The sequence below is a fragment of the Camarhynchus parvulus genome, chromosome 1, assembly GCF_901933205.1.
Source record: "Camarhynchus parvulus chromosome 1, STF_HiC, whole genome shotgun sequence".
Lineage (NCBI taxonomy): Eukaryota > Metazoa > Chordata > Aves > Passeriformes > Thraupidae > Camarhynchus > Camarhynchus parvulus.
Window position 1 is genome coordinate 36184037 of NC_044571.1, and position 144179 is coordinate 36328215.

Here is a 144179-nt window from a genome sequence, read left to right on the forward strand (position 1 = left end):
ACACGGAGGCTGCTTTTTACGACCATGTGCGTTCAGTCTGAGTCACCTGTGTTTGCTTTTAAAAATATTGAGTCAGTGCTATGCCCTGTCTTGTAGTGACTCTGTACAGCTGCACATAGACTAAGCCATCTTATTACTAAAATGTAGTTTGACGAGTGCTATGAACAGAGCATTAAATGGGGAAATGGCAGTACTTAAACGAAAGAAACTACATTTCCTCTCCTTATGCTTTAGTGACCAAATTAAGCAGTCTGTAAAGGGTATTCCTATATATGTACCCTCCTAATGAATTGTCCAAGTTGATTTTTTAGGTAAAATTAGCATTTTAGTAGCAAAAATGTCAAAATAATAGGAAACTATATTGCACAGGGGTCATAAAAAGGTTTCAGTCTTCCGAAACTCCTACAAAATTTTGGACTATCACAGTTTCAGAAAGACCAGAAAAACGTTTCTGAAAAATGTTTTCTGACAAGGAGAAATAGACCTGTCTGTGCCAATGTCCAAGATCAGATCTAGAAGTAATGGGTCTATTTAAAATTGAATGTGGAAAGCACAAGTACAGTAGGACAGGGAAGGCATACAAGGAGAAGTATCACTCTAAATTTGATTAAATGCATACCTATTACATCATGCCTCCCCTACTAGCTGTCATTGGAGACACTACTCAGGGCAGAAAGCTTGTTCTGCCAGTGTTATATCTATATGGATAAATGCATCTGTCCCAGAGAATGATTGTTCACCTCTGAGCAGGTGCTGCAGCTCCTTTCACATACATTACCTGGCTGTTCCCATCTAGAGGAAAATGGCCTCACTCACACTGCATAGCATTTCCTGTGTGTCTCCCTTCTGCCCCATGCTGGTGGCCCTAGAACACAATATTTTTTGGTGTGCTGGGTTTTAGTCCAGTTCAAGGAGTTCAAACAATTGTGAGATCAACACTTCTGTATGCAGCACAGTAGTTACATGTCACTTACTAAGGAAGTTGTTGCAGGTCCTGGGGCATGACGTGGGTGCTTCAGAGTGAAAATCTTGCCAGCAATATAAAATAAGCAAATTTATTGAAATCTTTCCTAATAATATTTTTCCAGTTATGAGGGACCTACAAAGTGAGCTATTCCCCAACCTATAGCAAGTTTTTGTCTGATGGAGAGCTATTAGCATACTTCAAAAGAAAGCCAGGGAATCAATAAATACTTCCAACCTGCAAGACCTCAGCCCATTTCCATGTGTTCAGTTCCTTACATGAATGGACAAATCAATTATATTGAAGCCTTGGAAAGTAACAAAAGTATTTGGGACAGTGTCCCAATCACACATGCAATCAGGACAATACCTCTGTTCCTTTACCTCTATCCACATGGCCTTTGTTTGGTTTAATGAATGAAAAATAGAGCAGCATCTAGATTAAAATGACTACTGAAGGATACAAATGGCTGCCCTGTTCAAACATTTAAAACTTAGGATATCAGATAGTGACAAGGAGAGAAATAACCTCATACCATTCCTTCAGAAGCTTGTCAGAGCAAGTCATAGGGAAGGCATGGATACCAATAAGCACAATACCACTGAGCAGATTAGATATCACTATGTAGTGCGAATGGGTTGAACATGAACAACAGTATTCCATGTGAGATTGTACAAAGAAACCACAAAAGTAAATATTAAACTTTGCCCAGACAAGCACATCACTGGTACAGGCAAGTTATTACTGCCCCAAATACTATTTACCAATGTCTAACTACAGTAACCAAATGTTTGGTTTGAACATGTATTTTAAAGGTTGCCTTAGCTCAGCTATTCCAGTAGACCTATCCTGAACAAAACAGCAGCCTAAACAAAACCTGTAGCTGGGAATTTTTAGGGAGGGATTTCATGTATCTGAACAAAGCATTGAGACTGAAGACCTGACTAGTTTTGCTGGTGTGTGACTGCAATTTAAGTGATTCATATAGTTCTGTTAAATTGCACTATTCAGGTAAGGTTTAATTCTTTACTGGAAACGTGTGTTTACACCAATTTTTTAAGCATAAAACAATAACAGTTATTTTTCAGAAATATTTTTCCAAGGTGTGGACTGACTAAATTAGTGGAAAAGGATTGGAATTAAAAAAAAAACCAAAAAACCACAACCCACAACAAAATGGAGGTGGGGGGAGGGAGACTGTGCGTGACTGAAGTTTAGAAGTACATAAATCACTTAAGAAATATAATTTGCAAATTCATTGTGTAAAGTAATTAATCAAAGCATGGCTGAGTTACAGTACTTGAGGGACTTTGATCTGACAACTGGAAGAAATATAAAGAAACTACTGCGTATCAAGCTACAGTGTTAGGATGTAAAATGTTTCTCCATGCTAGTCACAAGTTTAATTACTTCTTTTTTTCTGCTGACAGATCTAAATTAAAATAAATGGGCCACATCGAGACAAATTTCAGATGCATGGAGTGCTTAAGAATATATTGTTCCTATAATACAGAAATACCATGGAATTTATTAATAAGGCTGTTCTTTTTTTTTTTTATTTCACTGGGAATTGTATTGGGAAAATAAAATGGAATATAACAAGTGCTTAACATTTTTCATTTAACATGCTTAATTTAGAGGTTTTAATGGGTTATTTTTATTCTTACAAGAGCATATGTGTCAACCCAGATTTACAGCTGCATATAACAAGAAAAATAGTTACGGTAAAAAAACACAGACAGTAGTCACATATTAACTGAGCAGCCTTAATACTGTCATTCCTTACTCTCAATATAAAGAATTTCAGTTCAAGTAATACACAGTGATTACTCTGCTAATCTGAATTGCTGAAAGAGGTATGAGATGCTTCTAAAGTAACTAAATGCTCTTTTAGAGTGACTAATTGCAAGAATAAAGATGAAAATACAAAATATTTATCGGAAAAGTATATGCAAATCTGTGCATCAAATTTAAAGGGTTTAGAAAGTGAATGGCACCCTTGCTAAAGCAAAATTTAAATCAGTATGTTCTGCTGCCACAAAAACTGTGAAACACAGATGGGGCTGGTCCATCCTAGTGGAACTCATATCATTAAACATGCAGTGAGAAACCAGAGTCAGGATCAACACACCCAAAGTCAAGTTTTTTAGTATCTGCCTCAAATGAAAAAACCACAAAATTGAAAAGAACTGTCATTGTTACATCACCTGTGTTCTGGCTTTTGAAACCATACAAGTTTATTTTCTAGTCTGTATACAATATTTCAGATGATTATGAAGTTATACAAAAGAAGCAGACAACATGTAGGAGCATTCCCTTTCCTATCCTAGTCCTGGCAGATAGGAAGAGGACTTGAACAGCTCTTTGATCTCAATGGCGATGATCTCACTCTTTCCCTTTTCTCTTTCTCTTCCTCCCAAAGCTACCTTCCAGCATTTCTCCCCCACCTTCAGAGTCTCGTACTTCTCACAGTTTTCTGCCCCAAGTTATCTGTAGCCTGTATATAGCAACCAGTAGATAAAATGCATAATTGCTTACATTAATGAAGCAGTAAAAAAGCAGGAAAAAATTGTCCCTTTTTTCTATTTAAGTGGCCATCCAAACGTAGATGTTTCATTGGCTGCTGCTGCTGCTATTACATAGCCATAATTCCTCTGCATATGCTACACACAATGCAGTGTAGAAGGCTCATTCTCCTGTCCCTGCTGACTAAATTGCATGAGTGATTATGTAATCTTGCAGCAGAGGCTTCCAGAAACACTCCTTTCTGTGTATGAGCCAGCAGTGCCTGTGGGTAGGCTGGAGTTGTAGGGAAAAGGTGAACTGTGTAAGAGAAGCAGAGTAGCATTTAATGTACGAGCACTTCCTCTGGGAAACATAACTAAAAGCCAGGCAATTCAGAAGATGTGAACACCTTTTTTCTGTGTGATTCACTAGTAAAATTATCCTTAAATAAGGTGGTTTTAAAGCAAACCCTTCACTCTTAAGAGTCTGAGACTTCAAGGTCCTTGTGCCTGGGATCCACTGACATCTTCAGATTTTATTTATTCCACAGCACTGAAGGAGCCAGAAATTCGCATGGACTGGCAGGCCTGAAGTATCAGTCCTAAAGCAAAAACACAATGAATAATCTTTTATTCTGCAGCAAAATCAAAACACAACCTTAAATGAATGAAACATCTTAATTGCAGCTGTGGACACAATGTGCTTTGCAAGCCCCAGCCTCACTGTATCCTTCCTGAGGCCCTGCTTCCTTCCAGACATCAGTGCTGGTTTGCAAGCACCCAGTCCCAGCTCTCAGACTAAGATCTGCTGAGTTCTCATGCCACTAAACCTTTCTCTTGCAATCCACCTATTCCCTCAGCTTTGCAAAGGATGACTCCATCCCTTGCCAGGCTATGGAAGATGGTACAGCAGAGATGAACAGGAAAAGCAGTGTTGGTTTGGAAATTGGAAAATAAAAAAACAAAACCCAAACAAAAAACCAAAACAAAACAAAAAGAGACCCCACAAAAACAAAAAAATGAAACCCCTTTTCACTATTTCTTTGCTGTGCATCAATCCATACAAGCAAGAAAGGCTAAGGAAGGCCAGAAAGGGGATATACTCTTGCTCACACAAGTTTTTTTAAATGTGTATGTATGCCTAAAATCCTAAGACATAAGTAATAATTATCTTTTTTCAAGATTTCATTGTATTCCACAGAAGTTCACTGAGAAAAAAAAAAATCACGCTAAAAAAGGTTGTCTTCTCACTTAGAATCAGGAACTAATTCAGATGTTTTCTGGAAGAACTTCATTAGGGTTGCAAGGATGCTTGAAACACAACAGGCAATCCATAACACATCACTAACCCTAGTTATATATCTTCAAAATTCATTCTTATGCACTTTCTCCATATCTTACACAGCAAGGAAGATTTTGTGATTGTAGCCTCCTTCCTCCTGCCTCAATTGCATTTTCTTTCAATAAATGTGTTTACTGTGAGATTTGATTAGGAAAACAAACCTGGAGGGAGGATGTTGAGGAGTGAAAAACAGGCAGAATGGGGATCTCTGTGGACAAGAGTAAAAGGTAAAGGGACAAAAGAAAGTAAAATATAAAAGGGAAGGAAGCAGAAATAATGAAATGTCATATCAAATGGCAGAAATTTTTTTTATAACAATCCAACTTTTAGCTATAAAGGACAATGTCTAAATGTTGTATTAACCATTCAGAGCTTTATCCTATCTGTATAAATAATGCTGTTATAAGCACTCTGTACTTATGCACCCTAGAAGCTCTGTAGCCCTTTTTTTTTTATTGCTGATGTTTTTTTCTGTCACTAAGAGATGCAATATTCTACTCCATTGGACTAAGCACTGTGAATTTTTGTAAATTCTTATGTTCTCTTACCACAATTAACATGAGTGTTACATATGTCTGCAGATATTTAATCTTGGTTTTTCTTTTATTGGCATTCAAACAGTGTAATCCTCACTTCTTACACAAAAGTGAACAACTTTCAACAAAATGAGCATCTGTTTCTTTCATCCCTTCACTTTATCAGCAGGTTATTTGTGGAATCTTCTGTTCACTCAGGTATTTTGTTTGAAGGAAATGAAAAAATTACTGATATGATTGCTACAAATTCTTCTCCTTTAGCAACCTTTGAAGTTGATTTTCTGTGAAGTATCCAGTGAAATCAAGTCATTAAAGAAGGTGCACACCAAGATTCATTTTTCTCCATTAATTAGGAGCCTATATGGTATCAGTATAAAGGCTAATGAAAAATATTATTGTTTATTCTTTAAATAAAGTCAGCAAATACCATCTTAGGCAGCTGTAGATGCAATTAATTTGTTTCTTTTGTTTTCAGAATTGGACAGTTTTCTACAAAATATGTGTCATTCTATATCATTACATTCATCTCAGAAGACATAATTCAGTTTCTATATTGTGGATATGGTAACACCTGGAAATTTCTGACAGCATGGATTCTATCCCTTTTGGTGTCCTCTCTCTCATAATCACAACTTTCTCCTCCTCAATACTCTCTGATTACTTTTTCATGGGATTCCATGGCTCTCTTGGAATATTACTTGGGGAAGTTTCCTAAATCTGATTGTCTAAGAAATACAGATTCTGGGGTTTCATGTGTATTTGTTTGGTTTTTTTTGTTTTTCTGTGGGGGTTTTGGTTTGGTCTTGTTTGGAGGTTTTCTTGCATCTGAAAATTAATGAGAAATTTTAACAATAAAATTGACTCCTTTATTTTAGTCAAATTCCCTACTGGAGGAAGATGTGTGATTCCCATCTTAGTTAGAAAACAGAAAAAGGAAAGTTAATGCCATAAACCCAAAATCAAATATGGGAAAACTGTGTTTGTATGTGGAATAAATAGTAGCTGAAACTTTTGGGCAGCACCTTCTCTTCCCCATCCGCTTAGATGAGGTTACAACTAAAGCGTGTGGAAACTGAACTGGCACTGAAAAGTGTCCTCGCTCTGCCATGTTACACGGCAGAAAAGAAAAAAAATGGAAGAAGGCAGAAATGTGCGGGTTAGAGGGGCGAGATCTGCCAGCCTTCGATGCGGAAGGAAACAGGAGGGGGAGCTCTCAGTACATCGGCCAGCGCCGGAGGGACGCTCCAGCACAGCCGGGCAAGGAGGATTCGCTTTCCCACCGCTTCCAGCGGGGAAAGGGTACAATTTTCTCACCTGCAGAGTGTGGCCTTCGCATTTACTGGCCAAATAATTTTCTTTAAATTGCATCTTCCCCTTTCTTGATCATTGATATCTTGTTTGTTGGATTACATAGAAGAAAAAAAATAATTTTTCTCACCTTTGCCTTTTCATAAAACACATCTAACTTGGTTCAGCAAGCAACTAAAGCAAACAGCTAGAGTAAGAGCTTTGACAGCACCAGTAACAAGTCAGACATCCAAGAAATGGATGAGAAGCCCACACAACTGCCTTTTGCCTCATTTTCTGTCATCATTAGGTCTTTACTTCATATGTTTGCAGATCAGCACCACAATCTTCTGTCTTGCAGCCCTATATGCCAAATGCAAACCATGCCTGGGTCTGCTATCTACTAAAAACAAACTCACCACGAGAAATCACATTTCCTCTTTGCAGCTCTCCTCATTTATTACAAGGTGCTGCACTCACTCAACTTTAAATCAAGTAGAGACACTTGGGATGCCTGAAAATGAAACAGCTAATTACAGAGCAGCTACACAGGCAAGTAACAGGGCAAAGAAGTTAATTTTATAAACAAAACCAAAATACTATTGTAATCAGTCAGGAATAATTCATCTAGTCATTGCTGCCTAGCAATTTTATAGCAGGTAACATAAATATGCAGAAGGATTGAAACAAAGGTTTAAAACACATAGGACAGGCTAGACACAGAAGGTAGACTGTATATATTTTGAATCATCACCCATCATAAATTCATAATAAACCAGGATGATTCCAAGTGTAAAAACCCTAGGCAAGACAGGTATGACTCAGAAAAAAATATCTGTAAATGGTTCTAAAATTATCTAATTTTACTCATCTGGTATTTCAGTAAGTAGTATTCTCTTCAAAAGAGAAAACAATTGGGCATTTTCTATCCTTTCATTATGAGTTGGATTCAGACCACTGAATACTGTAAAATCAGTAGATTTTAGGTAAGCTACAATAAAAAGAAAGAATTACAGAAAGATTATGATTTAAAAAGTACTTGATACAAATCAACAGTGACTGTTGATTATTAAGCACTTATGAACTGTTCATGATTGGCTTCCAAAGTTAGAAAAAAATTAAAAACCAGCTGAATTAGGCTGAGCAATAATAAAGGTAAGAAATCTGAATAAATGAGAATAAAAGAGTTCCTAGGATGGTCCAGGGAATAGAAAGAAGATTTAGATAAGTCTTGGTTCATCTAACAAAATAGATGCTGAGAAACAAGAATACACTTGAAAAGTCAAAGAGCTAGTAAAGCTGAGAAACCAACATTCATCCAAGGATGATCAAAAAAAAGTATTCTTGGTTAAGATTAGACTGGAAAATTAGAAGGAGGTTTCTAATTGCTAGAGAAGTAAAATAGCAGCTTTGCTACTTCTAAGATCAAACTGGAAAAGAAATTATGGCTGCCAGCAACAGCAGAGAGCTGTTACCCAGGAGGCTGTAGCTGCTCCCCTTTACCCAGGACGTCCTTTCACATCTCATGTCCTTACCAGACAGAGAGGCCAGTCAGCACTGCTTGGTATTCCACCGACAGAAAAAGAGGCTAAATACGTCAAATGCACTTTAGAAGTAAATTATCTACTGCAAATTATTCACAAGTTTTATTATTCTATAACTCACGCAGTGAATGAAGTTCATCTACTATTAATGAATTCTCTTAGTAGGACTAATACAAAGATTTGTGGTTAAGCACTCAAATGACATGCATCAGACTCTCAAAGAATGCTGGCTACTATTTTGTTCCCTGACATCAAGATTTTGCAGTTTTCTTTTTCCTTTCTTTTTCTGTGACGCATATTTTCCATCAAAAGTTAAAATGTATTTTGAAAGTAAGAACTGCTGGGTCCAAAACCCATGTGTGTAGATACATTCCCAAGTCACTCCACAGAGGGAGCACCCAGCCTCTCTGGTGAAAGTTATCTATATATGATGAAAGATATATATATATACACTCACACATATAGTTATAGGCAAATATCTAAATTGCAATCCCAAAGTTGTAGATAGACAAGCACAATAGTCTTACTTATCAGTGGAGAGAGCATCAGTAATGGAAAACATTAAATGTGTGGCACAAGCAGAGAACACACTAAATCAGCTTGGAAATGAATGCACACAGATAGTAAAAATGAGAAAGAGAAACTCTATATTCTGACTTAAAGGAAGGATCCAGAAGGCTGCTTTGAAAAGTCTTAAGCTTTACTTTGAATGAAATTGATGGAAGAATAGAGAAGGAGGAACTTTGATCAGAGTAAGATGCTGAAGCTTAATGAAGAGTCTGTTTGTCATCACACCTGGGGATTTGTTGGCTTCCTATAAATTTGCTAAGTAAGGGACTGAGCTACAGGTTTGGCACAGGGACACTAAAGTCCAATGTTTCGTTGCATTTAAATTATAGAAAAGCCTTTAAGGGAATGTTTTATTTAATTTACTTGTAATTGTTCCTCATTTTCTCTCTGATTTGGATCTGTGGTTTATAGATAAGAAATTATTGGTTTAGGCATGCTGTTGATGAGAAAACGTGGCTTCTTGTTTCATTTTCTCCTATCACCAGCAGCATGTTTCCTGCCAACAATATTCCCACCTTTTGTTCAAGGATGTTTGGAGATACTTAACAGATATTAACAGCCCTACGAGCAGGAACAGAGACCATGTATCAGGTACATGTCCCAAAGCTTCACTCACTCTGCTCCCTCCTCTTTCTCAGCCAATGGTTGTTTCTATTTCTGCAAAGAAGAGGAAATTTGGAAGACCTCTTAGTGAAACATTTTACAGAACAGCCTTTGAGCAGTAGCTGGAGAGTTCTGAATTCCTGGAAGCTAGATCTCACATTACCTGGGTACCACACACACACTTCATGTGTTACCCAGGCTTTATGTGGTGTTCATGATCCAGAACAGTCCTCAGGCAGGCATGCAGGTGTGAATCATTGAAATGAACCTGGGCATGCTACAGTTTGCCAGATTTTCTCCTTGTTTAAATCTCAATCTGCACTCTCCAAAACCAGAAAAGTGGAGAAAGTGGAAGAGCCTACCCTTAGTCAGAGGTACTTAATTTACAGTTATGTACCTTCAAAATGAATTACCCATTTGCAGATATAGGTCGTTGTGCTCTACTGTTTATAGCTCTAAATTAAAAGGATTTTTTACCCAGCAAGTTTAAGTGATGCTACGGCTTTGAAAACTGGGTGACATGATCAGAAAGACGTAGAAGGAAATAATATCTAAATAGTGAAATAAGTCCCTTCCTTTCTTGTTAGAGAAGAGACAGGGAAGTGAAGGTGTGAGTCATTTCCAGATTTAGTTCTGGAGCTCTCTGGGTGGTACTCAGCTACAGCTAAAATGGCTGCCATTATAAAGTCCTGGATAGATGAGATGCACAGAAGATAAAGTGGTAACCAGAGTCTCCCTTGGAGCACTTTAACAACTCGGTTTGAATTCGTAAGCGGCCTGATTGTACATGTGCAAATACTTCCATATAAAGGTTAGGCACCCATTGTTATTGCAGCGTCTGTTAAAAAAAGATAGCCATATCGGTTGCTAGGAGATGGCAGACTTCTCCTGGAGAAAAATCACTCCTGATAAAAAAAAAAAATTATTTTACATAAAGACCCTCTTAAATATAAATATCTTTGACAGCAGCTATTACTATTCACTGAGTTTCTTCACAAATGAATAAATGGCAGAAAAACATATTATTTGAATACCATTATATTCTAAAGTGTTAAATAGATTCTTCTCCCACTTCTCCCCTCCCTTTTTTTGTTACACAGAAGCGATATTTACTTCCAGCTAAAATTACTGCCTTCCTTTTTCTAAAGACCATTCAGTGAAAGAAACATTTGGAGAACTGAGCTCAAAAATTGAACTCACTTGTCTTTCCTTCCACTGTAAAACCAGCTTTGATTAAAATGAACTGTACTGTAGGATAAACACTTTGTGGGGAAGGAACTTGATGCAAAAGAATGAAAAAAAGCTGCAGCAAGTCTTCATAAATGGATAGCTGGGAGAAAGCAGGTGGGAGGCTGTGCCACATGAAAAAAACTAAACATCCAATTTCATTTCAATAATGTTTGGAATTTTCTTCCTACTGAGGTGGCTGGAAGTACAGCTGCCCTATAGTTGTGTCCATGTGCCCAGCTTTTGGTGGAAATGACCTTAACAAATAAAACATGAAACAAACTATATACTTGCTGTTTTAAACTAGTGTAGTCAATAAATGAAACAATAATCTTTTCTAATTTAGTGTGCTCAGATTGGCTATTGTGGACATGAGAACTCCCCAGCTGCAAAACACAAAGGCACGCTGCCTACACAATATGGGGATTCAGCAGCTGTGCCTTCCATTGACCAGAGCTGGGAGAAATGTAGATCAAATACCGACAATACGAGATCGATGTTGTAAATATTAGCATGAGAAAGAATGCACCAAGCTCTGAATGTGTGCTCTTTTTCTTGTGCCTGTAATAAAGTTTCTCTAGAATTTTGCATGCAGTGGGGTGTGTGCGCGCGTGCATGTGTGTGAAGTGCTTCCAAATCAGGGAGCAGCATGTTTCCTTATACAAATATTGACAGGAATCCTTCAGTTTATTTGGAATTTTCCTGAGAAAGCTGCAACAATATGGTAATACCTCTTCACTACTTTTCACACAGTTGTTTCAACTGTTGGCACCAGGAAATCCTTATTGTTTTAATCAATACCACTTGGAGTGATGACATGTTTCTTTTTTACTTTAAGTGACTGACACAGTGCATTTCCTTGCACAAAGTTCTCATGAGACACTTTTGTGCTGTGCTCAATATATCCAACAGAAAATATGTATTTGCCAGAAGGCTGAAAGAATGGGCTGCTATTTTTTCCTCCTACATTTTTCATCCTGATACTTTATGCTTCATTGCTGTACTTTCAAACTCATAAATGACCCCAAGAAAAGCAATGAGACTTCTGTCAATGGTTATAATGAAACATCTGAGTAATATCTGGAAGATCAGGATTTGTTCATTTAATGAAACTTTGACTTTAACCTTGATGGTGCCTTCTACCTCCATCTCCTTTCTACTGCTTACACTTGAACAAAAAAATCTATATAATAGTGTTTTAAATGCATTCTTTAATGCTTTACATTAATTTCACAATTGATTCAAGTTAGCAAGACACTTTGAATATAATATGCATATACCCAACTAATAGACTATGATGCACGAAAGCAGCTCAGTAGTCTGTCCCTGTGCTAGTAACTGCAAGAAACACTCCATTTTGAGTATTCAGAGAACAGGCAGGACCCTCACTCCCTGCTCCCACAGACCCTGAGCAGTGAAGGAATTCAACACCTGCAGCATTCATGTCAGTGTGTGGGATAAACAGAGAAAATGCACTTGTTCGCACAGTGCTATATATATGTTCATCACCCAGCACAATGAATGAGTGTGCAAAATAAACATTTCTGACTTCAAACTTTTACAACTTAACACATGCCCCTTAAAGAGCTTAATTGCTGCAGCTGCACATCCACTGATCTGCTGAAGCTTATGTGCTATGACATCCTCTCCGTTCTTTTTTTCCTGACTTGATCAAGCAAATTTGTAGCTTCCAAGCTTCATTTGTTAAGTATTGCAAAGCAAACAGCATTTTGTGCTTTCTGAGTTTGTTTGTTTGGGTTCTTTTTTCCCATTTCTCCTCTCTTTCCATGATTGGGACTTCCTGTTTACCTCTCAAGGACCTTCAAATCATCCTTCAGTTGCAAACTTCTTCTTTCTGAGCCATCCTGTACCACTCCAGACAGCAAAACAATTAGACATCTGCTTTAATGAAGGTGGGATTAAAGCCCAAATTTTATCTGTATCGCAAGGCCCAAACTTCTGGGATGTTGAATTTTCCTCTCATGGATTCTAAGAGTATAAGTGACTGCACGATGGTCCATATTTTTATAGTTAAGGCACAAAAACTGCCAACCATCTCATCCTATTTCTCTGGTGCAAAACCCATGTGGGTAACTAAAGGAAGTGGCAGTAAAGCATATTCTTCTTTCTGAAAAGATGCAGGTATGGGATGGAGAATACAAATGGTTGGATTGCCATTTCTTTAAACTCTGAACTAATTTCTTCATTTCAAACAGAGCCATTCTTACAAGAAGATCTATACCAGCCAAATCAATGAGTTGAAACGTAATTATCAACATTTAGACCTTTCAGTAATACAACACACAAGTATAATTTTTTTCACTCTGCTAAGTTAAAAATCAGTCATTAGGTAAATTCCTGAAAATAGTTATGTTTTAGAACAATCATAATTAGCCATCTTATTTGGGGCAAATGCAGGGACTTATTCCTTAAAACGAAGTTTAAGAGCAAATAGGAATCATAGTTATTTTCCTGGGAATCCTTCCAAAAAAAGAGAACTATATGAGTGTAAAGTTATTATTGCTATGTTGTAAGATTAAACAGGATATTCTGAAAAAAGCTTACACACTGAAAAAAAAAAAGTATGCATAGCAGTTCATATATTTGTAAGACTTAAATTCAACAATAGAAAGTGCAAAATAAAGGGGGAAAATAAATATATCAGGAAACATGTCTATAGCCCTAAAGATTACCTTTATTTTATTTTCCTAATGCACAAAAATTAATTGCTGTTTCATATGCAGCAGCAACTTTGGACAATGGCATTCTAACTGTAAAAGGCTCTTGAAAGAGAACTTGGTGAGACTTGCCCTTGTTAAGCTTGAACAATTTTTTTTTCTGAAACTACTTGAAAAATAAAGGAAAGAAAAAACAACTCTAGACATGCAGGAAAATACCTGGTTTTGTGTTTTAGTCAGTCATGTGAATTAGGAAATATATTTTGAACTGTACTGAACTACAGATCATTTGACTATGCTAGACATTTGGCTCTTATGTCACTGGTGTTTAATGCTGATTCTATGACTAATAAATGCAGAGTTGGGAAGGACACAGCTGGGTGCATGGCTGAGTACAGCACAAAATTTTCAAAGTGTTAGAGCTGGTAAAATTACCTTTGACTTCAGCATAGTAGGGCATACTTCACTTAAAAAACTGACTTGAAGCACTTTTTGACATTTATCCCACCCACCTCTTTAAAAACACATCTAATTAGTTTAACTTGATCCAGACAACTTTTAAAAATTACAATAAAAACAAATAAATCCCCTGATATCCCCATTTTACTAGCAATAAGTAGAGAAAAGTCTGAGTTTAAATGCTAGCTTTGACCCCTGCTCCTCACAGAAAGTTAATGTGCACAAAAAAGAAAAAAAAAAGGGGGAGAGAATTCAGTGTGTCTTTTATCAAAAGTCAATTCAAATCTCAATCTAAAGTTCAAACTTTCTGCAGCATACATTATCATTAAGATGAAATATTTAGTGGCTCTCTATTCCGGTCATCTTTTGACAATAACCTACAATGTCTCAGAGGTGGCAGGTGCTGGAGAATTCAGTGAATTTTTAAAGAATATCTCATTTTTCAGGAAGGATGGTTGAACACCACTAATTTGTATTAGTATGCCATTGATTAAATTGCACTTTCCATTTTAAAAGTCCTGAACAACTCCTATAAGTATTAAAAATTTTAGCTGCTTTCAGTCTTTTACACGCAGTTTATAAAACCTTGAAACATTGCTATTTAATAGCCATCTCCATCCGTTGCCCCAGTGAATGTGTATAACTCTTTGTCCTGTGGAAAATAGGAAGTCACATTTTTGGAGTTCATGCAATGTTCTTTAGAGATAAGCTTTTCACAAATCATAGCTACTAATAACATTTTGGGCTTCCCTGTGTGATAGGTGCAAGGTGAACACAAGGTTGGAGGAAAATTAAAGTAGAACTGCTTTAACAGTTTTTTCAGATTAAAACCTCACTAACATTTAATATTTGAATTAATGCAAGTGGCAAATGTTTAAAAAGTAAAGCCTTTGTGATTATTAAATGAGCACTAACACAATATGAAAAATTGCATTGCTAAACATTCCATTGCATTCATTTAGACACAGAAGATAGTTCACATTTTGGAAAGCATTTTCCAAGGAAAAAAGCTTTTAAGCACTTATTTTTGTGTGGAATTCTGCTCACAGAATTAATTTACACCACACACAGGGCAGAGGGAAAAGTACCTCTCTCGGGGGTTTCAGAACAGCACTCCAAGCTCTCTGAGACTTTCAATATCTTCATCATAGATTGCATTACATTTCCATGAGTCTTTACTAACCAAAGGGAATTAGGCTGATCTGGTACCAAGGGGTAAGACCTCTGGGGGCTGGTACCACACTTCATGTCCACTGTTACCAACCATACTAACAAAGAGTGGCTTCTCCATGAGTAGTCCCTTTCCACCAGCAGGTTCAGCTGTGACAGCCAGATGTAACTGGAGCATGTGACACTGCAGTCATCAATCATATAATCATACAATCATACAATCATCAAGGCTGGAAGATACCTTTAAGACCATCAAGTCCAACCATCAACCCAGCACTACCACTGCAGTCCCTAAACCACTAAACCATCCCCCCCAGCACCAGACCCAGGCATCACTTAAACATCTCCAGGGATGGTGACTCTACCACGTGCCTGGGCAACCTATTCCAATGCCTCACCACCCTAATAGTGAAAAAGATTTTTCCAATATTTAATCTGAATCTCTCCTGTCTCAGTTTAAGGTCATTTCCTGTAGTCCTCTCACTGTAGACATGGTAGAAGAGACCAGCACCCACCTCACAACAACCTCCTTTCAGGGAGCTGCAGAGTTGTGCCGCTGCAGGACAAAGCAAAGGGGAAGCCTCTGCCTCTGAGACATGCAGCCCAGATCTCCCTGGCAGTGAAGGAGAAGGTAACCTTGAACAGCTTTGCGAGATCTGATGAGCAGTAAGGGCTTGGGATGAGCACAACTCCATTGTCTCTTTCACATCCTTCATCCTTCTTTTCTTTGATGTCACAGAGAACAAAAAAGCAGCTATTTTGCACTGGCCTGAATGAAAAGTTCTGGATAATACTTACACATGCCACACTTGAGAGGATACCCGTACATTTTAAGAAAAGATCATTTCTATAAATATTTCCGCCTCAATATATGCAAAGCAAAACATTTACTGAAAAGGGTGGGAATGAAGCTGAAGTAAGCTTACAAAACCAGCTATATTAACAATGGAAAGCTTCTTTTTTTTTCTTTTAATTTCCTCTCCTCTGGCAATAGGATTCCAGAGAAACCAGCTTTAGAGAAAATGAGCAAGCAAACAAGTGCCTAGTAACTAGACCTACACTGGAAATAAGGACTTTCCAGATGTAATTTAATGCCATTTTGAGACTGACTTCACAGAGGAAATGAACCCTTCAAATAATATTTGACTGATTTTGTTTCCTTGTCTTCAGTGATATTTTTTTTTAGTCTGAGGGAGTAAAATCCAGATTGTTGTGACAATTGTGAGAACAAGTTAGTCAGCATTTACAAATCACTTGGAAGAAAAATTGGTACTGCTGATAATTATGAAATTGGATTAAATCAGCAAAACATGTTGCATTGAAAACCAGTTGTTTTCTGCTTTTTTTCATCTCAAAGTTAGAAATGCATAACTGCAGTAATCTATTAATGATCATGTGGTGGTGGAGGCTTCAGTACTCCACTTAAGGCTGTTGGAACTCATACTCCTATCTCAGTATTGACATAATTTTGCCTTTCCTGTTTTGTAGGAATGTAAAGACAACTGACTCATTTGCACAAAACATCAAAACAAAAGTCTGAAAACTTTGATAAGTTTTCCTTTTGCTTACAACTACCTAAACTGTGCAAAAAATAACTGTGTGCTTTGATCAGTTTTACAAATACAGCAGACGACTCCTGGATTCTCAAAAGTATAATTCACACCTCAGTTAACCCATATCTCCTAGGAAACACTGGCACTTGACTGTGTGTGGAATTGAAGGTAGAAAATTACTGGGGAAGGTAAACCTCAGGGATCTGCTTCCCCTGCAGCCAGGCAGCCACATCTGCACACATGCATGTACACATACAACCCGTGCCTCTCACAGCATAGTTGTGGTTTTGCCTGCATTTTGTTTACATTTTATTTTATTATCTTACTTTACTTTACTTTTACAGTTAACCTGAGGCTTGTATGAACAAAATGACAATAGTTCTTCCTTAGCTGCATGATGAATAAAGGCCACTGTTTGCTCTTGAATTACAAAACATTGGTACTGAAATATGTAAGAATAAACACTGGAAAGAAGGGATAAGTTTTTGGTTTTAAACATCTGTTTTAAAGTGATATGAGGGAGTGAAATTAAATTTAATAATCTCTCTTCCTTCCTCTGCTTTTGAAATCATAAGACAATGTGGTAGGACATGTGTTTCACATCTAGTGTGGTATTTTCAGATGTAGACAATTCATTAGCCGTGGTTCTCCTTTTCTGCATAAACCATGATTTTTCTAAGTACAAAATTGTCTGCTAAATTGTCCCCAGGTTACACAACATAAAACAGCATTTATGTATAATAAGGCATTACCTCCACCTGCTATAGACAGTGTTTATTCTGCACATTTTGTTTTCTCTGTTGGATTGCAGCCAGTGAACTCAATAGTTTGTTGGAAAGCAACGGATCTTACATGTCAAATTGTCTGATTTATTTTACATGAGTTTAATCATCTGTCAGCCTTTTTCAAAGGAATAGAAGGGAAGTTCTTGCATGCTTTTTGAGAGATATTTCTCCAGTGAGGTTTTTCCATGCTTTTAAATGGATATTTCTCCAGTGAAAAAGTAATTTTTAATATCTTTGTCATATTCTAACTCACACATGTGTGTGTTTAAATCCAGCCACAGGGTGTGAGCTGATTTAGGCATTGAGCTACAGGACTTCTACACTCACATTAATCACACACTTGAAAATACTCATCAGTTGTGCCAAACACCTGCTCATTCAGATTTATACAGTGTCTTCTAGACAACTTGGATTATACCTATGCCCATCTTTATGCCTACAGCTGTATGCCTCAGGGCATCACACCTCCTTGGACCAGTGGATCAGCCTAATCAAGAGAACTTTATCACACAGAAGCTAAATCTTTTGACTGACTGTCCATTTGGATCAGTCAGTCGAGAACAAAGCAGTAAGTGACATAACATTTTTTTCTCTTCTGTGCAGGACAGAACTGTGCTTAATTAGGCATTTAAGAGTGACTTCACTTCTATAGTTCTTATCACACGTTATTTTCGAGCAGCTCAATGATCTGAAACACCAATTAGTTTCAATTCACACCTATTATCCTCTTTTAGTGCACTGTTAATTCGAAGTCCAAATTCCCATCCTTGTCAAAAAGCGGTAATTTTCTCTTTTTGTAAGTGTTTCCTCTGAAGTTCTGAAACATATAGTGCCAAATGCCATTACTTAAAACTTCACACGGAGGCCTTATACCACTTGCCAAGTTTCCAGTTTTCATGTTTTTTGGGCCCAGCATATTCTCTTGCTCTCTCTCCATTGATGAACATATTGTTTCAACTCCCTAGAAACATTCTCTCTTCAAATTTTTTCCCTCTAAACCAGTTATAGATTTTTACAGAACAGTGGTATCGCCAAAAACTACTAAGATGACTGCAGTCTCATAAAGTACTGCAAACAAACATGTAATATATGATAGAAAGGTTGAAACATAAGGGCTTCGCCCTTTTCACATATCACACCCCATTCTGCAGTAACATCAGAAAAACATTCAATGCTTAATATGAAAAAAGAAGCAGACACTTTCAGGTAAGAATGCCTAAAAAAGAAAAATTTTCATTATTTACCAGTCAATTTTCAGACGACTCATTTTCATCAGGCCATAGTCCAAAGAGAGGAAAATTCTTAGCCATGTTTTTACCGTATATGATTACAAGCCTGTACAATCAGTGATATGGGCATAGCTGATGTAGTCCCTTATTTGTTCCAAATATTTCTACTTACATAGCAGATGAAAGAAATGGGGGGAATAACTTATTGCATAAATTACTAAGTATCAAAATAAGCATTTAAAAATGCATATGTTACTTTACCTTTTCCTTTAGAAAACTAATGCTCAGAAATGCTGATGACTGATTCTATTAATTTCCCTTATTAATTTTTTAATAACAATAATAATTTTTTAAGCTGACCCTTAGTTTTTGAGTGCTTATTTTGAATTTTGGGAGAAAAATAAGAGGTGGAATAACATTTCCAATCTCCTGCTTATGTGTTGACAGTACAGGATTACCTACCACTATGCAATAACTTTCCTTCCATATAGAAAGTTACTTACCTGTGCACCTGCTCATTTTCTTTCATGCGTGCTGTCTTAACAAATTAGCATGTTTCACAAACTGCTTCCAGCTACTACAACCCAAAATATCAGTTACACATTAATATTTTCAGTTAAGCTGCCAATGTTGCTCAAAATCTGTTGGAGTGCTTTGTCAGTCCAGCCTACCATCAAATATCTGTACATTTCACATCTATCTGACTAGTTTTAAATGTGATCCTTTTAATTATGGTGGCAGATTGCATAAAAATTTATTGTGTTTGTAGGTAAGAAAACAAAGCCAAAACCCTTTTTTCCCCAAAAGCTGGAGAGACAGATCTAGACGTCTTGATTGCATTTTCAGAAAAAATATGATGTAAATCCATATTTACAATGATGTAAATCCATTGGTTTGGATGGAAATCTGGAATTACCTCTGATATGAACTGTGGGCATGTTTTATTTCAACACAACTGTAAATCTCAGTTTATATATATGCATGGTATATGCTACTGCCAGAAAAATCTCCAAGCTCAATTTTGTATGTCTCCTGCACACTTCAAGTCAAATGTACATATGAAAACCACTCAAAGAGAAAAAAAAAGTTTCCCTCATATCAGCAGCTAAGAGATCTAGCATATGTACAAGGGTAAAAATTTGCAGCTAGCTGCATTAGAGACACAAGTAACCACAATGCCAGACAAAATGTAAAAGCCAGACTAGAATGCATCCATAAGAGACTATTCACTCGAGACCATTTTTATTTAGATTCATAGAACCACCTTCTCATGCTCAAAATGAAAAGGCTAGACAGCACAGAGCACCAGAAAAGCATTCAACTCCCCCCAAAAATGTTAAACAAGTCTTTCTCTGCATGTAAATCTGTACAGACCCTCCATAGAGTGTGAAGACATCATAGCAAAGCAAGGACAAATCTCATCCACAAATGTAATTAAAAATCTTCATATTTGTCTAAAGATGGTGAACAAGGATTAACCAAAAAAAAAAAAAAGCAAAGCACAACTATGTGTCATAATTATTTCTCCAAACCAACAAGGAATATAACTGCACTTTCTTTGCCAAGGGTTAATTCTGGATAGCTCAATAGCACATTTTCTAGAGATTTTTGTTCCAGATTGCAGTTAAATCTGGCCAGGGATTCAGACTCTCAAAATTGAGGATGTTCAACCTCTAAACAGTCACAAATGCTCCGCTTTTCATCTACAGTTCCTATCAAATATAGAAACATCTTTTAAATGTTTCGTTTTTACACAGATTTCAGTACTCTTCAAACTTATTTTAAACCATTCCATTGCTATCCTTCCTGCCTGTTAAACACATCAAGTGCTTCAGTGCCAGCTGGTGTCAGAAAAGAAAGTCTAAAAACAAAAACCATACTGCTGGCTGTCTTCTACCCTTGCTGGCACCCACTGCTTGAAGAGAGATTATAATACTACTTGTAGCTCTTCCAGCTTTCCACAGACACCAGAATTTTATATGGGAGAGGCAATTAACAATACTGCTGTCCTGCAAGGGGCATTTTCTGAGTTCCTCTCCTTAGTTCCTTTATGACCTTCTATTTTGACCCCCTTTTGTTTGCAAAACAGCTTTCTAAAGAAAAAAAAAATCACACACACACAACTAGAGAGAGAAATGCAAGGTAACTCTCATTTTTTTTTTAATTTTATTCTGGTGTGACCAGTGAAGAGGGAAAAAAAAGCCTTTGTATTGTGTGTATTCAAAACTTTCAGGAGGTTTATGCATTCAATCCATCATGTCGCCACCTTCCCTTTCAGCTCTCTCACACTGTTCCCTCACAAAAAAGAGGCTCCAACCACCTTATTTTTCTCTGTGCTCACCATAAGCTTTGGAGGAGATGCCAAACTACACCACCACATCAGATGAGACAGAGCCATACAGCTCCATGTGTTCAAGAGTACAATAACATTGAAAAAAAACAAGGGAGATTGTATAAATCTTTTCAGACTAACATGCTGGAGTTATGCCCTACTTTGGAATTCAGTTAAAAAGATAACTAGGAGATGTCTCAATTCCTCCATACATTGATCCTGGGTTTTTTTGCAAAACCATAATGTTTTACAGTCAGTAAAACAATTTTCCTACAAGCAGAAAGGTTTTGTACACACAAACATTTTGAAAACACACAGATTGGCAGTTCTTTTGGCTTTAATAGGCTCCATGATGTGAAGCACCTTTAAGTGAAGATTATACATTTTCAAATAAACTCCTACAGGACCAAATTGTTATGCAGCAATTGTAGGAAGCTTTAATAAAGCAATTGCTTAAAATTTTCAGTTATTATTTTAATGAGACAATTTATTATTTAAAACCATATAAAAATTAGATGGCAAGTGTGTACCAGCTCTTTCCCCATTAGAAATTTTAAAAAAATACCTGCAATGCTAGTCTGATTAGAAGAACAAAGTCTAATTCAGTCAATGTTAATCAAGTTTGTGGAAAAATATCAACATATTAGAAATTACAGTATGTGAGTCTCCTAATTTTACCTCCAAGTAGCAAAACTGAAAGATCTGCATCTAATGTAGTCATTTTTTTAATGTAAGTAATGTGCACTTTTCTTCCAATAAAATGTTGTCTATCTTGATTAAAATATTTTTATCCCTATTGCTTCTACTTGTCATAGACTCATGGAATCATTAAGGTTGGAAAAGATCTCCCAGATAATCTGGTCCAACCTTTGACTGAACACCCCCATGACAATGGAAACAGCACAAACTGCCATGTCCTGCTGTTTCTTGTGAAACAATACCTAACCTTTTTTACCAAATGCACTGAAAATAAGTGTATAAATAAACTGGTAAAAGTAGCTGCAACTGCATAGAAACATCACTTCATATAACTTTGGTTTTCATGACTACTACTTTTATGAGACACAAAAGCCTTTTTTACCTATAAATAGGTGGTTTAAATGAAAAATTCAACCCAAAGCATTATTAAAAGTTCAAATCCAATGTCTTTGGTTATTATTCATTGCTGGAAGAAAAAGAAACAATGGTAAAATCTTCCATTGGCTATGCCCATTTTGGCAGACAGATTATGAACCAAATTAATAACTCCTTTGTAAGAATAACTTTTGAACTTGAAAAATAATAGAGATTTTGGCACTGTTCTAGATGTTCTGATAGAATTGCATTTGCTTCCAATCTCCAAATATCTAGATAAAACAGAATAAACTTTATGGCTCAGTTCCACCTAAAGACAGCTAATTTAAAATAAACTATTCAAATCAGAACAGAAAGTATAATTGTCTTATGGACATACTTCAGCCAGACTAACTTACCTTTCAGAGAGAAACCTGTTCCAGTATTTCTATAGTACAATTTACTGTCCTTTGTAGACAAAACTAAGAGTGAGGACCATAGGAGGATGCAGGCACCTAAGGTAAAATATGAGCCAATGAAAAGGCCTGTGTACAAAAATGCCAATTTCATATTGGAGGTGCTTACCAACTGTGGCAGCGGTCACAAGGGTTTTCAGGTGATGTGAGAGATGAGAACGTTGACTCCATGATCAGAAGGCTCGATTTATTATTTTATTATATATACATATATATATTACATTATAACTATACTACAAAGAAAAAGAAGGAAAGGTTTCCAGAAGCTAGCTATGCTAAGAATAGAAGGAAAGAATGATAACAAAGGCAGCTCTCTCGGACTCTGTCCGAGATAGCTCAGCCCTTGATTGGCCATCTATACTATAAACATCCAAAATGGCCCAATTCAGACAGACCTGTTGTATTCCACAGCAGCAGATAACCATTGTTTACATCTTGTTGCTGAAACTTCTCAGCTTCAGCAGGAAAAATCCTAGAAAGGATTTTTCATACAAGAAATGTCTGCGACAACAAACAGCCCAGCAACAGGCAATAGAGAATAAAGGTTTTTAAATATATCACTGTACTCCCTGTTTTCCAGTTCACAGCTCTGTAAAACCCCTGGAAAGCCATGCCTTCTTCTCTCAATGGCTATGTTTAAACTACCAAATTGAGGATTCCCAAGCACCAAAGCCCACTTACTTTCAAAGTGATCTTTCATGTAGATGACAGTTCTCCCTCTTCCATCCTTTTCCTTTTTCTCATTGCTAGTGATGGAAACCCTACTGCATAACCACAGTTATTGTCCTAAGGAACTTGAATCTCCCTGCATGTTGTATAGGAATATGAGGTGTCCAATTCTGGCACCTGAAATGGGAAGAGTTTCAGTGCCTAAGTCTCAGTAGTGGACCTATATCTGCAAGTGGTTATATTATATATATAGTTATATAATAGTTGCAGCCAACTCCACAATCCTATTGCATCTAAAAGAAACACTATAAATGTGCCACACTCTATAAAAATAATCAGCCTGAATGCCAATCTCAATCTGGTCTTGTAAACAAAGATTAGAGTGCCTACTTCTGAGCCAGTTAAAATAAAGCAGAGGGGCACTCTACAGTTACAGAATAAGATAACACCAGTCCTGTAAATACAATTCAGGAGTTTAAACTCAAACTGGTTAAGTTAAAACTAAAACTAAACTTAAATCTGATTTAGTTTCCAAAAATCATTATTAGTAAGTGTAGAAATTTTAAAATAAATATATTAAATTAACAGATTAAGAATGCTCAAGAACATCTCAATTGAAGTGACACTGTCAAACTTTTGTGTGGTGTCAAAGTACAAAGCTAAGATATTCCAAATCAGGAGTGATATACTGATTCCCGCTCCCTCCTCCCTCTTCTCATGTAACCCTTTCCACACTTAAAAAATGAAAACACGTCTTATTGCAATAGTTGCTGATGGTTACTTACATTTGCTGTTTCTAAAAATATCCAACTTTGACAAAATAACTTGGACACAATGTCAGATGCTGATGTATTTTGAACTAATCTTAAGGAAAACAAAGATATTTCATCCCAAAATATTTAAGCAATTTACAAACATGATTCCTAGGTGATTAATTATGGCCTTGATATTACTTGCTATACCAATAAAAACAGTAACTCAAGACTTCAAACCTTTTTGAAACTGGTCCAAAGACACTTATGAAACTTTTGAAAGAGATGTCCAAACCCAAAAGCATTAATCTTCGAAAGTATTATGTAGATTTAATATAAAACCTATACATGTACTCATATTCAGGTTGATGCTTAGCAAAATCATTTTATAACAGTAAATACTTGCAATAGTTCCAAATTGACTATTTCTTACAGTCTTCGCTTAGAAATCATATTATTCTGGGATTTGCTATTGCTGTTTTGTGAGGACGGAGAAACTTTCTCTCTTCTATACTGTTTATTATTTTTTCACTGGTTTTAAATGTTAAGATTCCTCTTTTGCAAAGGATTTTAGGTAAAGTTCTAGAAAATTATATTTAATTTTATTATTAATGCTTAAGTTCCAGCTTTTCAGAGACTGTTCATGTATAGACTATATGTAAAAATAACATAACCCAGACAGATTTAAAAACAAAACAAAGTCACTCAATTTCTGTGAACCAGACTAATGACATAGGTCTGTGATGTTTTTGTCCCTGTTTCTAGGCACTCTGTGGTGCCAAAAAGAATACAGTTCATGCCAATCTTCATCTGACCATGGGAAAGAAACAGCCAAAGATATATAGCCAGAACTGTTTACGAGATAAACAAAAAGTTTACTGCTTCCCACATACTAGGGAAACAGTTGGATTACACATCAGCATCTGGTTGCTCCAGACAATACTACCAGGAAGTTAATGAAATTGGAACAAGGAAATTACTATGACTAGGCACTCCATAAAAAAGTGTAATTTATCATCAGTAAAAAAACAATGGGAGCTTTGCTGATAAATTAACAAAAGAAAATAAAAAGGCAGTATTGCTGTAAAACAATAAATCAATTTTTTTTTCTAGATATGTTAGCTCTGTTCCAAAATCTGATGTCACCTAATATTAGAAAAATGGTAACATCATTCTGATGAGAACTGGCGAAGTTTTTGAGTTACAAGTAAGATGTTTATCTGAAGTTTCAAGATATTAATGACATGGTATTCAAATGAAAACTCTCTTTGTTCTGTTCTAAAGGGGTTTGATTCCAGCAAGACGAGGAAACCAGAATACATTCAGCATTTAGGAAAGCTTCCTCATCTCACTATAGGTAAAAAAAGTTTTTCAATTAAAAGACTCATTTCCCAGGAATTAAACTTGAGCTGGCAGTTTGGTCGCCTGACAGGAAAAATATTCTGAAACTCTGGCATTTCATTGCCTGAAACATCTCTACTTTAGTTTTTCAACCTTTACTCAATCCACATTGGCTGTGGAGTACTACAAAATGTCCTGTATGAAAGTTCCTAAGAAATAGTTTCCTTCAGAGCCAGAAAATTTCTCTGTTGGGAATGTTCTTTTCATTCTCTTTGGCTGTTTCCACAGCCAAATAAGATCTCAGTTGTGGCACTACAATGGAGAAGATTATTTCCACTTCAGGCTCTTAAGAGTGTCTTCAGATGACTGTGGGCAGAGCACACCTAGGTCAGTACACTCTGAGGGACAGCACTTATCCACTAGCCCCAGCCCAGCAAGATTTTCTCAGGCTGGTCCATTCCCTCTCCTGCATCTGCGTGCCAGCAACCTGGCATACCCATGGCCTACACAAAATCCCCTGTCTGACTTACATCAGCAACTGGCAGCACTTCTCAACAAAAGGAGGAAACTTCAGCCCTGCTCTGGGTTTCTTACTCATAAGGCATATTTGTCCACACGCCAACACAGGAGCAGGCAACAAGTCACCCTAGAGGCTCAGTCTTCTCCCACTAGCAAATTCATTATTTCTAAAGACAGCTCAAAGAGGATGGTGTGCCTTCTCTACTGATTTCTCATTCATGGACCTAAGAACACAAGTGCCCCATATCAGGTCAAAACCCTCCTTTGGATCAATATGAGCAGATAACCACAGCAGGCAGAAACACAGCTCTTTAGTCTGGAGGGAATAAAAGATAGCACCACAAGTATGCATGCTAGGGGCAGAAAATTGAGTGAATGGTGGAGAATCACAGGTCTCTAGGAGTTTCTATTACAAGACAAGTATAAAACGAAACTTTACCCCCTTCAACTTAATAATAGTAATTTAAAATCCTACTGTCTTTGTTTGGTTGGGTTTTTTTTTTGAGCAAATACATTGCTCCCCCTATTCTTGTAACTGCTGAGGAACAGGCATTCACTTCCAGCCCCCAAACTACATCTTCATGTAGTCATCTTGAAAACCTATAGCAGTAGACAGGATGGTCTCTTCCTCTAAGCAACCTTTACTCTAAAATAATGCCCACCTAGAGTCAGGCCTGTGTTCTTTTGCACTACACCAGTTAGGAAAGTCTGGCAATGTTACAAAATGCCTCTTTTTAAAAGACCCTCCAAAGATATTCTGTAAATTAAAGGGTTGTAGCACCTACAGTCCTTGGTTCCAAGCAGTACAGAACTGCACTAAAGACTCAACACATGTCCCTTGGGGCTGCCTTCAAATCAAGATGAATGAGGCCTCTTTTCCTGATTATCCAACTGCCCAAAGTTAGTGATTTCACTCTACAAGGGAAATTCCAGTGGGAAAATAGCACTCTCAAAGTCTTGCGGTTGGCCTCTGCTTACATCCAGCATGTGTTCACCAAAGTTGAGCCCAGGGACTCTTGGGAGAAGGTGGGCTGGGGGGAAGTTTGCTTCAGAGAGATAGCATAGTTTGTCAGAGCTCTTTTCTCAGACAGTTGTCAGTATGGAAAGTAAGCTGTCATCAGATCCTTCTGCAAGCCAATGCATTTTACTAATCTGGCAGAAAAATACAGCAGAAGAAAACCTGACTAGCTTCCTGCCAGACTAGTAAGACGAATTTGTCTTACTGCAAAAGCTGACACAGGAGAAGGGTGGAACCATATGGCTAGAAATTGGAGTAGGGGTACAAATGAATATGGGAAAAAGATTACCCAGTTTTCTTGGCAACAATGTCGGCCACTTACCCACAGTCTGGGTACTCACACAGTTCACAGCACAAGATGGTAAGAGCTTTACAGAATGTGCAGTTGATAAATGGCAAAGGGCAGGAAGATGCAGCAGCATTTCAATGAGACACTAAGGTTCAGGGACTTGGCCCTGGCCCCCCTCAAGTCAGTGGAACAACTACAGTGTTCTCCATCTGGCTAGGCTTACTATCTGTCTGTCCCATCAAAAACCCACTGCAGTGTTTCCAAAACAATAGCCCCTCTGAGGAGTACTCATATATTGGATAAAATACATGCAACTGCAGATAAAGGAGAAAAAAATCATAGTAGGATAGAAGTGCCTCTAGCATTTGAAGCTACAGTGGTCAAGAAATATATTGCCTTGTTATGAAAAATACTGCTTATTGGCAAACTTTTACCAACATTTTGTCACTCCATAAAATTAGTACACTGTGACTGTTCCCACTGAAACGGCAAAAATTTTCCACTGTATAAAAGGCACTGTATAAGTCATTACACGATTTAAGCCACAGATATGAAACTCTACAGCCTGGAAAATACAAACAGTAGCATTGTAACAGCCCAGGAACTGTACTAAAAGTTAAACAATGCCTTTGGACATTAAAGATAAGACATAGAATAGGCTAACAAACTACACAGCTGATGAAAACAGCAATGAATTGAAGACTCGAACAAAAAGCATGAAAAGGAAGAACATCTGCAATTCTTAACAACTGGAGGAAACAAAGGACAAATATTCCTGTTTCTTTAGCTGCAATCTATATCCCCACAACAGTTAAGTCAAAATTGAACGTATCTAGGAGGTAGCACAGCCCAGCAGGAGAAGCGTACAGAAGCCAAGGATAACCAAATGCAGTTTTATAACCCCACAGGCAAAACACTAATTCTATAGCTATGTGAAAGAGAACAGACCTGTTTGAGATTCATAATTTTTCAGAGAAAAATATAAAGTATGCTTATTATTGAGAATGCTTTGTGTAGTTACACACATGCACACACACACTCTAAGCAGGAAGTACCACGCCATTTATTTGACTGACTTCATGCATAAATTATGAGAATTTCTTAACAGCTATATTTTCAACAAATTCCTAATTTCTAGAAACCGTCAAGAAGGTCATCCATACTGTAAACCCTTCAAGGGATGGAAGAATACTGCTAAATAAAGGTGAGCTAGGAAGGAGGCCGGGCATTAGACCTGATTTGTTGCTTAATTGTTATTCCAGTCCCTGGCTCTCTTTAGGGATTCTGCAACTAGTCAGGTCCAGTACCATACTCCAAAATCCATTATTTATGGATTTTGGAGTATGGTACTGGAATTATTGCAATGACCACTTATTGCAGTTTATTGCAATGACCACTCCCAAAAACAAAATAGGGGCAGAAAAGCTGAGAAAAGCAAGTCAGAATTCAAGTAAATTCTTTTTGCCATCAAAACCAAAGAAATATTAATACAGCAAATATTATTTCAAAATGACAATTTTGTACGGTAGCTTTTAGTCAAATTTGAAGATCCTGACTCAAAATAACACGAGAAGGAAAAACTTCTGATTAGAAGACAAATTGATAGTGGGCGATTAGGTACTGAAGTAGGTAGGAAGTTAGTAGGTACTGAAGAGTTTTTAAAGAAAGTGCTGCTGAACGTTGCATGCCACATAAAATCACCTAAAATCCTGATAAAAACCTCAGGACATCGATTGCCCCTATTAATGCAAAAGAAACGGACTAAAATTAAAAGAAACTCCAAGCCTCATAAGTTATGAGAACTTATGAGTAAAGAATTGTTAAGCTTTTTAAAATGTCTCCTTGTGAGACATTTTAAAAGGTCATAGAGAAATGGGCTGTGATCAAATGAATTATTAATAGTGGGCAGAGCCCAAATACTAAAGAGATTGAAACAGATATTAGACAGATGAAAATAAAGCCAGCCTACACTTGTACTGCTAGCTAAGGAAAGCTCCACAATGATATTAAATTAATGTGAAGCTTAGAGAAGGATGTTGCAAGTCCAACATCTCAATCTCGAATATTGCACACTCTAAAGCCCAAGATAAAGGTTGGAAAGTCTAAGACTCCAATCCCCAAGTTAGTTCATTTGGCTAACACAGGATTAATACAGGGCACTGTTTGCTGATCACCATAATGAAATTGCTCCACATGGGATGCTGAGCCGAGGTAATTAATAAACTTAAGAATTTCTGGACCATGAATACTAGTGAGACATTTGACTCATGAGCATTTTTTTTTCTAAAAAGGTTTTAGAGGAATGCAGATTTAGATGCGTCTACATACTGTATAAAAGACCAGTGCACTCAGGTGGATAATTAATCTGTAATTAGATCAATAAGGCTAAACAGACAGATAAAACAGGAATGCTGTTATATGTCCTGTATTACTTAACCAAGCTATTGCATTTTTATCTTTATTAAATTAAAGGATTACTGCTATAGAAGGCATTCCGTTATTGGAACAGGGAAAAAAGATCACTTTCCCTGATAATGATGTGAAAGTCTTTGTTAAGGATTTGTAAAAGGTCTGACTAGGTTTCTGAAGGCTTAAGGAATTGGTCAGGATTGTTGTAGTACAACATGAAGCATGCTAAATCTGAAAAAAAACCAAAAAAGGACAAGCAGCAGCCTAATTTGTCCAGTGCCATTAGAAGGGAATGGAAAAAAAGGAAAAAAAATCAAACCAAAAAACCATTTAGAGATTTGTCATTCACTTTCTATCACTCTATTAATGCTGAACTTTTGATCAATAAAATATTTTGTGATCTGATAAAACAATATTCAGTCTTACAGAAAAATGTGAGCTTTTTTAGGTAGACATATGGATATGTGAGGGTGAAAAAAAATGTTTACATCTATTTACCAAATTTCACTGAGACTTTTGCATATCTGAACATGCATAGACTTACAAGTGTTTCAAATGACACACAAAATATTTTGAGTTACGAAAAGGATGCAAAAAATTGCAGCATCACCAAACCTAGTTCAGATGGAGAAAACTAAAAAAAACATAGTGGGTTTAGATCCATAATATTTTACAGCTTGCTATCCCTCCCACTCTGTGCAAAACAAGCAGAAATTCTTGTGAAACCTCTGATAATATTCTCACATATTTAGCATGTAGACTGAATCTTTTTCCACAATGAGCAACCATTCCATAAACTCTGTAATTAACTGGGAAGCATTTTCCCTCAATGGGAAAAGATAATTAATTGAGAAGAATTTTCCCTCCAAATTTAGGATCTCAGAGGCACAGTAGCTTCCCCATTTACTTGTACAGAATGGAAAAATGACCTGACAACACTTCTCCCCAAGAAAACAAGACTGTAACTAAAATTTGGAAGAACAAAATGTCACACCAATAATTGTTCTTTGTTGTCAGTTGTACTAAAAGATTTTATTTGTAATGTAGCCTACAAGTAAAGTGTGAGAAGTGGTATCTCTGAAAATCAGCATATATTGCAGTGATGAAAACTGCGCCTCCTGGGTGCAGGTAACAGTAACCTACTTTGTACAAAAGGCACAGAAGACTATAAGGAGTCACAAATTATATATTATTACATACCTAAATGTAAATGAATTACATAATTACTTTTACATTTGTAGTAAGATAGATTTCATCTTCAGAACATAATGTGTTTGTTAATGTAACAAACCTCAAAGTCCTCTGCAGTAAATGCTTTTATGTACAGCAAGAAAGAAATATGAGATACTTCAAATGACAGCCTGAATGCTGCTTTAGTACCAGGGATAATTTAGTGGCCTCCCTCTCATTCAGTTGCTGTTTAGATCAGCGGAAGTTGTGAATCCCTTAAATGAGAACTGTGATCAAATGAAGTACAATTCTCTAATAAAAGCTAAGCTGTTGCAAAGCTATATTTTATGCACTAATTCTATCCAGCAGTTAAAACTCAGGTCCCTGAACAATAAAAAGCGTTTTGCTGAGCACAGTCCTTCCAGCTCCTAAGTTGCTCCTTCCCCCACCGTCTTCTATGTAACCAGGCGAATACAAAAGAGACCAATCAAACAAGATTTCTGTTTACCTTTCACTGGGAGATAGAAAGTGGCGAGCCTGCATATCCTCCTTTGTCCACAGAGGACATACACTAGATTTTGTTTGATACACATTTTTAAAGTTCCTTTTAAGTTTTCACTTCTTAGAGAATGGTTGTGTTGCTATAGTTTTTGGCCCCTTGCTAACAGCAGCTTTTTCCCCCTCACCAGAATTTGAAGCTTTTGATCTCTTTTATCTGCTGCTTGCTCATAGCCTAAGAATTGCATCTGTGGCAAAGCTTGTTCTCTTAAGAGTCCATTGACTTATTGCTAGAAAATAAGGAAATAGCTTTCTTTTCACTCAAGTCCCTGTTGAGATAATACATTCTAAGGAACACAGTCTGTGTGGAGTAATCAGAGCTATTGTTCATCAGTGTTTGAAATGCTACTGGGGAGATGTGGGGGGAAGGTGGAAATCCAAGAGGGCTTCTACCTAAGAAAAATAGAGTGATGGCAACCCTAAGACGGCTTTTCATACATACCACACATCAGGCTATTCTACAACTTGGACAATAGCAGATATTGAACATAAACAAACAGAGCAAAAAAGCTAATAAATACACATATTTTATTTCATTTCCATGCCACAGGGAAGGCAAGGCACTCATCTTTCCAATTCAGAACAAAGCAAAGTTCAGAAGACCATCTCGTGGTAAGACTGGACCATGCTTTCAGCCTGATTTTCTAAACACTGGTGACTCTCCATAACATCCTTACCAGGAAAAGAAAAAGCAGTGCTGGCCTCCACTGTACTACTATGCCCAGAATTCACTAGCAGAGCACATTTCACAGCAGCTTGGCCAGAGGGCTAACATTTCCCAGCCCCAGCTGGAAAAGTTCTTCACTTCCATACCACACTGTTGTATGCTGTAAACCAAGCAGCGGGACAGCTGTCACCAGGGAAGCAATGGTAGTGCTCCAAATGGTCAAGACTGAACACCTTCCTACAAAAATCCAGGTGCAAAGATGCTCTAAATGTGACTTACTGGCTCCCAGTCAGGGCCTCATTGCTCAAGATCTGTTATGGTATGAAATGCTTTTGATACTGCCAGCTTATTGCACCATGAGAGTGGAACTATGCTCATGCAGCTCCTTATTCTGCTGCTTTCTCCTTAGGAAAGGGTTTTCCCAGAACAATTTATTTATTTCCACTCAATAAGAGAGAAAAAGCGGGTTGAAACTATATTTATATAGCTTCTCAGCTGTGATGTTCGCTCCTTGCAACTGCAAGTTTTATTTTTAAAAATCTTTGAGTAGAATTATACCCTACAAAAGCAGGCTATCATTATTTTAAGAGTGGGGTTTTTTTAAACTTCCTTTTCACTTGTTTACAGTGCTGTAAAGACTGTACAAACACCTAATGGAAATAAATTTTTATATATCACCACTAAATTCTTAATTTAATCCATTAGCATGTAAAGGAGCCCACACAATCATGTTTTAATTATTGAGTGGAAATTGTGTGTATGTGTTTATATTTAATACTTCCTTTTTTACTTTCTGCAAACAAGTTCATTTTCATTCAGGGGAACAGCAAATTTCAACCTTGGAAGTAGAGAAACCCTCTGCAAAATTCTGAAAATGCAACTTCTACATTCTAGAAAATGAAATATTACAGGATAAAAATCATTAATTTTATTTGTTTCTGAGTTTGGCAAAAAGAGGATATGAAAGCATATGAAGTCATTAACTTCATGTTCTACATACAGTGGCATAAGGGAATAAAGATTTAAAAGTTAGCAGAGCAAGAAAGATAACCACAGCAGTGCTAAACAAACAAACAAACAAAAAAAACCAGCAATCATGCCGTCTTCAGAAAAAAATAAAATTTAGCATAGCATGACCACTACCAAATGAGTTCTTCACACTTTACATAAAAAACTGTCAAAAAGGATAACAAAAGGTGTTTCTGGTCTTCTATTCCTTCCCAATTTATTGTCAAAAGCCATTTTTCTGCCTAAGGAAACTATACCAAGAATAGTCATTTGGCCCAGGGTTTTTGTTTTGTTTTGTTTTGTTTTTTACAGCACATGATGTTATTTGACTTTATTTCACTTCCCAACTCTCTTTACATAGTTCAAGACATCAGGCACTAAGGTTATTGGTGAAAAAAAATTAAGAAAAAAATGGCAAAGATATACAACATTTGAACTCAAATTGCCCTTTCCCCTTGTAAATTCCATAGGACAAAATTTATTAGGTCCTGCATGAAAATTTTCTTACAAAGATTTGCCTCTGGAGATACATAATTTTGAGGAAAATTCCTCAGAGCAGTCCCATATCTACTTGAACTTTCAGGGTTTCTTCAAGTGAAGTCATGTCACACACATTCCCACCCCGGAGGGCTGTTACTCCAGTATCCACCGAAGAAATCAATGACAAATTCAGCGTTGCCTGAAGTTGCATAGATCCGGAACAGGAGCACTAAACATCTCCTCTATCAGCTCCCATCATAACTGAGAGAAAACTGACACAGCCAGGTAGCTTGTGTCACAGCTTTCCACAAGAATGAGGGAATGGGGAAAAGCCATTATGGTAAGGAGATGAGATGAAGCTCTATGCCCCGCAGGTTGTTTCCTACATAGAAGTTAACCTAGACTAGATCTTCAGCTCCAGTGACAACACCAAATGAGAATTTTGCTGCTTTTTCTTTTTTTTTTTTTGTTTTGTTTTGTTTGTAAAGAAATTATTTTCTTAAAATGTGCACTTAAAATAATGTCATAAATTACAAATTAATTCTGTAAAATATAGTTCAGCAACTATGATAAATTCTCAGCAGTAGTACTGAATATCTCCTCACAATACTTTTGAAGTCCAAAAACACCCTCAGTAATTTTTTCAGCCAGGCCTTCATGCTGCATATCAGTTGCTTTAACAGTTTTGAATACTACATTGCAAATGTATTAAATGCACTTATTTATTGCCTAATTCCCTTTAGATTCTGTTATGTATGGACAACATTTTTATACAGCAATTCTGAAAAAAGCTTTAAATAAATTAAATTTGTAACATTACAGCTCTACTAAGCTTTTCAAGATTGCAAAACAAATAGTTTCCAGGCTTAACAGAAGACTTAATCAAGAAAAAAAAATATCCCAAATCAACCATTAAACAAATAAAAATCTAATCATATAAAGTCCATTTCTGTTTCCACAAGAGATCTTTTCTTGCATAGTCAGCCACAAAAAAAAAAAGTCCAGCTGCCTCTGAACTTAATAAGGTCTGCAATGATGTGTTACTACCGGCAATGAGAACACCACCAGTATCAGTAAGAATGATACCAATGAGGAAAGAAATAATCACAGCTACATGATCAATCAAAAAGCTGTTTCTGCCTACCAGTATGGTCAGTCTTCACAATTTCATCTTGGTTCATGGAGTACTTAATATCTTTTTCTTGAAAGTGTAGTCCCAAGGTTTGTGATGATACTGCAGCCATCAAGTTTAATTTTTAAAAGTTTATAACCCATGAAACTTTCAAGAAACATTTAAAAACTAAACTCCATGCAACCAGAGGAAAACAAACAAACAAAAAAAATAACAAAAAAAGAATTAAACAACCTAAACAATTTAAACAAAAAACCAGAGGCAATATTTCTTTTTTTTTTTTTTAATCTTCACTTTTTAAACTTATTCCCAGATTCTGTACTTAAGATCCTGCTCAAGACAGTTGTGTAGACACCAATTGCCCACAATAGCCCTTGCAGGCAAAAGAAAGACAGGCATCTGCCAGGGATAAGGGTTCCCACTTACACTACCACACATTTGCTAAAATGTTGAGCAGGTCTCCTTCACTTCCCATCAGCTATTTAGGGGGACTTGGTTGACTTCTAAAGTTAGATGAGAATTCTTTCACTCCAAGTTCTAAACTAAGCTATGCATTGATTAACTAATATAAAAAAAGAGATCAAAGTTCAGAAATATTTGAATTCTTAGGGACATATTTAGTTCTATTATAATGTAGGATACAAGGATACTCATGTAGGATGTAAGCATTACAATATATCCCAATAAAACAAAACCAATCAATTAATCTTTGACACTAAATCAGGGCTATGAAATCAATATAATTTTCTCTTACTACAAAACAAAAGTGATTTCAGGAAAAATGCTACATCATCTTTTCACCACCAGTGGTCCAAGGGTAGCTACAACAACCAAACCACAGAAACGTTTAATTTCTTGTGCAGTTTATCATATGGCAATAAACATCTCTGATACGTCAGCCTCAGAAACAACAAATTCCCTAAACTGAGATGACTGCCAAGAACCAAGTTCTGTGTAATGAACTTGCCCATTCTCTGATGTATCATATGTTCCTCTTTTTACATCATATCACGAGAAATCAGCATGACTTTAATACAGGCTTTTTAAAAAGTTATATGCTTTATGTTATGATTATTTTTAAAGGAGATCAGTGCATAAAATATTTAATATCTCAGTCACATTGTATTATCCTAACTTTTGTTTTTACAAACGAGGGAGTAATTTCACTGGAATAATTCTTTTCCACTAGGGTTTGCCGGTTCAGAGATAACTACTGTAAGGTTACCCAAGAAGATCTTAAATCCCTGTGGCTTGACACCCCTCACAGAGCTCTATTATTATACATGTTTGTAGTCCAGCAGGGAAGGATGACAGTGAGTCAGCCACAGCCAGTGCCCCAGGGAGATGATCCCTTCTTGATGTCAATCACAGTGAAGATTCTCTCCCTCTTTCACTTGCAGAAAGGCTGTGATGGCCAAGAGAGGGTTCAGGAATGCAGTTAGGAATTCAGGTTAGCACTGAGCCACAAGAGGTTCTGCTCAAATGTGCTCATTTAGGGCTTAAATGCTATTAGAATGATGCTACTGAGACAATGTATTACAAACACAAACATTTCACTTAAAGGAAAATTTTACTAAGCTTTATAGAAGACCAAGGACAAGTAGGACAAGTAGATTCCCCTTCTGCTGTTACACAAAATATATTCTTTGGGTCTGAATTAATGAAAACAGCCTCTGCGTTTCCTAAACCCAAGATAGTTGGCTTAATTTTCTACTATGGTAGCCTAAACTAATTACATACACAAGAACAAAAAGGGTGGTTGGAGGAACATAAGAGGAAACATTGATGCCTTCAGCCATGGAATAACACAGATTTTCGTCTGCAACATCTTCCCTGGAACTGTCAGGATTACTCAGTCTGAGGCCTGATTTTGAATTCTTCATAGTGATGATGACCCTAATAGTAATAATGTGTTTGGAACAGGCAAATGCATCCAAAGTAGTAATGCTGGAGTCATCATTAAACTTACTGTGTGTTCCTGACATTAGACCACAGCAGGATTACCAGGGATTGCTGGTACACTTTGGTTTCTCCAAGAATCTGCTCAGTAGGGGCATTCAAAATGCTGCTCCCATAAGTATTTGTACCTGTAGAGCTTATTAACATCAGCTAAAAAGACAGGCACACAGCAAACCATCTGGCATGCCTTTTTCAGACCCATCCTTTGTTGAAGTTCCCCAATTTCACAAGGATTCAGATGCATTTAAAACACATGTGATATAAAACAGAGTATCAGACTTAATTTGTTCACTGAATTCACTTGCTTTCCAAAGTTTTTGTGAAGTGAGACGTTGTATTTTTATTAAGATCCATTATTATTTTCATTGTCATTGCTGTTACCATTATCACTCATTAGTAAAATGAAGCACAGAAATTGGATGAGCAAAGAAAACACTCTGATCAGGGAAAAAGTGCCAATTTTAAATATGCAGTTGCATCTACAGACTTATCTGACGTTACAAATACACTTTGTTTCTATAAATTGAAAACTAATTTAAACCAGTGATGAAGTTATTTCTTCATCAAGGAAGTTAATACACTTTTCAGAGAATTGTGGATTATATTGTGTGGACAATGAATGGAAAAGTACTGACTGCTGTGAATTGTTAACTTGCTGGTGGTTCTGCTCTAACATTAATGCTCTGCAGGTATTGCTTACGAAGAGGTTTATGGTACAAAGAACATATATTGAAATATATAACATATATTGAAAACTTTGCTTTTAATGAAAAACTCATTTTTAACTAATTCCTGCCCTGTTACAGGAATATAGTAAGGCACCTGAAGCCATAAAAGCATTTATGATCTCCTATAGAACTTAATAATGGACAAATTGATTTGTCTCACAAAAATAATTGGACTGAGAAGTTACATGCCAGGTTTCCACGTTAAAAAAAAAATAGTGATTCCTGCTACTACAAAATATTGAAAATGAAGGTTCATAATGGAAATGCTGACCAACCATTTACTTCACCCATGCTAGCTAGACATATAAATGCTCTCAGACACCCTGTAAAAATCTGAAGCTTTCTTTGATAAACTCTGCTTCCATAAGCAAAAATGCAAAACCACCTTTCCCAGTTTTTCATATCAGTACAGATATTAGCACAGAAATTCCTATCTTGCAAGTTTCCTGACTTCCCAGAATAGTCTGGAAGCAGGAATTACTGTAAGACATTAGTGAAGATGTATTATAAGAAGAGCTACAAGAAACATGAATTATACCTTTTTTTCTTTTTTTTTTTTTTGTTTTGTTTTGTTTTGCTTGTTTGTTCAAGACACCATCCTATGAAGAGGTCACCAAAGCCAAAATGTAATTGCAAAGTTAACATTCTCTTTTCAGGGCAAATTGAAGGAATTTGTTTCAGATTATCTATCCCATAAAAGCTGGGGAAATAGCAATCTAATCAAATCAAGCATGGTTTCTATTACAGTTCAGCAAAAGACACTGTATCTGACACTTCCAGAAATGAATCAGATATCTGGGTACAGTAATTTCTGTTCAGCAGTAGACCAAGGCCAAACATGAAATGAAACTCATCACTAATGTAAAATCCTTTAGCCTGTGCTGCTCTTGAGTCTTTTTCACTAGATCCTTTCAACAGGAAATCAAACAGCTTATTTGTGATTCATGTTTTTGCCTTTTCTGGGAGCAGTTCCCAGTATAATAATCTTTGCCAATGGGACCAAATCACAGACTTCAGGAGCATGTTCCAGATTTAGCCCTGTGATTCAAGCTCCCACCTGCTTTTAAAGGGGAAAACCCTTCTCTGTGGAACTATTAACCTGACATGTTCTCCAGTCTAGACTAATAATTATGTTAAGAATTGAGTGAGTCCATTATCCATGGAATGGGTGGAGGTTTTGATAAACCAGTAATAATAGGCGTCAGACTAGTCACCAAGGATTGTTCTTACTTGCCTTCCTATAAAAGGGAACTTTAGGCTCATTCAAGAATTCTGCTTCCATTGGGACTGACAAACAGTGTGTTTATTTCCATCAAAGGCAAGGGACTGCCCTGTAGTGCCTATAAAATGGGAAATGGAATATTGTTCAACAAAGGTTGACCTGCTCATGTAGATTTTTGTCAACACTGCTTTTGTTCAAAATGGGAAGCTGTGTTCCTCTAATTGTACCATTCCAATTCTTCCCATTGCAATATTCTAATGGAGTAATTAATTTAATATATTCTATGCTTTGGGGAGAAAAAAATGCACAAGCAAGTGTTGAGAATGGGAAAGAAACTGGTGATCCTCAGTACAAAAAAGTAATGTAGAGTTCACAGGGAGACAGTTGTGAAAAACGCAAGTTGCCCAGGCCCCATTTCAGCAGCGGGCCGGGCTGAATTTTCGCCAGGAAAAGCAGGGAAGGAGTTTCGGTCCGGGCAGGAATCGGCCGCTCCCTGCGCACGCCGGACCCGCGGGGTGGGGGCGGCGCCCTCGGGTGCCCTCTACTGGCAGCGGGAGCGCGCACTGTGGGTACCACCGTGCCATCAGTAACGCACGCAGTTTGCCCTCTGTCCGACATCCACGAGCATCAGCGCAAATCCTTTCAAATATCTCAAAGAATTGCAAGGAGATTGAGATGCATTGTTAAAAACAAATAAGGAAACTAAAATGCATCTGTTTTTTTTTCTTACAAGCAACGCTGTTACTGAAAAGGTAAATAAAATATTTCAGGAACTCTCACTTCTACATGCTGTTTTTCATATCACTCTTAAAAATAGGATATTTGAACTGATTGCTTTCATATTAATTCAGGAGTTTGACATTTTTAAATAGCTGCACACAAATGTCTAATGAAAGATAAATGTACGACCTCTTTGAAAAATATTGCAGATATCTAACTTTGCAGAGTTATGTCAGAAGTAAGAACAGTTACTTTCACTTAGAGTATAAATTCCTTTCATAAATGAACACCACACACACACAGACATTTACAAAGGTCCAAGCACAATGATCACTCAACAACTATTAGTCTTCAGCTGTCATGGTAGTTTCAGGTTCGGCTTTCTTTTGATAACAAAAAATATATTTAACATAAAGCTTCAGCCTACTTAAAAAAAAAAATATATATATATACACATGATTAGAAACAGAAATTTGCATGATATGTTTCACTCCTATGCAGCAAGTTCTGAAAGATGACTATGCTTAAAATAGTCAAAAAAACTATTAAAATTAAAAACTATTCAATTTATAAAAAAGCTTGACAGTTCAAAGCAATTTTTTTTTCTTTTCTGTTCTCTAAAGTAACTAACAGGAAATAGCAATCCTAAGAGACTGAACCCTTTTGGGCAACAGAGATGCCAAACATAGATACAAAAAAGAATAAAAACTCTAGGATTCAGTTAAAAAAAGTAAAGTCAGCCCTGAAGCTCTTGTAGATACCCAAATGTGGTAACAAAAGAAATGGACATCACTGAAACAAAGAACGAAAAACCAATCAGGAAAGAAGATCTAACCACAGGGCTTTGTTTTCCTGCAGATGAGAAGCCATGTGCTACAGTCCCTACAGAAGCGCAGTAATTGGTGTGTTGGGAACATCCAACCCATCCATTCTAGAGCCCAGAGGACTCAGTATATATTACACAATCTAACCCTTCCCAGCAGCATTAGCCTGGACTCTTTCTGGAGTACTGCCTCTCAGTCACTTCCAGCATTGCACTGAGGTTTGAGAAAGGGATACTTGCCATAGCACGTTGTTTTTATGTAAGCCCTGGTGATCGAGGAACAAACCTTCCCACAAATCACTGCTCGTAATGATAAGATCACTGAGAATGCAGAACAATTACTTGCAGCGTGACAGAGCTAAAGTAGATGGTGCCATTCAGTGAGGTTACCTCTGAGGAAGGGCAGAGTAAGGGCTGTAGCCACATTGTCAGGCAGGCTGGGAACATGACCAGAGTACTGCACAGCCTCTTTTTGTCAAGCTCATACACCTATCTGTTAACAAATAACAATGGCTGTTACGATTCAGCTTTAACAGGCTTTGCCAGTTTTAACTTAAAATGAAATTGCATTCCTTTTAAACAGAGTCTTGCTGCAATGCAAACAGACGTTTCATTATTAATGTATTTTTCAAGGCTATATGGATCTCTTATTGAAATTGCTAAAGTGATGATTTGAGGATTTTTTTAAATTTTCATTTTCAATAGCATGCTTTGTTCACTTAGTTTCTGGTAGGTAAACTTGACTGCTCAAGAAAAACCATTTTGCTTGCCCTCCCAGTACTAATATTCTACTGCTGATTCTGTCACCTGAAGAAGTGAGCAGAAAGAAAGCGACTGGCCTGTGATTTGCAAAGGCCCTTGCCTGCCATGAGCTGTGCAGCTGCAAGCACTGCTTCTCCTGCAGGCTCTGTTGCTCATTTGTGAAGCAGAGATAATAACTACTCCTTGCTTGCTGCAGAATAGCTATGAGAAGTCAAACACAATAAACCCTCGGGAGCACTGTGGTCATAAGAGTAAAGCAGCAAAGGTGAAAAGTCAGGACATATTTATTCTCCTGGCAGAGGACTGCTCTCAGAACAGTAGGGCAAACAGGCAAACGACCCTGGTATAACAACAGGTAGGGTTGGTTACAAGATGCACTTGGCCTGTTGCTTTTAACTGGTATTGTTTTTGTTGCTAGCATTGTAGAACGCCGTGATCAAATAATTATTGTTTCCTCAGTTGCCAACTATTTTTCTTTTATTAGTAATACCGACCTTTGTTTATTCTTCTTCCTCCCATGGGAAATTTCAACACATCTCCAGAAGGGATGTCGTATGACTCTCAGTTATAATGGGATCCCTCCCTTTCTTCCCAGGCAAGGCTCTCTCTTTATTTTTTTTCCCCCTCTATATTTGTAGAGAGGAACACCAAGTCAAATCTCTAATGTGTTCACATTCATGTGATCTGAACAAGACGAACAGATCAGCAGTTCTCACACGTTTGCCTAGGAGACATACAGCTGAAGAGAATTCATTTCAGACACCATTCCATTTGAACTGTTTAACATTCATTCTGACAACATTAGCAACAGACCATAAAGAAAATTAGTGTACATATATGTATGTAGTATATATATATTTTTGTGGGTTTGTTTTCTTCCCTCAATGCAGTGAGTGTTTTCAGGGATTTTGCATCCTTCATTTCTTGCCTCTTTTGTTCTTAATTTCCTATTTGTTCTCCCACCATGCTCTTTCCTGTCTCACCAATGCATGCATTTTACTATCTGTCCCCAATATTGCTCGCTCACAGCCTATATCTTGGTGTGGTTTTGTCTGCTTTAGCTACCCCTCCACCCCCACCACACACCTGATCATCTTCTACATGGTTGATTTTGCCTTCTTATCATGAACGACTACCCTTTGTCCTAGAAAATCCTTTTCTTTCACTAGGTCATCATGTACTTCCGTCATTCTCATTTGTAGCCCCCAGCTCCACTACTGGCAGCTCCTGCTGATGACAGATGTCTCACAATCAGCTGCAAGCCTGCTCTTGGCTCCAAGCCTGAGGGAAGCTCCAGACTTTTGTTCACATTTTCTCTTTGCAGCAGCACTTTTATACAGATGCAGCAAAGTCACCTTTTCCTGAAGTACAGCTTCTTAGAGAATTCCAGATCTCTCTGCACCACCAAGACTGAATATCTGTAGAAATAACCTGAGAAAAATTGCAGACAATTCTATCCAGCAGGGTGAGTAAGCATGGATGGCATTTTGCCCTGAAAGTCCTGTTTTGAGCAGTCAGAGCATGTTGGTGCATTATTTCATTGCCTAATATACACAGCAGGAGCTCCAGAACTGAGTGTGCAGATGAACCTTCAGCGTACCAACCCTAGGCTGCATACATCCTCCCCCATCATCTAGTGCAATACTTTCATGTCTTCCCATGACTCCTGTACCATTCAACCTCAGTATTATCTTCCTCTACTCATTTCTTCTACTTACCTTTGGCAAGCCATAAAGAATACATAATTATCCAACACGGAGCTAAATGAGGAGAGTCTAGGATGTGCTAAGTCATCAAGCAACTAGCAGGAAAGTCTATACACTCAGATTAACCAGATATTCCAATGCTATACATATTTAGATTGGCCTGGTGCCTATCTATCAGGTGCTGGCAGCCAAGTACCATAGCCTTGTAGCCTGCAAAAAATGTCTTAAGGGGCTACATCTGTACAGATTCAATATATAAAGTAATTGTATCAACTTTTGGCCTTTTTGCCCTGTGCTCCGAAGCAAAGAAACCGACACCAAAGGACTTGCTAACTCAGCTCTACATGATGTTACCACATTGGCAAGTAGCACTTTGCAATAAAAAGTCTGTGAACTAAGACAGTGGCTGCTGAGAACTGGATGCCCATGTGACCTGCTTTTGGCAAGAGCTTTACTTTCCACTAGCTCTAGACTAGTCCTGCAGACTGCAGCCCCACTAGCAGAGAGAGTTCTAGAACACATCATCAGATATCACAGAAACAGTGGCTGAAAGGGACCTTTGGAACTCAGCTTGTCCAATCTGCCCTGTTCAAGCAGGGCAGAGCAAGCATCTAGAGCAGGTTGCCCAGCAACATGCCCAGAATGTCTCCAAGTATGAATACTCTAAAACCTTCTGGGACAACCTGTGCTGAGTGACCCTCACAGTAAAAAAAGAGTTTATGTTCAAACAGAACATACCATGTTTCAGTTTTTATTTTAGATTTAGTTTTATCCAAAAATAACCTAGTTCACCCAGTTTGAGACCACTCCAAATGAAATTAAACTGATGTTTCAGAGATTTGTTTCAACAGCAAAACCAAGATTTTATTCTAGCTGAAGTGTTATTGTATATTTTTTCACTGTTTCATCTATACAACAATATTCTGCCACTCTTATTCACAACCAGCAGTACCTGCCTTTAATAAGTGGTGTCTAACACAGTATTTCTTCAAATGTTTTAACATTGTATGGCCAGCTTTTTCTTCTTCCCTTAGCTACTTCCTCGTCTCTAAAAACAGGACACAAAGCAAAATACAGAGACCTGTCCAAATGCAAATATACCACCACACTACACATTGCAATGGTTTAAACAATAGAAGCATGTGTTTCATCCATTCAAAATTTGGTAATAATGCAGGTAAGAGATAAAGAAGAAAGGTGCTTTCCATTCCACATTTACTTTGTTTCCCACATTACCAAGATTATATCCTGAGACCTCTTAAAGCCACAATTAGCATCTGTGATAGAAATGTGAAAACAACTTTACCAAACTTGTACGTCAACACAAAACACTGTCAATGACCAGAAACCACTTAGACGTTGATGCCAGGTATAGTACATCTAGGAATAGTACTCTGGAATAGTACATCTAGGCAGTAGATACTCCATGCATTTAGAAGCTGGTTTTGCTCTAAAACGGTCATCTTAGACCAAAATGAACCAAACCTGTTGTGAAATCAGTGCCCAGCTGGGCTGACAGCTGATGAAAGAGACTGTGCAGAGACACTACAGAGTGTGTAGCTGTGTGCAGTGTGGCAGCACACTATGTAAGAAGTGGGTTGGATGCTATACATACTGAGGGTGCCCAGTGTTCAGAGCTTTGAAAATTATCCAGACAGCCCTGTTCCAGTACTGTTGAGGTCACGGTTATGGTTACAGCTCTGTGGCAGATCATCAGCAGGGACAAGTCAGCCAGATCCCTCATGGAAATACTATTCAGTTTGACCTGCAGAATTGCTATCATTGCACTTTAAAAATTATCCAGTAATCTGCAAACAACTACTACTGATAGAATTTAGGAATAAAACATAAGGAAGAATAATAGAGGAAAATAAATAACACATGCCACAGTATTTTTGGTCTTCCAAAAAGAGTGAAGAGACACACAAATGAAAACTCCCAGAAGAATAAACTTCAAAATGTCTATCTCCTCCTTAGTGTTTTATTACTCTTCAGATCATTAAGAAAGACACCTACAAGTACAGGGTCTCAGCTTTTGTCATTCTAGTGAGATTTTTCTCAAAAATTTTCAGAAGTAAAATTTCTATTAGAACTGTACAATAAAATTGCATCACGTCCCAAAACTTTATTCCTTCAACATTTAACCTAATAAGTCAGGGAAATTAATTAACAAATCAACTTGCAAAACAAAGCACTACTTTCGTGAATACAGGAGGCAGAAACTGGCATTCAGAAGACTTCCTGCTAGACTGGCTAGCTCATGTCTTATATTTTTTTAACTAAGCATAACTGCTATTTTCTGCCCACTCTAATATGTACAAGTTTTAAAGACCATCAATTTGCATGGTGAGTAGAAGAAAAAAAAAAGGTTTAATCTGACCTTTTTTTGATAAAATTTTAACAGAATAGCCATAAACATTAAATAATGCTTCAGGGTCAATTCCCATTAATTGTGGTAACACTGATTTAATTTTGAAGTGTAGGTAGGATGCTTTTCCCAAACCTGCAACCCTATTTTTATCATAAACAAGTTGCTTCTTGACTTCTTAGAGAAAAAAAAAAGTAATCACTCCCAATCATTTTCATACAAAGAAGTGGCACTACTAGAGATATTAGTATGTTTAAATAAATAAGCAGGAAAAAAACCCAGGAAAAAAAAATCATAGTTGCAGATAAAATATGCAAAACATTCTGGATATAAAATTTCCACAGCCAGTATTTAATCCAAATACTTTTTTCAGAATTAAACCTAATTTAGGAACTCATCAAATACACATGCTAACTCGGAGACACAAAGCCAAGAGGAAGGGCTGTACAAGGAGGCGTGGCTGTCGCCTTGTCAAAGCCGAAGTGTCTGAGTCAGCACCACAAAGGTGGCATCTTCATCTATTCAGGAGCCAAAAACTGGGAGTCCTCTCCTTAGGGCAGTGCCTACGGTAGCCTTTGAAGAACAGAACACGCTCAGTCCTTTTGAAACGCAGCTGCCGTGGGAGGGGAAATGTTATACAACACCCAGGCAGTCACAGCACCTGCCAAGTTTTGTGATCCAGCTCTCAGGGTTAGCCCTCTTTTCTCATGATTATGGAACAAAATTTAAAACTAGTCTGTTGAATAGACTTAAATCCAGAGCAACTTGCTCCCCCACTTCCAGAGTGCCACTGACATTAGGTTACAACATGTTGCCTCCTGCCTCTGAACATTAATTTTCTGTTTTGTGAAATCTGTGAGGACACAGAGGGGAACTTTGCCCCTAGCTCACTTCTCACCTTCCACCAGCCTAGACATTGGCCTGGTGATTAACATACGGTCATGGGAAGGAAGAGACATTGATATGAATGAGGATACACCTGAATCCCATTTTCCTGCTTGTCCAACAAGTCTAACCACTATGTTAACCACTGAATCATCAGCAACCTGGTTTTGAATAACAGTGTTTGTTGCTACTCTGGTTTGTTTTGTTGGTGGTTTTTGGGTTTTTTAAAGGCATTATTGCAGTATTCACATTGGATCAGTCCCTCATGAGGCTTAGATGACACCTCAACTCATTGCTGATTGGCTTAAATCCCTAGTCACACATACCGGAACTATAATTGCTATTAAATCCTTCAGATAAAAAAAGCATGCCTACAGAGTTAAAGTAGCTCTATGATTGTGCAGCTGCTCAGGAAGGTTGGTTGAACTTCTTTTATTGCCAAACTTTGATGGACCAAGTCATAGGTCCATATATAAATAATTATATGTGACCTTAAATGTGTATACTTCACATGGTATCAATGATATTAAAAAAAATACTGACAAAACGGTGCATTACTATGGTTTGTAGATCAGTGTCTCAAGTTGTGATCAGAACTTATGTTCACCGCTTCTAATAGCATTCAAGAGCTTTTGTTTAGGACATAAATAGACCAGGCACTGCAAACAAAGCATGCAAATGAACATTCCTTTCCCTTCTTTCATGTAGACAGAATAAAAGCAGTCCAAATGTTAAAAAAGTGGTTAGTGGGCTTACATAAAGCAAAAAAAAAAAAAATGTCCTCTGACATTGATAATTAATGTAATTTTTAAATTCCCACATTGATCTACATTTGGCAATTTTATTTATTTTCTAAAACTAAATCCACACGGGAAAGAAACCAGATATTGTTTTAAATTAATTTGAATCTCGTATATACACACACTAGTCCTGATTACTCAAGCTGTGCCTTTTTGCATATTCAAATTACAAAACACTTTCAACAGCATTCTGTACAGTATTGCTCATTTCCAAGGACATGATTATCATCTGAACATATGGAAAAGAGGAAAATAGTTATTTTACCTAATAACTATACTTATGTATACAATCTACTCAACTTTCCTTTATAGAGACCATGTGAAAACTCTTTCCATTTATTTAATTTCTCATTTTAAAGCATTTCCTCTACATTCTTTCAGTTAAAGTGATTTTCTCCTTTTTTTGCAGTCCTTTGAAGCACAGTTTTGGTGACTTATTCTCTCAAGTTTTAGAAAGAATATTTCTCTTTCTGCCAACTGTTCCATGCTCCCACCATGCCTTCCTCACAGCTGTTCTGCCAGTCTCCTGGGTGCTTCATCTCCCTACCTCTGCAGCTTAGCAGCTTAGAACTCCACAGAGCTGCTCAAAGAGAAACAAAGCACCTGGCAGAAAATGCATAAGTACAAAAAGCAACTCCAGCATTAGGTATAAAAAAATCCTTATAAAGTGACTAAGTGATACAACTTCGACTCCTGTGCAGCTTCTGTGATCTACGTGACATGAATCCCAGTGCTGACTCACTTAGAATAAAAAATAAAAATTAAAACCCCCCAACCTGTATTCACAGTTTCTGACCTTGTAATAAACTCTGGCTTGAAACAGCTACTTTGAAAGAACCAATACACATTTAAACCACCTTTTCTTCCTTAGCTCTTCTGTGCTACTTCTGCCCTCTTACTATTGTGAGGCAGACTATACCAGATGACAGCAAATTACATACCAAACACCTTATCCTATTATGCTCTTGCTTTCTTCCCCTGCTTGCCCTCCAGAGTTCTTCTATTTTAGACCTATTGCAAAGATCTCACATCCAGCTGTGCCACACTAGCACAACCCAAAATAATCCACCTTTAATCTCCCAAGATCCCTCTTGACCCAGCTAATGACAGAAGTGGTGGTGCAAGCAGGAGCAGGTACAATTTGGAGATTATGAGAACACAGTATCACCATGGAGCTACCCCCAAATGCCTATGGGTTGAGAGATTTCGTGTGATGACAGTAGCCAAGGTAAAGAAGGGTGGGGTGCTTTAATTATGCCACCATTTGGCTGTCAAATAAGGTATTTTCCAACTCCAAGGCAACCGTTTTAAGAAGCAAATTACGCATTTTAATATACTCAGATACATTAAAATGGAAAAAAATGCAAAAATACAACAGTGTATGGAAATTCAGTATGTCTTGTAAACTGGGAATAAAACACATACTTACATGGGATTAAAAACTTCAAAATTCTAATATTATTTAGTAAAAAGAAATTGCATTACTTTAATCAAATATTGAAAATTTTGAATGGAAACTGACAAGGGAAATTACTATCTTCTTTTTTAATTAATTGAAAACAAGAAATTAAACTATGTAATTAAACAAAGTTTTTAAATTAAGTATTTACTAAAAAGTTCCTTTTGGTATTGTAATTCCATATCAATTGTAATTATATCTGGAAAAAATACCTAAATATTAATATTTTACTAATAAGAAATATTTTACTACTATTAGGCTAGGAAAAATAAGGTGATATAATTAAAAAAAAAGCAGCAATCAAACAACTACCAAACTAAAGAAAAAAGAACTCATAGATAGAAATGTTCTTCTAATTTTTCTTCTAGTAGGAATATTAGGAATGTATTTTTAAGAGGACAAGCAGCTTTTTCCAGAAGTACTAGAATTTAGTCCTCATAAATAACAAAGTAAATAGACTAATGACCTTAAGCTATTACAGGTATTAAAACTCTTGTGTTCTTATTAATTTGGAAACTTTTAAAAAATTAGATGGAACAATGCAATAATGGATTGGGGAAAATTATTGCATTTATCTATATAATTCCTTAATTCTACACAATATGTCCTAATTAATTGTTCTCACAAAAATATTGCATATTACATTTTATAGTTCTGATGAGTCAATAGTACTAAATAGGAATAAAATAACAATAAATATAGGTCCAGGTTATAGTGACTTACCAAGGAGAAAACTCGGTTTATGATAAATATTTTTAAAACTCATTTATAGTATAAGTGACTGTAAAATAATTAATTCTGCCCCTTCCTCCCTGCTACATTTCAGGTCAAGTTTAGTACATCCACTATGACATGTAGTATTAAAAAAACTATGATCCATTTTTCATCCGGAACCTATGCACCGTGTAAATTTAAAAGCTCCAGTACACACTTGCAGACAAGTTGCTGCAGGAAAGGTGCCAGCTAGAAACTCACCTACCCGGTCAGGGGCTAAAATGTCTGAATTATCAACTTCCTTAGTTACCTGTTGCATAAGCTTTCCCCAGGCTAGGGACAGACAAGAGTGCTCAGGGCCTGTGGCACTGGAATTCCTGCCGTGCAGGTTTCACCATGTCCATTACTCCGCTGTTACTTGCACAGTGACCCGTCAGAAAGATGCTTCCCTTTGATTTATTTTTGGTACTAGATAGACTGAATTTCAAAATAAGAAAGTCTTCCTTCGAGAAAAAGAAGGCAAGGCAATCAAATGATTAGAAGAAAAGACCTTTTAGTGAGATTGGATTATGTCCAGTGGCTACAGGAATGTTTTGCAAGTTTAGTGAAAGTACTTAGAAAAAATGCAGACCTATTGGAATAAAAAAAGGCATACAAGATGGGAAAGATATCAAGGAGCTAAAAGTAAAGAATGAGGTTAACTATCTATAGATTGCACCAGTTTACTGAAATAAAGAATAACACCAGTTCCAAATTTTGTCATCGCAGAAACGGCTAACAATTACATGGCAGAACTGGGATAAAACCATCCTACACAGATGCCTACAGAACCTCTGAGTTCATACTCTCTGCCTGACCTGGATACCACTGAGTTCATACTCCCCTATGCCTACACACCTGTAGCTAACAATGGACAATAATGTTTACAGGTAAATACATTTAAATGCCATCAAGGCAGCCCTTCCCTGTGCCACACTGAAACCACCAGGACACCGACCCCTGGCACCCCGGGCATCTCATCGGCCAGACCGACACAGCTGGACTGACATCCCCTCAGCTGGGTCGACGCTGGAACCAGGACTGACGACCTCTTTTTCATCTTTCTTTCTTTAATTTATTTTTCCCTCTTTAATTCTTCTCTTCCCTTTCACCCTGCTCCTTTATCCAAAACCCACTGCCGTGTGCTTGTACAGTAGGTCAGGGACTAACATACTAATTTCTTTGCCAAGTATGTAATTCACTGATAAAACTTTCTGGTTGTTTGCGACCCCTCGGACTTTTGTCGTTCCTTTCTACTAATGATCATTTACGAATCTCAGTCGATTCTTTCCCTTTAAGGGTAGGTCTTCACAGGGGTGCAAGAGGATTCAAAAACTCATTTTCAGAATTTAGTGGGGGCTCTAAGTGTTTTTCGCAACTTCCTTCACCTGCAGTGATAATTCTCTTTGTTCCCCGTATCAAAACAAAATAAAAAGAAGATAATCAATGTTTGAGAGAACTTTCAATCAAAGGAAACACAGTAACTCTCTCTGAGGCGACCCCTCGGCCGGCGCGCTCTCCGCTTCGGCCGCAGAGGGGCCCGCTCCGAGCGGCGCTCGCCATTGGCTGCCGAGTATTGCCGAGTGCTCTCGTGCTCCTCCAGCACGGCGCCGGAGGCGGCGGGGAGGGGAGCGAAGGGCTCGAGCACGGCGCGGTGCATTGTGGGGCGGGAGAGGAGAGTCACTGCTGAGCCAGGGCCGCCATCTTGGCTGCGTCCGGACTCGCTCCCGCTCCCGGGGCCTGTTCCTTTTCCTCGCTGCGCAAAGCGGTGGAAAGGGAGAAGACGAAGGGCCCGCCAGGGCGGTGCTGATGCGCGCATAGCCTCCTCGCACCTCTCTCAGGCGCCGCTAGTAAAGGGGGCGGGGGTGGTCGAGCGGTGACCGGCGCGGCCTCTTCTCTCCTCTGCCGGGATGGGTCGGTCCCGCAGCCGGAGCTCGTCCCGCTCCAAGCACACCAAGAGCTCCAAGCACAACAAGAAGAACCGGAGCCGATCGCGGTCCCGATCCCGAGAAAAGGAGCGGGCAAGGAAGCGCTCCAAGTCCCGGGAGAGCAAGCGGAACCGGCGCCGGGAGTCCCGCTCCCGCTCGCGCTCTAATACGGCCCCGTCCTCCCGGCGCGACCGGGACCGGGACCGCGACCGCGCCTCCTCCCCCCCCGACCGTATCGACATCTTCGGGCGCACGGTGAGCAAGCGCAGCAGCCTGGATGAGAAACAGAAGCGGGAGGAGGAGGAGAAAAAAGCAGAGTTCGAGCGGCAGCGGAAAATGTGAGCCTCGGGCCTGCGCTGGGGACGAGGGGGTGGTGAGGGATGGGGGAGGAAGGGAAGCGCTCGGTGCCTCTCTCTCCGCGCCTTGTCTCTGAGCTAGGGCCGCCTGCGGCTGGCTGCAGGCCTTTGGGCCCTGGCTGAGGCCGGACCAATGCCTGTTTTCCCGCCATCCGCCCCTCTCTCCGAGCCCTGCTCCCTCAGGTGCGTTAGGAGCCGCCCACTCGGGTGCGAGCCCCCCGCACGCCTCCTCCCTCGGGCCGGCTCTGCCCGCTTCCCGTCCGCCGGCGCTGGTCTCTCCCTGCTGCACTGCTCCTAAACTTCCCTGTGCGGCGGAGGCCTCGGCGCCCCTGAGGCTTTGTGCTGCACTGCCACACGCCCGCCCCTCCCCTTCGTGGCGTGGAGCTTGTTACGCGTCGAGCGGAGGCATCTGGAGGTGCTCGAGTGAGGGTTTCAAGAAACTCTGCAGCTGCTATATTAGCAGTGTGGGTTTAGTTTCTTGCCAAATGGGACAGTGAAATCCCATTTGGTGACTTGTTTAATTTGAAACGTTGCCCTTTTTTCAGTTTATGATATGTTTATGGGGAGTGTGCTTATTTATTAAGTCTGCAGATATAAATACTATTTTAATAAACGATGGAGATGCATTAATATGTTTAACAGCATATAAAGTTATAAAACAGACTTCTATGCAGCAGAGAGAAGAATGGTTTGTAATCAGGCAATTCTTTTTTTTTTTTTTGAGCTCTGCCTTTGCTCATTGGACCACCTTATCCAGAAAAAGCACTTGTTTGCACATATGAAGCCAAGTGGTGCTGTTGATTCTCAGGTGGAGCTGTACTTAAGCCATATTGTTCTCAGGAAATACTAGTTGGGCTTGGTGAGCCCAAGCTGTCACTTTCATTTTCCTTTGAAGATAATCACCTTTGCTAACTTCAGAGTTTTGACAATCAAAAACTTCCACAGTAACACAAACATGTGAAAACTGACATATTTTGACATACTGATCCTAGTTTTGTGGTTTAGAATTTCATTCAGTACCTAAATTAAGAAAAATATTGTGTGCATATCTACAATAAAGAACTGGAATATGCTTAAAAATTTGAGAATAGAATGAGTAGTTTATTCTAGTACTTAGGAGCTGGTTTAGTTCATGTGTAAGTAAATTTTCTATGTAAGTTAGCTTTGAAATTTTAAAAAGCTCATGAAGTCTCTATAGAAGGAATATGATATTTCAGCAATACTTGCTACAGAATAGTAGAATTTGAGGAAGAACCAGTATTGGAAAAGATTGGGTATGGATGGAATTTTGATACTTCTGCAACACACTTTAAAGTAAAAAAAAAAAAAAAAGGCAATAAAACTTAGAGTAGAAAAGTATGGTATTTTAGTAAGCCATCTGTAAATTGTGTTAGGTATGTTAGTATAGATTCATGTTAGATAAGGAAAGAAGTACTTCCTTTCTGACTGAATCCATTAGTGGACATTTCGTGCATTGGAACTGAGTTTCTTCTTCTCATGTCTTGTTCAAATCTCAATACACAGCCTAACTTCAGCCCTTTCCTATAGTGCTCATTTCCTTGCCTTGCAGGTATAACTTTTTTTCCCCTCAGAAGTTTGGTAAAATGTAAGTTTTTTGCTTTTCTGCAGATTTCATACAATTAGTCTTTAAGAAGAAAATGGATCATACAAAAAATAGTCTTTTACATTAGTGACTTATCTGTTGCTCTGGAATCGTAACTCAGTAGGCCAGGATGATAAAATGATAAAATACTGTAAGTTCATGTGATTAAAAAAAAAAAAGTTGGTATGCTGCAGAATAAATCACTAAGACTTATATCTGTGTTTATAATTTTATTTTCTTAATAAGGTCTAAGCCATTGTAATATCATTGCCTATAAGTCTAAAAATACGTTTGGTTTATTTAATTAAATTTGAATGGAGTTGGTTGGAGTGAGAATAATGGAACGTGTGCAGGCACAGTGCTTAATTTGAGTACATCATCAATTGCTGAGGATATTTGAAAATCTATTTCAGATATTAATGCAGTGGTATTTTTGTAACTATGCAGTCTTTAGTCAATTAGCTAACTTTTTTCCTAGATTTCCTGATGTTAAATGTAAAGCTATGATAGTTTAATAAAACATGAGAATATGAACTTCATGACAATTTATTTCTCTGGAACCCTAGCCTCTTACGTATACTAAGCAGTATTGGTTCAGGATGGTGAGAGTACTCACTGCTGAATAAGAGGGAAGGGAAACCTTTTAAAATCATATTTATTTGAGTGGGGTTGATGCATTTTTCTGGGAGTGGTCTAGGTTTTTTGTTTGCCTTACATTGCTTTGGTTTGTTTTTTTTTCTGAAAAAAAATCACTTCAAGATACTTTGTGTCCATTTTGGAAAAATGAATGCTGGTCTAATGTGCCCCCAGCTAAATTTGCTATCTCTTGAGGATTGTAAGACTAAAATTGGTGTTCTCTGGCTGAATTATTGAGTTGGGGATTCCAAAACTTTCTACCGAAGGAGATCCACTTAGTTCAGTAAGTGTAGTAGGTCCCCGTAGCTCAGTAGTTTTGAAAAGATGACACATGACTAGGGGAAATTGGGAGCCTTTCACCTTTCTATTTCCCATGGATTTCTAGATAAGTAATCCATACTTCACATCTCCTGTTGCATATTTGCAAGTTGTGCCGTGAGTCATCTAAAAGTTGGTAAATTATGTAACTTTTTTTTAAATTAGTTGTTTTTCAAATAAGATAGATAGGAAAAATTTCCAAATGAGATAAGAAAATGCAGTCATTCTGAAAATGACAGGATATTAAGATATTACAACAGTAGTTGTTCTTCTAAATCTTGGATTTGTGTTGCTGGCAGGCTAAAACAGAAGAAAAGTTTCATAAGATTGTTCTGTACTTCATGGAATATTTGAAATGGAAGTTCAATATCAAGTTTAAAACCAAGAGTCTTCTCCCCAAAGCCCATAATAACTCCAGATGAATTGTACTACATGAAATACGGAGTATTCACTGTTGTTGCTTGGATATCTAATTGCTATGTTGCATTTCTGATTACTACCTGGAGTTTTTTCTGTGTGTGGTAATTAACCTGCAAATTTACCTGATTTTTGTATCCTTTTTAATGAAAAATTAAAACAGTGATCAGGCTGAGTGATAATACTGCTGCTCAACTAAAATAAGAACAAGATATTTGAAAATATTTCCAAAATTCAGAACGTGGAAAGATACAGTTTGCAATGATTTAGTTAGTGCTTGGTATTGATATAATTTATTTTTTATCACTATGGTAGAAATAGTGTGCAATAAAAAAAAAGTTAAGATCTGAAGTTATTGAAATTTGTTAAGGTAAATGATTGGATAACTAGTTTACAGGTATAATACTTGGAACTCTAGGAAAAATCACAAATTTGAAATCACAAATTTTATTGCTTCTGTCTTCTGTTTTAAGATACTGGAAATAGTTTGATGCCTCTAAGGTATATTATTGCTATATATGGCTTAAAATTGAGACCATATAAACTCCTGAAGGGTGAATGATGGTCAAAGTTGGGTAGGGTTTGGATTTTTTGGAGGAGGGGGGCATGGTGTTGTAGTTGTTGGTTTTGGTTCGGTTTTTTCTTCCCCCTCCCAGTTGTGATGAAGAAATAGTATGATAAGTTGTCCTCAATTTATCTGTTGTTATATAGAAAGGTACTGAATATGGAATGGTCTGAGTGGATTCCCTGTTATAGGAACACTGCCTGAATATTCACTTTCTTTAAATGTAGGGCAAAGTATTCTTTAAATATATAATCTATGTGTAAAACTTATTTAGTAGCATAGCTAATGCTGCGTGTTGAAGGAGTTTGTTTCAGTGCCAACGTTATTGATTAAAAATGTAATCCTCATGTTTGCATTTTGCAGTCGTCAACAAGAAATTGAAGAGAAACTCATAGAGGAAGAAACTGCTCGAAGGGTGGAAGAACTTGTAGCTAAACGCGTAGAAGAAGAGTTGGAGAAAAGAAAGGATGAGATTGAGCGAGAGGTTCTGCGCAGGGTGGAGGAGGCTAAGCGCATCATGGAAAAACAGTTGCTCGAAGAACTCGAGCGACAGCGACAAGCTGAACTTGCAGCACAAAAAGCCAGAGAGGTAACGCTCGGTCGTTTGGAAAGTAGAGACAGTCCATGGCAAAACTTTCAGTGTCGGTTTGTGCCTCCTGTTCGGTTCACAAAGAGATGGAATACAGCAAATCTAATTCCCTTCTCATATAAACTTGCATTGCTGCGAAACTTAATTTCTAGCCTATTCAGAGGAGCTCACTGATATTTAAACAGTTACTCTCCTAAAACCTGAACAAGGATACTTGTTTCTTAATGGAACTGACCTACATATATTTCAGAATTGTTTGAAACTTTTGCCATGGCTGCAGGATTTATCAGCAGTCCTTTCATTTTGGGGAAGTGTATTAAAAATATGTAATTATGTATCCTTCATTTATTTCATTTTGTTTACCTAGACTGTAAGAGGCTTTTGCCTTCAGCCAGGCAAAAAGCAGGGTCCAGCAGTGAGCTGCAGTACCTGTCTTTAACAAATAGGTTTCTTATTCTTCATTTAAAATGAACATTTTCCTTGAGCATACATTGGACTAATTCTGGGACTTCGAGCATAAGTCCATCCACGTCTTCACGAAGGATCTCTGTCCAAATCATTATATCCATTTTTAATAACTACTAACAACTCCTTTTTTTCTCCCTAGAAGTTATAAAAGAGCAGCTTGCCCTTGTCTGAAGTCAAGCTGAACGTGTGACTTGGGTTTTTGGGGCCTTTTTTTGTTGTTTTGTTTTGTTTTTTAATCAGCAGCTGGAGCAGAAGCTGAAAATGTCTTTCTGTGAGACAGTAATTTGCTACTAAAGGCTTTGATGCCTGCCTGCACCAATCATTCCAGGATCCAGAAATTTCAAGACAAACTTCAAACCATAGAGGAAATTTGTGCTAAATAGTCATAAGTGTTAAATGCTTTTTTCACTCTGTACATCCTACACAGTTTATTTTAAATTAATATTTTGATTGGCTTGCAAGAGACAGTAGCATTGCAGCTTTCCCCTTCATACTAGATGTGACTTGTCAGTCACATAGTATCAAATTAAATGGAAACAAATGGAATGCTGAGTTACGATAAATACTAAAAAGAATGAATTGATTATACTTTTCTTGCAAATTCAGACTTTAATATCAGAGTTTAAGTTGAATTTCCATGTTTGTAGTCAGCAAATTCTTCATATGTAGAGGTTTTCATTTGATCAGACGGATGACTGTTTTTTTTAAAAAGAGTATTTTTGATATTGTTGTCATGTGGAGAAGTCCCACTAGTTCCTTGTAATGCAGAATGAACCTCCATGCCTGGAGTGAAGTGTGCTAGCTAGTAGCTGGTTACTAGTCATAGTAAGAAGTTTTCATATGCTTGCTTTGTTCGTATTAACTTTTTTTTCTTACACAGACACAAACCTCTGGCTAACTTTAAATCTTCCAAAAACAAAAATAATTTGGATATATATTATGTGAACTGAAACACTTCAAAATTTTTCACGCAGTCTTCATATTTGAGTTGCATAACAGAGTTCCATAAAATTCACCAAGAAAACAACAATTACAAGGCTTTATTTCCTGATCTTGCCTTCCCTGGACTCCTGAATTCCAAGTTCATACTGCAGACAGTTTCAGCTGTCTTAAAATTGTCAAAATACTGAATGTTAAGTCCATTCTCCCCATGAAAGAAGCCCATAGCTCCATGAAGTATGGATTACCATTTGTATTTTTCACTAACAGTAAATGTATTTTTCTTATTAACTGTTTGCCTTAGGAATGATTTACATATTTTTGTTCCTTCTTACCATAAACATCTGCATTCCTCAGCTCAGCCTTCCTTGTATGTTGTTTCTTTATAAATGGTTGAGCTGCTGATGCAGGTATTGCCAAGCTAACAGTACAAATCATTTTAAAGAGGAAGCTGGCGCGTATGGCAGCCGAGGAGCACACTCTGCAGGACACTGGACAAGACAGTAAATATTCAACTTTTAATGCTGATTAAAGGAGTATAGGTAAAGAATACGTAGGTATACTTAATTGGTGAGACAAACTATTCACTTTATTTATATTTTCTATATTACTTTTTAATTTGGTAAATACTATCCAGTTTTTGTAGTTGTCCTTGTTGATTTGTGTGATATTAAAATTCTAGTAATAAATTGTCAGGATTCTATGATTAGGGAGGGTTTAGTTGGTTGCTGTTTGGACTGGGCGGGATGATTTAAATTGAGTGCTAGAAACCAGTTGTAGTGGCTGCACAGTTTACCGTTGTGAGGCAAAATAGGTGGCTGTAAAGCTGCCACTTTAGTCAGTTCACAAAAGAATTCTGAGAAAGATTAGTGAACATGCAGAAATGAGTATTTTACTTTACTAACATCTTGCCCTGTCCTCCCCTTTAGGAAGAAGAGCGTGCAAAGCGTGAGGAACTAGAGCGAATACTAGAAGAGAATAATCGAAAAATTGCAGAAGCACAAGCTAAACTGGTATGTGAAGGTGTAGTAACTGTTCTGTAGAGAAATACAGGTGTCTCTGCCAGATTTGCAACACAATTAAAATAAACAAATCAACCTTTTCTAGAGTTTAACTTGCCTATTGCTGGTTCCATCAGTAACATTGTTCTCCTTCCCCTAAGCATGAAAGACCAGATCCTTAGCAGTAACACTAGGCTGGTAAAATATTTCGGATGCAGTTAATTTAGAGGGGAAATCACTGCCTTCAGAATTTAAAAAGTATGTTTTAACTCAGTCTCATGGGGAGGGTTGAAGTAAGTTTGCCAACATGTTCAGCTTTGTGTGACTGATTGTTTTGTTGAGCAGGACAAGTACAAACTAGATTTGATTCTAGTATAATGTTGATGTAGAAGTGCTGAAAGGGACTTTCAGCATAAGCTTAAGATGTGTAAGCTAGGAAAGTCTAACTTACATTGGTCTTCTTAAGCCCTTTTAAATCAGGTGCTTGCCACATGAAAACATTCAATATGATTTAGCTGATTCTAATCAATTGATGATAAGACAAACTAAGCTGCTTCTAAATCCTGATTGAACTCTGTCAGTTTCAATTGCCCAAGTAATTACATCTCTTTCATATAAAAATGAGGCTTCTTAAATATTTTTGCTTGAACTACATCTGCTTTAGATTTCTTTCTGTTTTACCCTTTTCGCAACCTCTAATGGTAGAAACAGGACAAATGGAAAATTTAAAGTATTGACTGATGTAATGAACTAAATAAGCACCTTTAGAAGACCACTGGGAAAGCTGTAAGAACCATAGGTCAATGTAAGGATTGACGAGTTGCAAATCAAGTGAAGATGGTTTTGGATTAGGAGGGGTTTTTAGATGGGTTTTGGAGCAGGGAGAACTCAGCCTGAAGATATGTGACTTCATTATGTTTGTATGTTACTTCAGCTTACATGTGACAAGTGTTGGGACAATTTCACGATGTGTATGATGTCTTCCTTATTTAAAATTTAATGTGTTATTTGCAAAACAATGCTGAAAAACTTGGCATGTAAGCACTCCAGATTTCAATACACTAGCTATAGAAAGTTCTCAATGTTTCTTTTAAACTCAATTCAAATAACTATTTTGTAAACGGTTTCACTGAAACCAACTATGGCACCCAGCTCAGGCAGAACTGCTTACATACTTATGCAGGATTCGACCTGTTTGGAAGTTAATATGGACTTGTAAATTGCTTTTATGACTACAAAATACGCTGGCCTAAATTTTACCATTTTCCTATATAGGCTGAAGAACAATTGAAAATTGTTGAAGAACAAAGAAAGATTCATGAGGAGAGGATGAAACTAGAACAAGAGAGACAGCGTCAGCAAAAGGAAGAGCAAAAAATTATCCTGGGCAAAGGAAAGTCTAGGCCAAAACTGTCCTTCTCCCTAAAAAGCCAGGATTAAATTTCAACTCTGAACTCTTAAAAGAAAAAAAGAAACAAACAAAAAACAACAAAAAAAGGAAAACAAACAAAAACTTTGTATGGTAGCTTCATGTTGAAGTGTTTTTTGGTTTTTTTTTTCTTTCTCTCAAATTTTTTTTTGTCTTTTTTGAAAGTTGGAAAGTTAGCTTGTTCTAATAGGGGCTGTGCTCTGCAATTCTTATTTTTTTTAACTTCCATTAAGTTAAACCCTTATCAGATCATCATTGCCTTTTAGAGGATAATCTGTTTTCATCAATTTTGTTTCTGTATTGGTGGTCTGAAGCAACTCATGTCACTTTATGAACTGTGGATGATCTGATAAGGTTTTACTGACCTACTCATCAGAGTTTGACTCTGATAATTGACAGAACTTTTTACTGGGTATTGCTGACTTTTAATGTTTTTATTTTAAAGTCAGTAAATACATGAGTAAATTGCCATAGTATTACTGGACCTCTGTGGTTTATTGTTAAATCAGTGTCCTATGATACTGTCCCATTGTTGCGCTTGATGTTCCTGATACAGGTAAGGAAATAGTTTGTCATTTCTGCTATGAATACATAGAGAGAGTTCAGTATTGTCTCTGTTAGATTTGTTTTTATTACATTGACAGCATTCAACCAGCGTTCCCCATTGTGTAAATAAACCAATTTGCTGAATAAAGTGAAAGTCTTAAATTCATATGTTTAAGTAAATTTTTTTAGTACACTTCTATAAACAGCTATAAGAGTGACAATTCACATTATTAAATTCAAGACTATAGTAATATTTTTTTAAATTTTGCTTTAAACTACTGTGGCTTCTACTTATAATGCAAAATCACACACAGTAAAAAAATCCCTGCAGTTGTGAATGTTATTGATAGCTGCTGCTGTTTTTATGAATGTTGGTTTTTGTTCTGACAGAGACTTATTTCAGCTGTAGTATCATGTTTAAACGGCTGTTTGGCTTACTGCACCCAGACCGATACTTCCGATATCTAAACTCCTTCAGTTCACCTCATAATATAATATATTGTATAAGTTAAGGTCATTAGCATATAATGAATCTGATGGATCCTAAAGGATTTAAAAATGGAAGTTTCTTCTCCCAAAGGACTGGACTGGCTAGTATATTTGAACTGAAAAACAGAAAGTGGGATTCTGTCTAAATACTTTGTTTTAGCCAGAAAGCAACTGTTATACAGATCTTGAATATTATCCATTTATATATACAGGTTTTATTTTGAAAAATGAAACTACAGATTGAAAACTATATATATAAAGTCCCTGATTTTGTATGTAATTCCTCTACCAAAATCCAGATTACTATAGCTTGTCCAGTTCTAAAACTCTTTTTCCTGTCAGCGTGCAACGTCTGTAGTAACCATAAAATGACAGTAACCATAAAATTACCAGTAGTTGGCCTGAGCATTTGAATGTCACTGGACAAAGTTGGAAATAATTCCTGATATTCCCAAAGGATCTGTGTCTGTAGATTTAGCAAATTAAATATGGGAGCAAGTTGAATGTGCCACTGAAAGCAGTATTCAACAAGCTTTGTCTGAAACCGGGGCTTGGGGACAGACTGATGTGTATCATTTTGTCCAGTATGTCAAGAAAATGTGAAGATGGTAAAATACCTACACTATTACTGTGCTTAAATTTGTCTATATATTGTATGACAGAAGAAGGTTGAAAGTTGCTTAATGCATAAAAACAAAAACTGAAGCCAAATAAATCATGTACATGACCTGTTGGCAGGAGCAGGCTGTATTTAAAGATCAACTGATACCTGTATTTCTAAAGCAGAAAACATCCCCTGTTCCCTTATGAGAAACAAGCTATTAAAAGTCAATACTCAAAACAGACCTATGTAGTTTTGTTTCCTCTTCTAAAAGCAAGAAGCTAAGTAATCATACATACAGCTGTGGTATCAAGCATTTTGTTCTGCATCACCTAATTTGCTGCTAAAGAGCAACATTTGTTCTCTGCATGTAACATTGTGTAGGCTTAGATGTTACCAGGTTATTTTCAGTCCCACCTCTAGGATTATCTTTGGGACAAAATGCCCATCCCTAATGAGATTGCCCTGCCTACCATTCCACATTTCACTACCTGTTTCTCTTTTCCCTGCCCTTAAAAAAAAAAAAAAAGAAAAACCAGTTAGGTCTTTGCTTTGGTTTGGTTTGATTTCTTCTGTTGGGGTAGAAGTTCAGTTGGTGGAATTTGCTGTCTCTTTGCTGTCCTAAGGCATTCTCTGTGTCTTAGATCTTTGTAGACCTGGTGTGGGTGAATGTTATGTTTGCATTGCTGTAGGGTTTTCTTTTTAAAATTATTGTAGGACTTCAGAGATACTATTGATTTCTAGGAAAAATATAGATGCATATAGTTTGGAAAGGGGGCAAGTTGACATTTGATGGTTAGAACTCAGGATATTCTTGTATTCCTGTAGGACTTCACACCCTTCTAACACAAGGTATGCAGGAACATAGACTGACATGTAGTGTTTAAACTGTGAGCTCCCTGCATGTGTCTGCATAGAGAAAATACTGTTGGTGATTGTGTTCAGTATTTAATTTTTATTTTATTACAGTTTGAAGTTTGAACTTCAAATTTTGGTTAGACAAGTTCTGGGTTGTTCTGGGACTTTGTGTGTCGTTGACCATCCCAGGGAGGCAGGTAGGCATTTTTGTTGCCACCTACCTTGAGCAGTATTCATTTCCTTTATATGGTAACAGAAGAGATCTTAGTTTTCCCAAACTTGTTCATAAATGTCGTGGATAATTATTTTAATATGAAACAGTGGATCTGTCTGGCAAATGTAGGAGCGTGGAAGGCCTTAGAACAGCATGTTAAACATGTGCTCTTACTTTGGTGATTTGCTAAACTGCCCTTTGAACTTTGCATGTTCATTTATCATCATTTTTCCAAGCCCAAGTGGAAAGCTGACTCCTAAGAAATGTATTGGAGGGACAGCATCCATGCAGCTTAACAAAGCAAAGACAATTACATTAGTGAGATGCCTAAACTGCCAAGCAACTGCATTCATATGTATAATCTCACTAAAGTATCAACAGTTCATCCATTCCTATCTTGTCTTGAAAAAGACGATCTTTGATGTCTTCTTTTGTCTTGAGCTACGTGCCACCTCATACACTTCACCCTATCTATTGTCCTTCCTGACCTGAAGCTGATATCTCCCTCTTTGTGATGCTATTAACATCTCGGAAAAATGCTCTCAGGATTGAGTTTCTGCTGTTTTTTGCATGTACACCAAATATGGAGATGTTGGTTATTATTCACTTTTAACTGCATGCAGTATTTCATTGAACATTTTCAGAGCTTTTGGGGTCTTAGCTCTGTCATTACAAGGTCTCAACTTGGTGAAAATGCAGGTGAAATTCAAGTCAATAAACACCTTCCAGGTTGTGTTACAGGGGGGATTTATTTCAGAAGAGAGCTGTGGAGCTGTTTGTACGCCTAAGGCTCATTCCAAGGCAGGAGGATATGGTGAAGTGCCCAGGTTGGTATGGTTTCGGGCTGACGGGCCAGTCTAGCAGGAGCTGAACCATGACTTTCATGCACCTCTGTTCCATTCTCATGCTGGTATTGCCACATGTGCATTTCAGGGTTATTCCACTCTTTCCATCCCACCATTTTGTTAGCCTGCAGAAGGGTGCTGAGTTTCTGTTGACATTTCCATACTATACAGCCTCATGCATACAATCATCTTCCATGGACTGACACTTAGAATCAAGGGTTATGCTAGCTCAGCATCAGCTCTGCTCCAAAGGACATAGATCCCCTTTGACAATAAAAGGTCTGTTCTGTAGCAGAAGCTTGATCCCAGGTCATTTTTCCTACCCCTCGTATCACAGACCATAGTATAATGTAAATATTTTTGTTTTCAAGGAGTGGTACAGAGAATCAGCATAAGTCAAGTCAAACACAATTAAAAGACATGGTTTGGATGTATGAACGTCTTTATGATTTTTATTACAAGGCTGCTTGAATTCTATAGTGTATCTAGGAGAAGCCAAACTCATTTTCTAAGGAGCTATGTTGACCAAAACTACAGTTCTAAAACAGACTTGGTGAAGGCAAATTAGCACCTAGACGTGTACTTACTCTACCATAAGTGCAGAAAATGCACTGTTGCAGTGTGTATTAAGAGTTAATTATGTATTAAGAGCTGTTGCATGTATCTGGCACACTTGGCCTGTACAAATGATAAACAATCCATTTAAGTGAATAAGCATCAGTCACGATCATTTCTCTTTATTGAATTTGGCAGTAATTGTATCCATTGAGTTATATCTTTTTGACTTTCAAAACTGGTACATTTTCATATAATGATGAATTATGGTGAGCTTTTCCACTTCAAAAATTTCATGTTTAGGCTGATGTTTAAAAGAGAATCAGAGATTGTGGGCCCAATCCTGTTCCTGATAATGCAGATTATCTGCCCTTCATTACAGATTTTGTAGTATCAGAGCCCGTATCTACATCATTATTGCTGACATCACTGTTCGAAAGAAGGTGAAAGAGGTTATTCAGTGAACAGAATTTTTTTAAGCTAGTGTGAGGTACAGGAATAAAGGTTTAAGCGGCACAAACAGCAAAGTCCCAGTTTTTCAGTGAAGGCAAGGGATAGGCAGGTCTCACCTGCTCGCTGACAGCGCTCATCCGCCCATCCGTCCATTTGTGCGTCCATCCCCGTCCGCCGAGCCGGGCCGCCCGGGCGCCGTGGGACGGCGGCAGGATTTCCCCCCGAAGCCCGTTCCCTGCGCGCTCGTCTGTCAGGAAACCGCGCTCCTTGCGAAACCCGAAATGTCTGCCGGGACCTCCTCCTGAAATATCCCCCACAGAAGCGGCCGCCGAAGCCGATTTCTAACTTCGGAGCACTCGTCGGCTTTTTTGCTTTGAAACCCCAGTCCCCAGCCTTTACTCTCACGTTTCTCCCGTGTCCGAGGCGCTTCTCGGAGGGAGACGGGAAGGCTGGAGGCCGATGCAGCGGGCGCAGGGGTCGGGACCGGGGAAGGATTGCGGTCGCAGCGCGGCTGCCCAGGGGCTCCGCGCCGCCGCAGCCCCTCCGAGCGCCGCCTGCCCCCGCCCGGCCCTGCTCGGAGCCGTCAGTAACTCCGTGGCTCTGGAAGGGCCCTGCGGCCCGACCCAACCGCAGGGAGCCGTTCCTCGGCCGAAAAAGGGTGACCTGAGCAGAGTAGCCACCGAGCCCGCTTTTCTGTGGATATCTTAATCTTTGTTGATTAGGTTACCTCGGAAGCAAGTGGCCAGTTTTGTCTTAGTTTTTACTGAAAAAAGATTTTATTAACTTGGATTTTTATACTCTTACAGTGCATCGGTAGGATGCTCGACAGTAGAGTAAAACAGCTGTATTTGCGTAAAAATGATTAGGCACTGGACAATAGGAGCCGTGTGATATATTTAGCTACGAGAGGATATTTTCAGACAATACCAGGGCTCTTCATTTCCTCTGGTTTACTTAAAGCAAGGATACGAAGAGTTAGAGGTCACAGTTTACTCACCACTTCTAGAAAACACCGCTCGTAACCTTTTGCTTCTAAACAAACAGAAGCAGCAGCGTCACAAAATTGAGGTAAACCTATTTTACACGTCTCTGTTGCTGGAAGCATTTATCAGGCTTCGTGTTTACATTGCCTCACGACCGGCTACACACCACACATTTGTTTAAAAGTTTAATAATTAAGTACCTTCCTCCCCTCACTGGTGAAGTTCTCCTTTGATGCCCCTCGGTGTGCATAGATACCTAAGCTCCCACTTGAGTGCTAAGTTTCCGTCCCGGGAATCAGATCCTTTTCCACTAAATTGCGTCGCCAGATCTGCAATTCCTTCCTCACTGCAAATTAAATTTAATTAAGCAGTTTACTTAAAACGTATTCGATGTTTTGTGTGAAAAGCAAACTGATTTTCTTGTTTTCTTGAGTGTTAGATTTCATTAGAGAACTACCAAACACAATTAACTCAAAATCTATGGGGCTTCGAGCGCGCTTCCAATTTCTTTCCTCTCTGTTGCGACCAGGAGGAGCGGGCTCTACCAGGCTGAAGCACCCGTTTAGTTCAAAAGGGGTCGGAAAAGAACACTGGGTTCCAAAATTTATCCGGGAAATAAATTACAGTGCCAGTTGTTTTCCTTATAAGAGCTTCTTGGCGTTCGTCTAAAAGTCGGACGAGTACCATCACGAAGCCGATTTTTAAGCGAATACACATATTTCTTCAGGAATAAAATTATGCAAAATTGGCTCTTTACTAGGGTTTTTGGTGGGATGTTCTTTGCATGCCTCGACTAATAGGTAGGGAAATGGCAGAAAAGAGCGCGGTAATTTACTGGGATTTAACTTTTAATCCTTTCTGCAGATACTATTTTGGCAAGAAATCCCTACTGGAAGAAATTCGGTAACCCCTTTAATTTCACAGGAGCGACTATGCCATTTACACCACCCCTGTTTAGCCTCGGTACAGCTCTTGTCGCAGACCCCTCGCGCGTGCCGCCTCCCCAGCCCGGTACCACCTCCCGGGGCAGCGGTACCGCCGCCCCGCTTGGCTTTTGCCGGTGACTTTTGCGGTGGAACGGTGTGGGCGCCGGAGCGGGCAGGAGGCGGGGGAGCGGCGGAGGGGACAGCCGCGGGGGAGCGCTCCCCCTGCGGAGGGCAGCCGCTGGCCGCTAGTGGGAGCTGTGGCGCCGTGGAAGTGCCACGGCAGCCGCGGCGTGTCGGGCTCCGAGTGCGGCGTCGGAAGCACCCGCGACCCCCCGGCGCCCTCCGCACCTCCCGGGGGACCTGCGAGGCCGCGGGGAAAGCACCTCCAGTGCTGCCCACAGGTAGCTCCCTCTGGCCAGAAATTAATGATAAGAGTGAAATAAAAGGGCAAGGTGCCGTGTCGTTGAGATACGCGGCGTCTGGAAACGAACTGTGTCCGAATCCTTTCCCCACGAAAATCTAGAGGGGAAGAAAGAGTCTCTGAGCAATCGCCGGAGAAAGGCGAGGGAATCCGCGGCCGGCCCCGAGGCCCCGCATTGCCCGCCGTTCTGCATCCTTCTGAAGTGCTCTGCATGTCCGACTCTTCTTTAATTCAGACGGCCCGTAGCTAATTGTCGCGCAACCAGATAAACTTAGAAAACTCACAAAAGCCGTGGGAAGGGCCGGTGGGAAGCTAGCGCGGAAGCACCCCCGGGCCTCTTTCCCAGCAAGGAACCCGCAGAAAGTTGTGCACGGAGCTCTGCGCCAGTGGGAACGCGGCCCGGCCCTTCTCCGCGCCGCGGCACGGAGGTGGCCGCTGCCGCGCAGCGCCTGCAGCCGCGCCCCCCCGGGGTGCTGCGCTCGCAGCGGCGGGCATGGTGAGAGGGAGCCCCGCGCCTCCCAGCCCTGCCGGTGCTCCCTGCTCTTTGAACGGCAGCGTACTTGGGAAACAGTTTTAGCAAAGGCTGGGGTTTAGTGCTTATTTCTTTTTTTTTTTTCCCCTGATTTCGCTCCATCTGGGCTCGCCGCCCCCCGCACAGCCCCGGTGTGAGTCAGAGCGAGTGGACTCGCCCCGCACAGCGGGCACTGGCCGCCCGCGGCGCGGCGGGGCCGGGGGGTGTTACCTGCCGGCCCGCTCGGCCGGGCTCGGCGCGGCCCCGCCCGCCGCTCGGCGGTAAGTGACAGGCGCGGCGCCCAACCAGCGCGGCGGCCTGCCGGCGGCCCTATGAGCGGCGGCGGCGGGGCAGCGGGGCCGCGCTTATATGGCTACGGCAGCGCGCTGCCGCTGGCCGCGCTCCTGCGCTGGGGACTCGCAGCGGCGGCATCGGAGGTTGGAAGCGCCGCGCTGGGAACGACAGTGGCTGGCGCCGCTTCTCTTCCTTCGCTCCGTTCCTTCTCCTCCGCGGTGGGTTGCGCGTCGGCGCAAGTCCCGCGCCCGTCGTTCCTCTTTCTCAGTCAGCCGCCGCGGCGCGCACTGCAGGTCGCGCAAGGGGAGAGGGACGATTTGACGCTGCGACCCCCCCCCCCCCGTTTTGGTTTATTTTATTTTTTATTTTTGTAATCATTATTGTCCGTCCCTGTTTCTTTCCTTGCTCCGCTCCGTGGTCTTTGCCGGCGACAAGGACAGCAGTGCCCCTCGGGGAAGCCGGAGCCCTGCGGATGCGCCTCCCCGGGACTGGGGGAGCTGACTCGGAGTGGATTTATTGACTCGCGGTTGCTTCCGAGCTGCCCGAAACAGCCCGAGCTGGTGCCCGTGCGGATTGCAAACTGCGGGGAGCAGTGAGAGACATACAGGAGGAGCCGCCCGCCGAAGCTGTGTCCTTTTCCCCCCGACCCTTTTATATCTCCCGCCACCCTTTATTTTACCTCTTTTTAATTTATTTTTTGTTTAACTCCTTTTCACGCGGGCCTTAGACACTGTGAACGCGTATGGCGCTCTGGATCCAAATGGGAGTTGGCAGTTTGAGTGGCATCTTCCAAGGCAGCCGGGAGACCCCCACTAAGAGGAAGGACTAAGGCGTTTGCTTTTTTTTTTTTTTGCTGTTACTTCGGAGGTAGCTTGGATCTGACCTCACAGGAGATATTCCTACATGCGAGTGGCATACATGACTCAGTAGATCTGCTTGCAGTTCTCGCCAAGTGCATCGTCGACTCTTACTGATTTTTTAAAATTTTTTTTATTAATCTTTTTTTCCTATCAATCATCCCGGCTGTTGGGATACCGGGCACCCACCCTGCTGTTGCCGCTCAGGTGCGTGGGAAGGCGCACGGCGGAGTTGGCGAGGCTCCGGGGAGGGACTCGGTGCCGCCTGCGACCATGGCAGCGCGGAGGCGAGATGCCTCCGCCTGGAAGTACTGCTGGGGAGCCGTGATGGTTTTATGCAGAACTGCACTGGCGCGGTCCATCGTTTTAGACCCCATATATTGGAATTCCTCTAACCCCAAGTAAGTTTCCATCCCGCTCCCGCCCGCCGTCTCCCCGGGGACCGGCGCTGTCCTCCGTGCGCGGGGGAGGGACGGGACGGTGCCGCAGGTCGGCCGCGGCCGGCGGCGGACACGGGGACGGGGCGGAGTGCACTAGCGGCGAGCGGCGGGGGCTCCGGCCCTGGCCGGCAGCGGAATCCGGCTCTTCCCGGGGCGGCTGTTTCGTGTGACGGCGGAGCTGCCCTGTCGCCCCTTGCTCCCGGCGGGAGGGAAGAGGGAGGACCGGGGCGGCGGATCGGTAGCGGGCTGGGGAGTGGTGCGGCGGTAGCAGGATAAAATCTGCGGGCAAAGTCCGGGCTCGCCCGGGCTGGAGCAGCGGAGGAGCCGGGCTGCGCTGAGTTGCCAGGAAAGGGTGATACTCTCCAACTGCTCCAGTTGAGTCTGCAGATGCAAACTCATCCCATTGACTCCAGCGAAGTTACATCTGCTTATAACAGGGCTAAATTTGGTTGTGGAGTTGATGGTATCAAGGCACATGTCAGTGAGTAATGAACTAAGCATTATCCATCACACAACCATATAGTGTCATTCTTCATTAACAAACCCAAGCGAAAATGTACATGCGTTCCCTGGACCTCACTTTTAAAGCTCACTCTTAAAAGAGATGCGTTATCTTAAAAAAAAAAAAACCTCTATACTTAAACTCACCAAATTATTGCTGTTAGAAAGAGGAACTTTTTGAAAAGTGGGCTGTGCTAAAGAAAAGTCTGAGGCAGTGACATAAGCTACTTACACTTCTCTTTTGTCTCCTTGGATTTTTGACATACAAAATGGAAGTTGGCTTTGTTCACTTGTGAGAGCCTCTGAACTTTTGTGATTAGAATCACTAGTTTAGAGAACAAAAATCATGATAGGAAGAAGAACTCTGATGAGTTAAGAGAATTTTAAAGCAGAAATGGGTTACAATATTTTTTATATGCATGCTCCATCTTCAGTTATATATGTTTAAAATTAAATCATATGCAATGTGTTAATTGAATTTAGCGTTTCCCATTAACTCCAGTAAGTACATGTCTTGTTTTCCCGGGGGAGTTTGTAGAGGAAATGTTAGGTGGTGATGAGACAAGTATGAATGGAGTATTTCCTGGATCAGGGATTAATCCTGCACAGGTGGCAGGATCTCTAGGAGTTTGGTGAAGATTTCAAAGTTTGAATTAGGAGTAGCATCTCAAGTTTACCAAGTTACCTTGCCTTACAATCATCACCTACTGTTGCTTTCACTAAATGAAAAAATCACTATAGATTTTTGCCTGCATTATTTTTTAATACTTGCTCTGTTTCTCTTTACCGAGAAGTTTTCTACTCTTTCTTAAAGAAAAAGAACTAAAAAAAAAAAAAAAAAAACTGGCAGGAGCGCACTGAACTGTTCAATTCAGAGTCTCTATTTGTAATTTTGATTGACAAATACTTATTTAGTATATGCATCAGGTGGGAAGCCTGTTAAAATTTACCTCCAGTCACTGGCTCAGCACTTGCATGATGTTGCACAGCTGAAGCCTTTCTTTGGCTTAAGAAAGGCACGGCGTCACTGGGGAGGATGAAGCGGCCTGGCCGGTTGTAAAGCGGGCTTTATAAGGCTGTTTAGGCTCTCGAAAGGCAAAGGCTGAGAGCCGGGGTTGCATTGCAGGAGTGGGCCTGCTGTGCCTGGTGGAAAAGAGCCTTGGCTCGGCCTAGGAGGAAGGGGAATGCTTTTGCATCGCAGGCCTCGCTGGGTTTATGCCTACAGAGGTCACTCTTCCAAAGCAGAAGAGCCGGCTGCTCGGGGCTCTCCTCTGCCAGCCCCAACCTGCTTTCTCTTCTTTTTTAACTTACCTTGATCGCTTTTGTTAGCCATCAGTGAAACGAAAGCATCCGAGCAGCTGAATTCAGCCCATCTCACGGAGCCTGGGGATATGCTTCTTTTGTCAAACACGATTTGTGTTTCCATTTAGTTAATTCTAAACTGTTTGATTACAAAAAAGGTTTGAATGTTGTTAATGGTAGATCTAATGATAATATCTAATTACTTTTTCAACTTAAATGCACGCTTAAAAATAGGTTGTGTTGCTGATGTAATTGAATTTTCTTGAGTGATTCATTGAGGCTTAATCACCACAGTGAAGAAGTACACTATTAAAATTAGTCTTTTCAATTGCTGGGGCTAGTGATTTATAGGCCTCTTGGAGGCCTGGAGTTTGAGGAGGCTTGCAAATGCATTCCTGACACTGCTGCTGGTGAGGCAGCTCCACTTCTCCAAGCAGAATTTCTTACTAATTCTTCTCACACTTGTTTGCCTGAAGGATCCTGAATAATTTCTCCTTAGAGAAGGTTGTCCTCACTCTGGATTCAAGCTGATTGTTAGCTTGGGAACTAAAGCTGTTGAATAGATCTTGGCATGGTATAATAATAAAGCTCCTTTCTAGATTTGAAATAATAACTATCTTTGATGCTGGTTAATTTATTCAGGGAAGCTGTGCATTTAACTCTATTGAAAGTCTCAAGGCAAAAATCTGCTGAACAGGTAGGCAGTTAAAATGGGAGAAGTTGTTAGGTTAATATAAAGTATGAAATAATAAATTTTAGGTTAAGGTGAGTGTATAAACTGAATTGATTTTGCACTGAAGTCTAGGTGTTATAATTTCTAGCAGGTGGCTGGAATGGAGGGCATGCAGTAGCTATTGGAACACAGCTCCCCTCCCTGGTCCCCCCTTATCTTTTTAGAGATCTGCTTTATTGCCTTGACCAAATCATGAGATTGAAGTGACCTCCATAAAATAATTATACCTATGACTATATTGCTTGAGAGGCTTAACATCGCTGTTGTAGATGGTTTTGGCATACTTTATAGACTTACCATCTGAAGAACTTTTAGATCACCCGATCTTGAAAACACAGAGGAAAAATTGCTCTAGGTTTAACTCCTGTTGACACCTTTTAACGGGAGACTTCTTCTGCGTGTGTTGTTTCTGCCAAGACAAGCAATGTATGCAGATAGCATGGATTACCTCAGTTTCACCTCATAAGGGCTCTGCACTGCCTTTAACACGCAGGACCACGAGTAATGTTATGGGGCACCTTTCAGTGAAGCAGTAGAGAAATCTCATTCAAAAAAACATCGCTTATGTCTAAGTGTCACTATTTCTCTGCATGCTATAGGCCAGCGATCAAGGCGGGTCTCCTTAGTGACATGTGGAAGGTTATCCTCATAAGTGGTGCCTTTGACACTGATTAAGTTAGATTATATAGCTGTTTTTCTCTCCCTCTGATAACCAGTTATATATGGGATATTTCACAGCCTGCCTCTGAATGAACGCTAACATGTCAGAAACTGATAAAATAAACTACAATTGATGACCCTGCTAAATGTTCTATTCAGTAGCGTATAGACTAGTCTGCTTCTCATTGTATCTGAAATTCTTATTTTTGTAGGTAAACAAATGCACATTCACTACCGATTGAATAGCCCCTTGAACTATGCTCTGCAGTTTGCATTTGGGTTAATCTTGTCGGTTTTAATACAGAGGGAAAAAAAGGAGAAAGCACCAGGGGTGGAATTGTTAGTGCTTTCACATCCACATTCCTCACATTTTGTCAGGATGATAAACTGTAGGTAATGGACAGCCCTTGTTTCACAGGACAGGCAAGCCAGCCAGAGCACAAAGAGCTTGCTAAAACGATATCACACAACATGTTTGGGAGGCTCTCAGCTAGACAGGAATTTATTTGGGAGTCCTGTGCTGTGGGACTACACTTTCTAACCTATGCAATTACAGCTTCAAGCTGAAGAAACAGGAGTGGAAGGTTAAAATTGTTTAAACACATGCTCCTAAATTGTACCCAAAACATAGCTGTTGACACTTGGTGTGCTAATAGATGGAGCAAGTGGTGGCTTCCAGTCAGTCCATTTGATAGTTCTAGCATTTGTAGCCAGGTCTCTGAGGCACAGGTGAATTAGCAAAATGATTTCAGAATAAACTGAAGGCTGCTTTCTTCAGCTGGTTATTTTCCCCAGCCTTTTATAGGTAGAATATAATTGCTACATTATTTATAGTAATTATGTTAAAGCATGTTATCTGTAAGCTGTGCTACATTATTTCACTTGGTTTAATGAAGTAATTGCCTTTAGAAAGGCTGTGACTAAAAGTCATGCTAAAATCACTTAAGTTCTCCCTCTTCCCACACATGAGAATGCCTTCCTCTCGGTTTTTTTTTTCCTTTTTTTTTTTTTTTTTTTATTGTAAGGAGATCACATTGCTTGAGGTGTGACACTCTGGATCCTCTCAAATTCGGCCAAGGTTCCTGGCTTGAGAAATCAGGAGCTGAGGTGGCAGCTCTGGCACTCTGGCATGGACAGGCCTTTCAGCCCTGCACAGCAGCCACAGGCAGGCCTCCTTGGGGACCTTTTTTCCTTTATGATCTGGTCTTCATGCATCGTGCAAACCTGCAGTACTTGAAATTGCTTGTTGCAAATGAGAAGAAAGTGTTCTTCTGAGAAAAAAAAATAGTGATTAAAATGTTATTCATGTGTGCCTAATGTCTGTCTGCCTTGGCTTCTGACATAAAGAAACCTGTTTTTCTGGTCATTTATCATACATCTACATGGATTTGCTTATGAGCTCATTCTTTGTGAGGCGTTGTGGAAACTTACATAGGAATGTTAAACTGCTTGAAATATTTTGATTAAAATACTGAGTGCCACCGTGCATAGACCTTCAACTAACACGCTGTTGTCCTGAAGGAGGGGAAGTTTTTTGAAGGGGGGGGTGGGGTGGGGGAAGGGAGCAGCAAGGGAGAAGAGTTTGTGGGGGAGTTGCATGAAAAAGCAGAGGAAGGGAGGATGGCAAATGGACAGTGTTAGAAGGGCTTGGAAAAATCTCCTGTGGCTTCATTGTCTCCTTAAAGCCAGAGAGCACAAAGACAAATGCAGTTCAGCCTTTCTCCCATGATGGAAAATGTAAACCGTTGACACAGCTCCCATGTTTAACTTGTTTAATTCTCATTTTAAATTCAGTACTATACCAGCCGTGTGAACTCTGAAGATTTCTTTAGTAATCCATTTTGTAGTTCCGAATCAAAAACAAAGTGAAAAGGTCTGACACAATTTGCTTTTATTTTTAGGCAAATCAACCCTGGTCATAGTTAATAAGGGGATTACAACCCAGACTAGGTCTTTACAGATGTAATGTAAATCAAGGGCAGAGTATAAAGAAACTGATCCCTTTTGATTGAAGTATGGTAAAAAGGCATAGAGAAACTAGCAGCAGTAATCTGATTGTATGGCAATAAAACCACCATTTTCTGTCTTTCAGATAAAAATAATGTGGTAAATCCATGCAGTTCATAAGATGTAAAGGCAGATAAAGGGTGATGCCATGGCAACATATAGATTAGCTTGATGTTGGAAATGACACGTCTCTGAAAGGGGTGTTATAAACTAAGGGCCTTGCTCCGGGCTGTAAGGTATTATGTGAAAACCGCACAAAACTTGGGGGCCGGGATTAGGAACTATGAAAGGCCTACTTGTGGCTTGGGGTGGTTGGAGCGGTGAAGAAAAGCTGCTCAGTTCTTGCTCATTGGTGGTGTATAATATGGTAAAGATAGATTTCATTTACTGCTTTTTGCCGAGATGGGGGCCGATTAAAACTCTAGATGGCTGCATTTGTGAGGTGTGGAAGATTCTCATTTTTAACTCCTGCCCTAGCAGCAGCCTTTCTGAAGAATTGGCTGCACTTGGGATTTGTTGCCTTAATCTATTTGGGCTTCGGGCAGGAGCATGCTGGCAAGGCACAGAGAACAGAGGGGAGAGCTAGTATTGGGGTTATCTGGAAGGAAAACAGAGAGCTTTTGATTTCAGCTGTGTTTTAGTTTGTGGTCTCCATCTCGCACTCCATGGGAGCAGCAAAGATAAACATCCTGCATTGTCTGTGCCTTGGCCAGGTGATACTTCAGCATCTCTTGTGTTTCCCATCCTGAAAAAATATAAAAGAAAAAAAAAAGCTGAAAAACCAAAAACCGTACGACCACAAACAAACCAGCATCCATTCCTATTTACCAGTCAAGCTGCAGATAACCAAATGTTTCTGGCTGTCTCTAGGTGGTGTTTATTTCCTAAAGGCTGGCTGAAATCTAGAAATGAATGAGATAAGCGTCTGCCTCCCCCCCTTCCCCTCCTCGCCAGCCAACTTAGAATCACTGGGATGAGTTTGCTGTCAGCCCCTTGAGTTTAGCCGGCAGACAATATAGCTATTGTTTAATCATTTATTTTAAGTGATCTGTAGCTGTAAAGGTAGTGATAGACCTCTCCTAGTGCAGCTACTTGGATGTGGTTTTTCTTGCTTTTTCTCTTAAAGAGCCTTTAAATAGTTAATACTTGCTTTTCTACCCAACTGACAACCCTTAACGCCCACAACTTAAAGTCAGCATTACATTGCAAATCAGGGGTACGATTCAAATTAGAAATATCTACTTTATTGCCTGTTCATTTGTCTGCGAAGGGGAGAGCAGAAAGCACTCTGCATTTGTTAAGCGCAGTCTAGACACAAGGGGGAAAAAACACCGAAGCCTACAATAACAGTTGTGTCTTTCTTTACTGGGAAGGAGCCTGGGATGAGCTTGGCAAAATGGAATTCATGCTGTTTGTTTGGCAGTGGCTTGGACACTTTTAAAGTGGATTGGGTTTGGGGGATTTTTGTATGTTTGTTTGATTATTCCAGGGTTTTTTATATAAAGATGTTAATTACATGCTTGACTTTATCATTCTTACCCTATCCAGTTGTGTGCTGGAAATCTTCACAATTCTGACTGAAAAGGGGACTCCAGACCCCAAACTGTCAAGCTAACGATGTGATTTAACAAATGAAAAATAAACAAGTGCATATAGGGAGCCGAATGGATTGGCAGAATTCACAGGACCTGAAGTGCTCAGATGGGTTTCCTGTGTTGAAACTTAACCTTCACAAATCTATAGCAAAAGATCCAATTCATTTGCTGAAATTCTCCAAAGCACAGGGGCAACCTCATCTAATTTACAGGCCGGTCACATTCAAGCACCTTGCATTCTGCATTTGACAATGATTGCTAATGGGCCATTCAACTAAAGTATTTGCTTGTTAACAGGGAACAGAGCATGATAAATGTCCAGCAAGCTTGCAGCCTCCTTCAGCTTTTCAAATGCAGACTGGTGCATATTTATGGCAGGCAAATGACAAAGGGGGAAGCTGAATTACTCTGGCCTTATGCTTTCTGTTCGAACAAGGGTTAAAGTAATTAAAGAAATAATGCAAAAACCGATGTCCTTTGTTTACCCACCATTATCCAAAGTTTAGCTTTCGAACCTGCCTGTCATGTCACATTTCAGAAATGTCCCAGATAAGGCCGGACAGGTTTGACAGGGCGCAGGGAGAAATGGGGAATCATCTACGAAGAGCATCCTGGACAGTGGACCCCAGCTCTCCCTGCATCCAGAGTCTTTCCCCTCCAGGTTCCCCTCACCTTAAGGAGTTTTCACTGATAGAAGCTCGAAGATTATATTTAAAACTGGGATGTTTCAATTTTCGCAATTGTTCCCTAAACGGGGAAAAAAACCCCCAACACTGAAGCGTGGACAGGCTTTGAGAAAACATGTACATTGGGCACAGTATGTTTCTGGAAACCAGGTATGAAAACAAAATGGCAGAACAAAAACCAGTTTTGCATTGCTCCTCCACCCCCAGATAGACTTAAGACCCAAAAAAGATGGAACATGCACACAGAAATTTCCTAAACTTGAAGTGTCTTCAGTGTAATTTTGAATTATTTGGGTTGGGTTTTTTTTTGTTGTTATCATTTTGTCCCTGTAAATTCAGGTTTAATCTTAGCCTATCTAGTGGTTGTTCAACTTTATGAAAATACCTCCAATGATTTCAGTGAGTACTGCAAGTCCTGCAAGCCTGAAAGGGTTTTACGATGTAATTATTTTTCATTATAGGCAAAATTTAAATTTTCTTGTTATGAAAAAATTCTTTATTTTTACTCTGGGAAAGAGAATGTACAGATTATTTTTTTTTTCTGTTAGCTGTGATGCAGAGAACTTTCCTTCACTTTCCTTTGATGTGATTATATACATTGTCAAAGACAGCAAATAAGGGCAGGACCTCTATCTTTTTTGGCAATCCTGGCCAGCCAACACCCAGTGTTTATTGAGGTATCAGCATGATAATTATAATGCAGCTGATTTAAACTTTGATGTAATAGTCTTTCCTTTCTTCTGGTTTTAAACATAAGTTCCAAGCCAAAAAAGATGAAGGTTGGTAGAGGATTGTGTTGCTAGGTGAATCATTCCTGATGTATGACATATACATAACTATAAGATGTGTTTCCTACCTGTAGTGTTCTTTTAAAATGTCTCATGGGTGATGGCTAAAATAGGATTTACAAAACTTTATTTGGTAGGATCAGAGCTTTGTATGCTTTAAAGGAAAGTCAAGTTTTACACGTGTCAATGGAAAGCAAGAAATTATTTGGCTTGTTTTACACAGCAGGATAGGTTAGATGGTGAAATTATGTTAGGCTGAAAAATTTGTGATGCTGCAAATTGCTTCTCACTGTTTTCTTACCTTCTGTTTGAATAGGGCTTTTATTTATATACCCAGTCCAGAGAACAACAGTGGGGAAGGTGAACACTGCACTGTAAAGAGAAATGTGTTTTAAAGCTAATAAGGGTGATTTGAAATTTTATTATCATTATTATTATTATTATTATTATTGTTAGTTAAAACCCAGTCTCACTTGAATGCTATTTTATTTTGGATTGGGAGTTCTGCCAGACTCCAGCCTGTCAGAGCTAAGAAGACTCCAATCAAGTCCAGGCCTATTTCTGCAGCAAACGGGAATCCTGGCTCCTTGCCTGCAGATTCATTCAGGAAGACCCATCTGGCTTTTGATGTTCTCCAAGTTTGAAGCAGTTTGTTTAAGGAACCTATGCAGTGAGCACTGGTGGAAGCACACATAACTGCGCTTCTTCTGACTCCTCGTCAGTGGTGCATCGTTTCACAGTTTCATTTTTGCTTGGTGCTTGCCATCTGCTTACCTACTGCCTGAGCAGCAGTTGGTTTCTATACCTGACTAGATGAAAGTGTAAATTTGGAGTTGGGAACATCTTGACTCCTTTTGAGGATTTGCAGTCCCATAGCATTCTCTGTCCACACTTCAGTTGCTTTCTTCATGTTTAATTAATTTCAGTTTAGTTCAGAAGCTGGCAGCTTAATCACTGCACAACACTTTACCTTCAGGTTTTTGGGGAGTTTCTTTTTCCAGGGTGTTTTTCTGAGCTGAACAGATTAGCTGAACAGGAAAAGTCACATTGGCGTACAGATTACTTCACTGCCTGAAAAATATTAAAAAGGTGTAATCATTCTTTGTAACAGACATTTTTCAGGTGCCTTTGGAAGAAAACCAAAAGCCACATATTAGATTTGTAGGGTATTGTAGTCTTCCATTCTGTGGATCAGTGTGTGACACCAAGGCAAGCAGGACTGCACTGTGCTCCTACAGCCTGACTTGGGAAACTGTCTTTATTCAGAAAAGCTCATGTCGAGCATGTGCTGAATGCTGAATATTTTTGCTGAAGCAGGACGAATTAAGCATGAGCTGTCTTGAACCAAGGCCAGTGTAAGAGGTTTTTTGGGGTTGGACAAATACAGAGCTCTCCAAAGCTTTGTTGCCTTTTTTAAAATCAGAAAATTATTCAGAAGCTACATCCCTGTCTGCATTTGGAAAGAGATATATAGCTTGTCAGTAGTCAGTGTGTCCCTTGTGCCAGCTGGGAGCTCAAGCAGGTTTATCAGCTGTGCCTCTGGAGTGTGGCTGCACTCTGGAGTATGCCCTGCTTCAACCGAGTTTTCTGTGCATTTTTTAGCTCACTGTTTGGTGTATTGCCAAAGAGATCACTGAGAGTGACCTGAGAGTCCAGGTTTCCCCCTGCAAGAGAGGGCCTGGTTTGTGAGGGGTGCACTGGCTGAGCCTCCCTGCAGTAGAGGCAGGGCAGTGGGTTAAAACTGAGTGGCTGGATCTCCTGTTAGCCCCAGCTTTCTGCTGAACCCCTCCAGTGGACTCTTCCATCTGGGGCAGGGATGTCAGTTGTGTCAAATGCACATTTTTGATGTTTACAGAATTTTTTAAACTACTCTATTGTCAGTTCAGCTGCATTTCAGAGGCTCAGATGTTGTAGTGGGCCAAAATCTTGTTTCTTCATAGGTCAGATACTACTTATGACTTGAAGGTGGCTGTGGCCACCTGGTTTTATTCTGCTTCTGCACATCAGTCAAACCTTGGAAAAGTTGGTACTTCGTGTCAGAACACAGGATCTTCATGCTTGCAAATGGCTGAATCTTGGGTTTAATGTAAGAAGCAAGCGCAGACTGATTATAGGTCTCCCATTTGGATTTATGCTCAAGGCCATTTTCTCCTTGGCATAAAAATGATTTGCCAAAAAAGGTTTGTTTGTTATACCATTCTGCTACTGATTTGGCATAACTTTTCCTGCCAGTTCTGAGTTAACAATTTGTTCTACTTCCAGTGTTTACTTATTCAGGCAAATGGTATGCAATAATACTTTTTCTAACAACTGCAAAGTAGATGAAATTCTGTCTTTGAATTGGAGATACAATCACTGATTATTAATGTCTCATCAACTAACAAGACAGTCCCCGCCCTCTTTTATAGACTTTGCTTGGAGCGTGTCTTGAAACAAGACTGTACAGGTGTGAGCAAACTGTAGTTAAGAGAAGGAAGACTGCAAACTTTGGTTGGCATCCTTATATTGTGGCTGACATAAGAAGTTTTGTTTTTCTAACAGGAATAGTAGAGAAGAGCACAGAATAGCACAGCAATGGAACAATCTGGTTTGCACTTTTCAAAAAGTAGTTCTTTGGCAAATGCCAGCTGCTCTCTGTTAGCTTTCTAAAAGTGAAGGCTTCAGTGACTTGTGTAAGAAACACACATGGTTTGGTTTGACTTTCTGTTCCATGCTCACTACTGCTCTGCATCATTTCCATAAAGTGCCATCTCTTGGGTTTGGCACACCCTGCCTCTGTGAGCACAAGTCAAGTAGAGCAGTGGTTTTGCGTTGAGCTGAATTCATGGCACAGATTTTTTTTATTCTTTCTTTTCTTTTTTTTTCCCAAAATTCAAACCATATAAATACCTGATTATCTTTGCCATAAGAGCAAAGAACTACTTTAATATTCCCAGTAGCATATTTTGAACAACAATTCTTTAATTAAAACAACATTGGTCTCTTCCTGTGTTTCATGGCTAGCAAATGAGAGAAAACACCACTGTTAATATCAAAGGGAGTCAGTTTTCATTACAGTAATGGTTCAATTGTGCAATGCTGTAGGCACTGAAATTTAATATTATTGTGACTTGTATTGTAATTGTAGGATGACAGAGGAAAATGGATTAAGTTTAAATGTAAGTGTACACAGCAGCACATGGACTTTTTCAATTGGAAGCTGAGGGTTGGTATAGGATGGGTCCCCCTCTGGCTCTGTCATAATGAATTAGTATTTTGTAAATAACTGGCCACTAGACTATAGATTTATTACCTTTTGCAGATCTATGTGGACACACAGACATACATTGATTGTGTAGTGACTGTAATTGCAGTGCAGAGTTGCAGAACGGGTTTATGCCTCTAGGCTTGCAGGGTATTTGAATGTCTAGGCTTCTTGTCTTCACCATTCATGGAAATATTCTTGCCTGCCAGTTTGTGAAGTTTTGTTCTGAAGGATACACCCATCCTTTTAGTTCAGGCATTGCTAGCATATGCATGGCCTCAGACTGGAAAGCCCTTTGTCATCCTGATGAATAAACCGAATTCAAGTTGCAGATGATCTTTGCTTTAGAAAATTATGCTAGAGACAACGAGTGTTAATGAGCAATATCCCCCTCTTTTCCAGTCACCCATAAACATTCAGATTGCAATGGAAGACAGCAATTTAAACCATCCATTACTGATCTCTCCCATGCAAGATTAAGGACAATGAAAGCTAAATGTTTCATTTGTTTGCAGTTTAGGCAAGTGGAAGATGTCCCTAAAGCAGTGCCTGAGAGTGTATTAGTGACTAAACATCATGCCCTGTAGTTTTACCCCATATCTTCACACTCTTCCTCAGATGTATGCTCACACTGAAACCTGTTCTAATGTTAAAGTGCAAAAGGGGGCAGTAAAGTGCTATCCCAAAAAAAATGTTTATTTTTATGGGTACTTTTTGTGGCAAAAGTTGCATTTCTCAATAGGCTTATAATTGCCATATTAAAGTAATGATCACAAGAATATCTTCTGTTTGAAAGGCTTACAGACGTTGCCAAAGTGTATCATTAAGTCTTGTGGAAGTAGTGTTTGTCCTGTGTATTTCCATATACTTCTGTCCTTGAATGGAGCCCTGAAACATGCTACCTTTTTGGAAGGAATCAAAGGCAGGAAACTTTCTTCAGATATATTTAGGACGTAGCTATATGAAGCACTTCTGAAAGAATTCCAGCTTTGCTAATCATCTCTGATTCTCATGTTGTGCATTACTTAGCGCCACGTTTCTGGAAAAAGCAAAATGAAAAGAATGCTGAGGCTAGGGGTTTCTGCTTGAAGTACTAAAGTGTGTAGTGGTGGCAGGGGTCAAGAGTTGGGCTCTCATCCAGACCCGCATGCATCATTTGTCAAGAGGTAACTAGAAAGAGCAACTAATTACAATGCACCTACTGAGTGTTTTTTCTTTCAGAAATTTCTCAGAGTAAGCCATTTATACAGACTGGCTGCTGCTTTCTACTGCAGCCACTTGCAGTTTTTAAACTCTACACAGAAAGCACATTTCTGTTGAAATGAAATTAAATAGGAAGGAGAATGTGCCTGTGTGTTTCCGTGCTTTTGTACGAGAGCAAGTGATCAATGATTCCATTTGCTGAAGCTGAGTAAGTCCAGCACTGTTGTGAGGTTCATATTTCTGTAAATGCTGATGAAATGTTAATATAATACACTTTAAAATAGAACATTGGTCATACTCATCCTTTTTTTTTTTTTTGCTCCTTACTTAAAAGACTGTCGTGAAGCACATTAGTGGTTCTTTTGTGGTAACAGGAATTGATTTAGTAAATGGATCAGAATTCTCTGGTGCTTTAAGTACTTTAAGCAGAGCAGTAATGACTTTCTGCATATAATACAAAAAGTTAATTGCTATTAATAGTGCCTTATGTGGAGGTCATATATGAAAACGGAATATAAAATCTTTATTTTTTTTTTTTTTAATCCTTAGATTTAGTAAAGGATTGGATTGTGTATCTTTGCAACATTTCAGGCCTTACCCTTGTGGTAAATGTTCTGAGCCAGGTTTCACATTCTTGTGCAAAAAACCTATTGCACAGGAAAAGACAAATAAGTGTTCTCATAAGTTTTTTAAGGCAGGGAAAAACATGACTGACTTTTACGCGGGGAAACACAAGTATTCATTTTTGCTGTCTGGATTTAATGGGGATGGAGAGGTAAAACACAAGTTGGTTTGAAGGTTTTAGTTACGTACATGGGTTTTTTTGTTTCTTTTCTGCAAGCAAGAGCCAAAGCAGCAAGGGAAAGGGCAACTTTCCAGCAAAACTGAACCACCTCTCGCACACGAAGATGACATCCCATTGGAACAGATACACTGCCTAACAGCAAAACCTCTCTGGCAGCTGCACACCAGGTGGCTGAAGGCAGGATGGAGGGTTGGGGAAAGGGGGCTCTTGGTGCCCCTGTGTTTGTAGTCACGTCATCATCCCAACCTGAGATGACATGATTCCGTGGAGAGGGACTGCACAGTGACCTGCCTCTGCTGGAACCCAGGACTGGGGTGGCCTTGACGGGGAGTCTGCAGCATTTGCTTTGGCTTACTTACTTTGTATGAAGAACGAGATCACATCTGTAACCCTGTATATCACAGCTTTTAAGGAAACAGATTTTCTCCTTGAGTGTCTCCAATAAGATGTGCTTGGTGCTGGGTTGCAGGTGACCTTCCATATACACAAAGGGTGAAAGGGGTACGCTTTTGCCAAATATCACCTCGTGGCTGCAGGGTTTGTGCTCTCTCAAGTGCAAGGCACCTTTAGACTTGGGATGATTCTAAGCTGAGTGGAATAAAAAAGTGTCTGTGTTTCTGCAACAGCACTAGTCGTAAGAGTTATTTGTTGAAGGAAGCTTGTGACAGATATAGGAGACCAGCTAGGGCATTTTCTGATGTGTTTGAAGATGAATGGTGTCTGTGGGTATCTCCGTACAGTAGAAGCTCTGTGCCTTTAGAACTGTGATGTGATGGTACAATTTAACTGTCAAATCCAGCAGGTCCATGCAAAAGAATATTTCCTTTGGAGAGAAGCATATGCACTTTAAGCCCATCCTTGGTTTACACTTATTAGAAATCCCTTGTATTTTAAATGCTTTCCTGTAGTATTTTGCTAAAGGTAGTACAATGAATGGATAAATGAAATGGCTAAAATTTCATACATGTTCCTACTTCCTCTCCACTAAAAAATTTGAGAAAACATAATAATGCTACAGAATCATTCTTGTGTTGGTTATTAACATTTCACTTGCAAACATACTGCATCGTTTTGTCCTGCTGATGTAAATGGAAATCCTGAAACCGATGTCAGTAAGAATAGGTCCAGAAAAAGGCACCAAGACCAGTCCCCATTTGCATGGCTGCTTTTGTGGCACATGAAATGGTGGCACCACTGATGTGTTGTGTCCAGCGTTGTGATTAAACCAATATAAAACCTTTAGCATTCCCTTATTTAGTGCACTGCAAGCATTTGGCCCAGATAGTCTGAAAGAAGATGGGCTCTTTTAGAGGTGAGGAAGAGTTGGGAGAATAAGGTACCCCAAATCCTAGAATGGAGATCAGCTATGGTTTTGGGGAACTGTTTCAAAGCATTTATGAGTTTGCTGCGGGTTTATTTCAGGGGAGCCTGAACATAGGTTTTTCCCTTACAGTAGAAGTGAGAAATACAGGACTTAACTGCTTTACCAACTCATGTTATAATATTTTATAATTTGGCTTTGTATAATGTGGTACTTGCCATTAAAGTTCTTAAGGGATGAGTGTGAATATATTTGTTTATTTATTTGTTTGAATTCATTTTAGTTTCTAGCCTGCAAGTCCCATTAATGCCAGCAACTATTCCTTATATAAATTGTTTCATTAACTGTGTGGAAAGATGTTACATATAAATAAAGGTTAGCAGATTAAACTTCTTCAATTTTATTTAAATTCAAAAACATCCCTGTTTAGCATGTTGTGTAAAACTTTCCTGTAGTATTAAAATGATTTAATAAGACTGCACTGGTAAAGAAAAGTAGCTTCCAAAACTCACTTAAAAGAATTCTAATATGAAATGCTATGCTTTTTTTGCTCTCAAAGTTTCATTTGCTAGTCTGTGTATAAAGCCAGTCTGTCATCTTGCTGTGTCACACTATGGTATTTTTTCTTGCAAAGATTCTGCAGAAGCATAGTGCCTTTTTTCCTCATAAAATTATGTACCCATTTTATGACAGACTCCACATTAATATTTTTTTGATGAAGCTTGTTTTTCTGTCTGTCCACAGCAGTTACTGATCCTGTTCTCACTGAATTCATGTTCACTTAATCTATTTAAAGTGGAGAGAGATGAGTCCTATAAAATCACTGCTTCTGCACAAAAAGCATTTACAGCCAGGTGTATACCTTATATGCACATGCATATGCTTGTACATGGTATTGAATATGACAAAAACTAACATGAAAGTTTTGTGTAGAGCTTTTGCAGAGAGCTCTGGTCTTTTGGATTTTATGCAGTGCAGTGTTTATGGGAAACAGGAAACTGTTTTTCTGCTACTTCACTGAAATCACTAGCCTTTTCCTGAAAATTTTATTTGCTTTGCATCAAGCTGGTAGGACTTTTGCCTTGCTTAAATATCTCTCCTGTGGACTAGGTGATATTTGAAATATGAATGTTGTTGTTTTCTCAAAAGTCAGATGACTAATACATATGCTAATTAAAAAACATTCTTTTTAGACAGTAAGGGGTTGATGCAGAATGTAATTCTGTATTCTGTTTCAGTTTGCAGTTTTATAAGTAACGGACTAACATACTGTGTTATTAGTATTCATGATATTTCCTTAATAAACTTTTCAATGAATAACTTTAGAGTCAGGCTCGTAGTTAAAACTTCATAAAGTTAAGTGGGTAGGATTCCCCAACAGTAGGTTTCAGGCTGCATTTTAAGAAGCGTCTTGATTGTTCACATTTTTAGGATTATTTTTGTGACATTAATTTATAGCTAACTGCCTACACCAATTAGTTCGGGTAAGTTATTAAAGCACAGAAATTTGGCACTGCCTCTCTAGTTAAATATACAAGCCTTGCATCAAGTACTAACATGCTTTCTAAAATCATATTTATTTTATAATTACTGGAATATAGTTAAAGCTAAGTGTGCATATATATTTATAGTATATGTACATATTTGTATGTGTCTAGTTTCACAAGCTGGAAAAACCCTGACAAAATATAGGGTTACATCACTCAAAACTGATTTAAAAAATCTCTTAAGAATTTATTTCTCTAAGAATTTTTTCTGTAGATAATTTTACAATTTCAGAATTTTCTGCATACTAAGAAATGATAGAATATTCTCAGTGAATGAGAGTGTGGGCAGGTTAAGTTCTACTTTTTTTTGAGAGAGAGTTTGCTATTATGAGGTTAGGCAAGTTTGTGTGGCTATCATTAAGCAAAATTCCTTTGTAAATTAGTATGGTTGAATGTACTAAGTTTGTTTCTCTAAACAATAAGTAGATTCTTAAATTCTTTGGAAACTAAGATACTTTAAAAAAAAGTCACAATCAAGTTTAACTTCTTGAAGACTTTGACAAGTAAGGTTGCGTTATTGCCAGGAACTGCTGCTGAGACTCAAAATAAGTGTGGTAGATAAAATCATTGAAGTGTTGGTGTGAGTCGGGAATGAACTACTCTGTTCCCAATTTCTGTTTGTAACTCTGTGACTTTTTGGTCAAGTACAACAATTATTTTAAAAAAGGTTTGGGAACTCTGCAAGGTGTTGTTATTTGATGAGCTGCATGACTAGTTGGACATGTGGGAGGGATTCACATCCATGGGCTTTTGCACAGATGTCAAATGTCGCCCACAATGCACCAGTTTTGGGCTGACAGTAAAAATGCCATCTGTATCGAAAAGTGCCAGACAGAAAGTGCATGAATTTCATCACACAGCTTATATGGTACTTAATATACTTTTCTGTGCTTTCTCACAGCAGGCACCAGGATTATTTATTGTGAGCAGGATTTTTCAAATGCTCCAAGAGTCTCTCCGTATCTGACTGCTGACAGGAATGAGTTGGGAAGCTTGCTAAGCTTTTCTCTTAAGTTTTTGTTGGGGTCCAGGGGCCTGTGTTGGTATTTAAGTTCTGCAGTAAATCATACGTAGAGCTGAAATGCAGAAAGTTAGAAGGCTTTTTATAGAAAGCAGTGGTTCCAGTGCTGTCACTGTCCTGACTACGTGGAGAGCATGTCACTGTCACAAGCCATCATTGAAGTAACAGCCTCCACAGGATCAGTCCCAGGATTCTGGAAACACCTTGCTTCATCTTTATTATATCGTGTTTTGATGTGAAAAAAAAAGCTTTCTAATTAGTTGAAGGCACATTTTGATCAGACTTTTAAAGCCATTTTGTTAACTAAAATTTATAGACACCATCCTGCAAACATTTCATCAGTCTTGATGCTATTTTGGAATACTTAAGACAACATCAACACTTGCTGATGTTGAAGAAATGAAGACTCAGGATTAATCCTTATGCTTTTTAACCTCCACCAAGGCTGAATGTACATTGTCCTTTCTTTTTTCTTTTTTCTTCTTTTTTCAGATAGGTGGTCTTCAAAAATAGGATCATAAAACAGTAGTCTTAATCCTCCTGACATTTCCTAAATAGCTTCAGAAAATGCTTAGTACCCAGCAAATGATTTATTTAAAGTCTTTATAAAAAGTACAGTAGTGAAAGTACTACACAAATGCAGGAATAATAATCATGCCTATGACTAATCAGCCACTGTAAGTTTTGTGCTTGAACTGAAATGCATGAGGTGAAACTTTTTTATTAACTCCATCCATATTTGGGCTTTGTTGTTGTAAGAAAATAAGGAAAGTAAATTGGAAAAATATCTTTCCTAGCAAAGGTCATGATCAAAACTGCAAAGTGTGGAACATTTTCAATACAATCAAGTTCTCAGATTAATACTTGCATTTTAAGCCTTTTTTCTTCCCTAATCCCATCAGCGTTAGATCCTACAAGTTCAGACACTCAAGTGGAAGGAGATTTACTGAGTTTAGTTCTAAAACTGTACAGACTTCAGAGTCATAGCAAGAATATTCACTGCCATAAAATCTAACAAGTGCATTCATTTAAAGCTCTTGTAAAATGTAGTTTTAACTGTCTGTTGGGGACAGTTCTGTCCTCTACCTTTTATGGGACAATTCCTGGCTGAAATTAAGGCTCACAAGCATGCCCTCTTTCCTGTAGATGTTTCTGAGGATTGCCTGGCATACCATCTCTCAACCCATCGTGTTTGTGCTCAGAGTTTGCATGGAGAATTTATTTTGTGGCTGTTACATGTATATACACAAAGTCTAAAATTAGAATCGTGTCTTTTGTTTCTCAGGGCAGATTTGAGGTTATATTATTGATAATGATGGACAGGTACATTTATCTAACTTAAGAATTTAATATTTTTTATGTATGGGAATCTAACTTGATTAACTTACAAGCAAAGATTCAGTCCTTTGAAATCTCACGTTTCCTATTACACAGTCCTGTTATGTGAAGAAGAGTTGCTGGCAAGAAGAAGCATTTGCAGCAGTGGGACCATACAGTGACCAGCCTTTGTTGTGGCATGCAGATGGGGGAATATGAGTGATTGTCATCTTCCTGATACAGCAGTGCTGCACAGCAGCAAAGTTAAAATGGGGCTGTGGTCAGACAAGGTGGTAAAATCAGTCACAGGTGATGCAGGTTGGCTTGGAAACTCTGTCCTTTGCTTTTGCCTGGTCAGAGTTAGGGTTAGCCTCTCTCTGAGGAGAGCCAAAATCAGAGTACATGCTGCTCCCTTGGGAATATTTGCTGGCTGGGATCCTCCTCAGTCATAGGATCATAGAATTGTTCAGGTTGGAATAGACCTGTAAGACCATCAAGTCGATCTGTTAACCCAGGACTGCTGTGTTCACCACTAAACCACATCCCTAGGTGCCATATCTACACACACTTCTGGCTGTCCTTCAGCAGGCTGGTAACTCCGAGGATGCACTCCCACCTATCCATTTGTTTGACCATTTCAGCTTTCCGGAGGCGGTAGTCACTGCATTCCTTTGACATGTCTGAAAACTGGAGGAGGAGGCGCAGCTTTGCCCTGTCTCCACTTCAATCTCGGTTTGAACAGCCGTGGCCAAGCCCAGTTTCTGCAGTCTGGAAATTACACTGCACAGCACAAAAGAGCGCAGTGATTTATACATCAACAGTCGTTTTTCTTGCCATAACATTTCATTGTTCTAGTTCCCTAAATCTGTAATTACACGTCTTTGTCCTGCTACGTGCTGCTTCATAACAAATATAATTCTTACACTGGCTTTGTGAGTGAAAATAATCCTGCTCCAGTTAGCACAGATCATAAACTTGAATTGTGTGGAGCAAGCAGTTGTAAATGATGGATTTGAAATTTGGGGTGTTGCATCATGCTTTAATTCAGTGGGTTCTCCCCCAGCAGTACTTCATGCTGGTGGCTCCTTTTGCCAAGCCAGAGGTTGGAGGTCACCGACGCCTACAGCTTTGTTCTGCGTGGGCCTTGATACTCTAATTTAAAGTTTCCAGGAAGGCTGCCTGTGAATAAGCTAGATTTACTACGTGTGCTGTTTAAATATTAGCACTTGGAGAAAGGTGTTCATTAGACAGGAATTGTTTCACTTGGTTTTTCAGGCCGATTCTCCATTAAGGAAGATCTTTGGAAAATGCTGGCAGGCAGGAAAAAGAGGAAAGAAAGTCTTTTAGGTCTGTGCATTCGAGTACATTGGTTGTGTTTCTGGCTGTTGTTCTAAAACATGCACTTCTTGGCCTTAATTGAAACAAATATGTCTTAATGGAGAGAGAAACAAACAAACCTGCTGTGGCTTTTGTCCTTGTGAGAACATGACTCCTCATTTTGTGCATGAATCAATACTATAAGTATTTGTATTTTTTTTCCATGAAGAAGTGGTCATGTTTGCCTGTTAATTAATATAAGTAGGAAAGACAAAATACTCAAAATACTGTGTCTAACTGCAAATATTAAAGCTCCCTGCCAGTTTGCGTAAGAAGTCTTCCCATAACAAGAAAAAAAGCACACCCATCTTTACCTACTAACACAAAAAAAACACCAAAAAAGAGCTAAAATAATGACAGTAATGGTGGAATTTGTGAAGAGAAATCATTGTAGTGGAATGGTCACACTGTCCTGGATATTAAGTATTTTTCCTAGAAGCATGTGTGGTCCATGTATCAGGTAAATCTCTGTCCATCACAGAGATCTGTAAACATGGTTGAGTGTCTGATGTTCCTTTGTGTTACACTAGTAATATAACAATATTTATCAGCATGTTGATATATTGTTAAAGTCTTACATTTTTTCCTGTCCCACATGGCTGTTAAAGGTGGTTGAAAAATTATTTTTGTCATCCTTCTATATTCAAAATTAGCAAAATATGTGCAAGAATAGTAGAAATATGAGCAAAACAGAAAAACAGAACCATAGCTCCCCAGGTATTGTATTAGCCGCTCTGCATGGCTAAATGCAGTGCAAAAAACAGCGGTGCCTGCCAGAGAGAGATGTAAAATCTGCTAGTCTGCCCAAAACTGGGATAAGGACTAAAAGACACAATCTGTCTATAATTTCCAAGATCTAAATAAACATCTTGTTGATATTGAATCAAGCCCAAACTATTAAGATTTGGTTTGCTCAGTCTGTCATTTTGGTTTTGGAAACTGTTTATTCCTGTCTGTTCACTGCAGTTGCTACTTTTCTGCATGCAATTTTATTAAATATCTCAAATTTTATCTCTTCTTCTCTTCCCCCATCCCCCCTTTTTCTTTCCTTCGTTTTAGATTCCTTCCTGGACAAGGATTGGTACTATATCCACAAATTGGAGACAAACTGGATATTATATGCCCAAAGGTGGACTCTAAAACTATTGGCCAATATGAATATTATAAGGTCTACATGGTTGATAAAGACCAAGCAGATAGCTGTGCTATTAAAAAGGACAATACACCTCTACTTAACTGTGCCAAGCCAGATCAAGATGTTAAGTTTACCATCAAGTTTCAAGAGTTCAGTCCTAATCTCTGGGGCCTGGAATTTCAGAAGAACAAAGATTATTACGTCATATGTAAGTTCAAACTTTCAGTTCTTCATTCTTTTAAATATAATTGTTCCTTATTTTACATGCTGTCTTGTGTATTATAAGCAAACTAAGAGGAATATGAATGGGTTTATATATTTCTATCTGAAAATGATTTCTTGCCAGCATATTTTCAATATTGTTTCTGATTTCCAAAGGGTCCCTGTCTCTTTTTTCCTTGGTTTGTATAAACCACAATTGATTGTACTTCTGTGCCTGTAAAAGGCTTTTTTTTTTCTTCTTCTTCCTTTTTTTTTTTTTTTTTTTTTGTGTGCACACTGTTGTGTCCTGTATTTGCATTAGAAGTTGTGTGCAACTAAACTGTGATGTGTTTCCTGCTCACAGCCCTGGTAATGTGTGTGCTTTTGGCCTTGTCCTTGGCTTCTCTTATGCCAGGAGCAGGAGTGCAGTGACCCCAGCTGTTCTCAGATCAGGCATCCTGTGTGACATGGCTAGCCATTGCTCCAGGTGCTTTGGGGACGCTCACAGGAAGCATCTTTTGGCCACTTTGGTGCCAATTTTGTCAGTACAAGGGTTACTGGTAAGGGCCTGTAATTGAACATGCCTTTCCTCAAAACATACCTACTATGTCCATACAGTAGCTAGGAGAGTTCTTGGGTAAAACCTAGCCTAGCCGGCATGGTCTTGAATTTTATCCTTTTTTATGGTCCTGGCTTGCTAAACAAATATGCATGGCACAGGCCTCTGTGCAGCAGTACAAACTTTGTGTGAGTTTCTGATCAGGGATTTATGGCTGAAAGCAAGTCTGGAGGTAGCCACCGTGTTCAGTGATTCAAATTACTTATGATGTGTGAAGTTAATGATGTGAATCAGGAGTTAGCATAAGCTGAGACCTCAGCAGTATAACAACAATTTACATTAGTTTAGGTTTTGTCATTGTAATATTATGCCCTGTGGATCTCATTTAGCCCCATGGGCACTTTTGAAGTCTTGAGCAAATATCCGCAGTTATTAGGTGACGGAACAAATTCTGCAAATACCTGGCTTTTCTGCAGTTACAAACAAGTTAGATACTTGTGTGTCTTATTTCACAGAATCATAGAATAATTTGGGTTTGAAGGGACCTTTAAAGCTCATCTAGTCCAAACCCCATTCAGTGTGCTGGGACATCTTCAACTAGATCAGGTTGCTCAGAGCTCTGTTCCCAGGTATGGAGCATCTACCACCCCTCTAGGCATCGTGTTCCTGTGTTTCACACGCTCACTGTAAAACATTTATTCACCATACCTGGTCTAAATCTACCCTCTGTTAGTTTAAGACCATTAATCCATGTCCTGTCACAACAGGTCCTGCTAAAAGATTAGTCCCTGAACGTGTTTCTGCCACCTCCTTGAAAACTGGAGGATTGATAATTATTTCGTGTAATGTCTACTAGTGTAATTATTTATCAATTTCTGATTTAAAAATATTGGCACTTTTTAAAAGTGCTCTGATCAAGTACTTTTGAAATGGAAATTAATTCAGTATAAATTAATGCTCACTTTCCAGTTATATCCATAATGGTATATGGTAATGTATAAAACAAGGTTGTATGTCACAGCAGCTAAAGTAAGAATTCACTGCATTATTAATATTAATTACTAGTTTTAGAAATTATTAAGTAAGAGTTACAGGAGATACAAACCACCATTTTTTTGTTTTAAAGATTGCTAAATATGGGCACTTTCTCTGTTTAGCTGGGGAGTATGTAAAAAATGTGATCCCACTTAAACAATATTAACTTTGACAAACTTCCCACTGAAATACAGTGAGATATTTACCAGGGTGAAAGCAAGAAAATTACTTGTGAGATAGTTAGTAGTATAGAGAGATAATAACTCCTGTGAAAATATGTCGCATAAAAATGACCATGCTCAAATATTTGGCTTAAATGAGGAAATGTGCTCATTATTTTAGTGCTGCTTTTAAAAACATCCACAGAAGACCAACTGTAGTGGAACAAATGGCACTGTTACAATTATTACCTGAAAATTATGGGCACAAATGGAGCTTTCTGATGCACTGTCAGTTCTGTCATATCTATGTCATGGATTTACCCAGAGAATTATTAAGTATGTCTCATTTTCATTAGTTTGGTATAATTATTTCATTATAGCAATAAGACATAATAGACATTGCATTTCCTGGAAGATTACAGCATAACTTGGTTGAAAGAACTTGCTCAGCCTTCAGTCTAATGCCTCAAAAATCACACTGGCCTAGCAGTAATACTAGAGTGCCTCGGGGTATTATTTTTCCTACTCATTGTGGCATAGACAAATGGCTAACTTATCATTCTAGCATACTGACTGAGCTTCAGCAAGGGTACCCATAAATTTTAATAGGCTGGACAAAAAAGCACCCCACCCTTGAAAACCCAGCCATCCTGAAGCTAAAACCCTCACCTTCCTGTCATTCAAGGAGAAAACAATAAACTCAGTGATGCTGGCCTCAGAAGCACTAAGAGGCGTAGAAAACTAGGCCAGTGCTCAGCTAGGACACCATTTTAGAGAGTACTGGAGCTAGATAGGGTTTTATTAGTTTGTATTCAAAAGCTCATGATGCAGCCTTGTCAGTGCAAGTTCTGGTAGTCGGGACAGTTGCTGTCATTTTTATAAGTAATAAAATACATCTTAGTCATGCATGCAAATCAGGCTTTAAATTGTTTGCATACATTCATATTCACAGACCTGCAATTCTTTCTTTTCCTTCCTTCCTTCCTTCCTTCCTTCCTTCCTTCCTTCCTTCCTTCCGTCCTTCCGTCCTTCCGTCCTTCCGTCCTTCCGTCCTTCCGTCCTTCCGTCCTTCCTTCCGTCCGTCCTTCCTTCCTTCCTTCCCTCCCTCCCTCCCTCCTTCCCTCCCCTCCTTCCCTCCCTCCCTCCCCTCCTTCCCTCCTTCCTTCCTTCCCTCCTTCCTTCCCTCCCTCCCTCCTTCCTTCCCTCCTTCCCTCCGTCCCTCTGTTTTGCCTTGCTTGTTTGTTTGGGTTTTTTTGAGGGGTGGAAGAGCTGTGAAATGAAGGCAATGATGCATTTTATGTGCCAGCTTTTGATTTTAAAGTATTTTAGGATCTTGCATTCCCTCAACTAAGTGGCATCAAACAAACCTAACCCAGGAGCTCACTGAGCTCAGCATCTTTGCAGCGCCTGCTGTGGCTGCGCCTACAGCCTAATCTCACGCTGTTTATGCTGGCAGGCTGTGGTCAGCCCTTTAAATGTTTTGTACATCGTCATGCACCTTTATCATCTTGCCATTATTTGAAAATAGAGTTTGTTTTTCTAAGGTAATAGTATGTGGTTTGTGGAGCTGTATTAAACAGTAAAATCTCTATTCATATTAGGGGGTTAGTCATTTTGGGATGAGAAATTGCAACACAGGATGAAGCAGCTTCCTGAGCCCTTTAGAGACATATGATTGCACAGGAATTCTTCAAGCCATAATTTTTATATCATCCAGTTGTATTCAGGAAAAGTGTAGCAGAAGGAGATCTTTTCTATTCAGTGCTTCCTTAAGCTTAGGCATATAAAATCTTCTCATTTCACAATTCCTAATTTTTTAAAGAGTAAAAGTGTGGGTAAGTTTCTCATATCTGTTTTCAAATTTAGTGGTATTTTAAAAAATAAAAAAAAGGTAACCCATTTCTTGGCAAGATATTCCTCAATATGACTATCAGTATCCGAAGAGTTAATTCTATGAACAGCAGTAATTGGAAAGATGATACTAAATGGTATTGTGAAAGTGAATAAATGATGTAACAGAGTGTCCTTGCTTTTCTCTTCTTTGCTATCATCAATTTTTCGTTCCTGGGAAATGAATAGATTCATTTTCATACCTGATGTTACCTGATTTCTTTTCAGCAGAACTGGAGAAGGTCAAATGTACTTGAGATCTCAGAAGTATTAATATTTGATTATCCTAAAATATGTGACCATTTAGCTAAAATATCATAAGTCTCTAAGAAGTCCTTAATCACATGCATGAAGGAAGAAGATACATCATGCCCAACAACATAAATATCCACATGAAGGGCAAATTTGAGCAGAAGGGTGTGAAGATTTGCAACTCTGATGTTTGCATTAAAAGTCTTTTTATGTCTTTGCATGGTTAGGGAATAATTTTTTGCAGTTATGAATTGCTCAGAAAAAGCAGTATATTCTTACTACTGAGGAGATACTCAGTACTTGATCTGCAAGTACTTGGGTCATGGTGTCACTGCTTCAGTACCCCTCTCAGATGCAGATTCTTCTTGTTTGTGAGAGAGATGCATTAGCATAGTTCAAGTGCATTTCATATACCAAAGATGTTTACTCTTGGTGTACAGGAGTCATCCTGAACCCTTCCCAGTAAACTTGGCCTTTAGTCAGAGAGCCTAGAGCACCTGGTGATGCCCTGGGTTTGTGCTGAGGGAGCTCTGGGGGAAGGAAGCCTGTGGGGAGCTGTGCCGGAGGGGAGGGAGCAGTGCCGCCTGCCTCCAAGCCACCGTCAAGCTCCTTAGGTAGTTTGGCCAAGCAAGCACATATTTCACGCCATCTCTTCTTTTGCATAAGTGAAGTTTATGGGCTGACATCATCAACATTCAAAAATAAGTCACCTGCAATGAAGGCTTCACCTGTTCCAAATTTGTAGTAGAGTGACTTGGAACTTGCGAAGGGGCTACAGAATGGCTCTGAAAGATTCCTCTATAAGGCTTGCTCTGCCTGGACCTCATTAGCTGAGCTTGCTGAGCTAATGATGCTCATTGGCTTTGACGTTGGCAAAATTGAATATGCAGCTTTCCTTAAATGTTTTTTTGTCAACTTTTTTTCAAATGACCCACTTACATAATTGGCTTCTGGCTTAAATTAAAAAACGTATATTTATATATATTTGATCCCTGACTGATTTAAAGGTTTATACTGGCTAGTAGCACTATATTTTGGATAACTGCTTTAATAGTACTGTGGCTTTTAAAATCAAAACAGTCATTCTGAAACTTTAGCATTAGCAGTGTTTGAAAAAAAAATCACAAGGCTTTTTATGTTTTCACTTTGTCATTCTGTTACAATTAAAGGGCAATAACTGTCTGAGGAAGAACATATTAAAGGACAATATAGATTGTGCCCTGAAATATGGCCCAGCTGGGAAGAATAAATCTCTTTGCATGGCCAAACAGATTTACATTAAAATGTTATTTTAGTATTCTGACCAGTTTAAGTGCTGGCTAATCTGTCTGGCTGCACATTCTGAAAAATTCTGAAATTTTGAGGCAGATTTCAGCCTGCAATCTCCAAATCACCTGGTGAAAGCTGCCCAAAAGGGTACAGTAAACAGGTTTTCCTTTGTTAATGCCAAACTAGCCAAAACAGGAACAAATACTGTTTCAGAAATTCAATCCCTTTATTTTTGCAGCAAAGACATTTTTCCTGGTTTCTGTTAAAGAGTCTGTGGTCCAGAAATCTACTGGTTTGGGTTTTGTTTTTTTTTTTGTGGTGGTGGTGATGGTGTTAATGAAAGCCAGTGCAATAATAGTCACTCTGATTCCGTTTGTACAAAGATCACTTTTTTCCTTTCCTTTCTCCTTCCTCAGAAAATTAGATAAATAATTTCTCCTTGTGTAAAATGATATCCAGAGGTCAGTCTTTGACTTTGCTGAAGAGTCTTTTAAGGGATGTATCAGCAATACCACTTAGCTGTTGTTGAATGAAATATAAATACAGCTTATACAAATAATATTATTAGAGAGAAAAATCACTGTCTGTGCAGCTTCAGATTTCTAACAGAGTCTAAGACCTGCAGGATTAATGGAGTTGTGGTCCTTTGGGGTTTTGTCCCAGACCACACAGGCCTTGTAAGAGAATAAGGGTATTTTATATTGATGGACTTTGTTCATATTCGGTGCCATTACCTAGGCAATACCAATCGTTTATCTCCTTTAAAGTAGACAGAGATAGTTCAGCAGGAAATCTGTTATTATGTCTCTATTCCTAAGGGAAGGAAATGAAAGATAGGAATTCTCAGTTTGTTAATTGATGGCATGTTGTGAAAAAAATACAGTTATCTTCCCCCACACCCCTGCAAGTATTCTGAATAGATATGGAATCAGATGAAAATGAAGAATAATTGTTCAGACTGGAAGAAAAAATTATTCAGGAAATACTCATGAATTGAACAGATTTTAAAATTTCATAAGAAGCTGTTTAATAGTTTTAGTTGCTATTTTTATATCTCACTTTCATAGTTCCTCAGAAGCAGTTTATAAATACGGGAAATATAATACATTCACAAAGAAGGATACAGTATTCTCCCTTAGAAGTCTTTATGTATGTATTATTCATAGTGCTTTGCAAAAAAAAAAAAAAAAAAAAAAAAAAAAAAAAAAAAACAAAAACAAATTTAAACCCTGATCTTCTCCAAAATGTGTATGTTCTTAGATTTGCATAAACATCTTAACAGGACTACATGCAGAAGAAGAATGTGCTGAGTGTGTGTTTTATCCTTTGTATTCAGGATATGAGTAACTGTTTAAATCAGGGGGGTGTGTATTGGAAAGATGTGCCGTGCTATGAGGAAAACATGAAGAAAGTATCTGTCTAAACTGAAACTTGAGAGTGCACTACCTCACTGAAACACATTTAATTTCTATTTTGTTCGTAAGTTCAGTGATGATCATTTAGCTCATCAAGTGGAATGATTATTTTTTACTTTATACAGTTGCTTGTATCATATGTGTTACATATTGCAGTATTTGAAGTCCTAAAATTAAAGATGAGAAGCTGCATAAGGATTTATAAAAACTTTAATGAAACTCATTTTAAAGACTTGAAATTGTTTGCCTCATTAAAGTCTTTACATAGCCGGAATGGAGGGAAATGTACTTTTGCCTGAGAACTGCGTTGGCTAAAACAAAAGGCTGGAATGGTTGAAAAACCAGGGTTAAATGTCAGTTTGGATCTTCTTTCTTGACTTCAGTCCATCCTGGAAACCTTGAATGAAGTATATTTCAGGATTTATTTCTGATAGATCAGCCTATAAAAATAAGCCCTAATGGGCAGTCTTCCAGTTTCTTTTTTCAGTCCCAAGGAAATCATGCACATTTTTCTGGAAGTAAAAGCAGGATTAGGCTTAAGATAGTCTTAGCTGTTCTTGGAGAAGAGTCCGTATTAAGCTGATAAGGCTGGTTTTTAAAAGCATGTTTGGATCTTTGTTAGCATGATTTATCTGTTTTCTCTTCAGTAGATGAAGACAGCAAAAATCACTAAACCGCAGCAGCAGAGTAGTCCTTATGTGCTCACTGGGCTGCTGTGAGAGAAATAGAGTTCTGAATCCAGATTGTGGCAGGAAAACTTAAAATAATCTGTTTTTCAAGTATTTCATGTTAGCACATAAATGCATTAGGCCACAACAGCCCAGCTGATAGCAGAATCCCAGAACGGATTGGTTTGGATGGCACCTCTGGAGCTCCTCTAATGCCCTGCTCAAACCTTTTCTCAAGCAGGCCCACCTGCAGCCAGTGGCCCAGAACTGTGTCCATCTGAGTTTTGAGTATCCCCAAGGATGCGGCCCCTCCTCCTATGCAGGTGCTCCCATTCCTTCATCATCTCCATGAGCATTTACTGCACTTGCTCCTGTGAGTCCACATCTGCCTGTGACTGCACCCAGCTCTGCAGGTGTGGCCTCACCAGTTCAGAGTGGGGTGGAAGGATCACCTCCCCAAACCGGCTGCCACTTGCAGATCGAGCCCAAGAGCTGTTGGCTTCCTTTGCCACAAGGGCATGTTGCTGCCTCGTGGTCAACTTGGTGTTCTCCAGGACTCTCAAGGCTTTTTTGCAAAGTTGCTTTCCATGTGTTTGGTCCCAGCCTTTGCTGAAAGTTGATTCCACATGCCATCCAGAGGCTGCCACAGGCTTGGTAGCAGAGTCAAGACATTAGCAAAATAATTTTCATTGCAACAGGGGAAAAAAAAAACAAACCAAACAACTAAATAATGTTATACTGTTAAAACCCCGGTGAATTTTTAAAAACTCTATGAACATAAGTATTAAAAGTATCAGTTCACCAGTCTAGTTGTGACTTTTCAAAATTCCAAACACTGGCAGAATTAGCATATCCCACTGGAGTTCCTTAAAATGAAGCAAGATGTGCCTATGTGATAATTTCTAAAGAGGCTAAACCTCTTAATTTTTTAATGGCAAGTATTTGAACAGGAGATCCTGTAGAACCGTGGAAATTCAGATTGCTTTATTTCTGCAATGTTCCCTCATTAAGGTTTACTTTGTGGGTATTTTACAGCTCTAAACACAAACATAAGCATACTCCAGTCAAAACAGTGCTTAACTTCTGATCATCTTTGCCAAGTGTACAGTCATCCAATAGTATCATAATTGATCTCAGTACTAAGGTGCCAAACTCTGTGTTGCTGAAGGATAGTTAGATGATGTAAATAGCTTTTTGTGTTTTGCAATAAAGCACACTTTTGTTGTGCTACATGTAAAAGCAGGAGATGAAGGTATTCTTTTATTGAAGCAAACATGTGGAAAATTGCTCTAGATTGTTATAGTACAGAGCATCTCCCCTGAAAGGAATGAGGTTCATCTACAGGGCAAAGTCTGACTGTGGTACTTTATTGGGGTTACTCCTAGACTCTGTGTGGTCAAAGCAAATAACATCATGTCCATCTAAACTGTTATAACCGTGAGACTGGCACATTTTCTCATCTGTAGTGTTATATTCTAAACTGTCACTAGGCATTAACTCAGTCACTGGTGAAGTCCTACCACCTAGAGATGAACTCTGCCTCAAAATGATGTTTTCCACTTCAGTGCTACTCGTATAGCAATTACTGGGTCATTAATATCATTGCATGCAATTAGTGACAGTAGAATGAGCAAGAGGTTTGTTATTTATTTAATATGAACTTTCACTATAACCCTTTCTTATCCAAGTGCCACAGACAAAAAACAGAGATTTTCAAGGCAGGTGAACATCCTTGTAGAGTGAGGTTGAATTTGTATGATACAGAAAATAGGTCCTTATTTAATGTTAAAGTTTCTGCTTTTTTTTCCAGCAAGCCCTCTTGTCATTAGCAACAATCAGTGTAACTTGAATGCTAACTAATTCTATTAGTTCTGTTCAGCTGAACTGTTAAGCAAAGCTTGCTGTGGTGGTGGGAGACACTTCTCCCCATCCATGAGAAGCTTTTCTCAGTAGCATGCTGGGAGAGAGGATAAATTTGCGTAAAATACCTGTTTGTGAATGGTGAAGTCAACTAACTAGTAATCTGTTTTAGATGCATACTTTTGGGTGTACACTAAATACATCATAATTAGTGGGCTTACATCTGCCACAGTTACTTCAGCACTCACAAATATATAATTTGTTTATGTAAACTAGAAGCAACCATGTGTGCAGTGGATCATTATCTGACAACATTTCTCAGAGTATGTGAAATATAGAACTGAAATTCTTTTAGCAATGCTTAACTGTAATGAAAGACTTGTCGTTCATAGTGATACAGTATTGAGATGCTTTTCTGGTTTGTCTTTATATAATCTCTAAATCATTCCCAGGGAGTTTTGGAAAGGGGCACTGCACTTGACAGCAGTAAAGCAAGTAGGATTTTGTTGTGGGTGGGTGGAACCTGTGACCTTCAGTAATGGATAATAATTCAGCAAATAGTTACTGTTCAGTACACTTCAGCTGTGATATTCCTTAACTCAGTGAGAAAGTGGTGGTGTTTTTAAAATGATAGGCAGCAGTAACCAGTCAGAATTCACAGCTTTTATTTATATTTTCCAACTCTCTCACTGTCTCTTTTTCCCTTTATGGAAAGACTTTGTTGACATAAGCAGCTTTTTTTTTTACTGCATATATTTTTCTTACTTGGTGCCATGCCTCCCTGAAATTAATAAAGTAATTCTGATTGTAAGAAACTTTACAACTCTCTCCCTGTTTTGTGCTGTTGGTTGACATGAGATGTGGGAAGGAGAGTCTGGATTTCCAGAGATGTCCCTAGAATCATACAGCTGGTATATACCAAAGTATATTACAGTACAAAACAGATTGGCTCTGTCTCGATTGTGTCCTCCTCATTGCACCCTCAAAAAAACATTTTAATAGTAATAGAATCTGTCCCTCTCTTAACATATGAATACAAATGGAGACTTTTATGGGGAATTATACAAATACGCTTGTTTCATGAGTCCCATCTAAGTACCACAAGTTGTGCTATTCACAGTTGGACAAGACACATTTCAGAGCAGTGGTTAGAAAAGTGAATTACAAAGTTTTGCTGCAGAGCCTTTGCTTCCTCCTGGCAAAAAAAAGGCCTGTTCTGTATTTTGCTTTATTTTGTTCTGGTTTTAGCTTGACTGGAGAGGGCATTGCTGCTTACTTGCTGTAGAGAATATAATTTGTGGATCCTGTTTATATATAAATCCTGAGACGCGCAGTATAGGACTTAATTTAAAAAGCAAGAATGGAAAGTGAAAAAGAAGAATAGAGAATTCTTGTCCTTTCCCTCTCATTGAAGTTCCACCTCACATGTGGATAGAGGGGAAAAAAGGCTGGCATCAGGATTATTTATAAACACTCTATCAGCCCTAGTTTAAGGGAAAAAAAATCTATCTTCATTTGAAACAATGTGTGGAGTAAGGTAGAATGAGAGGTTTTTTTTAATGGATTTTAGGCTGAGAAACTCCTCAAAATTCTGCCACCTTGACTTTGCAAATAAAAAACCAGACGTTAGAAAAAAGCATAATTATTGGTAAGCTACTTTTATACATTTTTCGTTACAGTCTTGGAGTCCTAAATTATATTGGGCAAATTCAGCAGGTTTTTTATTTGTTGGGTTTTTTGTTTGTTTTTTTAAGATCATTTCTTTGTGTCTAGAAGATCAGTAGAAAGTTTTGATTTTATTTTCTGCTGATAAAAAACAGTCAACACATAACAGCATTCCATTCAACTGTTCATAATGCATTTACAGTTTTGTACTTATGGTTTTAGTACTTACAGGTTTGGGACTGCTGACGGTTAAATTTCAGAAGACAGTTTAATTTTTTTTAAAAAGTGAAGGTTTCAGTGTCAATCTTTTCATCACTACAAGAGAAGGGAAAGCATTAATTGATAGTATTTGAAACTAGTATATTTCTCTTCTCTCTAAACATTCTTCAGCTCACCCAGAGTAATGTGTGCCAAGCTTACCTGTTCTTTGGTGAGAGGCCTGAACAACTTTTTTTATTGTTTCAGATGTCCATGCAGATCTGGGATTGTTACTGGGGAGCAGAATTTAATTTCATTTAACTAAAACACGCTTTCTATTCTCTCAGCTATCTTGTTCTTTCGTCCATGGGTAGTTTTGAAACAACTTCCCTGTTGTGATCAGTGATTTGTGGTTTTGCAGTGTGTGATTTCTGGTGCTCTTAAACCTCTCCCATAAATTATCTAAATTTATGGAAAATAAGAATTATTTATTCAGTGCTTTACTAAGAAGATCATTAAAAGGACCAAAAGCCTATGAAAGCAGTCAGAGCACAAACAATGATGCCTGGCAAAAATAGTGTTCTATTACTTGATAAAATAAAAAACTCAAAAAATTTTCATGTATTTAGTAATCCTGAGAGTGCATGTGAGATGGAGTGCAACTTCGTTTTAAGAATAACTTCTTACTACTGTTGGATCTAAGGCTTGTGTGGATTTTTGCTGGTTTTTTCATTCTTTTTCTAAGCACAGCAGGGGAAAAGTGGAAATGGGTAGTATTATTTGATTTTATTTTATTCTGATTTTGAGAAATTTATTTTCTGATGCAGTATTCAAGCAGTATTTAATGAACAAAAACTGTGAAAATCACTACTATTGGATAGTACTGATCTGCCCCTAAAAAACTTGTAATTCTCAATTTGCTATTAAAAGATCCACATCAGCAGCAATTAATTCTTCATGACCTCATCAGAGATGTGTCTTTAATATATTGCCAAATGACTTTCTTTGTCCAGCACACTAAGGAGGGACAAAATCAATTTTGCCCTTACTCATCAGTTGACATCACTCATTTATTCCTATAGTCTGTGGTTTAAGGTCCATTTAGTTTTCACAGGAAAATTAAATATGATGATCATTTCTCTCATCAGCTATGTAGTCCATTTCACGTTCAAGCTCTAGAAATAGATGTGTTTTAAAGTTGTGTTGGTTCAAAGCATATGTCATTTAATTTGCAAATAGGTGATGTTTTTCATAATCCTAAAACATGAAACTGTGGGTAATAAATGCAGCAGAATTAAAAGGCTGAGATTTTTTCTGCTGGTGTTTTAAGTAATTGTGATGGCATTTTTTTCATTTTGTAAGTAATGTGTGTTTTTAGGAGTGAAGGAAGTTGAATTTTTGTGACTGTGCCTTCATTTCTAATCTCTTTGTGAATGAAAAGCTATATACAGGCACAAATCCAGCAGCTTAATTCTCTGTCTGATTAGAGCAATGTTACCAACCTGGTAGGTTGAAAACAGCCATGATCCATGCAGTGGCGTGGCCTCCTGGGAGGCAGAGTAATAACAATCAAATGAAGACATATTAAAATGTAATATTACTTCCTCTCCATGGGGACTGTGTAAGAATCATAGCCAGGAACTGTTCTTGTCAGCTGACTCTGCTATGCTCACGGACTCCCTGCCTCTGCATTTATGACTAATGCACTTTGTACAATAAACAGCACTTGTAGATTTTTAAAAGCAAATAAATGTAAAACATTATACATTGATTTACATTAGTTCCAGCCTTTTTTGTTTGTTTGTTTGTTTTGTTGGGGTTTTGTTTGTTTCTATACAATTCATGTATTTCAAAGAGGGGGAGGCAGATCAGAATGAGGTTTTTTGGTCTGAATAATTTAATTTCTCCCGTGTGTATGGAGGAGGAGGTGTTAAAGTAGTGTGTTATGAACCTGCAAATGTATTAGCTTCTCTAAAGTAAGTATGTATCAGCAAGACTCTTAAACCATAATTTCATAACAGATAAGTGTTTTCTGAATGTTGAAAAGCTAAACTTGCATTCCTTATAAAATGGCAGGCAGCTGGTGTTGTATTCAAGGAATGCAGACAGACAGTGTCTGATAAACTACTGTAAAAATGGCCTATAAGTTATTACAATTTTGTTAGAAAGTCTTAAAATTAGTAGAGATTTTAGCACAATTATGTGTGGGTTTTTTTAGTTATAGACAAACTGTTGAATAATTTAATGTTGTTTTGGCTGTAATTATTAGTTTTGCCGTTGACACCAGTGGAGCAGGACAGGTCTCAGAAAATCGGAGGTATTTAACCATCAAAAGATTTAAAAATACTTTGCTACCTGTTTAGCAACATTTTACTTACTTCTACATTCCTATGTATTGCTGTATTAATAGAAAGTGAAGTGTGGGATCCTGAGAACATACTAATACTAATGCAAAACTTCATATTAATCATTAGTTATGCTTATTAATGTTAATATTTAAGTATTTAGTCTTCTTAGCAGAGGACTTTGTATGGTAACTCATCTAAGTAATTGACTTTAAAATAAATCCATATTTAGACCAAAATGTAAAAAAACCTTGTTCTTATATGTAAGAATAAATTGGATAGAAAGTTTAAAATCTGATTATATAAACACACTGGAGGGTAACATTTCCATTTTGAATACCAGAAACTTGTGTTACATTTGTGTTTAAATCCAAAACTCCTATCGGGGGCACTTTTTTTTTTTTAATACCCTTTCAGTGCGAGCAGAGCTGCAAGTTCTGGGTCACTTTCCCACAGAGGTGTGGATGCAGTGGAGGAGCTAAAATGACAGTGGGTGTAGTTTTCATTTGGAGATCAATATAGAAAGGCCGCAGCAAGTGTTTGAGGAATATTTTGTACTCACTCCCTTGTTTGACTTCTGCACACTACACTGTCAAGGGGCATTAGCAGTATGAAACTGTGTTTTCTCTGCTGTCCCAGATTACTTCTTTTTCTCAGTGAAGCTTTTCAAAGCTTATAACGATGCGTTTAAAGCTACCCACTTTCTTCCTGGTACACTAGGGATACGCAAGGTTGTATTTCGGTAGTCTTAATGAATTTCAAAAAATAATTTCCTCCAGTGGCCTTGGGTAATTGTCAGTTTAATTACAGGAAAAGCTGAGAAGGAAACTTGCTTTGTCACTGAAATGCTTCTCTTTGAAAATTCCCTGTTCCTCAGGACGTAGCAGTCTGTACTCTGAGCTACAACGTAGGCTTTCCTAAAATCCCTTGAAGAACTGTGGAAAAAGTGAATACTTCTGCAAATTCATTCATCTGACATCAAAGCTCTGAAAGCATTCTTTTAGCAAGCAAGCGAGGCGGATTGCGCTGGCGTAGGCACACAACCAGACTCATTGTACATCTGGGTCTTCCCATTTGGAGACTGTATTTGAAGTAATTTTTGCATTCTTTTTTTTCATCTTACTTTCTTATTCTATACTGAGGTCAGACTGCACCCTCTGCATCCTGTTGAGGTCTCCTGCTTCATGGGTTAAGTGGATAGGCCTTTAAAGTATAAAAAGGCATTGGTGTTCAGAAGAAGCAGCATTCTAGTCAATTAAAATCAAGTAGAAGGTGTTCAAAGAGATCTGATTCCCTTCGGCTCGATTAAAAAAAGAATCAAATAACAAAACCACAAGACAAAGTCAGTGTTTATTATTTGTACATTCAATTGGTGCTCAGCTTTGGTATTTCTATTTACTGCATTTTTTCTCTGTGTCCTTGTGCTGGTACATTGGCAAATAGATCATAAAAAACACTTTCAGCAAAGACACATTTGATTTATGTCCAGGATGGGTTCTTGGTATTGATTTTTTTTCCCCTCTGGAAAAAAAAAAACAAAAACAAAAGAAAACAAAACTATATGTCTCCATTATTTTCCAAGCCAGGCAATGCAGTGACACATTTCAGATCAGCTTTTATCTTAAATTACTCAACGTGCTCTTTTGTATTTTGAAAAGTCTTTTTGCCATACAGCTATTGTCATGTTTTTACAGGGGGGAGGGAACAAGAGGAGGAACTGGGAGGGACCACATATTAGGAGAGGGGAGTTTTAGGAAAAGAAAGCACAGTTTGGGAAGTTTGTATGGTGGCTGTAATTCGAGTTGGTCACAAAAGAGTCAGAAGTGGAACAAAAACAAGACTCAGATCAAAGGCTAGGAAGCAGGGTTCAGCAGTATGGGGTTTATATCTTTACGGCTAGAGAGAAGATTAGAGCAAGAAAAATACTGCCATGGGGGTAGGAAGACATTGTGAAGGAAAAAGGAAATATACATAGACTGCATTTGAAAGAAAATCCCCAAGGAAGGTGAAAGAGAAGGAGCGAGAATTAAAAACAAAGACCTGAAGAGTGTAAAGCCCACAGGCTGAAAGGAGAGGGGCAGAGGGAGGCATGTGCTGCTTAAGCAGTTCACCACCACCACGCCAAGCCAAGCAGTGAGCTCCCTGACATCCCATTTTCCATTTGTTTTCTCCAGTTGGCGGCCCAGTGCGCCCTCTCATAAGTTTATTTTGGGCCTCAGATAAACAGCTCCAAGAAATTACAGTGAAATTTCCATCCCCAGGACAACCAGGGCAGGAAAACCCCTGGTGCATTCCCTACCTGGTGAATCCAGAGCCCACCGTTTGCAGCTGTGCCCTGCTCATGGTGGCCGGCAGCCCAGTGCAGTGCAGTGGCTGCAAAACCAACTGCTGAGGAGCTGCTGAGCCCTTTGCCAGCAGCTGTTTTGCAACCAGCAGCTGGCTGGGGCGGCAGCGGCGCACCCATGCACCGTGATTCAGCCTTGTGGGCTCTCCAAGGGAGTGGAGCATGGCACGGCAGTGTCAGCCTGCGCCTGGATTGTGTGGCTCCAGCTGGCACCTAGATAAGCCAGAACAATGCAGACACAGGGGAAAGCAGCCCGTTGTTTGTGTGAGCTAAAAGGTTTCCCTGAGAGTAGAGCGTACTCCCCTTTGCCACCCGCCCCCACAGAGGCTCCTCAGTGCTGAGAAAAGTGAGATTGTGCTTTAAAATATTAAATGGTTTTCCAATCAGTTCAGAATCTTAGCTTTCACCTGGGTCTTTTGTATGCGTTCACTTATTCCAGCAGGAGATTTGTAATAGAGGAAGCAGGTGTAACGTGGTGATTATAAAGATATTGTTGGGAGGGGGAAAAAAAGAGTGATTTTTTCAGTGCTTTTCTCCTCTGAGCCTGCCAGAGCTTCCTTTTCAGCTGACTCCATCACCTTTTTAGCAAGATGGTGCGTTTTTGTCCAAGTCAGTCAGTCAGTCAATTGTGCATAGGAAAATAAAAGGCTGCTGGGTAAATTTGAAACCTTGATAACACATTCCTCCATTTGTATATATTGTACAGCTTACCAGTGTATTCATTCCTTTGGCTTTCAACATTTCACAACTTTCCATAGGTCAGCCTGAGCGACAAAAACAGGTCCTGGTAGATTGAAAGATCCCTGCTTTCAGACACTCATATTCACATCACTTTGCCTGTTGATTTCCTGATTTTTATTTATTTTTATTTTTATTTATTTTTCTTTTATTTTTAATCAGCAACATCAAATGGGTCTTTGGAGGGCCTGGATAACCAGGAGGGAGGGGTGTGCCAGACAAAAACCATGAAGATCCTCATGAAAGTTGGACAAGGTAAAGACCATCTGCTGTTTCATGAAATCACTTTGATCGGTCTCAATGTCCTTTTTAGTTTTCAGGCTTCTTTTAGCAGTGTAGAGCAGAGAGGCAGTCAAGCCTAGTGTGGTCATTCCTCCCTTATAGTCTGAAAGCACAGCCTATTTTCTCTTCCTCAGCTACTGACAGATTTCTACAGAAGGAGGGTTAGTGTAATAAGATCTCTTCATTGGAGAGATCCCTAGAAGGAAAGGTCACCTGGGAGTAGTGTATTTCAGTCATTTTTATTTTTATTTTAAAAACAAAAGCCACAACTCTGCTGCTCAGAATTATTTAAAATACATGAAAAGAGGGAAGCTAATATTTCTATAGTTTGCTTGTTATGAATTCTGATTACAGAGAGGTTTTTGTTCATTGTCTCTTTTCACATATAGATAACCTATTGTGCAGGAAGAAAGAATTATTCTTCTAAGTAGAAGTTGGTTTAGTAGTCAATCAACTTCCTCAGTTAAACTGAAATGTCATCTGCTAAGCTTTTCTTGCCAATTACAGGAGACCCTATAGTTTCTGCAGATGGCCTCACAATTTAAACCTGAAATAACTAATATAACCATTTTGCTTTAAAAGGAAAATTACGTTCTTATATCTCCTAGTCCTTTGCATAAAGGTTCTTCTGTTAAACCATTTGTGTCTCACAAGGTGCCTAGAGCCAGCTTGTGAGGCTCCATACCATCAAGTGCAAAAGCTGCATGCGTCCTCTTTCTCTCCCCAGATCCCAACTCAGCAGGGCAGCCCCGGCACACGGATCCCACCAAGCGCCCCGAGCAGGAAGCTGGCACCAACGGAAAGAGTTCCACCACCAGCCCCTTTGTGAAGGACCACTCAGGTAGGTGTGGTGGGACTTTGCCCTGGAGCATCTTCTCCTCCTTTGTCCCCAAATGTGTTTTATTTTACCATTAACATGCCAGAAAAGCAAATGTTTTCATCATGAGATGAGGCAAAAGCCAGTTCTGATTGCCCCAGTGGACAGTGTGTGGGAGCTGCAAGTTATGGCAACAGCTGCTCTCTCCCCTCTTCCACTCTGCTGTAGAAGTTAATTACATCTTGTCACAGTGTCTCTCATTTACAGGAAAATTTCTGGATAGGGCAATTGCTAAGCAGCCTTACAGTGGTCAGTACTGCCTTACATTTAGTACTCTGGCTAAGTGATCGAGTCTCTTTCTCTTCCTGCATTAATACATTATCAAGTGGTTCTTGACAGTCATTTATAAAAGTTTATTTCAGGGCATCTATAATTAATGTCCTGATGTTTTAGCTGACCATATGAAGTCTAGATATGTATGGTTGGTCTTCTACTAAATGTAAAGTTTTGGGGCTTTGTTTTATTTTTTTTAATAATTATCTAAACAAAATAAATAGATACAAATATCAAAACAAATATCTTCAGGATGCATTTCACTCATAGGATGAACAAGAGAAAACCTAACTCAAGCTGTCCAGAAGAAAATTCAGTAATTAATAATGTTACAAAGCAAACCTTTGCTGACAGGTGATTCTGGGTTTCCCGAAAAAAGCCACAAGTTTTCCTTGTCAGCTGTGTCTTCAGTTATTGGACTAGTGAATCTTTGATGCAGTGAGTGGCTTCAGCTGATCCCTGCAGAGGCTTTGGTGGGAAGAGTTAACAATTATGTGAATATAGCATCTGTATAATTTTTTCATTGTGAGTGAACATCAAGAGAGGCAGATATGTTAAAACTTAGAACTGAAAAAGTGTCAATGAGCATTCATGTAATTTTTGTGACAAATAATATGATGGTGTGATAAGCAGCAAATATTCAACAGGCTGTTCAGTACATGAACTTTTCCTGACTACCAAATGCGTGGTATTGTTTTCTTTTAAGTAAATGTAAGTTAATACTAACAGACATGCCCTAACCATGCTGCCTGTCTCCCATGCTGCCTCAAGCTCCTTAGTTTCATTTCCAAGCAAGAGGAGTCCCTGTAAAGAGGCACTAAGGATGGTTTAACTTAAATCAATATGCGAAAGATAAAATAGCAGAGGGAACAGCGTGGCTCTGAACAGTACCAGTTGTTCTGAGAATTGTCATTTCCCTGTGTTATTTTCCCTTCCAGTCCTATCCCACCCCTCTCTTATGCCTGGGGCTGGCCTGCATCTGTTAAAAGATGCCGTGTGCATCAAAGGCTGCCTTGTCAGTGACAGTTCTCGCCGCTGATGGATGATGATGTATGAAACAGGGTGGTTTGGGAGCAACACAAAAGTGAGACCAACAGGCACAAAGTCTTGCTTTATATTGATTGCTGACTTCGGCTGTTTGCATTTAGCTATCTAACAGGGTAATTGGTTTGTCAAAGTTTAGCTGTCAGTTAATTCTTCCAGTCTTGCTTACTCTACACATTTTTAAGCAACGTAAATGGGTCACAGGATGGCAATAACTTTTGTCTATTGTATTTCCATTCTTTCCAGGATCTAGCACAGATGGCAGTAAAGCTGGGCATTCCAGTATACTGGGTTCAGAGGTGGCCTTATTTGCAGGGATTGCATCAGGGTGCATCATTTTCATCGTCATCATCATCACTTTGGTGGTTCTTTTGTTGAAGTACCGGAGAAGACACAGGAAGCATTCCCCGCAACACACGACAACTCTATCACTTAGTACATTAGCCACCCCAAAACGCAGTGGCAACAACAATGGTTCTGAGCCCAGTGACATTATCATTCCTCTAAGGACTGCAGACAGTGTCTTTTGCCCCCACTATGAAAAGGTCAGCGGCGACTATGGACATCCGGTGTACATAGTTCAAGAGATGCCTCCTCAGAGTCCAGCAAACATTTATTACAAGGTCTGAGGAGCACACAACCAGCTCTGTGGTACAGTTGAGTCGTAGAGGAAACTCACTGGTCAAATGCTTTCTGTTGGGGTTTGTGATGACGCCTTGTGCGCTAGCATTGACTTAAGCACAGGAGGGAGAAGGCAACAGCTCTTTCTCCAGGAACCGACGCGAGCTGGACAGCTTACCTAGTCTGTAGAATCCCTATCTTGGTGAATAAGTATTCACTAAAAGCTGGAAGACTTTTCTGTAGAAGATGCCCATTCTGATTGCTGTACTCTTGTTACATTCATCATCCTCAAAGCCATGTGCTGTGGGCATTCAGGCATGTACAAAAGCCAAGGGAAGATGGAGCAATCCGTGGATGTTAATAGCTCTAGGCATCCTGGGAAGGTGCTCTAAGATATATCAAGCTTGAAATGCAATCTTCTGACTTTTGTGTGTCTCTCTCAGTGTGTACTGGATTTGTCACACAGACCTTGGTGTCTAAGTAAGACTTGTTAAAGTTCTCTTGCTTTTAGTCCGTCACTGTTCCATTTGTTTCTGTTATCCGGGGCTCTGCCATCCTTCACATAAGATTTCCTTTCACTCCACCTCCTGAATCACTAATGGAACATTAATGTTTGGAGATCCGCACTCCATCCATCTGCTACAGCAGCCTCACTCGAATGGGTAATGCATTTATAAAAATTGTGTTTGATAGTAAGGAGCCTTCCAGCCAAAAAGTTAGGCTGTCAACAAAGTCAAGAGCAGGACTGGGTGGTAGAGGGAAGGGCTGATTGAGGTTGCAATTGAATATTGCTGCCTCAGAAATAGAAGCTGGGAAGAAAAAAAAATGCATTTAGGTAGCACAGCACTTTGGTATGCTAAGTTTTAAGAGGCAAGTAGGAAACACAATAACATGTGCAGTGGATTAAGGCTGCATTTGAAGGAATTCACGGTTATCAAATACCACTGTGCAGAAAAAAATAGTACCTTCAATACAGTAGAACAAAGGGGTATTGTTAGTAAGTCAGCAAGCCTGGAGAAGACAAGACAATAGCAGGCCACTGAGGATGTATTAGGGCAGGGCTGTTGTGGTACTCGCAATAAAATACACAGCTTTGAAGCTGTAGCAAAAACGTAGTCTGCCTTGGATGACTTTTAAGCAGACTCAGCTGCTATATGATCATATTATACTAAACATAGGGAAAGCATTTAAGAAAACAACTGAGAGCCAAGTGCCTACGATGATTATAAGCCAGTGGGTCAAATGAGCTGTAATTCTATCACTGATAAAGTTGTGGGGAAAACAAACAACAAAACAACAAACCACAAAACCTTGCTCATCTCTAAAAGTAAAGCAGAATTTCTTTGTGACTGACCCTTTTGGCACTTTGGCTTACTGTAGTGCTGTCCCTGCACAGTGAGTGTAGGTACTGACTGACACAGCAGTTCATTGGTGCTCTGTTGCAAAGTTAAAGCACATATGGCAAACCTCTGGCAGTCCATAAGAGTAAAATAAATTATGACAATGAGATGGAGAAGGAAAATATGTCTTATTTATAATAGGTGTATAGAACACAAGGGATATAAAGTGAGAGTTTTTCTTTTGTTCATTCTTTCTTACTTTTGGTTTGGATTTTTTTACTAATATATATTTTGAGATTGCACAGAATCTACACCAGAAGATGTGAAATTCATTTGCGGCAATTGCATAGTCTTAACTTGTCATCATTTTCCATATATATGTGTGTGTGTGTGTGTCTATGTATATACACACATATATAAGTATATATGCATACGTATGTATATATATGTATGCATATGCGCACATTTTTTTTAAAAATACTTCTGGAAAAAAAAAAAACAGCTATCCTAAACCACCAGTGGGAGCATAGTTTAAAAAAATTTCCAAAGCGTCTTGTAAGAGGAAAGTAGAAAATATAAGGTCCAAAATATCAGGAATTCATTGTTACTGCATCACATATTTAACAGCAACAAGATGTGCCGGCATTTATTTTCTGTGTTGTGTTTTCCCTTGCCTTACAGGCTGATGTGTTCTGTAGATTTTGTTGAGGTTCGTAGAGGGGGGTTTCAGGTTAAAGTTTTCTCTTTAGCGTGGCTATTCCCCTAAAGCTCCCACCCTAGGGAGGAAATAAAAAAAAAAAACCTCTACTTTTATATGTGCTATGCAAATAGACATTTCTAACATAGTCATGTTACTATGGTAACACTTCGCTTTCTGATTTGGAAAGAAAATGTAGCAACAGCATTTTAGGGTTCTCAGACCTCTGGTGAGCACCTGCAAGAAAAAAAAAAAAAAAAAAAAAAAAAGAAAAAGAAAAATATCTGTCATAGAAACGATCACTCTCTTTGTTTTCTGAACCTAAAGATAATGTTGGGATGTTGGCCCAAAAGAGAGAAACAAAAACCAAAAAAAATTCCAACCCATGGTTCTGTGGAAGGTTACCATGGTGACTAACTACAGTACATATGTAATTCTTTTCAACAACCCTTCTTTTCTATGAATCCATCCATACAAGGTTCTCTTGTAAGTCATTAAGATTTTATTTTGGGGGAGGGGAAGGGAAAAGATGGGCTTACTGATCCTTATTTTTATTAAATCATATCTATGCTTCATCAGTTGGCTACATTCTAGTTATATACTAAACTGTGAAAAAAAATCAGACTAATTGCTCAAGAGCAACCTACAACCAATTTTAAAAAGAAAATGTACTGTGCGTCTGTTTTGTGTCTGGTGCAGAATTATGACAATCTACCAACTGTTCCTTTCTTTGACGTTGGTCCAGCTTTGAAAAGTTACTGTAAATGCCTTGCTTGTATGATCATCCCTAGTCACCCAAATTGGAATTTGCACCATCATGTCTAAGTGAAGATGCTGTAAATAGGTTCAGATTTACTGTATATGGATTTGGGGTGTTACAGTAGCCTTATTCACATTTTTAAATAATTAAAAAACCCACATGAAAACAAGATAAAAAAGGCTTTTCTTAACCAGATTGTGTATATAGAGCAATGTTGGTTTTTTATAAAGTCTGAGCAAGATGTTTTGTATAAAATTTGAATTTTGCAATGTATTTAGCTACAGCTTGTTTAAAGGCAGTGTCATTCCCCTTTGCACTGTATTGAGGAAAAAATTATATAAAAGGTTGCCAAATTGCCGCATATTTGTGCTGAAATTGTGTACCATGAATATTTATTTAAGAATTTCTTTGTCCAGTTTGTAAGTAACACAGTATTATGCTTGAGTTATAAATAATTTCTTCTTTCTTTTTCTTTTTTTTAATTTTATTTTTTGGTTTTGTTTGTTTGTTTGTTTCATTCTGTATTAAAACTAGCCGGTCATAAGTTTGAAATCTGCTTTAGTTCCACATTGCAATTAGTTCCCAGAAAATGAAAATTATGAAAATCACATTCCACGTCTGTTTCAAACTGAATTTGTTCTTAAAAAAATAAAATATTTTTTCCTATGGAAACCTTGCCTTCTAAGTATTTTCTTCTTTAGTTTTGCAATTTTTTTCTTTTTTAAAGGATGAAAATAAATAAGAAAGTCACCAAGCTTGCCTGCCTGCCTCCCCCCTGTCTATCTCTTCCTCTTCTCCCCCCTCTCTCCAACCTGATTGCTAGTGGTTTAGGAAATCTCCTTAGAGTACACTGACTTCTGTTAGCCTACTTCTTTCAAATTCTCTCTTCCATATATCAGCAGATTTTAGGAATCACCTGGGCATCTTATGCCCATGGAAGTCAGTGAACTGCAGTCAGATGCAGTAGCCAGGTTTCTTGGATGATCTTGGAGTTTAGAGCACAGTCACATAAATAAGTCCTAGACATTATGTAGTAGATGTACTCAGTGGGCAGAATCAGAGAGGAAAAAAAAATCCTGAAGCTTTTTGGGTACTGTTTCTCCTGAGGAGGGGCTGTGGTGAGCCTGGGGTGACAGGGCTGAGCAAGAAGGGACAGGAGATGAAAGTCATTGGGAGGATGACAAAGGATTGGAAGTGCTGCAAAGTCAAGACATCTCTTCACAGTTCTTTTACTGCAGCCTGGGGGAGATGGGGGCCAATGTGCAGGTAGCATGAGCCTTAATACAACTCCTGTGATTCTGCTGCCCTAATTTTCACTAGGGTAACAAATTCACGTAATAAATAATACCTTCATTTTCTGACAAAGCCCAATCACCCTGAAAGTGAAGCACCTTTCCGTTTGTTAGCAGTACATACATGGTATGATGGTCCATGGAGTAACAGGTGGGAAGGTCTACAGAGGGCAAATATGCATTTGTCACTTTAACAACAGATGCCAATTAGCCATAGCAATTTCACAGTTAGCTATTTGTAGTATGGGTCATGCAATTCCCATTTGTCAAATTATTTATTATTTTCTGAATAATCAGAGAAAAATGACAGTATGGCTAGCACACTTGGTGTGTCACAATGATGCAAGTACTCTGAAATGGGGTACAGAAACCCCTGGGACTGGGAGATGGTTGAACTAGTATGACTTCTTGCAGTTGGAGCTCATTTTGGAGATCCAAGTCACAGAATCTGTGCTGGAAGTTGACCTTAAAGGGAAAGTCATAGTGACACTTTGGTTCACCTCCTAGCTCTGGTACAGATGACCTTGGAGATTTGGTCCAGCAGAAGGCATAAGAATGAAACATGTGAGCATCCTCTGGCATCTCAGTAAATCTTGGGCCTAATCCTCTATTTAGGTCTGTAAGCCACTTCAAAGGAGATAGCCTTGTATTCTCTGAACACACAGCTACTCGGCTGGATTGTGGTTTCACTCCCTGCTCCATGGTTGCACACGGCAGTTCCCCTTGCTGGTCTCTGTGGGTTGCCGTGAGGGCTCCCACGTTGTCATCTGCTGTGAGGTGCTCAGGTCTGGTCTGTGCTGAGAGCCTGTCTGGCACAGCCATCTGTTAGAGCTGTGGCTCTAGCTTAGTTAAGGCCAAGGCTATTGTTTGTATTTTAATCCTTGTTAAATACTGGAAGCTGTTGATAAACAAATACTTCAATAGTGTCAAGTTTACACGGCATTTTCATTACTGTGCCTCTTTTTTCCAAGTATAATAAACATATTATTATATATATTTATAACTAGCATGTATACTGACACCCATGGACACCTATTTTTGCCACTGTCTTGGAACAAGGGAAAACTGCTGTTGCTTAAAAACTGTGTCTCCACTGGGAGGGAAAAATCCTTGCCAGTGTAATAACTATCTGTATATTTATGCCTGGGGCCAGGGATGCTTGGTTAACAGGAGTGCCTTGCACGCATACCTTCCCAAACACAGCAGAACCTCCACTGACTTGCTAAACTCATTTCAGTAAAAGATGCCTTAGACACTCAGCATCAAGTCATTGTCTTACAACTCATCTGTTATAACTTGCAGAGGAAAAAAAATACTTTTATTTTTTCCTGCTGCTGACACCTCACTATTAATTATCAAACAAGCAAAAAATCAGAATTTACTGCCTTTATTACAAAACTGGTTCTCTGGCAAGAGCTAGTCCAAGTCAATAGGCTCCACTAAGTGGAAAATAAAATTATAATTCACAGTAGTTATCCATCTACAGTGGAATTAGGATCTGTTATATAAAATAGTGCCTCACAAAGTAAGCATAACAACGTTACTGCCTTGGTTTAAAATCTTGTACCTCTTGTTCAGCCTGTCTCTTTAGCTTTGCTGTGATGCATTGACCAAATGCTCACTCAGTCAGCAGCACACTCGTTTTGATTCTATGGGCACCATAAATTTTCTTTTTGCAGAAAAGCTTAAAATTTTGTAGTGGTTAGCAAAATAAAGGACAATGAAAATTCAGTCTTTCTAACTGCTGCTCTCCATCTTCACAGCCACAATACAAATTTTGGTGGGGAAAATGCCCAAGGTTTGAAAACACCAAACAAACTCCTTATACAATTGGTATGTCATTACATGAAGCATCAGACCAGAAATAAAGTAATATTTGTTTTGGAAAAAAAATGGATGTTGGAGCATATAGCACAGTGTATTAATGGTTGTGCTATTCATAATCCAAATGGTGCTGGATTCAGCTGACTGAGCTATCGTCTACGAAACAAAATAATAACACCCGTCTTTCACATGAGTCATGCAAATACTTTGATGCGTAATTAAGGCATAATGCAATCCATAGGAAACCCTCTTGAGAAGGAGGGGCAAGATCCTGCCCATACACAGTGAGGATGAGGAGGTGGAGCTGCTGGTGGCTGCTTCTGGAGGAAGGACTGTGGGACACTGGGTTGAGGCAAGAGAGGGAAAGTGTGTGAGAGGGCAGTGGCTTTCTGAGCAATGACTTTCTTCAGGGAGATCTGCAATGACAAAATCCAGGGAGAAATCAGAGCTAGGTGGCAGCTGTGGAGATAGAGAAACAGGGTCTGCAGAGCTCTGGGAAAGGCTTTGGTGGAAAACACGTGCAGAGGAAAAGTGTTGACAGATGAAAAGCAAGTGTAGTGTTTGATAAGTATTGGTTGTTGTTTCAGGTAAGAGGAGATCAGGCCAGGTTGTTCTGCTAGGTACTGACAGGAGATTGAGCCTAAATAAGGAGGAGAACCCAGGCCAGAACTCAGTGCTTTCTGCAACCTCAGATCCTGTGAAAAAGAAATCAAGGATCTGCAAGGACTGTAGGACAAGTCAAACTCCAAAAAGCAGAGAACCTTGTGCACAGCTGTCATAGCTGGAATACAACTTGTGTTTTCATAAGTGCATTGAAAAACCCTCATGTGCTTAGACTGCTGACAAAGTGCAATTATTAAATTAATAATATGGGGAATTCATGGAGGGTGTGAGGATAGTTGTTTCTAGATCAGACCTTCAGTGGATATAAATTAGCATAGTTCAGTTTGATATCTGATCCTACTTATCACAGTTCAGAGTTGCACACGCACAAGCAATACTCATACAGATTTTACTATAGCCCTCAGCTATGAGGAAATGCTTTATAAGAGTGTTGTTCTGAATATTATGAAGATTGTATTCAAAAATATACCAACAGTGGCTTGCTTTTATAAAACACTGCTATCAATGCCATAAAAATTGTATTTTGTATTTTATTGAACATTGTCAGCAATTTGCTGTATCTGTTCATTAAAAGTAGGTTGGATTACTAGCAAATGTGTAATAAAAATTGTTCATGTTTTAATGAGTCTTTTTGGCCTCTCTTTAATATTTAAACTCATTCCTTCCTACTCCTGCATTCAATTCTATTTCTTATGCTTAACAGGCAGGTCAGCTGTGCAGTGTTATTCCATTATCTGTTCATGCCCTCATGCTATGTTTCTAGTCTTTCCAAATCTCTTAATTTGTTGAACATATATAATTCTGACTGTCTTTAAACTCAGCTGTTGGACGTGTATGACCACATGAATAATTTAGTAATCATTCAGAATCAATAGCACTTCAGCTTTCATTGCCATGAGAAACATGGGAGGATGTAAGGCCAGGAGGCCAGAAGAGCCCTTTGTTTGTCACACTAAAAGATCTTGAGATTTGGGGAAATCTAAATGATGATGAAAGAGTTAAAAATCATGCATGTGTTGCCTTTGCTTCACACTTTCCCTTCATTATGTGTTATGTTTTCTTTTTGTACATAACCAGCAAAGCATATCTGAATTTTCCAGGCCTCAAAACAGTGTCCAAGCTGTAGAGATTCATATGGCTGGCTCTGTAGGTCTTTTCTCAAATTCCCACTGTTGAGTAAATGCTGGCTGCTTTCCTCCAGCCTGTTTATTGCACACTCAGATGCCTTGCCCTGATCACCTGCTCATCACACCAGCCCTGCCCATCACACCAGCCCTCACTGGGGCGTCATATGTTCCCAAATAAGGTTTAATTTCTGGACAAAGCTTTTGTTACTCACCCTGAAACTTTCTTTTCAAATGTTGCCCTAGGCTTTCCTCCCTTTGTATGCCTGTCTCTGGATTTCAGCTGGTGATGACATTTCCTGAAAAAAATAAGGTTCTGATGGAACACAGGGACCATCCCTGTACCAAGAGTGTGTTTTCTTATAAGCCCCTTATTTTTCAATCAGCTTTAGTTTGAATTTTTATATGGCTTTATCTCTTCCTTTTGTATTTATGCAGTTGCATCTGAAGGAAAATAGCATGCAGTAAAATTCCTAAATACAATTTAAATATAGCTTGTTTCAATCCACTTGGTTTTACATTTCCATTTATCAATACATTAAGCTAAAAATATCTCAGATTGCTTTGTCTTGCTTCTTGTAATTTAAGAAAAGTTATCGAATATGTTATGATTTCTTCTCGAAAAAGTGTAAGCAGTTCACTTTGGAAAGCTTCATTTCAGCAGAATTAAGAAGCAGTTATCAATGTGCAGCACAAAACTGAGTGAGCATATTTGAAAAAGACAGAATGACTTTTGGCAACAACCAATACTTGGTTTTGGTTTGTTTCCTTAAGCCAGCTCAAAACTGGAGAGGAGAAAGTGTTGTTGGTTTTACTGTCAGTGCCCCAGTCTGGTGGCAGCCAGCTTCTTTACGTAGCTTTGTCCTTTCAGTCTCTTATGATGAGCAGTGATAAAACTCAATTCTGGATGCTTTGGCCACCACAAGGTGTAACCTATGTGATTGCACACAATACAAGGGATTTATACTAGGACATTGTTCCTGCAGAAGAGACATAAATCCCTTCTGCCAGCTTCCCTCCACTCCGTTCTAGTGCTGCATTTCAAACCAGCAGACGTTTTTACTTTGGATTTTTTACTCAGCCTAAATATTTCAAAGATAGCATCAGAACTATATTTATCAAGTTATACAACTGTGTAGCTGGCTGCTTGCAATGTTTCCACAGCATCCTCTTTACACAAGACACCATTAATAGACTGGTGCCTACAAGCATCCAGATGAGACTTGGGAGACTCATTTTTGCACCAGCTTTTTGAGAGACATCTTAACACTGCACTTTAGCTGTGCCACCCTACTGATGGATTGAGAAACCTACACACTTTGCTGCAGAAAGGCCCCATCAGTGCTGACCAAAGTTAGACGGACCGGTTTTATTTTCTCTTTCGGTCGCAATCAGGGAGGGATTGCTGTCGAGGCTCTCGCAGGGAGGCGGAGAGGAGGTGGCGAGGTCCCACTGTCCAGCACTTTGATAAATCCTGCGCAAAGGGCAGAACTGCTCCATGGTGCCCAAGGCAGGAGTTTCACCCAGCTCTGGCCGGGCTCCGAGCGCGGGCTGGAGCTGCCGGCCACGAGGTTCGGCCATTCCGCTCTCTGTGCACGGCCGGGAGAGAAACCGCTTGGAATCCGAAAGATTCCTTGGCAGTGGGCTGAGCCTGTGAGGGAGGCACGTGGGGGCCGGTCCCGGGCTCTTGGCGTGCCTTCGCTCAGCTGCTGCACCGCTCTGCCAGACGCGCTTTGCGAGGAACAATGAGGAGGATCCGCCTTAATTAAACCCTTGGAAGCTTCCCGGGCGGTGGGAATCACGGATGCAGGGACAAGCAGCTGTGACTGTGGCAGCAGCATCTTCTGCAGACCCGGAGGTCGGCACCTCTCTGGAGAGGCTGTTTGTGGGCCGCAGACGGAGATCTGGGGAGGTTTACACTTCCCACTTACTCTTTGATGGCTCCACTTAACATTACTGCCGGCTCCTGGAACAGCGGCTGACCCAAACGTGATTTCTTAAGCATAAAGTGAAGTTTCTCGTTGGTGCAGCCGACTGATTTCAGTGCCCTGAAGAATTTGGCCCCTGATTACCAACCAGCTGACAGACATGAATCAGGTGGCAATTAAATCCCTATAAAATATGACTCATTCAGTTACATTCCCAAGTCCCTTAGAAATACTGGCTCTTGGAAATATCCTATCCATTGCCAGCTATCCTAAGATAAATATAATTGTTAAATGTACTGAGGTTTTTTTTCTTTTCAGGAGTAGTGAAAAATCAGAACTCTGAGCATTCTTAATGGGTGTTGAAATTATGATTTTTTTTTAATCTCCCTGAATTCCAGGCCTGTGTGGCTTTCTGTGGAGGTGAGTTTTACAGTTCAGTCACACATCATATGAAAGAGTGTTTTCTTTGATCAATTTTTAGCTTTCCACATTTGAATCTCTCTATTCCTTTCTTCTGAGACAGGAAAATCAACTCCTAAATTCTATCACTTGTTAGCATATTTCTACCTTAAAGAAAAGTTAAAATTCATTCATCTCATTCTCTTTCTTGTGGTACCCATGCTTCCCTGTCTGTTTCCATTTAGTGAATTTTCCATGCTCCAAACACTTTTTTTTCCTGTACTTTGAACTTCCCTTAGTTCTGCTTTGTCCCTTAAAAGAAAGAGAGAGGAGTCCCTGGTTTACTAGTCAAAATTGCATGGCTCTTTCCTATTGTATAACCCCAGTAAAGCTGAGGAGGAACTGTGTTAGAAACAGTTTGGATGCCATCCTGGCCAGTTATTGTGTCCCAAGCATTTTAGGAAACTACTCCTGTAAAACATCCTGGATGGTGATAAAGCACTTTAAGCTTGCATTAATAGTAGCAGGATTTGAAACTGCTCAGCACCTCTTAGCTATCCTATCCAGAAAGAGAGGATTATATTTTTGGCTTCAGTTGCAAAGCTTAAGAGGTTTCTACCTCTGTTTCTCTATAGCAAAATCAGGATATTTCCTTTATAATATATTAACAGGAAATATTTCTCTGAATACTCTGTTGTTGTATCTTCCAGCCAGATGCATAAAACTCCTTTCTCAGATAGCCCTCTTATACCATTTTTTTCCTCACAAACCACATGAATCACCCATGGACTAACAAATGGCCTCATTTCTCAATCCATCTTTTTTAGACAGACCACACCCTGAGCTAAGTCTGGGTCCTTTCCCACGTCCTAAAAGTCCCTGCTAGCAACCCAGACTGTGACCGTCTCCATGACCTCTGAAAACATGCACTTTAGGTCATTCACCAGGGATGTAGGAGTTCTGGGTTGAAATACACTGCTAGCATGACTCAGAACAGAGCTATGATTTCAGGTTAGTACCCTGTCAGTTATTTTCTGTTGCAGTTTTATCACTTTTGGTAGATGAAACAGCTGTTCCTCAGAAAAGCCTCTAAAAGTCATGAACCTGCAACCTGGGGAGTCAGGCTGCAACTCCCTGTTCACCAGTCACCTGCAGAGGCATTATCCTGTTGTTGCTCAGCGAGAGAGGTAGATCAAGGTTATCGCCAAACCTGACATTTAGGGAGTTCCCCTTTAACATGAAGGGCATGGTTCACATCTCAGAGAAAACTGCAAGCCCACTTGCACAGCCTAAATCTTGTTTGATTTGACCTTCACATTGTCCCAATTTGCCACATCCTAAAGTCAGAGATTGGGTCTTACTGGCAATGCACTCTCCTCTGAGCTTTTGTCTTGGGCTGAGATGCCAAATACTTCCCTAAAGGTGGACGGTGGACTCCTTCAGGAGGTTTCTTTTTTCAGAAATCAAGGGGCCAATGTCAGGGAGAGGTGTCAGCAGCACCAATCAGACAGATTCAGATGACAAAATGCAGAACAAAGAGCCTGACTGCTTCTGAAGATCCAAAAAAAGATGAATCTGTCAATTTTTGCTCTAAATGGGAAGCTGAACTTTAAGTCGTGGCTTAAGCAAAGGGCAGCATATGGCAGCACTACAGCTGTTTGAAATCCACATGCACTTCACGCTGGCACTTTGACAAACGCTATTGTGTTACAAACACTGGATGACACAGTGAGTCTGGGGCTGCATTCAGCTCTGCCCTACGCAGCCATAATTCCCACTGACTTCGTACACCATAATTCCCACTGACTTTGTCTATACCAAAAAATGTATGGAAGTGCGTAGGACCGAAACAAATACCCGGTGCTTGTAAGGAATCCTTCTGGCAGACTGAGCAACATTTGATATGGTTGGACCCCTGTAGCAGGAAGCGTGAATGCTGTAACATGGAACTGGAGGAAAAATTAGGGAATCCATGAAGTCTAGAAGACGCCTGGTGATTTTAAAGACAAAACTTGAATTTCTGCACTGGAGCAACAGACAGGCTGGCTGGTCATTATAAGGGGAACAGGGCTCCTCCTGCTGAGATCCATTTACTGTCTTTCATACTCTGCTTTTTGTCTCTCTGCCAGTTTCTACAGGGAAAGAAAGAATTCAGAGGGTTGTTGTTTTTTTTTTTCTGGAGCGAAAGCCTACAGGAGGCCTAAAAAGAGCTCTACACAAATATATCAGAGAGGAGATCATGTTGCAGGGAAGCTGTGGCTGCCAATGATGAGATGTTCAGTTTCTTAGCCACTTTAGGTCAGAAACCAGGTGTTATGTTGTTGATCCCATGGCTGCTTGCCATCCCCTGCCTCCTCCTGTAACAAACAGTCTCAGCCGAACAGCTTTCACAGCTCCAGATGTTTAAAAATACACTTTTAGGGTACTTGAACAAGAAAGTGCTCTTTGCAAAGTGCTGCTTTCTATGCTCAGTGGCAGAGCCGGTGCTGACTCCTCTACACTGATTTTTAGATGGCATTTTAAAAGCTTCAACAAGTCTGGACACATATTTTCTTTGCTTAAAATCTGCTTAACTCTTTCAGCACTGTGGTTTTAGATCCCCCTGATGTTCGTATAACTACAAAGGGCTATTTTCCATCCAAACAGTGGAAAATAAATGGGAAATCAATGGCCTTTTTTTTCAGAAAGAGTAAAGGCAGAAAGGAACAATGTTATAAACATATCTATGAAATCAACTTACTTGTGCATTTTTTAACACTTAGGGACAGAACAAGCTGGCTTATGCCAAATGGTCAGGCAGCAGGGACAATTTTTGCAAAGGGTACAATACCTGCAGAAAATACCATCCCACTGGAGCACTTTGTAACAGTCAAAGCTCCAAATTTATTAAGCCAAATGACATTAAAAACTGTGGGGAAAACAGAGCAAGAGTTAAAAATCATTTAAGATTTAGGTAAAAATCTATCCTCATGTTAAAGACAAGTACTTTATGCTAAAAGAGGCAGAGCTGGTGCTGGCATCAAAGACAAGGATGTCAGCAGGAAGTGCCAAGGAAACAGCTGAGGCCTTGCACTTCAAAAAGCTTAACTCTGGGTGAGGGATGTTCCCACCAACAGTCAAGACTCACAGATGACATTTTCAGATGTCTTCGGTTTTTTGCATCCAGGCAGTCACATGATGGATTCTATGCCATATGTCTTTTCTATGGGCTTCAGTTTCTTAGGTGTCTACAACTGCTTTCAGTTTGCCACTATAAGGTGGAAAAGAAAGCCTGGCTGGTTTGTCTTGTTATTTTAGGATTAGTTCCATGAGATTTGGATGGATTCCTATTTCTCTTCCATTAGCAGAGACAATTTTTAGCTGCTAAATGCAGTGTTAACCAGTTTCTCTGACAAGGACATGGCTGACCCCTCAGATCTTTGACAAATGATTGATTTAATCTAGAAGTGTCTATTTATAAACTAATGCAAAAACAAAAAGTTAAGGATGAATAAACTAATTAATAAGCAGTGTATTCCTGCTGGCAACATGAGTAAAATTACTGCTAGGTCAACAGAGAATTCAACATTGCTCCATATGCTTCTTTTAGTGGTGTTCAAATAGCACAGGTGTAAACTTTGGGTGACCTTATTTATTTCATGTTTAAGTGGGTCAGTAAAGGAAACTGTCACATATTAAATGAATTGGTTTTTTTGATTCCCATTTTCTACTATGGAGAGGAATAGTAAGCTTCTTATCTTGTTGATACATCTAGATTTCTTATCGAACTTTTCCTCCTTTTGGAAAAACTCTGTATCCTCAGAAATGAGGCTGAATTTCCCTTAAAATCAGAGGCACAATCTTTAACATTTATAATCTGAATGAGGGAAAGAGACACTCTGACTTTATGTCTTTAATACCCTTAATTCATTTATTTGCTGAGGTGGGGTGGGAAACCTCAGTCTGAAGGGATGGGGAAGGACAAGCAGCCTCAGGCAGAGCTGAGTTACATCTCTGTGCCCCAGATGCAGAAAGACTTATGGGCATTGCAATGGTCAAGCTTAAATTTTAGGTGTCTGACTTCTGTTGTGGAGTCCAAGACCCAAATGGTGCATGAATTCTCCACTGGATGTCTGGGGAGAAGAGTTAGGTGAATCATAGCCTACCCAGCTAAATTCATCTATTATGTACAAGCTCTGAAGCCAGTAGTGTTAAATTAAAAATTACATGGAGAACACTTGGCCTGTGGTTTACTTGAAAGAAAAAAAAAAAAAAACCAAAACGAGTGAAAGTGTGTATTTCTTTAAATTTTCTGCTGACAGACCAGAGATAATTAGCCTACAGCTGCAGACTGGGGAGAACAGCTCTTTTTTCTGCCTAGAAGCAGCAGGTGAAAACCCTGGGAGAGAAGCTGGGTGCCACTGACTTAATTTAGTTGCTTAGATTGAAGGCAGCGCACAAGAGAAAGAAACAGGGAGGTGGCAAATCTTCAAGCCCAGGATTTCTAAAGAGTGGCAGTTAATAAACAGAAACAGGAGTAGGACTGGAAAGAAGAAAGGATTAAAAATATGTACTTGTGACACCCCTGTAGTATCACAGATGCCTTTGAGATGTGTCAGCTAGACACAAGCCCAGACTCAAACACTGCACTCTGATGAGAGATGTGATATGGCAATGGAGAATTGTAAACAATAGAAGATGGAGGAGTATTACAAAAAAACCTCATGAACCCATACATGGCTAGACTCATATCTTATGCAAAAAAACGTTTCCCAGTTGTCTGATGTGCTCCCACACATCGTTCTGCACCTTACCAAGGCCTGCTGTTTTGCCGGTACTCCTTGTGACCCCCAGATACTCACTTCTGTTGTGAGCCAAAACACAATCATGCATTGCTTGCAATGTTTCTTGTATTGTGAGTACCTTTATTTTAGAAATGTATTAACATAGAGATTATTTCATTTTTGTGAAGGGGAAATTGCTTATCTGTTTTAATAGGTAACAGTTTAGTAATAATAAAAGGCAATATTAAAAATGACAACAAATTAACATAACTATCTGCCCACATAAATTCTTATGATACCTGTTCTATTGGGCATTTGTTTGAAGAGGCTTTTTTTATCTGCATGAGATTATAAAATGTACAGAGATAAAATTGCTCCTTTTTTTTTCCAGGAAGGATCTTCAAAGTAGATTGATCACTCTATGGTGGCATTTTAATAACATCAATGGGAGGTCTTGTGGAGTAAGCCTAAGTAAGTGTGGCAAAGTAAAGTACATTATTAAAATGTATTAAAATGAAAGGGTAAAAGTTGTCTTCTACCACTTTCAACACTTTCATTTGAGGGTAAGAAAGAGCAGTGCCGCTTTGAGAATCAGGAGATAAGGAATACTGGCCACTGACAACTACCAGTCTCTCTTTCTTCCCATGTGCTGTGTACACACATGGGCAGGTCTAAGGAAGTGAGAGAAATCCTTGTTTTGGGTTCTTAGTAGGTATAGTCAAACATGACTACAGCTGTGGTGTAAAGTCAGGTATGACTCCACAAAAGAACCATAGCTCTAGCCATACTTAATAGATTAGGTAAGGTGTTGCACAAATGCTTGGAGTAATTGTCCAGAAACAATAAAGTCACATTTGAACAGCCTTTACCCAAGAATAATATTCTGGCTATGAGAGGGCTCTCTAGGTAAGGCACATAAACAGGTGGAAAAAAAGCCACAAGTACCCCTGAGTGGCCTAAGTTGTCTCTCTGTACCCACACTCTGCTCCACCTGAGCAAACAACCAGAGCAGCAGGTAACCAGGACTAGATGCAGAGACAGTGCCATGAAGGTCAAATCAGGAAACAAGTTTGTTTTCTGTTTGTTTAGTTCATTATTTCCCCATTTTTAAATTTCTCATTATGTCAAGTTATAGAGGATTTGTTTCTTGAGATGCCATAATGAAGTATGCTCGTCATCCAGTGCACTGTATGTTGTGAGTTTTCTTTAAAGCCTACTCTAGCAGCCATTGTATTTGATATCATCACATCAGCAAATTTATATGCTTTTGATTAAACCTTTTTTTTGGTTTAGAATGGCACCTCTTACTAACACATAAGAGCAGAGCCAAGTAGAATAGCAAACAGAAGGAGGAAGAATGCTGGAGGAAAAAACCTGCAGTTCTTGGATAGCTGCTTACAGATTTTGTATAAAAACCTGTGAAGATCTCTTGTCACTGAGCAAAAAAAATTGTTTTAGAGGTTTACAGAAAGTGTTAACAACTGCATACTAGGCATTATTTTCCTCTCATTAAGCAAAATAAATAATTAAAGTATCAAGGCTTTTCAAAGATTCTACCAGGAGGCAAGTGCCAGCTCTTTGTTTACTTATTTACGTTTATAAATTAGTGATATACTGGATGCAAAATCATTTGAAGGGTTGCATATTTAGCCAGTGAGAATAAATCTCAAGGCCTGTGTTAAATTTATGGCAGCACAGTGAAACTCAGCCATGCCCACACACCTGCATGAAGTGGGTGTTTTTGTTCCTTGGATCGTGTGGATCATCTCCACTGTAAACTATGCATTAATAAAGAGCAGAGCAGGCACTTACCATATTCCCTTTTGGAACTAAGAAATAAAAGGTAACTTGCATACTTGGCTGCCTTTGAGGAGGCTTCTAGAAAAAAAGTTCAGAAGGTAAATGAGAGGAATATAATGACTAACAAAATAAGGAAAAATACTATGCCACTTTAAGTGTAAATGTGTCTTGGAAACACCACCCCAAAGTGCTACTGAGTAGCTATGTCTATGAAAGGTGTCTTTTGCTGGCCATTTGGAAAAATAAACACAATCGCCAAACCTAGAAAACCTCTTTTGTAGAGACATCAAATATAAACTATAACTTTTTGTTAATCTTACGCCTGTCAACCAGTTTGATTTTTTCCAGCCATTCTGGCCTCAGGAAAGGAAACAGAATCCAGAAAGCCGGTCCCCCACCTGACACCTATCTCATCATCAGTTTTCACAGCACAGTGTGCTGGCAAGAAACACTTTCATCAAGAGATCAGGACTTTGAAGAGCTGCCTGTGCAGAGGGCAGGTATTCCTCAAGAAGAACAGGAAGCAAGATTGGGGTGGTTTTAGCAAGTGAGGTCAATAATGTACAGGTCCAGCAAGAAAAATGCAGAAGGGAACGCTGGTAGGCAGGTAGCAATGTTCTCCAGAAATCCACAGCATCTCCACTCAGTTCCCTATTCCCTGTATGGGCAGCTTGAAATCAGCATGGCTGTTCACAGAGTGTGGTAAAAAGATATTAAAAACTAGTCTCAACTAATCAGAAATATCCTGAAGATTTTTAACCTCTAAGATCCAGGGTGCTGGAAAAGTGGAATCCAGTACTGTTCTGTTGCCTATATTTGATTTCTTACTCATTTTGTAGTAGTATATACACCTGGTATAGAGCAGATCAACTTTTTTTTTTTGTTATTCTATCAAATATTTTAATGCATTTTCCATACCTTTTTTTTTTTTAATTTACCAAAAGTGTCACGGTAGTCTATATTAGTGCCACCTTGTTTCAAGGAAATATATTTACATTGCCACAAGAATAAAAGAATAATCACATTATTCAAAAGCCCTTCAGTGCTTTGTGGCTGTAGGTTTACATTGCATCTTGCAGGAGGATTGTGGTTGCTGGGGTCTTTTTGTACAACTTCTCTCAATTTTCTTAAGGCAAAAGAAAACTGCTGTCGATAGACATGACACTATCTTCCTTTTGTCTCTTCATTTTTGGGTGTGCTCACAATATAAAATACTGTGTAATTTCAGATGGATATAAATGAAAGAATTAATTGAAAAATAAGTACTTTCATCTATGTCTCATTTTAAACTTCCTGCATAGCAAAAAATTAGATAGTGGAATATGTTTTTTTCCTCTTTAGATTTTTATTTGAACATTTGTATTAAAAAATCAAATTCTAACTAATCAAGTCTTCAGCTTTGTGCATATACCTTTTCCCTGAGGCAGAATTATTAGGCAGATTGTTGTACTACTGATTTGTGGGGGGTTGGGGGGGGGGGAGGTGCCAAAAAATAAGAAAACACAACTTTTTTTCAGTTTATTTTTTGCAGATGGGTCAGGATAAATACCATCTCTTCTTACGTGTTTGACTGCTCAGTCTCATCTGATTTAGTTCAATGAGCTTTCATGCCAATTTACTCATGGGCCAACTTTGCTTGCAAAGTGCTAATTGAGAGAAGGCACCATTGCTCAGGGCTATCTGCTTTCTGGCTAGGACAGCTGATTTTACTGACAACATTACAGCCAATGTTTCCAACCCAGATGATGAAAATGGGAAGATTTGAACTGGGTCATCATTTTGATACAATTAAAATGAAAATGTTTGTAGCGTTGCCAGGGTTTAAGTAATCTGCTAGTGGACACTGAAGTTTTAGCATGGAACATATCTGTGTCAGATTCAATTCAGGTAATCACAGGTAAGTTTAAACACCACAATTTCAATGTTTATATCTCTTTGTAGTAGAGCTCATTTAGGCACTCATTTAGGCTTCACTGACACTAGGCTCAAGAATTTAGTCAGAAGAGGCTCCTGGAGTACTTCATAACTGTGAAGGCCTTGGCCAGCTTTTAAAAGAACAGTTTACAAAAGCTCCTCGGAGCAAAAGCCTGGAGGTATCCTAACCCCACACAGTGAGGGTGCCAGTCAGTCATTGGGGTGGGTCACAAAGGTTACTGGAGATAAAGGAATTTTGCAAACCCTGCATAGATACTTCATGATTCAACACACCGAGAGGGCAATGTGCTCACTCCACTGAGCAATTTAATGTCCTGGAGTAATGAAACGATAAGTGTTTCACACAATGGGCCTGTCAAAAAAACCACAATAATAATGATAATGTGATTCCTGCAGAAGAACTCCAAAAAGTTTTACTTGGAAGACTTAAATTTGTTTGGTTTGTTTTTTGGTTTTTTTTTTTTTTTGATGCAAAATCATCATTAACTCAAATAAGCTCGCATAGTACAGGGTGAAATAAAGATAATCACTAACATTGCGAAATACTGATTCAGCCATTTTCATCCATTACACATGGCTGACATAGTTAATTCCTGTTGTCCCTGTGAAACATTGTAGATTGCTAGGGAGGAAAACCTATCTTGATCCAGAAAGTGTGTACTTAATTTTACCCTAACTTATGTTTCATTTATTTATTGGTTTAGCCTCAAATTAGATGGAAATTAGAACCCTCAAATTAGACCTTATCTTTCACTTGCAGATGTACTGAGCCTCTCCTAAAAGCAATGTGTACACATGGATGTGCCGCAGTATGTGCTTTCATGTCCACACTCCTGTAATCTTCAGATGCTTGTATTTAATTAATACTTATTAAATTAATACTTGGGGGAAAAAAAGGTGCTTGATATGTAACAACTGCTCTTTCTCAGAACAATAGCCATTTATAAAAAGCATGCAGAATATTTGAAACTAGTAAACAAAAGTGGCCTATTATATATTCTTCGTATTATGCATTCACACTCTACAAGGAGGTCTGTAAACCTAGTCTTTGACAGGTTGCAACATTTTTTTTCTCTAGTTACAGTTCATTTCTACAAGCTTTGCTCAGGTAGAACAAGATGAAGGATGACTCTGCTTCTATCTAATGAGCACAGCTACAGTTAAGCCCTCAAAATACTGGTTTAAATTTAAACAGTAAGATGGAGCCTCTGTAAGTGTGAATAAAGGCATTTTATTATCACTACTGATAGCATATAAGCTTTAGATAACTAATTATCTCCATTTTTTTCTTGTGTCATGCACCAAGTTTTGCTTTGTTTAACCACAAATTTAGGGTGAGCTTGTCACTACCACAGCAAATATATTAATAATAGCCATTTCATTTTCAGCAGTAACTGGGCTGTATTATATTTAGTAATATACACTACAGAATGACTTGGAATGGAGCCATTTCTAGAATACAGCTTTCAAACTTTCTTCAGAAATCATGCATAATGGGGGAATGAAATATGGTTGCAATACAGGAATAATGTTTGGACAGTTATATTGTAATTGTGTGCTGTATTTCCTGAACTGAAATCCACACTTGAGTACTTGCAAATGTGAACCTAAGTTCCAAAACTTGCTGATTTTCTACCAAGAATCCTTGTCTGCTTTCTATTGTACTTGGTTCTAGTCTCATGTCAGAAAATTTGATGTCACTGTAAAACAAAAGGAAGGTAATTCACAAGCATATATATTACCTTGTTAAGCTGAATTGCATTTCCTACTGAAAAAGGAAGTTTTAGAGAAAATGCTCAATGTTTCTGAGTTTCATAAAGGATTTTGCAAGTGATGTTACATCTGTCCTGACACTTAAGGATAAAGGGTCCTTGTCACCTGACTTAGCAAAAGAGTTGGTCAATTACTTGATTATTTTTCTCTCTGTATAAAACCCTTAACCTTTTACTATGAAATATTCTTTTCTAAGTGCAGTGCCAGCTTGTGGAAGGCTTGATAACAGCTCATAGGTCCAGATAAATATGATAATTCATTTAAGCTTTATTTCAAATCCACTTATTTGTTACAGGCATCAATCACATCTAAAAGCTTGAAGATGAGTGTACAAGCTGCACTTAGATATGTAGTTTGTGTGGTCAGGAGCATAAAGAGTTGAAGCACAGATGTAGTGCAAGCTGAAGCTGGCAGCACAGACAAGGTGTGAAATAGCAGCCTTGCAGCTCAAATACCAGGTCAATGAAATATTTTTAAGCTATTTCAGGTATCTGCTACTAGATTTTTGCTGTTTGCATTAAATATTTGTTGTTTTGATAGTTACTAATGTATAGCTCATACAACTCAACATTTTTAGCTTTCTTCAGCTGTAGACCTGCGGGGTTTTGCGCTCTATATCACAGAGATTCCATGTCATACTATAGTCTTCTAATCCTATTAGAGCTGCATCTGTTATGATATTAATTGGTGGAAAATGGTATTCAATAGTTATCCTATTATACAGTCTTTTCCTTTATCACTGGTTTGTTTCATATCTCTAGAGCTCAGATTTTCTTCTGGCTTTAGTTCAGTATGTTTGAAAAATCAGAGCCCCAACAAAGGCATGAATGGAAGCATGATATCCTCACTCTCTCTTCTTGGCTAACACAAAGAAAGTGTAGTATATCTCTCCTTTGTTTCTAGGTAAGGATTTAGAATGGCTTTTAAAATATCTCACATTACTTTTCTCACATTGTTTATCCAATATGACCAATCATAGCAGGCTCTCTTCCAATCCTCTTGTTTAACTTATCAGCTTGTTAGTTCTGTGGAATCTTTCTCATACATTTTTTTCCCTTCACACAACACTCACCACAGGTGAAATTCATTCCTGTTTCTGTAACCAATTCAAGGATCACACGATAATTTATTGCTTAAATTTATAGCAATATTATGAGGACATAAATTAATTTTTAAGGACCTGGTATGGTCCTCTGAACAGGTGTGAGTTTTAACTAATAAGATGGAATTCTTTTCTGCTGGAAAACTTGCAGCTTTGCTGGTACTTTCAAACCATTTAAACTTTCAGTCTCCTTGACTATAAATGCAGTTTGCAGTGAAGCCCGTTGTAATGTGATGCTTAAGCCTCATTTGTATGGAAGGCAAACAATGGCTGTTACAGAGTTTCTGAATGGTGTGGGGGACCAAATTATCCAGTAGCTTCAGTATGAGCAATTCATTAAAAATATTTAAAAATTTCAGAAAAAATTAACTGACACCTGCATGCTTGGTATTATCTACAGCTGAATTAACTGGGAGAAGCAGCTACGAAGAAAGTGATTATCATAATGATAAGAAAAAGAATGAACTAATTTCAGTGCTTGACTCATTTCTGTAGATTAATAAGTGATACTAGATTTGGTTTAAGAAAGATCAAGAAAATAGGGTTTTTTCACTCTAGAGAGAAAAGAAAAAAAGACAAACTTAGATAGGTCTAACAAGATTTTTTTGCTACTTTCAACCAACAAACAAATTTCCTATCAGAAAACTAAACATTCTCATAGCACATTCTCTGTTCTATATCTCAGTCAAAAATTCAAGAAGATTAATTAATGCACAATATGAAAACTTTGATTTAATTCTATATACAGGACCATGATTTCTGATACATTTAATATAAAGTATTATGTAAAGTCCTCTACATAATATAAAGTTGGGATCTTTGCTGGAGACCTTAAGCTGGATATAGACCTTTTCTTGTGGACCTGCAATGCAAAACCTAGCACATTTAAAATATCATATTGTGTTTTATTTTTGGAAGTTCACTAAGAGGGTTTATAAATAAAGGGGAAAAAAAAACCTCGGTGCAGCTTTCACACCTCATGTTTTGAGCAAATCTGTATTTTGGAAATACAAACGGAGTGTATCTTCTTCATGTGAAAAGAATTTTCTCTAGAATAGTCACTGCATGGCTGTGGCCTTGTGGACCAGGCGTTCCTTCATGATGTGTCTTTTATTTATTCCTCTTGAGTACTTTTTGGTGACATGAATCTGCTATGAAGGTGTGCCACATGTCCTGGTGTGTTGACTGGCATTGTTTGTCACGCAGTAGAATATCTGCCTGCTTTACCCAGACTTTTGCTGAGGTTGTGCAGTTCTACCCACCTACAGGAGGATAATACCTGAGGGATATTATCATGCCTCGTGCCTGCTAACAGAGGTAGTCTTCATGAAATGCCTCCCAGCAACAATATGCCTGTGAAACAAAGGCAGCTATTAACTAAACTTGACTTTGTAATAATAATAATACTCCTCCAATACAATATAAATAAAATTCAGAAATGAGCAGCACCTACTGCTGACTCAGACAAAAAAGTAGAGATGAACTTTAATTAAAGGGAAAAAATCACAATGTTTTTGCTTCAATATTTTTTCTGCTTTGAAAGGTCACTCTCTTTCTCGATATTCCTTTCTATAATTTCATTTTTCCTCTAGTGAAAAATATTTTAGCCTGCATTTAATTCTTTTGCTTTTTTTACTTATTTTTGCATGTTGTATTAAAACTTGTGATTCACTATGATATCCAATAGTTGATATATTAGACCCTGTTACTGCAATCACTGTTCTTGCCATGCTTCCTTCCTCTCTTAATATCTGTCTTCACAATTACTCCATCATTATCTTTTTCATCATCCTGTTTCTCTTGTGCCTTATCTCTGTTTCACTCATCCTTTCCATCCCTGCAGCTGGTCTCCCTCTCCTGTCACCTCTTTGGAGTCTAAAACTAGGCGTGTGTCATCAAAGAAATATTTCATATGCATTGATTTTTCCCTAAGTGCATCTGGTTGTCTCTTTAGTTTTCCTACTTGATATTTCAGTACCATGAATGATAATATTTTTAAATGTTCTGTTTTGGTTTACCATTTCATTCCTTCACAGGGAAAAAAAAAAGTTTTATTGCATACCTGAAAAACTGACACCACTTGAAAAATCACCAGTAGATTACACAAATGTTCACGATGATTTACTGTGTCCACATTAAAAGCTGACTTCAAGAAGAGGTTGTATACCATGTCTGTGGAAACTGGCAATTTCTTATTCTGTGACTATCTCCTCCAAAGTTAGAGCAATTTGCTCTGTTGAGGAAAAGAAATTAACTCAGACTACTTGCACTGCAGTGGTAATGATGTCTGAGCTAACTATGTTAAGATAGTCGAGATAGCTCTGTGCTTCAGGGAACTCACTTCTGAGCAGCCATATCCCAGGAATAGTGAGATAATTAGGAAGCAGTTTCAGATAACTGATGGCAGTTCTTCACATTGTAGAGGTATTGCTATATATGCTAGAAAAATGAGATTTTTGAATTAGTGGTTTCACATGCCTCAACTCCATCCTCTAAAAATCAAGCCCTTTAAAGCCAGGATGGTTACATGAAGTGAGAGCAATCAAAGTCACACAACACTGTTAAACAGAGTGCTACTATGAATGTTCTAAAGGGCATGTTTGGAATTATATTACCTCCTGATTAGCAGTTGCTTTTCTGACTTCCTTCGTTGTGAGGATGACAAAAAATTTCTGTCTTGGATGTGTGCAAAAAATACCTTGGGCAGCCAAGCCTTGATAGTACCTCCATTTTCAACTTCTGGTTGTGAGATTCTTTTCTATAGCATTTCAGAGGGTAGGAAAATTTTATTTTTTCTTTCTTTTCATCTCCGAAAGCCTAATGGTGTGTCCAAGAAATCCCTAGAGAAATAAATCTAGACCTTCAGGACCTCTTCCTTTTCTCTCTTCCAGACCCCTGTTGAATATCTGGAACAATGATCAGTGAATGTGTAAAGTAAATGATTAGTGTATCAGTCTCTACCATATTAATCAATGATGCTTCTTTAAATGCTGTTTCACAGCTATTAAACAATGAGTTCTTATGAAACAGGATTTTCATAAACAGCATATGGAGCTGACTGCAAAACAGATTTGCTTCTTACTTTTCTCAAAAAAAAATCAAGCTGATTCTGCCAATATTAGGCAAAGTCGGTCATCTCCATGAGATCTTTCTGGAATAAACAACAAGATATTTTAATGAATTTTTTCCCCTTTTTTTCCCTCCCTCACAGCAGTATTTTTCTCCTTAAACTTTACATTTATGGTTGTATTTTAGCCTTAATTTAAAATAAACAAAAAATAATTTTTAAAAAAGCAATGGGGAAGATCTACCTAGACAGTTTTGAAAGGTTTTCATACGTATACCTCATGTATTTGAGGGTTTTCCTGTGTATCCTGCCATTAAATGAACAGCAGAGAATAAAAAAAATATACTGTATTTTTTCCACCTGAAATCAGGACAGAGTTGAGTAAAGGCTACACTGTGTGTGTGTGAAGTGCTTCCTCATTCCTGTTTCAGGGTGCTATACCTATAGTAAGACCATGCAAATGCAGAACAAAGAAACCTGGAAGAACAGAAATCCAGTTACCTCAAGTGGGAGCAGTGACTTGTCCTCTTCTGCCCTGCCCGGTCATGAAAACCTCTTGAAGAAGGGCAGAGTTCTTATGGATATAAAGGAGCAAGCAAGAGAAATGAAAAGCATAAGAATTTACCTCTTCCTCCACATAGTTTTTATTATTATTTTCATCTCCTTTTCCTTTTAAGGGGAGGTACTATACAGTGCATCAGATTGTAATGTGAAACATTTGTGCACATATTAAATCTTGCGATTGCTACTTGCCCAGCTCTATTGAGTAACGATGTGAATGATGGCTATCTGCATATTCTATACTCTAAAATTATTATAAAACCTCTGAATATTGCATTTTGCTGTCATTCTCCCCTCTATCTGAGTAAATATATATTGAAATGAGGTAGAGTTCAAAAACATTACACTGGACTATGATTAAACCAAGATGTAAGGACATCTGTCAGAAACAACCTCACGGCTAATATTTTCACAGTAAAATTTCTCTTTATTTATATATAGAGTGAGAAAATGATTCTCATATATGATTTCCCCTTGTCTCAACTACAGGCTTTTCCTGAGGAAAGGCAGTTGGCTCAGATTTTGACCCTTTGTCCCCTTTCGTTGTTTTCCTTGGCTACTTGTATAGCAAAAATTATTATTTTTTAAATTAGAGCCAATTATGTTACTGGCTGCACATGTCTGACAGACCATCAAAATTTAATTGCCACAAAAATTGCTTTCAAAAAATCAAAGTTACCTACGTAGTCTCCAAGATAAAGACTTACTCTGATTCTACAAGCCTATTTGATAACAACAGGTCACAAAATAGGGAAAATCCAAGGAAACTAGAGGTGATAATTGCTTATTATTGGTGCAGCAGCACCAGCATTCTTGTAAATCCTCCCTCAAAGATTAATGCAAGAATGTCAGCTGTAAATATTTTACAGTTTAATAGAAATCTGATTTATTTATGATTTGTTCTTCCCAGAACCAATACATAAAAAACTAAGCTATATATAAACCTATGAAACTAAAAGGATGCAAAACAAGATTAATATCTCTTTGTACCAGAGAAGTATTCAATATTAAGTATTTTGTTATGCCACTTTATTGACAAGTGCTTTATACATTTGACAATCTCATTGAATGAATAAGTTTTAGATAATCCAATGTAAGTGTTTCTTCCTCCAATCAACATTGTCAGAATTAGAACAGTGTCATGGGGATTGGCTAAAAAAAATAAAATTAATGATAAACATGAAATTATTTAGTCATAAGAATATTTTTCAGCTGATAAAATAATTGAGGCTGGAAAGTAGATAAAACAATCAAATAATATAAATATTCTCCCCCTACCTCACTTATGTGAAGAATTAAAAGTCCATGATTAAAAATACATTTAAATATACCTACAGAAGTATCTTTTTAACACGACGTTGGCAAGAGTCAACTTGTCATTTTACAGATACATTGCTTTTGTTATTATTTCACTCTTGCAAAACAAAGATTAGTGCTTGATTGAAGTGGAATTCTGACACCTGTGAAGCCCATTTTGTTTTTTTAGCTGAAGTAGGTCATGGCTTCAACCTTAAACTTTGCGGGTAGGGATTATGTTCTTTATAGCTATAACCTGCCTTGACTCAAACAGTCTTTGATGTGTTGGATGGACATTAATAGAAAGAAGGAGAAATGCCGTTCAAAACAAGAGGATACAATGTGACTGCCTTACATGAACCTGTTTAGGTCTGGATCCAACACCCTCTGAGCTTAATGGCGAAGTTCCTCCTGATGCCAGTGGAGCAGGAAACATAAGGGGAATAGACATAACAATTGCTTTTCACACAGAATAGGACTCGCAACAGGGAAGGGGACCTCTGTGAAAACAGAGAAACTTGTAGAGATGAAAAATCATCTGCAAAGTAAACCATAGCCCCTGAAAATAGTTAAACCTTTGTGGGACATTTTGTGATTAATTTTATTTAAGGTAAAGAAAATTAGGCTTATGAATTACTGATTGCAGACTCTATGAATCAGTAGCAAGAAGCAATAGATCAGACTCTGACCTGCATTGGGAAGGAGCAGAGGTGGGTTGTACTACATAATTTAGGTGTTCTCTCTGTCTCTGGCTCTCCAGAATGAGAGTCTGTGGGACCTCCTGCACGTGTGCCTGTATGTGTGCCTGCATCCAGGGGTGTGAGGAAGCAAAATGGATGAGTAATTCCCACCTGACTGGAAGGAAAATCTGAAGTATGGGGAGATAATTGAAATAAATGGCAGATGGCTTGAGCTTGTAAAATAGAAATCCCAATCTTACATGCTATGTAGGGAAATTAAGACTGTTTGTGGCTGTCTCAGATCATTTCAATTTAGGAAACAAGAAAGCTAAATAAATGCTTTTTTGAACTGGAAGTTCATACTAAAAAAGATCTAGGCAAATATTCGTATCTATATTTTAGCTAGAGGTGTTCTCTTTGAAGAAAACTGAGACACATGAGCAGGGAAGGTCCTGACACAAATGCCAATAAGTCCCTCCAGTCTGGGTGGTTGTCACAGACATTTCTTTTATGAAAAATCCTCTTTCAGGATTTTTCCTGCTGAAGCTGAGAGTTTCAGCAACAAGATGTAAACAATAGATTGTCTGCTGCTGTGGAATGCAACAGGTGGATCTGTGATTGGTCTCCTGTGGATGTTTTGGTTCAGTGACCAGTCACAGCAGAGCTAGCTCTGGGAGTCTGTCAAGGCCAGCTCGTGTGTTATCATTCTTTACTTTTCTTAGCTTAGCTTAGCAGCTTCTGGAAACTCTCCTTTATTTTTCTTTTTTAGTATAGTATAGTATAGTATATGTATATATCATAAAATAATAAATCAAGCCTTCTGTAATGGAGTCAAGGATCTTGTCTCTTCCTTCACCCAAGGACCCTTGTGACCACCGTCACAGGTGGTTAGGGGCCTCTCTTTATGGGGTCTACCATGGAGAGTGACAGTCCTGTGGTCAGGGCTTGGTAGTCACGTGAAATTAGTGATCACACTTCCAGTCACACCTGCCCACAGGCCAGAACAGCCCTTATCAACTGCTGGGAACATCAGCATTTCCTTCAGTGAGGTCCTTTAAAAATGTGATGCAGGATTCACTCACTATCCTTTCTGCAGCAGAAGGGAATGCTCAAAAATTACTGTTAAACACTCCTTCCTCTATCTAAGCCTAAAAGAAACCTTGATTTTCGAACATAATTTCAGTTTAATACATTTTTTTACCTGACTTAAATGGGTCCAGACCCTATAGAAATGAAGCATCAAAGTGAAGGAAGAGGTTGCTAAGGGAGTTTCTACTTTAACTGTGAAACTGACCTCACTGAAAAAAGTATTGTTGTAATTACAGCTAATGGAATTGGAAAATTTTTTTTTTTTTTTTTTTTTGGCAGGGGAATTTGGGTGGGTTTTGGCAGGGGCGTTTTGGGGGGATTTTTTGTGTGGGTTTTTTTTGTGTTTTTTTTTTTTTTTTTGGTTTTGTTTTGGTTTGTGTGTTTGTTTGTTTTCTGTGAACATATCTCCCAGATTTTCCTAGTGCAAATAATTGTATAATTCACTAGGGAAACCAAAGCTATTAATATCTTACCTTTGTTTAAAAAAAAAAAACAAATACATATATAAAAATATTATATGTATATATACATAAATACATATATTCAATTGTGTGCCTCAGAGTCTGCAGCCAGATTTCACAAGCACTTTAAATCTTAAGTCAGCATTAGAATTTCAGGCATAAAATCAAATTATTTTGCTGACCTGTTTTAATTAGTTTACAAAGATAATCTGTGTTTACAATAAACCTTCCATGGCAGATAACTATAGGAAAGATAGAGCTGGTTGAGAAGTATTGATTTCTTTTTAAATAAAATACTGTGGTTTTTAGCTTTTAGTTGAAACCCAAAGTAATGTATTGTTGTGTTTTCAGAAGTCATAAATATGAATGTTAGTCTATAAAAAGCAAAACTCTTTCTATAAGTGCATGATCAATTTTCATGTGTTTAGTGAAAAAGTGAGCAATTTTAGGTGTTTTTTTTTGTGGGTAACATAACAGCCTCAAGAAAAGAAGAAAACAGCCACAAAAGAAATTGAAAAATAACCTTTTTGTTTCAGTGTTCTTCTGTATGAGTATTTAAAGAGCATCTATCAACTCATACAATTTTATCTGATAACAGGACCGCCGTTGTTTGTGATTTGTACAATCGCCTCTTTGAACTTTCTCTATCAATAAGTCATCTTTAAAGATGCAGATGTTAGCAAGGTTAATATATTTGACCCACATGGTTTTACAATCTCCTATAGAGGCAGAATATGTGTGCAGCATATTATGTGCAGTAGAGCATCACAGGCGATTAATATACAGGCAGAACTTTCAGAGAAAGGCACTCCTCATTGACTAGCTGTACTAACAAAAGAGAATCAAATTACAGGAGCCATCAAACCTCCTGCTTGGGGAAATAGGTAGATCACCATCTGTACTCTGGAAGAAATTTAGCTTTATCATACAGAAATCTAGGGCTGTACACAGTGTAAGGAGTTTACAGCTTCTTCTGAAATATCCAGGTTTGACTATTGTAAAATACAGGAAAATACTGTTTGAAATTGATTGGTGTAAGAACTTCTGTGATCCTTAAAAAAAAAAAAATTCCTGCATTTTGCTGTGTAGCTACTGAGCCTATTATAATATGTATAGCACAATCCATCCATTCAGTGAGATGTACTTAAGCTTACTGCAAAGTTATATTAATTAACAAATGTTGTGAGGGCTGAGAAGCAAGAACTTTTTTCCTAGTGAATAGGACTTTTGTTCTCAGATTTTGTTTTGTTGCGCTCTTGATAAAAGTCTTTTAAAACCTGCTGATAATTCAGATTCAGTGGTGTTGTATTTTATAGCTTTTAAAAATATATCTATGGTTAAAAGTTATAACATGCTATTATGTTTTTTTTCTGAAACATATTGTGGTCAAAAATACTGGTTCTTTGTCAGAAAGTATAATAATAGTGTTTCCAGCTTGTCTGTTGTATATGTGAACATTCATGTAAATTACATGCTGGCTGGATGGGTGTACACTATGCCAAGGACAAATGGGCTTGTAGACAAGGCAAAATGAAACTCTGTATACAATATCCTGAATAATTCCACCTCATGCAGACAGCACTGGTTACAGTTTTATCTTCTTCTTAATTTCATTGAGGAATAACTGTATGGGATTAGATCAAGTGTACCTGATTGCCTACTAGATACAGATGAGAGGAAAAAAGAGAACAAAAACATTAGTAAAGATGCACATGATGTGTGGATAATTGTCTTAAGCACCAAACATTTCACCAGAATACGAAAGCGTCTGGTAAGATCGGCTTGCCTTCTATTGTTCTTTCCATTCATTCCATCGTACTCTGTTCATTTAGGATTGACCCAATATGATTCCTATGCAATATATCAATGCTTTAATAAATCTGATTTAGGAAGTTATTTGCAATTTTGCATCTCATAGAAGTATGACATCGGATTTCACAGTCTTATCCTATTTTACGACAGGTTCCTGGGTTGCTGTAGCAACGCTGTTGCTATGGATTACACAATGGGAGTCAGTAGGGTCAGCAAAGATCAGAGCCCCGCCATTCTTCATTCAAAGGCAATTGTCCCTGAAAAATGTGACTTACTTCAATATTTAAGGCCTGGGTAGTGATATTAAACCAGAATGATACTTCTGTTAAAAACCCATAATTAACCTTGTCTTCAACTCTAGGTCACACATTAATAGCAATTTCATAAAGTGGACATTCCTCTGTCTTTCATTCTCAAAAGCCGAGACAGGTTTTAAATAATATGTCTCTTGGAAAAATACATGGGTAATCGTTGCAATTTATTTTATGTCATTATCTAAGCCCTTGAGACCTCACATTCCCAGCTCCTCTCCCTGAGGTAATTGCATACATCTTGGGAATGTGTGAAATGGTGTTAATATTCAGTGCACCATGCCTCTTCAGAGGATCTGCAGCCTACAATGGCACACTGTCTAGATGTTTCTCTGCAGAAACTATGTTTGGGCAAGCATAATACAAAGCAGTTCCTCACAAAATGGAGTCCTGGAATATTTAATGATTCCCTGGATCCCAACAAAGTTCTTATCAATTTCTGTTGTAAAGGTATCCTGTGCAATTTGGTAGTGCAAGTGACACCAGCTGATACATTCCATCAATAATTTTTTCTTTCATCAAAGAAGAATCAGCAGTATCATTTCTATCTGTAAATTATTCTGTCTGTTTAATAATATTGATGCCCTCTCTGAATATTCTGTGAGAAAGAATTGCATATAGAGGGACTTTTTCAGAGTCAAAACTTCAGGATGTAATAACTGAACTCTACACTCTTGTGTCTTGTATTGTCATTACCTTGTACAAACTGCATGTAAAACAGTACCACCACTCAAGGGCAAGGCAATGAACAGTCAAGTTCTGGGTCTAAAGAACACTAGAATTGACTTTATTTCATGTGGAATTTAACTTGAAAAATAGTATGTGACCTAATTTCTTACTTTCTTCACAGTATCAGTTGTAACTACATAAGATATAGCAGCTTCTTGAAAAAGGCAGAACAAACTTTGTCTTCACAGCATTTTTATTTGTTGTTTCTTGATTAGAGTCTTTGATAAAGAATACACTCCCATGTCTTAAACACAGAGTAGTTAATAACATTTCTTTCTAAAGTAGTTAATTAGCTTACAAACTTTTAAAATTAGCCATGAACAGCCCAGAGAACCTCAAGGTACACACACTTAGCAGAGAAAGCAGCTGATGCATACCACAGATGTAATTTTTAAAAAGAGCATAATTTACATTTCTAATAGCCAAATACACTGTCTGCACAAGAGAATTGGTACTTTCACACATTTGTTCAATCAAGTTGAAGCTTTGCCTGTGTTTCTCAAACCCCACCTAAGCCAGTTATTAAAAACTAACACATTATCTTATTCTCATATAGATCCTGAGAAGCTAACTGAATGTTGGTGACTTGCTGCAAACTCCCCCCCAAAAGAGCTCAGAGCACAAAGGATTCATCTCACCCGTTAGCTGTGCAGAAATGAGAAGTCTGGTTTAAGTTTGTTATCTAAAATTTCTGTAGAGTAGTGGAGTGAGATATGCCATTCATTCTGTTCAGGATGGATAGATTTTGGAGGGGAAATCACAGCCCTATTGCTCACCTGTACTCAAAAGTGCTATGTAATTTGCTGAGGAAGTAGATTTTATTCAGCATATGTTCCTTCTGTAATCCAGTCTCCATAGGCTGAAATCCAGCTGTAGGTTTCAGAGCAGATCTCTTTTTGACTCGGTATTTTCCTTTTTCCCTTGCATTTACCTTTCTTGCTTATTTTTGGGTATCTTAAATGTTAACCTGTGAGTGTTCCAATTGCAGCAATACCTTCTTATTACAGCTGAAAAGACAAGGCTTGCTTTCCTCTGAAAAGGTAAAGATTGTACGTGATAGTAAATTCTGTGAATCTTAATCAGAGGTGTGGTTTCTGTGAGGTCTGGAGGGCTATTCAAACAATATTTGCCTATCACGAGTTAAAGAAAGCACAGCACTCTGTTGACATTAGTTATGCAGATGAAACATGAAAAATAATTACTTTCTCCAGCTACTATTTTTTCCTCTAATTCAATTCAAAAGGGGTATCAGTGACGTAACACGCTCAATTCAGAAATCATATTAAGAATATGACTGATGCTGAAAAATGAAGTGATTCAACACTTGTTTGGTTATTAGATACATCGACTTCTAAACAGTCAATTACTTTCTTGGGTAATTCATACTCAGAAACTCAAATGTAATTTTGAAAAATGTAAATTATTCCAACATCACACAGTTAAATGAAAGTTGTTATAACTGAGGGACTTGTTAATGTCATAACATCACACAAACTATTGCACATGGGAAAACAAATTGTTACACATTTTCTTTGGCTCTGAACTTGGATCCAAACTTCAGTCATACGTCAACTCATCTTTTCCAATTAGCAACACTGTTTGGAATGACTTTCCTTTTTTTTTATGCAATCATTTTTAATGAACCTTCTGATCAAATACACCTCATTATCTTTCATGAAGAACCACGACAGGCAAGCTGATTATTTAAAACAGTTAAAACTGCTTTACATTCATTTAGCTTTGATGGGGTAAAAAAATGTGAAGGAAAATAAAAATATTTACTTTGTCAAATTCTTAAAGACCTTTATGCCTGTTCAAGTCAGATTATCTTTTGGACCATAGGTAGCAGAATATAAATAATAGTTTTTATCTTCAGTTTGTAGAAGGTGATGGACTTAAATATAATACTTTTTATTTCGATCTATTTTTGGTAATATCCAAACAGGATACAAATGTATAGAGAAAATCAGAAGCCAAAGGCAAAGTCTATCACTATTTGATACACCAGTGTTATTATGTCTAAATTCTCTATTTCTTTTTCAGCGAACACTTCTTTTTCTTTGGTTTGGTTGTCTCGGTTTTGTAGCAGCCAGCTAGGGTAATTACTGATCTTTCTATCTGGTGAACGTCACCTGTAACTCCAAATTAAAATACACCATTGTAATTAGATTTTAAATACATTTCTGCTAAAAGGGTGAAATGACCAGTTCTTAGTAGCTAAATTGTCATAATGCTGTTATAATCAGTTTAACCTTTCCGGCACCCTTGTGATTTCTGTAGAAGAATATTTTACAAGTAGACCAATTCACTTCAAAATAAGTAGGCATAGCAGAATTTAGCTCTATGAAAAGTGTGTTATAAATAGGATGTAATTTCTTGTGTGTCTGTCTCCCTCTTTCCCCTCCTCTTCCCATTTTCCCATCTCTTTTGTAATTATCTGAATTTAATTAGAAATAATATAAAATTGAGTCACAGCTTTCCTTTCACCACACAGGTCACTTAATATTGTCCTCTCTTTTTGTGTGTCAAGGGAAGCTGAATGGTATTTCCTGAATGACATTTCAATAGAAACCTACAAATAGAGTTTAACAAAGAGATCAAGGGATAGAGGCAGATTCTTTTTCTTTTTTGAAGGTGTGAAGAGTCCCACTAATTACACACCTACATACTTATGCACAGCTTTTTCCTCACTGTCCGTGCCTGCTCTTCCATCCTTCCCTCACCTCTGTACCGAGGGGGTTCACAGCCCACGCAGGCACCAGGAAGGTATTCTGTTTATTCTCCCTGTAAACAAAGCGTGGGGCTCGTCCTCTGCCAGCTCGCTGTTGAGTGAGATAAGCAGACCTCCTATTGCTGAATTATGATCTTTCTTTCAGGCATATGCCCCCAGGATCTATAGCAATCCTTCTAACAGCTTGAAAAATGGAAACGTTTTCAAAGACAAGCTTGCTGGTACTGAGACTGACAGACTATGAAACCTTGCTGTTATTCACACTCTGAGAAAAGACCATTCGTTGGCTTTCAGCTCGTCTTTTCATCCAATTGTTTCCCTAGCAGTTATTTAAGTGGTGATAACATTTTTTTAATTGCAGGTTTAATTACAGGAAAAGTCAATTATCTCATAGGTACAGCATTATACATAACGAAGGAGCCAATTTTAAAACATCAACAACAGCAACTCAGTTATGGCTCTCTCAAATATTTAGTTATTGAAATTTTATAGTGTGATTTTTTTCCAATAATCTTTGATGTGGACATTAGAAATGGTTTATTCTATTTAAGATGTTCAGGAGTTGATGATAAAAGTAGCAGCAGCAACTTTTCAGAAAAAAAAAAATTATTTCTTAATATATTTACTGATCTCTGCTTCTGGATAAAATGTCCCACTGATGTAAACCAAACCAGCTTCCATGAGGGCTGTGATGTCACCTTTATTTCAAAGTGACATTTGGTCAATTTTGTGAGGCATATTTCTCAGGTTGAGTAAAATTTGTGAACAATAGGTAGGAGTACTGAAATATTTGTTCAAACAAAAGTCGCATTGACCTCCTCACATAAAAAATACAGTGCTTCACTGAAGTTTTTTTTAAATACAGGTTGAGCCCAAATTTTATGCAATCTTGGACCATAAGTATATTTAGTTACAGCTTTTGATGTTGGTCTCGCAGGGAAAATCCCAGTCATTTTTCAACATTTTTTCCAGATCACTGCTACAATAGCTGTCTGTTTTTCAATACAGTAAATATTTATAAGGAAAACTGCCTGTTCAAAATAATATAGCAGCTGTCTGCTCCAACATCCCCCTAGTGATTCCCTCCATTACTGTACTGCTGTTGCAGTCAATCATCCTGGTCTCTTGAAACAGCAAAGTCCTCAAAGTCTCTCATTCACACAGCCAGATATGGAGAAACCTGTTAACAGAGGATCCATTCCTAAGAGGAAAGGAGGAAAGAATGATCTCCAAAGAAGTTTAATGCTAACAAAATGGAAAAATGCCTTTAAAAGCATTATCAGCGCAAGCACTGTGTGAGGTGCTGCTGGTGGGGATGCAGGACAGATTCAGCAAATATCTTCAAGGTGCATCTACCCAAACAGGAGAACGAAGGGGCCTTGCTCTCCCGT

The 144179-nt window shown here is 38.7% G+C and overlaps 2 protein-coding genes across 3 annotated transcripts; both read left to right on the forward strand.

Moving 5' to 3' along the window:
• Positions 1 to 50162: 50162 nt before the first annotated feature.
• Positions 50163 to 60639, forward strand: ARGLU1 (arginine and glutamate rich 1). Of its 2 annotated transcripts, none has more exons than XR_004060580.1 (4): positions 50163 to 50775; positions 54696 to 56831; positions 57258 to 57341; positions 58605 to 60639. XR_004060580.1 is itself a non-coding variant. In XM_030944704.1 (4 exons), the coding sequence occupies exons 1-4, from the start codon at positions 50420 to 50422 to the stop codon at positions 58767 to 58769; spliced, it is 831 nt and encodes a 276-aa protein (XP_030800564.1). In that variant the 5' UTR covers positions 50163 to 50419; the 3' UTR covers positions 58770 to 60639. The 2 variants fall into 2 exon arrangements, 1 of the variants encoding a protein (XP_030800564.1); XM_030944704.1 differs by having other exon boundaries at positions 54696 to 54921.
• Positions 60640 to 66544: 5905 nt separating this feature from the next.
• Positions 66545 to 112159, forward strand: EFNB2 (ephrin B2). Its single transcript, XM_030949808.1, has 5 exons — positions 66545 to 67712; positions 88918 to 89201; positions 105756 to 105848; positions 106603 to 106716; positions 108316 to 112159. Exons 1-5 carry the CDS (start codon positions 67585 to 67587, stop codon positions 108696 to 108698), a joined length of 1002 nt encoding a protein of 333 aa, XP_030805668.1. The 5' UTR covers positions 66545 to 67584; the 3' UTR covers positions 108699 to 112159.
• The last annotated feature ends 32020 nt before the right edge of the window (positions 112160 to 144179 follow it).

Coding starts and splice junctions, on each gene's coding strand:
- ARGLU1 (XM_030944704.1), top strand. CDS start 50,420: ATGGGTCGGTCCCGCAGCCGGAGCTCGTCCCGCTCCAAGCACACCAAG. Junction 50,776..54,695: donor TTCGAGCGGCAGCGGAAAAT/GTGAGCCTCGGG, acceptor TGCATTTTGCAG/TCGTCAACAAGAAATTGAAG. Junction 57,342..58,604: donor CAGAAGCACAAGCTAAACTG/GTATGTGAAGGT, acceptor TTTCCTATATAG/GCTGAAGAACAATTGAAAAT.
- EFNB2 (XM_030949808.1), top strand. CDS start 67,585: ATGGCAGCGCGGAGGCGAGATGCCTCCGCCTGGAAGTACTGCTGGGGA. Junction 67,713..88,917: donor TGGAATTCCTCTAACCCCAA/GTAAGTTTCCAT, acceptor CCTTCGTTTTAG/ATTCCTTCCTGGACAAGGAT. Junction 89,202..105,755: donor CAAAGATTATTACGTCATAT/GTAAGTTCAAAC, acceptor ATTTTTAATCAG/CAACATCAAATGGGTCTTTG.